The following is a 144179-nucleotide window of genomic DNA, read 5'->3' as shown; positions in this document are numbered from 1 at the left end:
ATAGGTCTTCCTTTGTAGGCTATTTGAGAAATTAAATGGACAGTTTTATCTTTGGATATTTTCCTTAGCCTTGTACTTTGATGATGTGAGGGATGTTCTCAGATACTAACAAAGACTTTTTTCTTGATATATCTTGAACAACTTTTCAGCACTTAACAAGTCCTCTTGCTGCTTTAAAATGTATGTCAATTTTGACATGTCCAGGACTGAACTTACTATCTTCTGGCCTCTGCAGACATGTGCCCCTCTAGTGTTCCCCACCTTGAAGGATGGCCCTGTCATGCATATAGTTGTCCAAGCCAGAAAACCATCCATCACTCCTGTTTCCTCCCTCTCTCTTGTCTTATCTGATTAATCAAGTCTTATCAACTTATTTCCTAAAAGATGATCCACTCTTTCTCCAACATACTGCATTCACCCTTCTTGCTTTCTTTCCTTATTTGCTCCTCTCATCTTTTATTCATGTTGTCATGAAAGTGATCTAAAACTTAAATGATTATGTCACATTCTTACTTAGGCACCCTCTGACAGCTTCCCAGTGCTGTTAGCATAAACTTAAATTACAATGCTCCATGACTGGCCCTTACCTACCTCTCCTGTCTGTTTCTGACCACTTATATACTTCTGTCATGATGAATTTGTTTTTGCTTCTTGAAAGGGCTATGTGTTCTCTCTCATCTGGGCCTTTTATAGTGCATCTCTGTCTGAAAACCTCAATTCCTGATTATACTTCTGATATCAGCTTTATTATTCCTTTCTGTAGGAAACTTCTATTCTTTGACATGAAGGAAGGTATGGTTCTTTAAGTGTCTTGATCTTCTCTAACATAACATGTTCATTTCATCATATATTTTTGTTTAATACTCTATCTTGTCTGCTAACCTATGAGCTCAGAGGTGTCAGAGACCATATCCTGTTGTTCGTAAATGTATCACAGGGCTTGGTACATAGTAGGGGCAAATTAATTAATTAACTAATTAATTAACTAAAAGAAAGACTTGAGTAGGGGCAAGTATTGCCCCTTAAGTAGTTAAAGTATCTTGTAGGTATAAGTAAAGTATTTAAGTAGGTACAACTATCTTTTGCCTTCCTAAGTTATTAAAAACATGTGTGCAGCATTTTCATCTTTACTAGCTTTTGCTTTTCTTATTGGCTTTAAAAACAAAAATTAAAAATTCCTGAACTATTTGGGAGGTGTCTGCAGCCTTGGTTTATCTCTAGGTAAAACTGTGAAATGGAGAAAAGATTAATTCAGTGGTCCTAATTGTCAGGTGGCTGAGATTAAGATTTCTCTCCCTTCTGCCCAATGCTCTCAACTGGAAATCTTGGTAACCTTAGTTACCCCTAGATTCTGAAATTTTTCCTATTGATCTTTTAAAAAAATTCTCGTTGAAAAATCACCTCAGCTTATCCTTTCCTTTTCTCCTCCTCCAGAACACACCCTGTGTATGCTTTATCATGGAGCCACTGGACCACAGACATACAAGAGACCTCAGACAATTTCTGGTCTAGCTTACCATTCTGTACTTTACCTGTTCTTTTTCATTTTCGTGTCAAGGGTTATCCAACACCAGTGGCGTGGAACTCCCTACCTCCAGAGACAGCCCATACAGATGATGCTAATTGGTCAGAAGACTCTGTTGAAAGGGCATCCATCCCTGAAAGGAAGGAGACGTTTGGCCTAATTGCTGTTGTAAACTTTGAGGGAATTTACCCATCTTTCTCTGAGACCAGGTTCGCTAGGAGATAAGGAAAAATAACATTTAAGGCATTGGGTTCCCTGGGAAAAGGAGGCTAAAAGAAGAAATATATATTATTTAATTTAATATATTATTTACTTTAATGTAATATGTATTATATGTATATAAGAATATAATATATATATACACATATACTTCCCATATTCTATTGCCTATAGAAATAGGAAAAAAGGTATAGAAATGGAGATCTGGTACTTTCAGGAAAGTGGAGTTACTCCTAAGTTTACCAAGTTCATGTCTTAGACTTGGGAATGTTTGAAAAGAGAGAGAGAATGCTTGAAAGACAGAGCACCCAGAGGGACAAACAATGATAGATTGTGGTGGCGGTGTATTTAGAAGTGTGGGGGAGCAGGAGGGAATGAAGGTTGCAAAGTTGTATTATTATTATTTGCACATACTTTATCATATGTGACAATTAGTTTCTAAGACGAACAAAAAGATTTGTGCAACTAATACTTCAACATGTGTATTCATAAGTAGAATAAAATACTTCATGTCAACACTGTTGCCAGATGTATTCAGCAAAAGTTCATGTTGTTTTTCCTAAGCAATTCTTAAGAATTTGTCTTTTTTTGGATAATAAACTAAGCATTGTGAATGATGAAGAAACCAAGGGAACTCAGAATATCTCCAAAAGCAGACTGTCCCTATGAGAAATGAAAATTATTAAAAATAATAAATAGTAAACATTGTCATCAACAAACATTATATCCATAATGCCATGAATTTACTTTCCTGATCACCTAAGTCCGGTGACTTAAAATTTTTTTAAATAAAGCTGACCTTTGTTTTTATTTTTGCTTTTTAAATGAAATAGCATGCCAAAACTAAATAGAAAACAGTTGAAAGCAGAACGTTTTGATTGAATTTGGGGTGGGACACTCAAAGTTCTGTCTCCTTGTTTCCTCCTCCCTTCCTCTATAGGAACTGAGGGCTCTCTCTTTGGAATTTAGTTTGAAAACTACTCATCTAGTATAGCCCTTCACCATACAGATACAGTTAATGTAATGCCAGGCTTATCTTACTGTGTCAGATGCCCTTTTAAAATAGCACAGGCAAGAAAAGATCCAATTTCACAGGAACAGAACTAAGAAGTAGCACATTCTGTAAGCATGTATTTAATTATAGACACGGTGATATAGACACCTATAAGAAAAGATACTCAGAGTAGGCTGTTATGTGCTACAGAGTAATGGACATACTGTGTGCACATATCCACAAATGTCACCTAGGCACCTGGGGTCACCTTTACCGTTACGGAAAGTTCCTAGTGCCCCTAAAGATTTTTACTAATTCCAGGGCTTTTGTTTTCACGGTCATCTCTGACTCCAAGCTTCTGCTGCAGTGGGATTAGTTGGGTTTATGAACTGTTGCACTTGCACCCGATACTTTCCCTCCTTCCTACCATGTCACATCAGATATGGGACTCAATCCTCAGGCACATAATCCACTTCATTTGAAATGTCTTTATTGATTCTACTATTACAACTCCTGAAATAATAGACAATTTTATTCTGCTACATGCATCATTTTTATAGTTTGAGCTTTATGATTTGAATGTTTAATATTTATTCTTTACTATGTAAGCATTTACAAGATTAGGGGAAGAAGGAGCATCTTTGACAGGGCTGATAAAAAGACGAGTGTACTGATGTCATTTTGAAATTGCAAGTGGCTACTCCCAGTTCTGCAAAACTCCCAGTGACTTAGCAAGACAAGCTTTGCACAGCCTTCTCTAAGGAGAAAGCGATGATTGAAACTGTTGTGGAGTAGAAGGGGGCATACCTAAAAGTAGAGACATAAAAGGGGGGACTGTGAAGGATGGAGGCACCAGCACTGCAAGTTGCTGCGTGAAGTGTGAGAATGTAGTGGGAGAGGGCAGACAATGGGAGGGTGGTGAGAGAAAAGGGGAAGTCATAAGGAAATGGAAAGATTTTTATCTTTGACTTCTTGGGTTCTGTTTTCGGGATGGCTAGATGCCTTTTATTTTTAGACTTGCCAAAATTAGAGATGTGTATTAGTTATTTTGCTGCTGTAACAAATCATCACAAGTGTGGTTGACAACATAGATTTATTATTTTACAGTTCTGTAGGTTGTAGTTCTGTCTGACTAGCTATAATCAAAGTGTCAGCAGAACTGTTTTCCTTCTGGAGACTCTAGGAGAGAATCCATTTCCTTGTCTTTTCCAGCTTCTAGAGGCACCCACATTCAGTGGCTCGTGGACCGTGAGTCACCCTCCATCTTCAAAGCCAGCAGCACTACCTCTCTCTCTGACCATTCTTCCACAGTCACATCTCCCTCTGGCAAGGTCTTCTTCTTTAAGAACTCTTGTGATTAAAGTGGGCCCACCCAAATAAGCCACTGTCACCTTTCGAGGGCCCTAACTTAATCACACCTGCAAAATCCCCTTTGCTATATAAAATAACATTCTCACAGGTTATTTTGCCTATTACAGGGTAATCCCTTCTTGGGCCTACTCTAGTTCTTTTAATCAAAATGAAATGAGGACACATACTAGCCAAAAGAATCCTATTCTTTCTCTGTTTCCTATAAAATTCATTGTTAAGCAATATCTATGTTTCTTCTGTGTTGTCTAAAGATGGGAGTCTCTAAATATCTGAGTGATCCAGGGACCCAGACTGCCTGAATTTCTTGATGTTTAGAGAGTAGATTACAAAGCAGGAGTAGTTATGCTTGGTAAGCAGCCTTCTGTCAGCATAACCAGGTTATTCCAATAGGAGAATGAATATTTTGATCACTCTTATTTTTCCCTCAGGGAAGACGTAGTGGCCTGCAGTCTATCCGATTCTAACACTCGTCTCATTTTAGACTGTTTTTTCTTTTCTTAAATTTAAAATAAAGCAGGCATGATTAGTAAAGAAATGGGACTTCTCATTGTGAAAGTGCAAAAACTGCAAATTGTAAGACCTAAAACTTAAGTGCTGCTTTGATATCTTTGAGCTTCACAGGACCCTAAAGGCCCAGGCATGTGTCCCCCTGCTCTTGCCAGATATACCCCCAACCTAGCAAGAAAGGGTCTCCACCTGGCTAGTTCTGGTAACAACCAGACCTGCTGTGCTGTACCTTGCCTCATCTTCAACCTAATGGGATTCACATTCCTGACAGCCCATAAAATTACTCAAACAAGTGAATCACAACTGCCCCCAGGAACCAAAGTTTATTCATCCTCTTGTCACTACAAAGCCTGCTTCCTGCAGCCCCTGCTGGTTCACTCTGCTCTCAGGATGCATCCTGGTGTGGCCCTGTATGGCTTGCAGTCTACTCGCTCCCCTGGGCTGTGAGGACATGTCACTAATCAGCTGCTGCTGCCAGCCTCATCTGTCCACTGTCGGGTGTCATGTGCTCGACCACTTTGTACAGTTTGGGGTGGTGAATTCGTCCTTCACCAACTGGATGACTGGGGAGTGATCAGAACATGTTTGCTTTCCTTGTAAAGCATTCAATCCATGCTCTGGAAAGAGACACATGAATGTTCCTGGTCTCTAACTAAGAACCGCAGGTCCAGTCTCCCTGGTGGGAAAGAGAAAGAAGTCAGTATGGGTAATGAGATTGGAGTCTCTCAGGATTTTTCTAGGGGGTTTCAGTAACACTGTTGAAATGCGACTGAGGACAGAACATAAGGAAATTGGTTTCACATTCAGCTCACTAGCTTCTTTGAGTGTACCATGACCACCATTCAGACACTAATAGACACTGGAATGTGTTGGGGAGGCATTAATTCTCGACAAAACAAAGCTCCATTCTATCTCACTTTCCCAGCAGAGATTTTTGTCTTGAGTTTTGTAGAAAGTGTGTGTGTGTAATAGCAAGATCTGAACTAAGAAGAGATCAATGTCTAGAACATAGAAGAAACTCCTACAAATCAATAAGAAAGAGACAAGTACTCGCTTTGGCAGCACGTATACTGAAATTGGAATGATAGAAGATTAGCATGGCCCTTGTGCAAGGATGACATGCAAATTTGTGCAGCATTCCATATTTTGGGGGGGATTAGCAGATACAAACTACTATATATAAAATATATAAACAACAAGGTCCTACTGTATAGCACAGGGAACTATATTCAATATCTTGTAATAACCTATAATGAAAAAGAACGTGAAAAAATACATGTATGTACAACTGAATCACTATGGTGTACACCATAAACTTAACAAAACATTGTAAATCAAATATTCTTCAATACAAAAATAAGAAAAAGACAAGAAATTCAATAGAAAAAATAGGCAAATATATATCTGGGCAATTGGAAAATCCTGATGGCTAATAAAGATTTGAAGAGATGCTAAGTTTCACCAATGATCAAGGAAATGCAAATTAAAATAACAGTGCTACTTTACACTCATCTTTTGGCAAAATTAGAAAGTCAAATATCAAGTGCTGGTGGGGACGGTAGGAAACTGAGTTTCTCATGCACTCCTGGGGACAGTGTAAACTTGCGTAGCTGTTCCAGAGCACAAACATAATTAGTAGAGAAACTAAGCATGTCTGTACTCTGTGATTAGCACTTCTGCTTGTAGGAATATGTCTCAGAGAAGTCCTCAAGGAGGTGTTTATGAGGGTGTTCAGCCAAGTGGTATTTGTGGCAGCAAAGAACTGGAAGCAAACTAAATGACCATTGACTTCCAAGACAACAGATAAATAAAATTTGATGAGAAGATCAGATTCTCCCCATCAGTCAAAAATAATAATTTACATTTCCGTTTAGCAACATTAATAGATCTCAAACACATAATATTGAATAAAATTAATTCAAAAACGGGATGACACTTTTAGATAGTCCCTTTTATGTCAATTAAAGCCCAAAGACAAAACATGCTATATATTTAAAAAACACACATATCTCTAAGTAAATGTATGAAAAGTGGATTGGAATGAGTGTTTGTTATTGGAGCAGGAGAGGGAATTGGGATTGTGGATACGGCATGAAGATGAAAAAACAGTGAAGAAAGATACAGCAAGTGAGGGGCCGTCTCCTAACTGAAATGATAGTGCATCACAAAATGGGGGTTGTGATTAACTCAAGTCTGTGCACTTGACTCCAGAGAAATAAGGAAGAGGCAGAATGTGGGGCCAGGTTATAGATATCTGACTTTTGGGGAGGGGGTTTTCAACCACTCAGCCGATTCTCTTGTAGCCACTTTGGACTCCTCCTAATGAGGACAAATAGACATGAAGACACCCTAGTTTAGCAGAAGGGACCTTGGAGTGGAGGACAAGAGACATACCTTTCTTCCAGTTCAGTCACAAGCTGGTTAAATGATCTTTGGCAGGCCACAGAGGTTTCCTTTAGATGAGGAATAATAGGAACTGCTCTGCATACCCTGCAGGGTCCTTGTGAGGGTGAAATTAGGAGAAAATGTGACAGAAGACGTTGTAGCTTTTGATAAATAGCAGATGATGTGTCTGTTGCAGTACTGGGAGTAGACAGATGATTCTAGTTGAGAGAAGGAGAGTAGAACTAAGTTTCTCGTGCCCTGGGTCTTGCCTGGGTCTTTGTCACCCTGAAAGAGTGAGAGGACAAAAACCAGATCTAAGGGAGTTTGTCTTAACCTCCCTTCCACCTGGCCCTCTCCCCCTCCCTCCCTTCTCTCCTTTCCCTCCTTTCCCTTCCTTCCTTCTGGAAAAGATGGATTTTGCCACTAAATTATGAGTCTCAAAGCCACAAGGGCTGGGGCACATTCTCACACACACACACGCCTTATATGAATTATACTTCGAAATTCCTTTCAACAGAAGGTGCTTCTATAGGTTTTCTCTAAAGCCCATTCTGGAAAAGTTTTCTTCAGTTCTAACTAGAAGCCCCTGAAGGCTTTTTCTAAATTGCTGGTTTCATTAAAGATGGAGTACAGATATTTTTTCTTAAGATATTTTGAGATTTTATCGTCACAGCCCATTCCACAGAAATCAATTAAATGCACCTTTGTTTTTTTGATGAGGTAGAAGGACATGGACTTTGCATGATTTTAAATCCTAGCTCTACTGCTTAGTGTCCGTGTTTCTGTCTCAGGATTGTTATACTTGCTGTTTCTTCTCTCTGAGTCTCTGCCTGGATCTCTCCTTCATATCATGCGTGTCTCTGTTCACTCCTTAGCTTTTTACCCTGTTTAGGTTTCTTCCTAGTTCTTCTAATACTTGATACATTATTTGTTTTGTTGGTTTTTTATTTGAGTGCTCGTTTATTGTCTCTTCCTCCACTCGATAAAGCTGCCATGGAGCACACACTCACTGAATCTTTATTAAGTGGATGAATAGGTGAGAGAATTAGTGACTTTGAGCAACTTAGCAACTTTCTATGAGCCTCATTTTGTTTTTTATGTTAATCAAGGGTAATTAAATCTTCCTCAAAGGATTGCTGTAAAGATTAAATGACATACCAGAAGACATCTAGCAGTCACATCAAATGCATTCAGGACTATTTTTTTCCCCTAGTGATGGATGATTCCTTTATAATGTTTATCTAATGAATACTTGAGGATCTGTATCATTGAGAGATTATTAAGTTAGTACCTGATGATAACAATGGCTCAAAACCCCAAAATATTTGTGCTTTCAATGGGTTATCCGGCAACATGGAGAAAAAAACCCTCAAAATTAACAAGAATATTTTGTAAGACATGGGAGAAAACTTCATGGTCTTTGATTTTCGGATTTCCTCCTGTTATGATTAAGACGAGATTGGTACAGTGAGGTTAGGTCACTTGCCAGGTAATTAGTAGCAGAGTTGGGGCTGGAACATACATGCTTGAGACTTGGTTTGTGCTCTTGCCTCCTACACGTCAGTTGCCTCCAAACACGAATTCGTTCAAACTAGTTTCACAATTTAGAGTCTCTACAGATGGAAAATGTTAATCATTATGGTTTCAGGTTCTTGGCTGATTCCAGATTTCTAACTTTTAGTTATAAACATGTCTTAATCTTTGTCATAATAATAGCACCTTAATAAAAATAAAGATTTGGAAACATTTTTTTCTCTTACTAAATTAGGTGACCTCTTTAAAATGTTCTTTATAGGCCTAAAATTGTATTGTGGAAAACAGTTAATGAAGAAGACATATAAAAATGAGGAAGACACATGCAAGATAAAAATGACAGAACATAATGCTGGAAACACTTTAAAATCAAACTTAGTATCCAGTCAGAGACTTATAGTCTGAAAGTGCCAACACCAGTCAGTAAATGTTGTGAAAAAATGAGATAAAGCTATGAATAGGATCTGAAACTGTGGTAGAAAATAAATGCAATAATTTAAAAAAAGTATGACTTAAAATCTCATTTTCAAGTTTCTTAGACGTGGATAATTTTCTGTGAAATTTGATTTGTTCTATAATAGAAGTTTTACAAGTTTAAAATAATTAGACATGCTTTATGCTAAATCAATTTTATAGAAAGATTAAAAATAAAATGTGTATTAGACAATCACATTTTCCATGCAGCTTATTCTGGGTGGAATCATAATAGATAACTTTTTTAAACCGAGTTCATAAGAATGAGCTACATTTTTTTCCTACTGGACTTCTAATGACTTTGCTGGTGCAGGTTACGTTTTGATGTTCCTTAAGAACAAATTTAGTCATTAATTTCCCTCTCACAACCCTTTAGCTTTTCCCTTCTCTCTCATACCTGTCTCCTCTCTCCTTTCTTCTCTTCCCCCTTCTTCTTCCTCTTTCTTCACGTCTCCTTCTTCCCCCATGCTACTTTTCTTTCCCATTTCCATAATTATCTCATTGCCTTTGCCTGTCCCACTTTCTTTTCTTTTATTGGCCCAAGTGAACTTGAAGAAATTATAAGTAAGCAAGGGTCTCAGTCTCTTGAAAAACTACATAGGTAAGCCTTTTAACTTAAAATATTCTATAATTTTTATTAGATATCGAAGTGATCTTAGATACAAATTGTAATATATTGCATTAATGGCCCTAATTCTTCCCTGTAACTACCCTCTTTGCCATATGACTGTGAAGCTCTACTTCCTGAAAAGGTGGAGATACATTTCCTCTCCCTTTGATTTTGTTTTGGCCATGTGACTTGCTTTGGCCAATAGAATGAGGCTGAGGTGATGACGGTAGGCCACTTCCAAGCTTGCAACCTAAGAGGCCTTATGTGTTTCTGTTTTGCCTCCTTGCATCTCAGTTATTGCCAGGAGAAGATAATGCCCAGATTCTTCTTTTGGTCTCAGAAAGAGTATAAAAATAGAACCACCCAACCAAGTCAAGCCTCAGTCAGCTGGCCTGCAGCTGACACACAAAGGCCTGAGCCAAATATGTGCTTATTGTTATGGGCCTACTGATATTTGGTGATTGTTTGTTACACAGCATTATTGTAGCAGTAGGAAGTTGATATGCTGCCCAACTTAATGTCTTCCATTTTGAACATACAGAGACTGAAGCCTGGAGAAGTCTAGGGTGACAAATTAGTTAATGACAGATCTGGAACAAGGACTCAGAACTCCAGGTATCTTGTCCAATGAATTGTGACTTGCTTTGAAGTGAATTTGCAAGCTCCCAAAGTTCTTAATGTACTACCTTTTAACTTAACTTGTATTAGCACCTCCTTATTATTTCTTTCTTTAACTAATTTGAATCTATCATTTCAGCAGTCTGTTGGGTTAACTAGATTTACTCAATTTATGATGAAAGGCAGGAAACAGCGATATCATATTGTTAAGGCTTGTCAATCTTGCTGTGGGGTGTGTGTGTGTGTGTGTGTGTGTGTGTGTGTGGTGGATAGCCAAGAAAACTTGTCATCATAGCTATTATTTGTTGAGTAATTACTATAATTAAATTATACTCCAGGTATTATGGAAAGTACTTTTTATGAGTTATCTTATTTGGCCTGTACCATGCATTAACATACTATGGCCTACAGCAGGAGCCAATGCCTGTCTGCTGCCTGTTTTTATAAATAAAGTTTTATGGGAACACAGTCATGTTCATTTATTTATGTATTGCCTATGGCTACTTTTGCACTACAGTGGCAGAGTTGTGTAGTTGTGGCAGAGACCGTGTGGCTTGCAAAGCTGAAAATACTTACTTTCTGCCCTTTACAGAAAAAGTTTGCTGATACCTGGTCTTACAACAGTGCTTTTCAAGTGTGATCTGTGGTCCCTGAGGTTCCTTTAAGTCATCTGAGAAGTTAAAACTATTTTCACAACAATACTAAGACATTTTTGTCTTTGTCATTGTGTTGACATTTACACTGATGATGGATAAAATTACTGTCACTTTAGCATAAATTAAGGTATTGATGTCACACTGTAATAGTCACCATATTCTTCAACTACCCACAGTAAACAAAAAAGCCAACTTTACTTCAGATGTCCTGATGAAGCAGTAAAAATTAATTTTTTATTAAATTTTGACTCTGGGTGTAGGTCTTTTTAATATCCTAGGGGATGGAATGAGACGTGTGCATTAAGTTTTGCTGCACACTGAAACATATTTGTCTCAATGGAATGAATACCCTTATGTGACTAAGTTGGGAGCTAAACCCACTTTTTTTTTTTCACAGAACAGTTTTTAGTTGAAAAGAAGAACACTGACAAGGAGTTAGTCTTTTGGATTTTTCAGGCTTGAATATTTGGCAGATATTTCTAAAAAATGGAAGAAGTTTCAAGAAAAACAACTGACAGTATTTTTTGCCAATGATAAAATTGAGCTTTCAAGTGAAAGTTAACTTTGGAAAACTGCATCCACCACCTTGAAACTGGCAGCTTTTTAAAATTTAAAACACTTTTCTAGCGACCTCAGTGGGATATTAATGAATATGATTTATTTATTTAGCCATTGTATAAGGCAGTGGGTCATTGTTTAGAAGGTTTCTATAACTCTGTGAGCTAATATTTTAAAATGAACCATGAATAATGTTACAAATTCATGGGTGGGTAAAAGATCTTTTCAAAATGCAACATATTCCAGTCAGTCTTCAAGTAATAGTGTAATAGTTCATTAATATGATTTTTGATTCTACCTGGCAGCTAACCTTTAAGAAATTATGACTTTTTGAGTTTTGGTGTGTAATCAAATGATAATACCCACAATTATCTGAAAAGAATATTAAAACAGTCCTCTCTTTTCTAACTATACATTTGTAATTATGCAGTTGGTTAGATTTTCCTCATATACATCAGCCAAAGCAGCATATCACAGCAGACTGAATGCAGCAGGTATGTGAACCCAGTTGCCTTTCATTAAGCCAGACATTTAAAAAATCATAAAAATGTAAAGCTCTCCTCACTAATTTTTTGAAAATAGTTTTTTCATAAAAATTTCTTATTTATGTTAACATGTAATAGAGTTAATTTTAAAATGAATAAATAAATATTTTTAAAATTCTCAGTTTAAATTTTTTCAGTGGTAAACATCAATAGGTAACACAATAAATAAAAGCTCTTAAGAATTCTCAGTAATTTTTAAGACTATAAAGAGGTCCTGAGATTTTAAAAGTTTGGAAATTGCTGTGATATATGTATAGTTGATTATCTTCATTTTATAGATGACTAAACTGAGGCTTAGAGATACTAAGTAACTTGCTCAAAGTCGGATAGCTTTTTGTAGAGCTAAGATTCAAACTCCAGCAGACTAACTCCAGAACTTAAATGTATCACCACTGAAAATGCTTTCTGATATTTCTGGATTTAGAAAGCTCAGAGAACTCAGGACAGTTGTCCACTCCCATTCCCCCTTCCATCTCAACCACACATACTTAGAACATAATTTTCTATGCTCACTTTAAATTCTGTTCATCCTAGTTTTTTCTCAGTTCTCAAGACATGGGTTAGTTTATCTGCAAAGTTGCATGTAATGCAATTAGATAAAACGCACCCAGAGAAAGGAACTGTGGAGAGAGAATGACTTTAGACCTGTTTGGGTAAGATTTTTCACTTGTAACTAAGGAGGAAATGGAGAGAAGGCATAACTTGGGAGTGTGGGGAAGGTTGGCTCAGTAAGCCAGGGTAGGTGGCAGGAAGATCCAAGGACTGGATTATGTCCTGGTCCCCATCTTAAGTCAAGAATAGGCCAGAGATGGCACTTCTGCATCCTAGTGCATGAGAGACATTGATAATTGGTCAAAACTCTCTTATTGAGCTTAGAGACAGCTTCAGTCTTGTCTTAAGGCCACATCCCACACAGTCATTCCACATAGAGGATGTGGCATATATAAAGAAACCTTATCACCATCCTAGCTTTATGTTGTACCTGTAACCCCACATCAAACACAGAGCCTATCAAGAGGTTTTGTATGACTTATTCTAAGCCCTGGAAAAACAACTCTTGTTATATCTGTGGAGTTTTCACTGGCTGTGTTAATTAGGAAAGATCTGTATGTTTTCCTCTTATGCATGTGAAATTGAACTGTCTTTTGTCATCTATGCCTTGTAGACACAGAATGTGTAGTGGTTAGTAACATGGGCTCTGGAGGCAGATTATCTGGATTTGATCTTCTAGTGGTATCGTAAAGGTTAGGTGACTTAGTATAAATAAAACATATTTAACAGCACCCAGCTTATAGTAATGCTCAGTAAATATTAGCCATTATTATTATTACTATTACACTGTGGCAGAGACCTTATTTAGGAAAGTGTTAATTGTTTAAAATGAGGAATTGCAGACTACCAGCTTCAGCAGCAAGCGGGTTAGGTAGCCTGAATTATCCTCTGGTTGAAAACAACCAAAATAAATGGATAGAATGTAAAGAATATTTAAAAAATACATCTCTGATCAAGAAAGGAAGCTATTCACAGAGGTTAAAAACTACGTGAAAATGGGAAACTTGAGGGCAAATGAACATCAGAGCAGATTTCATTTGAGGTTATATAACAAACCTTGGTGACCTTTTTTGATGGATGCAGAGGACTTAGAATTCTGACAAGAGATAAAGCCTGAGGTTGGCCAAAGGTGGGGGATCTCATAAGAGACCCACACATAAAGAGCTATGGCCTCCATTTAAGGTTAAGCTCAAAATGAATCTGCCATGTTGAGTGGGACAACAAGGAAACTTGTCTGCTTTGACCATGGTTTGAGTAGAGGGGAAAAAAATCTCCCCTAAGAATTTATAGCCACAAGCCAGTCCTCTCTTGGGTTTGAGAATGAAGGGAAATTCTGAGTTGCAAAAAGAAATGGTGAGCAAATAAGTGATTAAATAAAAACAAACATTGTATAAAACAAAAACAGTAATAATAATGTCTAATTGATTGGACAAATCAAAAACAAAACAGAGCCAAAATACTAGACAGCCATAGAATTTAAATCCAGGAAGTGATGCCAGTCAGGGTTGAAACATTGTTAAGATACATGTAGTGTTTGAGAGGAGGGTAAAACTATTTATGAAATTTAAAGTTTGTTAAGCTTGCATGTTAAAAAAAAAATCTAGATTAACCACTAAAATAGACACAGCAAGCTCTCCCTTGTTAAATACTGTTTGAAATTCTTCTCAGGTATGATGATTTGGCACTTAAGTGGCATTATCCAAGTCCCTGCAGTTAGGTAATAAGGAGAAGCAAAAGTTTTTACAACATGAAATATTCACTAATGAATTGGCTAATAGTGAAATTAGTCCACACATAAATATCCTTACCCATCTTTTCTAAGTACATGGTTGTGAACATTTGAATGCAAAGTAAATTGATGTTGAGTAAAACTGTATATCTTGCAAGAGTGTCAGTATATTAAGAAGTCAGTGAAAGTGCATTGGAGAATCACAAAGCTTTTGAAAAAGGAACCTCTGGCAGATTCAGACTAGTTAACTGCTGAAGAAGAGAGAATCAACAAAGATGATAACATGATTAAATGATTCAAAGGAGAATGATTTTGATACACAAGGATTAAGAGAATCCTTGAGAAAAATGGGTAAGTCTCTCTTGAATTGTATTAATTATGGAAAAATCTAAGCTTCTAGAAAAGAGACCCCAAAATACAGTGACTTAAAGAAGATAGAAGTCATGTCTCTTCTATATAACAGTTTAGCTCTCTGAAGTCAATCAGGGATCCAGGCTCCTTTTGTCTTGTTGCTCTGCCTTCTAAGGAGTGATGCTCATTTGCATAGATGAAGCTAAATCATGTAGTATATCTGTATTCAGTTCAAAGGGGAACAGAGAGGAAGCCTAAGACAGGCAGTTTCCTTTTAAGCAAGTGATAGGATATATTTATCACTTCCTGTCACATTCCATTGGAGAGAACCAAATCACATGATCACAAATGCTAGTGAAGCTGGGAAATGTAGTCTCCATTGGATGACAAAGAGTCTACAAACAAGAGGAGAACAGATCTGGGGAACAACTAGCAATCTGCCCTACGAATATTTATGCAAAATTATTCTGTGATCATACTCTGAAAAAAACATAATGTAAAGGGTGATGAACCTCTAATTAGGTATGATGGTTTATGCTCACCCAAGTCAGTTATCTGATTCATTCTTTAACTTAGAAAGATCACAAATATCATTATTAGTCACATTTTGTAAGTCAGGTGAAGTAAACTTACTTTGAGGGTTTACTAGATTACCAGGTGCTTAATAGTCTGTTTTGTTCTTTTATTTTCTAGTAAAATGACTAGAAAGTTCTTATTTCTCATTCACATCTGTAGTTGGTATGATTTTCTGTGCACAATCTCTGTGTTCAAGAATTGTAACCAACCTAATTTCTATTTTTCTATTTTTAACCTCCATTTATTTTAGCCCAGTCGTGGCAACTTAATTTCAATTCATGGTTCCTCTTTTTACTCAGATTTGAATCTAAATTCTAGGGGCTTAGAAAGCACACAGAGATTGTTGGGGGTCTGTCTAACCTGGCATTTGATGAAACAGCCATCATCCATCTGGGCCTCATTCATTCAAAAAATATGTAAAACACCTACATGTGCCACTGAGAAATACTTTAGCCCCTCCCCTTATGGGACATATCATCTAGTGAATTTTGGTGAAAAAACTCCAGCCCAAAAGCAATGTGAAGGCCAAGCATGCACATGTATTAGAGAGAGAAATCAATTTAAAAGATTGATTCAAAGTGAGGAGGAAGAAAGTTAAGGACCAAATGAAATTCTGGGCATTATTTATGATTTTCCATTTTCAATGAATTTTTCATTCCACTGTTGTCTATAAAAACTGGGAGTTGGTGATACTTAGAAGTCGAAAAGACTTAGAAGAAGATGTCTATGTGTGAGAAAGAGTGACCTCTGTTCCTCCAAGAGATTCCTCTTTTGAGGAGAGGGGAGGGGTCTGGAGAGGAAGATCTCTATAAACACTCAACCTAGTGCAGTAGGTTTAACCCACCTCTTAACACATAACTGCAACTTTCTACTCACCGTGAGATGACAGAGGGACTAAGAGCCACAGCTCTGAAAGTTACATAGAGTTTTTAGGCAAAGAAAAATGATATCCAGGACAGGCAGGAAACAGAACTGTACTAATAAAACACTGTGGCACAAATAAAGTGTAACCATGAAGAAGGGTAGTTTATGGATTGGCAGGGAGGCAGGGGAGATGATTATAGGATGGGAGAACAATGTGATCAGTTAACTGCAAAGGGGTGGCAAGGACCCTGTCAGTAGAGGGTCTGGGTGGTGGGGGGACAGGCCTAGCTGAAAATAAGGTTTAGGTGGGAAAGTTTGCTTCTGCGGCCATGTTCTCTCCCCAACTGCTTGTGCTGCACAGCTCTGCAAGCACAGCTCTGCAAGCCCACCCCTGCAGACTCGGTTTAATCCTGCTACTCTTCTCTTAAGCCTAGTAAGTGAGTGTACTGGCTTTGCAGCCAGGCAGACTCAGTTTGAGTTTTGGCTCCACTACTTACCCGTATGTGATCCTTAAACTCCCTGAACCTGTTTCCTTATTGCCTTGTAATAACTACCATGTGCGAAGTATCCAACAGAGTTTTCAAAGGGCTCAGTAAGAGTAGCTCTCTTCATTGCGGCCTGCCAGTGAGGAGATGAATGCTGGGACCAGGGAGGCAGGACGGGGGCAGGAAGGAATGAGGTGTTTTAACTTCAGGCAGTCCTGAGTTCACATCCCAGTAACATCACTTTCCCTGTAATTCCCACTCTGCAGGGATTACATGAGGTCATGAATATAAAGTACTCCACAAGGGCCTGGTGCCCCAGCAGTGCTTTTTAAAAATGTTTATTTCCTTCCCCATCACTTACCCACTCTTTATTTCTTTGCTCCCCAGCATTCAGCTTCTAGTCTTATAGTTATGTGTTTGTGCAGAGTAGGACAGTAGACACTGGCTAGGGTGGTCATGTCTTGGCTTGCCCCAGCAGTCCTGGGCAAGCTGTTGACCTTGCATTATATTGAATAGTCTTCCCTTTTACTCATGTAGAGTCCTGGTTTAGCAATAAATTGCCCTAGTACGACCTTCAGCTTTCTGCCCTCCAGTCTAGCATTCTAGCCATGATCTGATCCCAGGCTGCCTTTTCTGAGGAGGAAATCACCTGGGGGCTTTGGGCTGGGGCATATCCCTCCAGAGTTACTGCGGAGTTGACAGGCATCCCCCGAGGCAACCCCCTCATTTGTATCTTGTTTGTTGCCTGGGGGTCCCCAGGATTAACTGGCTGGCTCTCTGCTTTCAGCTACCGCATAGTCTTTCCCCTGGGGTTTCTCTCCTTCTGGAGCTCTTATTGAAACAAGATACAGACACACAATTGTGTTGCTTCCCTCCCCTTTCACATTTGCCTCCAGCCAATGCAGCTTTTCTAGTTGTCTGGGTTTCTGTCATTTGTTTGGGAAAAGAAAGAAGAAGGATAAAAATAACGCACAAGAGGAAATGACCCTAACCTTCGTCGGCATCTGAAAGTTGGTCTTTCTTGGTCCTCCTCTTTCAGAGTACTTCTGAGTCCACCTTTGTCTAGTCTTCCTGTCTTTTTTTTTTTTCCCCCGCTTGGGACTCTAAGCAATGGTTTCCTGCAATTTTTTTTTTCACTTAGCAATTTTTTGGGGCACCTGGTGAGTGCTCAGGCAATATTCCTTTGAGAGTGGGGGCAAGCCACAGAAGTGGACTGAAAAGCAACAAATTCCTGACTTTTTGTTTTTAAAGCTCATTGCCACCGAGAAACCTTGTTCTTACCAGAATGAAACTACAAATAATGATATAATAATGTGAATGCTTATTAAAAGCTATGTGCCAGGTACTTTATGTGCATTATCTCACTGACATCTCACAGCAACCTGCAGAGTTAGGTACTAAATACATTCACTGTACTCTTTCCCACATTTATTAATGAGAAAAACAAAGGCTTGAAGAAGTTAAGTAATTTGCCCGGTTTCCTCAATTATTCTTCCATTATGACTTGAAAAGCTTGAGGCAAGCTGGGATTCAGACTCAGGCAGCCTGTTTCCAGAGCTCTTGCTCTTAACCATTACACTAGACTGTCTCCTCAGACTTCTGGAAAAAGAGACCCCACCCAGAGGTGTAGCTAGGATCCAACCTGGAGGTGGCCTGCCTGGGGTGAGGTGGCCCCTACACTTCTGAAAAAAGGCATGTCAGCCATTTCCGCTTGTCTCTCTGCTGTGTCTTGCCTTTGCCCTGCTTCCTCTGATAGTTTTTCATTGCAGTCTTAATGATCACATCTTCATTTTACTTTTCAAACTTAGGCTCCATTTTGGTGACTGTTCAGAAGGGTCATTCCCCTCCCCCCACCCCTACTGTCAGTTGTCACTGATATTTCACTGCTGTTTATTTTGGCCAAAGGGCATACCATGTTGGAGAAGGGATACTGTCACTGAAGGTGTTCTGCTGTTAGGCTGTCCATTGGGATGGTGGAGGAGGCTGCTGCTCAGGGAAGGAATTTTTCAGGCATTTAAGCTAAAATCTTTCAGTCTTGCTAATTTGGACCAGTCCTTCCGGTGAGGTCAGCATGGGGGAAATGCTCTTGAATACGCCTCACCTTTGGTTTTCCAGTATCAAGATCTCTACTGCCTGATTGTATCATGTGTGGTTACTTTTTTTTCACTGATGCAACTAACTTTCCCTGATTAAGGTTGGGACTTTTTCTCTTTGGTCATTTCAGACCCTTTCAGTGGAGTTTTTGTATCTTGTCTTTTGTTTCTGATGTTTCCTTTACTTAGTCAGGCTTTATTTCAGGTTTGACTTAGTACATCTCCCCTGCCCCCTGCCCACCCCCCCCTAATTTTTAGATGTCAGAGTATGTCCATCATAGGTGATCAAGTTGTCATGCTGGTACACAGTCTTCATAATGAGAAATAAAACTAGTACCAAAGCTGAAGGACAATTGGGTAGAGAAAATACACCTCCTGAATGGGTGGGTTCTTTTAGTTGGAAGAAATCTAAGGTCATAATGCTGCAATATTCCTAGCTTTGGAGGTGACCAACTATAATATTAGCTAACATGTACCCAACATTTATTTTATGCTATTCAATCAGACTGCCTATCTTGTATCACTTAACCCTCACACAGATCCCAAGCGGGGAACATTCCATTTTCAAAAGGACAATATCAAGGCTTAGAAAAATTAAAGGCCTTGCCAAAAGGTCACACAACTAGTAGGTGATGGTTTTGGGATTAGAGTTCAGCAATATCTACCTCTCCGCTGCTGTGTAAAGGAAAATATCATGTAGAGTGACTTAGCCAGACAGCCTTGGCCAAGTTACATAACCTCTCTGTGCTTAGTTTCCTTATCTGTAAAATGGGGAAAATTAAATGACCTTGGAGTCATTTTCAGCCCCTCTGTGGTGCTTAAATGAGGAGCTGTCCAAAACAGAGCTCTTGATTTGCAGACTGCCTCCCCCATCTGCTCCTCCTTAGTCCTCCTCTGAGACTCAGGTCATGGCGCCTCTGCACAGCTACTCAGCCAGATCAACCAAAAGTGGCCTTTGATTCCTTGATTTCCTTCACTTACCCCATCTAATCCAGTTAAGTCTTACTGCTCTTTTTCCAAAGTATATCCTACATCTGGTCATTTGTCACTGTTTCTATTACCATGACCCTAGTAGTCAAACTACTTCACTTCTTACCTCGGCTACTGGGTCTTACTGCTTACATCAGTGTCAGTAATAATCAACTCCTATACAAGTGAAGAAAGAAAAGAAACAAATGAACCTTTCTCCCTTTTATTTATTAGCTAAATGACCCATGAAAAACATTTTTTATTAACCCTGCATAACAGATCTCACATTTTACACATTATGAAGGAGCTTTAGGAAACGTCAAAGGCAGCTTTTTGTATGTTAGGGGAATTTTGTCCCTCACAGAATTTACTCCTCTCCCTGGGCCAGGAATAGAAGATGAGGTCTTAGTAACTGGAAAGAGTGAGTGCAGAAGAGAGGGGACTTCTGTGTGTAAGGAGACTTAGGATTTTTTTTTTCATTGGTGGACACAGAGTTGGCTCTTCACTTGCCACCTGCAAGCTGTGATGAAATGGGTAGAAACTGTTGAAACAGAGTTACTGAGATGCTGTGAGTAGACATTTCTGCTAGCTGTGAGGGGACCTAACCCACAGCAAATAAGATTAAGGATGTGGAGAGATCAGTCTGGAATGTCAAGTTGATGGGACTGTGCAAAGGGCCTGAAGACTCAGGAAGAACAGTGGTTCAAAGAGAGAAATGCTGGTAAAGGTGACAGGCATTACCCTGAGCTCTCCCTGGGATGCTCAGAAATGCCTGGGGACCACACTGTGGAGTGTGATGGGGTCATGCTGCCATGTGAGTTAGGGTGTGTGTACCCAGCACTGTCCAGTACGAATATCACAATGTAATCTAAAATTCGTTAATAGCCATATAAAACTTTTTTAAAAGGTGAAATTAATTTAATAATATTTTATTTAACCTCAAAGATATCATTTCAATAGGTGGCACTAGCCTTGTGGTGTACTGGGAAAGTAACTCTGAAAAAAGTCCCGGTTTGTAGTGTTTACCGATTTCCATGGTGCAAATACTCTCACCGTGGCCGTTTTCAAGCTACAATAATGATACTGATAATGACAGCTAACAATTACTGAGTGCTACTGTATGTCAGACACGTTCTTTCTCTCTCCCTCTACATAATTTATTTATGTAAATTTTATCTAGTATCTGTTATCTATAGTAGAGGACTGATTGAAGGCTGGAGGGTTAAATAACTTGACCAATGGAAAATAGTAAAAAACTTTGATTTGCACACGAATCTTCTGACTTTTGCCCAAAGTGTCAAGAATAAAAGCAAAGTGAGATCAAAAAGGGCAGGGAATCATGGAGCTAGGAAGTTAGAAGAAAACAAGGAAAAAGCTTTGAGGAATTAGAATACAACCGTAGCCTCCATCCAGTCTAATTCCATTCTTGAACTGAACACGGTCGCGGACTGGTGCTAGGGGAGCTCTCATTCTCATTCACGTGGGAATGAAAGGGTGTGGACTCTGTTCCTCGTGGGGAGACAGGCACCTGCCTGCAGAGCTCTGACACAGGGCCGACTGTGATCTGTGCTAAAAGAAGAGCCTAATCCACCTTCCCCAGACTAAGCCTAGGGCAGAAGGAAGGCAGTGTGGTGCAGAACCCCACATTGGGGCAGAGGGACTTGGGGGACCTGGAGCCTGAGCAGTTCCTACCTAGCAGGGCATCCTTTGAGACTTCAGGGTCAGTGATGAGACAGGAAGTTGAGATCTAGGTTTCAAGTTTAACCAAGGTAAGTTGAAAAGTTTGAGCTGATATAGGAAGGAAAATGGTAGGAACTGCAGAAAGCACCAAGGATCACAGCAGAAAGTAGGAAGCAGGGGCCTGGAGGAATTCCCTAAGCCAATTTACATAAAGCTGTAGGGGTTTTTCTGGTGTGTGATTTTTGCAGAAAGGATATACCCCAAGGGCTTATCAGTACAGCTTGGGAGGCAGAAATGAGTAAACAAACCATATACAGTGGTATTGGGGGTGGGGACATAAGGAATACTACCTTCAAAAAAAGTAATCCTGCCAAAAGCTTTAAGAGGTGGTTAATGTAACATATGTCAGTGAAAGAATAAACACTGAAAAGTGCTTACAGGTTTTAAAAAACAACACAATAATGTCTGTTGAGGACATAGTTTGTCTAGACAAATTGCTTGGTATATTGCATAGATTATTTCACTCTAGCTACAATATAGGAAGGGCATTCAGAAAAAAGTTCCTTAGAGAGACACTGAGGATAACAGGATAAAACTTTTGTTGTCTCAGAGTGGATATATCTGAGGGTATAAACAAGAGAGTTTAAGAAACAATGCTCTTTTGGTACAATTTTTATAATTTCTAGCTGTCTTGGTCTGCTCAGGCTGCCATAGCAAAATACCGTAGACTGGTTGCTTAAACAGCAGAAGTTTATGTTTTCACAGTTTGGAGCGTGGAAGGCCATGAGCAAGGAGCTGGTGCGGTCAGGTTCTGGTGATAATTCTCTTCTTGGCTTGCAGATGGCTGCATTCCCACTGTATCTTCACTTGGCAAGTAGAGAGAAAGAGCAAACTCTCTGATGCCTCTTCTTATGAGAGCACTTATCCCATCTGAGCAGGGTCCTCCCCTCATGACCTAATTACCTCCCAGAGATTTCATCTCAAAATACCATCATATCGGGCGTTAGTGCTTCAGCATATGAATTTGGAATAGACACAAACATTCGGTTTGCATCAGCTACTGAGGGTTTGGCACAGTTAAAAGAACAGATAAACCCAGATGATCTTGGTTTAAATCCCAGTACTGTTGTGGTTACTCTGCTCTGAGATTCTGGTTCCTCATATTAAAGATGTGGTTAGTAATAACCATGCACAGTGTTCCCAGGAAGACAATTTCATCCCTGGTATAAAGAAGGCACCTGAGAACAAAAGATATACTCCCATTCACCAATAATTTGGAAAAAATAAAATACCTAATTGATAGGAAGAAATTTTCTCTTATTGAATTAGTGGCTGTGTGCATTTGGCATGTTAGTATCTGCTTAGATGTGTTGATTGTTTACTAAGTGTCCAGGCCAGACATAGAGCTTATATTTTTATTAAATATAATACTATTAAAAATCAATATTATCACACAGAAGTTGAGAACAGTCTCCAGAGTTAAATGACCTGGATTCAGATCCCAGCTTTGCCATGTACTAATTGTGTGATCTTGACCAAGTCATCTCGCTAAGCCTCAGTTTCTTTTAATTATGAAATAGGGAGGAAAATAGTACCTTCCTCATAGATTTATTGTTGGGCAGTGGAGAGGCACGTTGGGCCGGACAGTAAGCAAATGTGACAACTCAGAGAGTGAATATTGCATTGCCTCATTCGAGGTCAGTTATAGACATGGACATCTACACCAGGATTTCTCGACTTCAGCATTATTGACGTTTTAGGCCCATTATCCTTTGTTGTAGTGGGAGACTGTCCTGTGCCTTGTAGGATGTTTAGCAGCATCCCTGGCCTCTACCCATTAGATAGCAGTACCACCCACCCCACATCCAGACAGCCAGCACTATCCCCAGATATTGCCAGATGACTCCTTGGGGGCAGAACCACCCCCAGTTGAGAATCACTGGAATTATAAATAATTCCAGTTTATACCCAATTAAATGTATTTTGGAAGGAGGAGAGAATCTCTTATGTACTTAGTTTAGATTTGCTTTTGGAGTGATTATGATTTAAGAAAAAATCTTTTGGGAATGAATAAATGTTTTGCATGTGATGGTGGGTTCTTGAGTGTGTATATACTGTCATTAATTGTTCACTTTAAATAGATAGTTTATCATTTATCATTATATTCCAAAAAAGTTGATTTTTAAAAAAAAAGCCTATATTCTATTATTAATTGGAAGATCTACTTACAAATTTTTGTATATCTTTGGCATTGTAAATATTTTAAATACAGAATTTAAAATGTAATTTTATAAGTGCCAAAAATCTGTTTATATATTTGCTTTCCATAATGGTGTAGTACTTCACAGGCTTATTTCCATAGAGAGAAAAAATTCTGTAGCTGTTTTTTGCAACCAAGTTTTAGAATCTATCATCGTGCCCTAAAATAACTTCCAGTGATCAATTCAAGATAAAGAAAAGTAGCAAACATGAAGAATGAAAGGGAAAATCAGCACCAGAAGAAAGGGAGTTGACAAGTGAGGGGCTAATGAGTCTGAAACCCAAAAGGAATGTCATTATATGAGTTCACATTTGCATTTGTACTAATGGTGTGCATCCGGTTTCAATGAAAAGTAGACATTTCAGGTTTGCTAATCTTTCACATCTAAAATCAAAATCCAGCTATCGGGAGACTTCTGTATTTAATAGTGCCATTTTCAGTTTTGTTTAGACTCTCGTTCTTTTTTGGTCCTGAAAATAGCATACCTCAGATCTACTGCAAGCAAATTCAATTCAATTTGACGGGTTTTTATAGAAAGACAGTTCTGGCACTGTAAGTGAGTCCAATACAGGACTCTTGACCTCAGGATCATGCAACATCTGGGGGAGACTGAAACAGATTTAAATAGTTGTTAAGACAAGACAGAGCATGAGAAACGCTGTCAACACAGGGACATAAACAACCACATCCTTCTGGGAGGCCCAGGTGAGGCTCTGTATTGTAGAAATGTAACAGTGAAACAGACTTCAAGTGGTCATTTGGGAAGAGACAATTCTGGTTCTTATGGAAGCTTTTAGAAGTATAGGTTCACAAGGCACTATTCCAAACCTACCAAATCAGTTCTAGAGTAAAGAGATTAAGTATCTGAATCTTTGAAAAGCTCTCCTGGTGATTCTGATGATCAACTAGGCTTTCTGAACTACTGATCCAGCAAATCCCCTGCTCAATGCTAGCACTCCCGAGAACAGTATTCCTTCAGGTTTTGTTTAGCCTCTTCTGGAACACTGAAAGCTCAGTACTTTACAAGGCAGCTAGCCCTTCATGGAAAGTGTGTAGGGTATAGGATTTTGATCATCAGAGATGGATGGTAAGGATATTTGAGGCAAAGTGATTATCAGAAATAATCAGGAAATGGAGAAATTTGAAGAGGAAACTTGGGGTTCCATTACAGAGTGACTTGGAGGTCATGCTAAAGAATTTCAGCTTGATCCTCTGTAAGGTGGATACTCCTTGATAAGAACTTGGTCATCGTTGGGTTTAAAGATCCTGCCAGAACAGAATGGATTGAGGATCAAAGAGAATGGAAGTAGGGAGAACAGCTGATTGAGTTTAATTCCGGGGATCAAGTGAGGAGTAATAAGGACATGGGTCAGAAGCAGCTGAAATGGCAAAGCGGAGGAGAGAATGAGCTGTATAGCAGGGATGGCCCTACAAGCCTGATTGACTGGTGCAAGGAAGAGTCAAAGCTGATGCTGGGGTTTGGAGATTCTGGGGTGCTGAAAACGTTACCTGGGATGGGAACAGCAGAGTCATGAGCAAGCTGAGAAGGCAAATGGCAAATCAGGTGTCTGATATTTGAAATTCGTTTGTTTTTATCACCTCCCATCTTACCAGGGCAGAGCTTAGTTATGATTTATCACCTCTCACCTGTACCAGGGCAGAGCTTAGTTATGATTCCCTTTGTGTGCTCGGAGATTGGCACAGAGTTGGCCCTCAAAATGTTTGGTGAGTGAACAGCCACTGTGAGTATCTTCTCCTCTCTTTATCCTCTGCCTTAGATTGGGACCTTACAGTTTCTCTCTTAAATGATAAGCAAGCTTGAACATCGCCCCAGCTCATACTTCGTGTGAATTAGAACAAGGTACTCTCTCTGAGTTTATGAATTAGAAAAAGTTACCTTTATCTGGGTGGATGCAGCCCTTTGTTCAGGACTTGGGAAGCAGCGGACAGCTTTATGGGAAGATAAAGGCTCCCCTTCCAATAGGATGGACGCTCCCACTCTGGGATGAGGGCCTTGGAGAGCTGAGTGCAGAGGTAGAGTTTTAGACTCAGCTCAGCTGGCACAGAGCGCCTTGAAAGATTCTGCATTCTACTTACAACCATTCCATGTTTCCGCAGTGCCTTCAGGATAGAGTTCAAAGTTCCTAACTTGTAACCAAATTCTATTCACGACACGTCTCAGCCTCTTCTCCAGGCCACTCTCCTTCACCATCATCCTCTCCATTCACAGTTCTCTGAGTGACCTGTGCACAAGTGGGCTTGCACTTCCCTTACTCCCTGCCCAGCAATCGCTGCCCCTCTGCATTCTTCCGGATGAGCAGACTGCTTCTGGTTTCTCTAAGACTTACTTGGCTTGTCTCAAGGAAGCTGTCCCCATCCTAGAACCTGCCCCTGTGCACCCTTCCCTCCTGCACAGCCACCTTGGACCCAGACCCAGCACCTTCCTAGCTGGGATTGTCCTTCCTTCCTGTCTGTGACCTCCTTTTTGTTCCTTTTTCCCCAACATCAGCGTGTAGACACCTGTCTCATGTTTGTTGAATGGACTAGTGACTTAGGAACAAAAGAAAAGTACGGATGTTACCAAACACCTCAAAACCAAAACAAACAACCCCCCTAAAACAAAACAACAAAAACCAAATACCACCCCCTACCAAAAAAAAGTTTTACTGCTTCATAAACATGTCAAAGCCTTCTCCCTCCTCCCTTACTTTCCTATAGTCTTAAAGTGGCTGTTCACTTGGAGATTAACCATCTATGGGGAAGCTAATTGCTTGGAATGAAGTCTGAGGCTTCCATTCCAAGGTTGATTTGCTCTGATGTGTCTATGCATATGATCTTTGTGAGATGCTGAAAAAAACTGTCTATGGATTCAGGTACGTACTTGACTTCTTTAAAAACATGTCAGCTTTGAAGATGGAGGATTCACCCATCTGCCCAAGATTGAAATGCCAACAGTGATATCTCTGATGATGGTTTCATTTGTTCCAAATGCTAGACCAGTTCACTGATGAACTTTGAAATTCTTTCATGGTCTTATCAAACGTCCAGCCCAGTTGATATTAATTTTTTCATGTATATTCCCAGAAAGAATGTGAAGAAGCTATGGGAATGTATTCAATAAAAAAAAGAAAAAAATTAAATGTAAAACACCATTTAAACCTCAATAAAAAGCACAATGTGGCAGTAGGAGACAGAGGCAGGGGAGATGAGAGGTGTGCCTCCAATGTGCAGGCCCGCGTGTTGGTACAGCTGACCCCGTGCTTTCCCCAGACATCACCAACGTGGCCATTCGTTCTTTTGCAGAGTCCTCATCGTCTATAGAGAAAATCAGTAATTGTCAATTTTTCGTCATAGAAGCCTTGCTGTTAGCAGAGAAAAGATGTTGCTCGGGCCACAGATATGCAATGTTTATTTTTTTATTTAAAAATATTTTCTATGATTTTCAGCATTAGTAGTTTTACTGTTTCTTTTCCAGCTGGTCTCTGCAGTTTCCAATAGTATTTTAGGTTTTTTTTTTTTTTTTTTTTTTTTTTTGGCTGTGACTCTCTTTTAGTCAGGTTTTGAAAGTAGATGAGTAGTTACCCATTTTAATGTTTACTTGTGACTATTAACTTTAACTCAAGAATTACGCTCCACAGACTGATTTTTCTTTCAATTTTTTTTTCTTCATACCTTGGATGTTACACATACTTTTCTCATAGGAATAACTATTAATAATCATTTAGAATAGTTTTAAACTAAACTTGATTTCTAGTTTTGGCTTGGAGTGTATGATGTAGTATCTCAGTCACCCTATCTTTCAGACAAAAACTTGAACTTCTGAAGACCTATATGTTCTGCAAATGCAAGGTGTAATGATTATAATGAGGGTTTCAATTCATATGTTAACTGATTAACACTGTAATAATAAATGTACTTTCCATTTTCCACAAACTGTTTCTCTCTCGAATATCAATTTTCTGTAAAATTAAGTTGCATATAACGTCTTGTATTGTTGATGTCAAAATGTTCCTTCCTCCTTTCTTTCTGTAACTATCTGTTGAGTGGCTGCTGGGGAGCTCAGAGAGACATACTTGCCCACAGAAGCATTTTTCTGTCGTAAACAGCCCCTCCCCAGCATGCCTGTGGTGTCCAGTACAGCACTGGGCTTACTGTGTACTCGGTAAATATTTGTTCATTTGAACCTGACGTTATCCATTACTTTATCACTTACTTCAGTTAATCATTAATTTCAGTGGTAAAGGGTAAGTAGTGTCTGTTGGTAGAATACCCTTACTTTCCAAGTTCTGAGCCTACCCTGATCTTAAAGAAAGGAACAACCTTCAAAGCTTATTTGAAGCTATTCATTTGTTCATGCAGCCAAAAATTAGGTATGGAGAAAATGTAAAGCAGAGACACAGGGGAGAAGTCAGGATGCTCTTCTGCTTCTTTCCTGCTATCTTAAGGTTAATAATGTATGTGTTTCCTAAATTTACCTGAAAGGATTAAATGAGAAAATGATTGAAAGGCTGTCTAGCACAGTGCCTAACACATAGTAGACACTCAGTGTATACTAGTTTGTTCATTATAATGTAATGGACTAAAACTAGAGGATCTCACTCCTGTAATTCTACATGATCTACCGTCACATTTTCTTTAGTTTTCCACTTCAAGAATGGTATGTGTGTGCTTTTATTTCTGAATCTGTAAAATGGGTTCAGTGCTTAGTTACCTAAGAAAGTGCAGACAAGAACTTAAGGCTAGCATTTTCCATAAATCTCTTCTATGACTTAAGACACCTCGGGGAAGGGAGAAATGAGTTCCGACATCAACGGATGATGATTTTTATCTTCATCAAGTGACCCACAATTTGGTTACTGGTGCAATGAGAAATTAAGAAAATAGCACACTTTTATGACTATCATTTCACAGTCACTCAAATCAGAACTGGAATGCCACAAAAACAACTCCCTGTTAGCCCAGAGAGAAAAAAAAGAAAGAAAGTAAAGGGGAAATTCAGATTAGTCACAAAGAAGTTCCCCCGCCTGCCTGCAAAAACTGCAGCATTAAAACTGAGAGAGTCCGCTCTGCTCTTTCAATCGCCTTTTATCTTTGGTCCTGGGACCTCCCTCTGTGTGTTTTCTGATTGATACGCCTTGTTTTGGCTTCATCTCTTTCTTCGTGGGGAAGAAGTCAGTCCTACTTCAGGTTCCCCTTTGTCACAGCTTTCATCTTCCCTGCATCCAGATTGTGAAGATGGAAGGGGTCCAACCCCTGGACGGGAATGTGGGAAACACGCCAGGGCGGAGATTCTTGAGGAACAAGCTATTACTGGTGGCCTCCGTAATTCAGGGGCTGGGGCTGCTCCTGTGTCTCACTTACATCTGTCTGCACTTCTATGCTCAGGTAAGATGCGCCACTGGCACGTCCTCTCCTCCAGCTCATGCTAATAGCAGCCCCAACCGCTGCAGATAGTCACTTGGAAATAATCTGACGCCAAAACTGGTGATCTTTTTCCTTTTCCTCTCAGCGATCATAAAGTGTGGTCAAACACCCTCCTGTCTCTCTTTTCCTTCCTTTTTTTCAGTATGGCAGTGGTAGGGCACAGTGAGGGTAGGGCAGGGGCACTGCTTCTGGACTGTTCTTTCTCTTTGCAATACAAGAATCCTGGTATTCCTTTATGAGCTGTCACGTTGAAGCTTTGAGTCACTGGTATACCTGCTTGGTTCACCTGTGCTGCTGGAAAGCATCTGATCAGGGAACTAATACAAAAAGGAGATAAGAAAGAGAGGTTCCACTTTCCTATCATATTCATAAACCCCATAGACACTCAAGGAGATTTGCTTTTTGAAGAATGCTGACAGTATCAATATTAAGTTCTGTCTGTTTTCAGGGCAGAAATTTATGTGTTCACGTCTGAATGTGCACATGGCCAAACATCTGCCCCAACAACTTAGTCAGAAACTGTCTCTCACAGTCTTTCTCTACCAATCACAACTTAACAGACATCACTTTGCCCAGTACATTATGAAGTGGGTGGTCATCTTTTTAGTATTCCCCCTCTTAATGAGGGTGTTCTTTCCATTTTTCCTTCTCTTTATTCTGGTCCCTTTTACATTATTTTTTCTTAGTTACTTGTTCATATCTACAAACATCTTTAAGGATGTTCTTGACTGCAGGAAATTCTACCAAAAAGAAAATAAGTATTATTTCCCTGAGTTCCCTTGTTGGGGCTAATCTGATAATTCTTGTTTCCCTCGGAGTTGCTCTGGATTAAAAAAGTCTCCTTGGTGAAGGTCTGACAATAGAAACTTCCGTTTCTGATGGCCAGGTCCAAGACTGAGTACCTCAGATGAGATCAGGATGAGATGAGCCGGTTCCTTAGTCTTTGCCTACAGGAAATAGAGGGTTTTGGTGCTCAGAGGCTAGTGGGAGTGCGGTTGTGATCACTGTACTGTAGAGAGATCTCGTGTCCCCAGATTCCAGAAGTGTAGCTGCTGTCATGCTCAAGTCTGTAGACCAGTGAGTACAACAACACACCTGTCCTCATGCCACATGTTTCCTTCTCTGTGCAGAACCCTTTGGGTGAAATTAGAGTAGGTGATCTGGGGAGAAGGTGTCGGGGAGGAGCGAAGTGTCCATGGCAGGATGCCCAAGACATAGACCGGAATTAGGCTCTTCCGAGAAGAAAAGAGAGTAACCCAAAATAGAACAGCTGAGTTTATTCACCGGGTCTGGGAGCCCTGAGAGTGCTTTTTCAAACAACCACAGTGTTGCATATTTCCTTACACTGTGGGATGATAAAAAGACAGAATAGATGTCCCCAGTCTAGGCTTAACAATGAATTGCACTAGGGCTCTGAGCAGGAGAGAACAAATGCTGAAACAGATACAGAAGTGTAGCCAGCTTCAGCTGGTGCCTGGGCTGCTCCGGAATATGAGTACCTAGGAGACGCAGAGGAGAGGGGTCCTTTCTGACACGTCACCCAGCAGTTCTGTGCCAGAGCCTGGAAGGGAAGCTGAGTGCTGCTTTCCAGGACACTAGGATTCACGGTGAGCTGATCTTGGGGAGAGAATTAGCTTTCTCTGGTCCTGGCGCAGAAATGGAAGCAAATATAGAGAAGGTACGTTAGAACTGTTTGCTCAGTAAATGTGCTCTCATATACGCTGGATACAGATTTGGTGAGGGGAACAGATACTTGAAATTCTTCACTTGATATTAACTTTAATTTTTTCTTATTTCTAGCTAGACTGTTTCAGCTAACATAATTTCTTATGCTGCTAATAGGACCCAAGGCAGCACAATGTATCCTTACATTTAATCTCATACACTTTGTGAAGGGGAACGGTAGCAAAGATTAGGTCGTGTGTGTTCTCCCCGGAACTTGATCAATGGTGGTGTGTGTGTATGTATGTGAATGTGAGAGAGAGAGAGAGAATGAGAGAGAGAGAGATTGAGAGAGAAGGTGTAGAGTAACTCTTGAAGAAGGGACATAGACTGGTAGCCTTCCTAAATTGATAGGTGAGACTTTGGAATTTTGGTTGAAGGATAGGGTAGGTAGCGATGCCAGTCAAACCCCTACTTCTGTAAGGTGTAATATTACAGTGATCTGAATAGGGGATGAAATAGAGCTGCAATGCTCATCATTTAGCCAGTTAAATAGATCTCTTATTATATGAGAAAGATATTTGGAGAATGATCATGATTTTTCCTTATTTCTTAGATTTAATTTTTAACTTCATAAAATAATTGTCTACATAGATGACTCTAAAAAAATACAGATATAACTATTAAACTCCATTTGGCAGTCAAACTTCCCTTTGATCAAGTTTATTTAGTAACCTTTGTTTTCTCACCACTTGCTTAAATTTTGTTTAATTGTGTGAAAAGCAGAAGTTTTTGCTTTTGAGATGTCAGAAAAAAAGATGGACCTTCCCACTCCTTGTATAACTTACTTCCCTTTTTGGGTCTTGATTTTTTTTCATCTGAAATGTGAGGCAGTTGGATGAAATGATCAGAAAGATCTCTTCCAGCTTAATCTCCTGTGAGTATGTAGTTTATATATATTCATAAAATGGGTACAAGGATCTGAGAAACAGAATAGTAAGTCACTGGATTTTTGTGAACATCCTGGTTCTTAGGAAGGGACTAGGGGAGATCAGATTTGCACATATATTTGTGATCTGTATTTATTAATATACTATGTACATATCTAAACAACTTATTCTGGGTTAGAAAGGGGAAAGAAGTGGCTGCTATAGAAGGCTATCCATGCTGCAAGTTATAAAATTGAGTGCTTCTGTCGCAAAAAAAGATACACGCTATTTGGCTGTTTACTGGGGCTGCCGTTTAAAGTATCAGGCTTCCAGTCTTACCTGTACCTCCGCCTGGGAACAATGGCAGAAAGAAGCTGACCTATAAGATAAGAAGCTTTGGTAAATTATGTCCCCGAGCTGTTGAAGCCGGGCTCTTCCAAGATTTTTATCACCTTTGCCAGCACACCTCATAGATATGCTTTTAGTGATAATTCTTCAGCAAATCCCACTTGAAGTTAAAGGTTTGCATTCTTACCACCTTTACTCTTGGGAAAGACAGGAGTGGAGGTGTTTGGAAAATGAACTGTTTTGTGTCAGTGAGGGCTAGAATTAGAATTCAGTTTCTTGAGGAAATTTCAGGCTACAACTTGGACTTTTGTTTGTATCCTTCAGGAATAAGAAAGACTTTTTTGCCTAGAAAAATCTTGTCTCAGATTAGGTCAACTTAAATGTGTCCCCATGTAATTTAACAAGTTAAAGAAAATTTTAAATGACAGATACTCAAATAAATTATTTTCAGTGCAATTGAATTTGTATTTTATAAGCAAATCTGTAAGAATTTAAAAAAAACATCTGAAATATCGAACTGACTTGTCATTAAGTATTTTGAGGCTCTTAAAGGAGGTACTAATTAAAACTTACAGAATCGTTGGATTTTTGAGCAGACATTAGACATAGTCCATTTACAGATAAGAAAACAGAAACTCAGGGAAGATAAAAGCTGGAGGAGGAGGTAATGCTTCAGCTAATATTAGAAGAAGGGGTAGAAATTCTTTGAATAGGCAAGAGGGATGGTGGTGGTTGGATACGGGTAGAAGGCTTTCTAGGTAGAAAAAGCAGATTGTTCAAAATGGTTGAAGTTGAGGGTTCACTGGGGAAAGTGGCAGAAAATGTAGTTGAAAATCTAGGTGTCTTGGGAGCACACTTCATTCCATTCTATGCAAAATAAAGTAAAGGAAAAATGACCCAAATTGTCATTTCACCAACTTTAACTTCTCTTGCATGGTCTACATATTGACAAATACAGATAGTGAATCTAATCTCGCATAGCACTAGGGGGCACCATAGTAAAACTAACATTTCTCAGATACCTTTTAAAGAGAATCCACTCCTTTTTTTTTTTTTTTCCTGAGGAGTTAAAGATGAGAAAACTTTTCTCAGGAAGCCAAGTGCTCATCTGTGGATGAACAGTATCAGGAGGGCCTAATATTGTTCACTGTTTACCTAGTGATGATATTCTCTAAATGTAAAATTTAAATACAGGTTCTGACCCAAGTACTCAAAATAGGACAGAATAACTCGGACAGGGATCCTGCTGGAAAATGCCACATATGTACACATGTGTAGAAACAAATATACACACTCAGAGGAGAGATGGAAGGAGCAGAAAGGCTCTTGGTGTAGACCTAGGAATAGAACGTCCCTGTTCCTTTCTCTGACCTCAACCCTTAGCTGCAAGCCCTGAGTAGGCAGACCCAGCCTGGCCTAGGTGCTGACTGCCCTGCCCTTCCAGCTCTGTTTCTTTTAATAGCAATTACTTTTGTGCCCATCGCTCTGAGAGAACCTGTGACTTCCCACCCACTTCAGGGATTCTCCATCCATGAATCCGATTAGGGACGTTAACTCTTCTGGAGTCATTCAGGTTGGAGGAGCCATGTATAACGTTATTATTACATTTAGGAAGTGAAAAGATACAACTGAGTAACAGAGTAGAAAGGCTATTTCTCATAGTCACAGATGAAATACACGGTAGTGTTAGGATGACGTTGTGTTCCCCACTGTGCTCGTGCATTTTGTTTGCACCCACCCATACTTTTGACATCCGTATCTTTTCAAATGAAGGAATTAAAACACGTCTTCATACAAAAATACAACACATCTCAAACTTTTGGGGGAGGCATTGAGGTGTTAGAAGAGAGTACGTTGGACCAGGAACTAGAAGACTCTGGTTCCGTCCAGTCTTTTAGCTTCAGGGCTCTGGGTAAATTCCCTGAAATTCTCTGAGTGTCAGTTTAATCATTTCTAAAACTGGAATTTGGTTGTTACGAGGAGCAAATGTGTTATAGAGCTTTGTTAAGTGTTGAGATTATCACTGTTTATGAACATGCTTCCACAAGCACACCACCATTAAAATGTTTACCTTGTAGCACACATACACCGTAACTTCAGTCTCAGAAAGCATATCACAGTTAAGATTAACTTAACTTCATGGATTTTGATATCCCTGCTATAACTTTAAGGTTAAAAAAAGACCTTGAAATAATTCTAGCATGTGTGAATATAGGTTTCTAATTAAGAGCTTATTAATTGTATTAGCTTATTAAATGTATTAGCGAACAAAGGAAGAATGAAGGGGAGAATTTATGAGGGTATAAAGTGTTCTTAGGTTAGTATATGAAAGTGGTTCAGAGGCCTAAAATGACACCCTTACAACACATGGCCCAGGCTGGTTCCATCTCCCCTACTTTGATACAGTTCATCCAATTCTCCAATAACTTGGTTGCAGAAAATTATATTTAGAATAGAGGTCTGCTTCACAGTAGTAGAAACATTGGGGATGTGACTGACATAATTAAAAATTTTTTTCTTTTCAGTAGACATTTCATTCTGAGACGCAATTTGGATGGATTATCAGTCTGTGTAAATGTGTCTAGCTTTGATAACATGAAAATGCTGTTAAAGAACACACTCTGACAGGAAGATGGACAAACAGACCCAAACTTTAGTTCTTCCAATACTAATTAAAGAAGAGCTTATGGATAGAAGCCTTCACTCCCAAGGTGTTGTCTAGGTGGGGAGCCGGAGGGCCCAGTGAGTGTAAATGGACTCTCAGGTTGGGCTTCCCCGTAGGCATCAGCCTAGAGAACCAGTGAAACTGACAAAGATCAGGATGAAAATGACAATCAGTATTACAAGAGTTATAAACAAGCACCAAAATAGTCAAGGGACAATATAAAAACCTTGCTGGGTTATAAAATAAGTTGTAAAACATGTGTTTTACTGCTCAGTAATGTAAAATATATTTTGAATTACCTATGTGTTGGGTGCTTAATGTTTTTAACTTCCAAGGTCCCTCAAGATCTTAATCTGGCCCTGTATTTTGTGGTACAATGAAGATGGAGAACTCAAAGCTCTTTTTGGGGGCAGTTTGAGGGGCATCACTCCTGGTGCTACTTGCAATAACCATCTGTGTTTTTACAGTCTTTTCCCTACTTTCATCCTCACTTCACTGTGATCTTGGAGGAAGATAGATATTTGTGTGCAGTTCCACAATGAGGAAATTTGAGGCATGGAGACTTGTCTAGGTTAATACAGAAATATCAGGCTTAGAAACTGAGGCTAGGTTTAAATTCTAGTCCTGTCTCTTTCCATCACACTTGGCCAAGACTCCATGACGCTAAGCCTTAAGAACTTTGGCCAGCTGTTTTAAAATTTGTTCTTTCTAACATTAATTGCTTTTGAGGAAAAGTTGGGGGAAAGGTTTATAACTTGGCATAAAGGTTTGAAAGATTCCTTTTTTAAAGGGATCTAAATATACTTAACAAATATAGATAATGTAGTGAAGCTTTAACAATAGCATAATACCTCATATGTTATTTTGATAGAACAGACTGTTGCCATGTGTAATATATTCATAGAAGAGAACGGGGACCTGAATTTGGGCACTAGCTCAGTCATTAGACTATGTAATCTCCCTGGGTCTGTCTAGTTCTATCAGACTCTGATTCAGATAATTATTTGACTGTCATAAGTGGGATTTCACACTAGATACAAATACTTTTGCAACCACGCATTAGTTTCCTGGGGATGCCCTAACAAATTACCACTAATTGGATACCTCAAAACAAAAGAAATTTAATCTCTCATAGTTCTGGAGGATAGACATTTAAAATCTAAGTGTCAGCAGGGCCATGCTCTCTCTGAAGGCACTACAGAAGTGTCCTTCCTGTCTAGCTTCTGGTGGCTCCCAGCAATCCTTAGTGTTTCTTGGCTTGTAGTTCCATCACCCGAGGCTCTGCCTGCATCTTCACATGACCATCTTCCCTGTGCGTATCTCTGTATCCCCTCGTCTTCCATTAAGGACACCAGTCGCACTGGACTTAGGACCCACCCTAATCTAGTTACCTTATGTTAATTAAACCTGCAAAGACCCTACTTCCGAATCAAGTCACATGCCAAGTTTCCAGGTGGACATGAATTTTGTATAAACCATTTGTTAATTTACTTATTCAACAAGAATCAGTTACCTGTCAGACATTGAGGAAACAACAGTGAGCAAGACCTGGTCTTCCTTGCCCTCTCTGAGTCTGCAATCTAGTGGGGAAAGAAGACAGTTAAAGAAGCAATAGTGTAGTATATGCCAAGTACTGGAAAACCAAGTAGAGTGCAGCTTTTCGGTAAGAAGTTTCACCAAAAGCTATCTCCCTAGCTTCAGCATCTAGTTTCTCAATTGGGATTATAAAGTGAGCATACTTTTCTTTTGCATTAGGTGCTTTATTTCTCTTCCATTAATTAACAGGAAGACCTTAGTTTAAAATGTCACTGTCATTATTGCTACCACCACCACCATCATCCTATTTGGTGATGATTTTTACCAGTTAACAAACTTAGTTCGTAGCAGAATACAGGTTGAGTATTATTTAGCCTTATGCAAATGAGGCTAAGAGCTTCATTGCATAAACAACACAAAAGATACTCTTGATTGTTCATTAACCATCAGAGGGAGACACTTGTGGAGAAAACCTGCTACTTTTGTTACAGCTGAGGGGTTTATTGTGTTGAAAAGATCTGTTCAAAATGTCTTCTTATCCCCCAGTAATTTGGGATTCTTTTGAATGTTGCGATTTGCCTAATCTCTGATACGAAATAAAGAGTCCTTAGATGCTACTTATTCCACATTGCTTATACTACTGTCTTAATTGAGGTTGGACATAAAAATGAGGAAATTAGAAATGGAGGAAGGGAAAAGACTTGTTCTAAGACCAGACCTAGGCATTCCTATTCTCAGTTTATTTTTTGTTATACTCACTAGTTTGTTTTATTTTTTAGATTCCATGTGTAAGTGATACCACTTTCTCTGTCTGACAGGAGGGGAGTTCTTAGAACCATGTTTGGACAGACCCTTCTGTCAGTGTGCTTTAAGGATTTCCCCAGTTAATGTGTAAAGGGAAACCCAGGTATAAGAGTATCTTCCTCTTGAGGCTGTAAAGAATTGGTTGCATTAGGTCAATCACAAAAATTTGAAGGTGTGTTCTTGTCACATGGATGCTTTTGGTTGTTTACCTGAATACTTGATATTCTTGTTAGAAATCTGTTCATTGCTAAGGATTTGGAACAGTGAAACCACAGTAGAGGAGAGGGGCAGTAAACAGAGGCTAGCCGTTGCTATGTAAATTTGATGCAAAGAGTGGAAGTGACCAGAGAGGGGAAACAGTATTAGAATATCACATGGGCTGTGTAGACAGAAGAGGGTAAACGTTAGGAGACAGATTATAGAAAAAGGTACTGGCTGCCATGGTGAAAGGTAGGGATGGAGAAAGAGAAGCTATTAGATGACAGTTAAAATGGCTTCTCTTTGTGTTCATTGAATCTCAATATTCTTTAGTCAGCAAGATTTTCAAAGCTGTGCATCTTTATCTCTAAGAAATATAACTTGTGGGATAGTGTTTTCTGAACATGGAAGACTCTTTGGCCAAGAATCAGTTTTTGCTTGTTCCTCCTATTCCTTTCTCTGAGTGGCGTTCTGAACTTCCCTGATCAGAAGTGGGAGTCCTTCCCTTCATAAGGGAGTTTCCGCTATGTACGCATTAAATCCACCAGGAAGAGAGTCTACCTTTCCAGCCCCCTGTAGTGGGTAAGTATGGAAAATTCCATCTTCTTCTTCAGAGGCTCTTGAAACCTGAGAGTTTGTGAGGCTGTGCTTTCATGATCTCTCAGGTCTCCTCCGATTGATATGAAGTCTAAGGTTGAGGGAGCAGAGGTCCATGTTCCAGTGGGGGTGGCATGGTGAACCAGGGAGTGTCCATCACAGATCCGTTTCCCCACCATCTTCCACTGACTCAAATTCCATCCCACTCCTACCTAAGATCTTGACTGATGCCAAGTGAGGAAGGGCAAGGCCCACATAGTGAATGCAGAGCCCGCTCCTATTATCATATTTGATGAGTCATTCCCTCCTGCCACAGATGCCTCCCTTCCAGGGCAAATGCCACATGAGAATAAGTTTGGCAGCTTCACGCCACATCCCAGTGAGTCAGAATTAGAAACTCACACACTCCAAGGATGAGCTTTTGAAGCAAACATCACTTTTTTGGGCCCGTGGTACAGGCTGCTGGATAAATGCTAGGTACCAGACATTTCCATCTATCTTCTAGACAGTTCAGTGCTCAGGGTGCTGAGAGAGGCCGGGAGAGGACATAATTCTGACTGTTTTTTGCATCACCTCCTTGCTGTTTACTTTGTTCTTGTCCTGCTGCCCCTTGTCAGGACAGTTGCATTTAATCAGAGCCCAGCTAGAGGCTTTGCCACCCTGTACTACACAGACAGCCTTGTAGGGTTGGCTGAGGAGCTCTGTCCTGGGGAACATCTAGATATTTTGAGACATATCTGAATATTTTGACAGCTATCTAAAACCTATTATTTTAATCTTGCTCAGTATTGATGATGAAAACAATTCAAATTAATCTTGGGCTCTCAGACAAGTGGTTTCATAGTGGTTTTTTTTTCACTCCTAGGATAGTGTGGGGTAAATAGAAAGGATATTATCATGAACTTGGGGTTCAGTTAGACTCAAGTTAATACCTATTTATTCCTGAGCAAGTTCTTAACAGCACTGACTCTCATTTTCCTATCTGTAAAACATGGCTAATTATTATTCCTACTGAATAGTATTATTTTGAATAGCAAACATGGTAATGAATTTGAGAAAGGATAATGCAGTGCACGGCACATTGTAAGTTCTCAGTAAGTTTTTATTGTTTTTCTTGGCTACACCAAGAATGATCTCATTTTTAGACCTTTCTTCCTTTTGATTACCTATGTCCTCTTTCTCTTTCAAGGCTTAAGCCCAAGTCTTTCCTCCTTGAGTTGCCAAATCCTGCAATGATTTTTCTGTTCTCCGGAACCTTACGGTATATACATTGCCTATTGATGTTTACCAGAGGTTTTATGTAGAGGAACTATTTCCCCAGTTGGCATACAAGTTTGTAAAAAATAATTATGTGTTCTATTCCTTCATGTTCTTAGAGTTAAAGGTAATGCCTGCCACATAGCAAGTACTCAGTAATTGTTGATGCTGTTTCAAATCACTAAATAATACGACAATCATATAACTATTCTGTCAACTACTGAGTAAGACTTACAGTAGAGCAAACGTTCCTTGAGCACCAGCTTTGGGATAGGGATGCTTTTTGCCAGTGGCATGGCTGAGAATACATTTCCCAGATTTAGGCCTTCAGGAGTTGACCGTTTAAAGTAGTAATTCTCAAATCCTGAGCCTTGGATGCTTGGAAAATGCAGATTACTGAGTCCACCCAGACCTTTTGAATCAGAATCTTTATGACTAAGTTGGCTGTCTGCACATTTTTACCAATTTCCCAGCTGATTCTAATGCACGGTAGAGTTTGAGAACACTGGGCCAGTGGACCTTCTATTGCATCATCAGCTGTGCCTAGATGGGACACATGATTATTCAGTCAGTTGGTCAGATAGCCTATATGTCAGCTGTCTGCTGAGGACTCTGTTTTTCCTGTTTTCTTGGTTCCACTTATCACAGCCCTCAGACCCAGGAGGGAAGCCTGAGCTCTGGGCTCTCTCTGTGCACTCTTAGGATGAGACCACCACCCTTGCCAGTCTGCTGTGTGCAGCAACTTCTTCTTTCCTCCAACTTGCACCAAAGTGAACACAAGGAATGGAGAATGAATACAATCTTCATGGAATTTTTCCTCATTTCAAATTTGCATGGGGAGAAAAAAACCCTTTTTTATATATAATGAAAATTGTACTGGATTCGAGGGTAGGAGTTGAATTCCTTTACTTCTGCAGGCTTCAAATTCTTCGTCTGTAAAATACCATGTTCACTTAGAAGAGGACTTCTTTTATACTCAAATGCTTCTGAGACCACCTCATTCAAACTTCAGTGCTGTACTTTGCTTCTGGTGTGTAGACTTATAGGAGTTTCTATTCCCTTTTGAGGATGGTATGGGCTCCTCTGACTTTCTGGTTTGAAGAAGCTTTATTCTATAGCTTTTCCTCACATGAAGACCCTTTGGGACTTTTTATATATCCTATTTTCTTTCAGTATCTGGAGAAGACCTGAGGATTTTGATTTTCTTGATATAAAAAAGGTCATGTTTGTGCATGTGGGTAAAATAAATATTTTCTGATTGTTTCCTGGTGACCTTTCTCATAAAGCCGGGATCATTTTGTATTGTTTCTCTGGGCTACAGAGATTCAGAGAGCTGATATTTTGGGGATTTTGATGGTTTTCATTTTTTATTTTAGTAATACCTTTATTCTCTAATCATATATAAAGCTTAAATAGTGTTATACAGAATAAATTGAGAACATGACATGAATCTTGTCTCCCATGGGCATCTAAGAATAATAGCTGACATTTATCAACCCCTTACAATGTTCCAGGACAGGTGCTGAAAATTTACAGACGTTTTCTTATTAAATCTTCACAACTCTCTGAGATAACAGATTTTACTGTTTCCATTTTACAGATGAATCAGCAAGGTAATACCATTTTCCTAACATCACACAGCTGAGTGGCCTTGTAGAGGGGAGGAGACATGTATCCAATAGTGGTAGATTAAAAAATTTTTTTTACATTACAGTTCATTCTTGGTATTGTACATTTTATGGATTTTAACAAATGAACGATGACATGTACCCACCATTAGAATATCATAGAGAATAGTTTCACGACTCTAAAAATCTTGTGTTCATCTCTCCCACCTCCTTCACCCCTGGCAACCACTGATCTTTAACTATCTCTCTAGTTTTGCCTTTTTCTGTAGTTTGCTTACATAGTGGAATCATCCAGTATGTAGCCTTTTCAGATTGGTTTCTTTCACTTAGTAATATGCAATTAAGGTGCCTCCATGTCTTTTCATGGTTTGAGAGCTCATTTCTTTTTAGCACTGTATGATACTCCATCGTCTGTCTATAACAGTTTATATAGCCATTTAAACTACTGAAGGACATTGTGGCTGCTTTTGCTTGGCAGGTTTTGGCAATAATAAACAAAGCTACTATAAACATCCATGTAAATAGAGCAATTTTTAAGTACTTGCTATGGGAAACCCAAAATCAGGAATTTGATTTAGGCCTTGAAGGTGATGATATTTTAATGGGTAGACATAGGTGGAGGGACAATTTTTTTTGGTGGAGAGAACAAAGAAAGCAGGTAATTTTTGGATGCTCACCATGTGCCAGGCACAGTGTTGAGTTCCTTCACATGTGTTCACTTATTTAAGCTTTAGAGTCATCTCCTGGAACATTGCAATAACAATATTATGGCTTCCTTTCACAGACATGAAAGCTAAAGCTTAGAAGTGGTATATAATGTTTCCAAATTCACAAAACTAGAGAGGTCACAGTTTGAACTGAATCTGACTCCCAAGCCTATACCCTCTGTCTTGTCCTACCAGGCTCTATTCAAGGTCAAGGAGATTAGAGGAAATGGTTGGTTTGGGCATAGGACATAGAAAGGTTATGTGTAGTAGTAAGGCTTGACAAGGAGGTTGATGGAAAGCCTTGGGTTGGGCACTGTGGGCGTGTTTCTGGGCAGCTGGGTTGTCAGCATGAGGTAACCAGGCTTAGGAGATGAAGGGAAACATTGTGGAAGGACGTGGAGCAAGAGGAAGAGCCATCTCATTTTATTTCACAGCGTTGTCTAGTCTTGGTGACGTTGATGCTAGTGAGAAACTTCTGAGACTAAGCAAATTTCTAATAATTTCTCCTGGGTAGCCTTCAGGAGAAGGAAAGAAGCTTGAGTCTGGAGTTGCAGTGGATTTCCCTAAGAGAGAAGTCAAGCGTGCTTTCCTTGCTGCCTCTCGGCATCTTGGTCTCAGAATATCCTGTTGGTCACTACCACCCCTACTTCGTCAGAGTACTTCAGAACTTTGGGGGATTTCTTTGGTTTGCAGGAACCTTTTGAAGATTTTACAAAATCCATCAAATATTCAAATTATGAGGGCTTTTAGGTCAGAGAGCTTGATGTAAATTTGGGATGAGGAGGCTTCCTGTTTTCCTCTTTTATTAAAACTGACTTGCAACTTTTAAAATTTGAATCATGGACAGTGCTGAAAGGGATGCCTGTGATCTTTGAGTAATTTTTAAAGATGAGACTCTGATGCCTAGGGAAGTTTTGAAGCTGGCCTAAAATGACACCATCCTTGCCTGGCTGGCATTAGAACCAGGTTGCTGCATGCTGAGACCCATGCTCTTGGTGTGATAGCACAGGCTACTTCTGACTTTTCCAAGGAACCAACCGGCTGGGATGGCAGTGGGGGCATTCATTCACGCAGCAGATTGCGGTGCTGGGGTAATATGCCTTTTGAGAAGCCTTCCCCCAGAACATTGCCTTAAAGCACTAAGGACATGAGTTCAGCCTCACACACAGTCCACAGAGGGGAGAGCGCCAAAGACTTTCAAGTTCGTGTGCTCACCACTGAATGATAGTGCTCCTGGAGCCCAGCCACTGGCAGAGCTCAGAAAGGCTCTCCCTTCTTCCTACACTGCCTGTTGGTTTCAGCTTGGTAAGGCTTATAATTTTGTGTACAAGGGGCGTAGGGGATTCTCTGTCTGTGTGGGCAGTCCTCAGCGGAATCCATTTGACTGCGGCTACGAGTGTGCCAGGAGAGTGGGAAGCAGTGATTCCCACCTCAGAGCATGAAAACAGATTCCTCCCCACACCTTTCATCAGGACATCTTGGCAAAAATAACCTGGTGGGTGGAGTAGTTCTTGGCAGGTGCAATAGGTGGTTTTTTTTTTTTTTTTGTAGTTGTTGTTGTTTTGTTTTTCTATTTCCTTTTTTAGTAGGTAATACAAAATTTGGAAAATATAAAAAAGTAGACGATGGAAAGTGACAGAACCTCCCCCTCCTGACCTCAGGCTTCCAATTTCTTTCTCCAGCAGCAACATTATTTTCTTTCAGATAAATTCAGTGCCCACACAAACATTATTTTTTAACACAAATGGTAGTGTACTTTATACATGCGTCCACTTTTTGCCTTTGCTTTTTTCACTTTATGTATTTTGGAGTTTGCTCCATATTGGATTTTGTTCTTTTATCCACCAAACTTCTACAGGCATTGTATCTATCAGCTTTCCTTTCTTCATTGTTTTACTTCTTTCTTGCTGTTGAGTAGTCACTTGGTTCTAGTTAGGTTTTTCATGTGGTTAAAGAGTAGGTGAAGATCCAGCATTAAAAAAAGTACACTCAGATCTACTCATGTCTGAGGATTATGACAGTATTTGCTGCGTGTATGCCCTGAAAACAAGACACCCTTACCCCTGTTGTACAGTGACAGAGCAAGCAGCCAGGAGGTTTCCAGAATTCACGCCCAGTGCTTCTGGGAGTCTGCTGCCATGCTGGGTTGGTTGGTCACAGCCTTCTCCATGAGGGGTCTCTGTGACTGAATGGGTTTCTTAACAGGATGACTATCAAGTGCTCTGTTATCCAAAATGGGAAATTGGGGCTCGGTGAGCCAAAACAGTATGCCAAGGAAGGGTTTGGCAAGTGAGGACAGATCTTAGATGCATGAAAGAACAGAATACTCCTAACTTATCTTCAGAGATGTTGTGGAACAGGAAGTGGGGCAGGTAGGAAGTCTGGGTCCAACCCACAGAGAGAAAAACCAAATCTCTCGTCTAGCCGTTCCCTTTGCAGGCTACTGCAGTTCTGCTTCATAGGCTGTGACTTGTTAAGTCCATTTGTTTTTTTTCTTTTCCCTAAAAATATATCCTTTTTCCTCCTTTAGGTGCCAGCTGAGTACCCTCCAATTCAAAGTATCAGAGTACAGTTTACCAGTAAGTATTGTCAGAAATTTAACTGATTCATAATTTTTAAAAAATCTTCTCTCCAGCCTCTTAATTTCCTCCATAACACAAGATCTCTCCTTATCCTTAGGGAAGCATTTTAAATCCTGGAGTTGTTAGAGCCTGCATATTGTTTTCATTAGGGACAAAGAAGCTGTATAAAGAAGAAAAGGGGAGTAGTTAATTACCAAATACTTGCTTGTCAATGTGTTAATTACTTTATAATCCTCACTTAATCCTCCCAGGAATCCTTTGAGTAGGAATTATTCTCATTTTTTAGGTAAGTAAACCAAGACTTTACTTCTTACAAGTCTGACTGTAAGACACATTATTTCCCAGAATTCTATTATAGGACAAGATTTTTACCTTAATGAGAGTTTGGGGATGCCAACCCTTGTCTTAAAGGAAAGGTGGTATTTTAATTACCAGGAGAGCATTATTTGGATCCATGATTAATACTAGGACAACCACCAGTAGTTTCTGTGTAAATATTCACTTATTTATTCAGTTCTGCTGAGCTGAAGGGAAGTATGTCTTGCCTTCTATACATGGTCCACATTTTCAATTCAAAGTATGCCCCCTGGACTTGGTACATAGCAAGAATTACTGAATTGTGCCCAGCAGTGGGAACCTGTTCTTTCCTATCACCAAGGGACATGGGCCAGAGTGGGGACTTTGAGATATGGTTGCATGACCACTCAGAATGATACTGAGGCTGCTGTGGAAATAAAAGAAATTTAGGTGTTTCTGACTTATGCTTGAAATGGCCTCACACAAAGCTACCCAAGCCATCACTCCGCATTCTCCTACTCTTCCCTTTCTTTCTTGAGTGGCAGCAGCTCTTCTCAAGGCAATAAAATGGTAGAAGGGAGAAGCAGATCTGTGTCCTTAAGCCCTTCCACCCGCATCTCACTTAGCAGAACCTGAGCCCATGGACATTCTGTGCATAGCCGCATTGCTAAGCTTAACTGACCGTTGGCAAAGGCCAGGGGTACCTGCTATTGGTAAGTTCAATGCCCAAGACATGTGAAAAATTTGCATTTCATGGTCAGATGGAGAGAGGATAGGGAAGAGTTAAAAGCAGTTGCTTTGCGTGGAGTGGGTGTGCAGGACACAGGAAAAGGGCACTTCTGCCACCCTTTGCCCTGGTCTACCCATTGAGTAAGAAAAGAAGCACTGAAGTTGGCCAACCCCTCATGATTTAAAAAAAAAATCAGGGAAACCTTGAAGCTCCATTTCCTGCCACAAGTCTGTTGTGACACCTGCCAATTGTTGTCATCGTTCAGCTCGTAAACAGCCCCACCTGAAACGCTCTTGGCTGCTAGTATTGGCTTTTCCTCATCTTCCATTCCACAGGTAAAGCAGATTCCAGCTCAGTACTTCCTTCCTTTCATTCTTCTCAGAATCTCTCCCTATCACTTTCTCTTCGCATGTTTCTAGACATACTGGGAAGTTGTTACCCAACAACCTTCTAAGAAATCATTCTTTTCCCTTTTTTTTTTTCTTTTTGCCCTACCCTCCTTAGAGTGTGAAAATGAGAATGGTTTCACCATTGCATCCTCAAACAAGGATGGGACCATGAAGGTGCAAAACAACTCAATCATCATCAGCTGTGACGGCTTCTATCTCATCTCCCTGAAGGGCTACTTCTCTCAGGAGCTCAGCCTCAGCCTTCAGTACCGGAAGGGTCGGGAACCCCTCTTCTCCCTAAGCAAGGTCAGAACTGTCGACTTCGTCACAGTGGCCCATCTGGCTTTCAAGGACATAGTCTACTTGAATGTGAGCACTCACAGTACCACCTGTGAAGACATCCAGGTGAATGGTGGGGAACTGACTCTCATTCATCAAAATCCCGGTGGATTCTGTGCTTAATAGGACCTGATGGCTGCATCTGAGCCAGACACCAGCATGAATGCTGAACTGGGCATGGAGAGGACACTGAGTCTTCCTTGGGAGTGGGAGTCATCCCAGCTCAGCCCTCATACATGGCCACATGGGATGTGACCAGAGCAGATCACCCCTTCCCCACTCAGGGATATTTAAAACATTTTACATAGCAGTTAACTTTACGTATTTATCCTCATAGCTCCTAAATCACCTAGCCCTCATCCCTCATGATTGCCTCAAGCCTAATAGGCATCTCTGAGAGAATGAGAAAAATAGGTACCTCTTCCTCAAGACGCATTGTTTCTGTTGGTTAGGAAATTATCATAGTAAACTTTCTTTATCAGAAAAGACACTTGACTACCATTTGCTGGATATGTGACATATGGCATTGTCAAAATGAAGAGGACCAAAGAGGCGGGTTATGAATCTGCCAGAAGTGGTGTGGACAGACTCCTGGCAGCCAGAGGTGCCTCTCCAAGATGAACTTGGTTGCAGTTTGCATATTGCCTAAATACCTCTCTCATGTGGCGGAGTTCAGAAGGAAGATCAGCTTGCGAACAGCTGTCAGGACTCGATGAAGATAGCCGGCTAAGGAGTACTCCGTGCTCTGGGCTTCTTCCTTCTCGCTCACACTTTTTTTTTTTTGCTTTCCCAGCCACCAAAATGTTTTTAATAGAAATTTTCCTTCAAAGAGCCATCTTGGGGATGTGATGCTGTGAAAAATCTAATCAGTGATTTAAGGAAAACTGAGAGAGATTTTTTCTAAACTGGGAGAGGGAGATAATTTATTGTGAAGGTTGTCTTTATCACACTGGAGAGCAGTGAAGCTGGATCTCTCAGAGCAACAGTCAGTGGGAATTCAGTCTGGGGAGGAAATCACGTTCTTGGTCACCGATAGGCAAAGTGACACATGTCCATCCTCCTGCTTGTGCTGAGATGATACTCAGCCCCATGCCTTATACACATGTGCCATCTTGCCAGTTTCAAAAAATGAAGCGATTCTGTTATCAACTGCAACTTTACGTCAAGAGACATTGAGAAGTTATAACGTCTTATAAAAAATAATGATCTCTGTCTAGAAACACCGTAACATTACATATGATCTCACATTGATAATTGAGACTAGGACCAATAATCAGCCAGTACCAAGGTTTGCAACGAAATAAGATCACCTTGTGTTTGGTTTAAATATCCCTCTTTAATATATCAAGCTTTTGGCATTGTGGACAGATGTACTTTTCCTTAAGTCAGTTTCCAGATGATTTGCAAGTTTTCTGACAAAACTTTTATAAATTTAAATTTTTGATAAAAACTCTTTTGAATGGTAGCAATGTTTCCTTGCAATTTTGGAGTGCATGATGGACCACAGAATCTTTCTGGATGATTCTGTGTCATCATAGTAATTATACTGTGCTACAATATGGTATCTTCAGGATCTCCAGAAAGGTGGAAGGCAGTTTGCCCCTACACTATATGGGTCGTAATTACATTTGGAGGTTTTTTTTAATCTGTTTGACACAATTTGCCATCTCCTCTTGTCTATTTCCAACTATATTCCCATCCTTTTTTAAATATTACACAGAGGCTAAGTAAAAATGCTAAATAAAAAGAAGCTAAGTAAAAGAAACTGTGCATGAGGTAAGAGTAACCAAGCTCTGAGTGGCTTCCCAGGCACTCATGTAATTGTAGTCATAATCATAGGTAAACATCTATGGAGGGCCTACTGTAGACCAAGCAATGGACTAGATGCTTTACATGGATTGCTCTGAGCAAGATATTCTGTGCCATCCGTCTTGACTACTCAGGATTTAAATGTGTGTGTGTATGTGTATACTTCGTTGTTATGGACCGTGTTCTGCAAAGTCAAAGTTATTTAGTGAGTAATATCTAATAAGTAAGTGTTGATGACTATAGATAATATTTAAGAAAATCTTATGTTTACTTTATGTAAGTTTGGAATTTCTGACTATATTTCTCCTGGATGTACACCTTTTAGGCCTAAGCTTAATTGTTCTGTGAGTTGGTTGTCTTTGGTGTCATGGCCCCTGCGCACAGGTGCCCACTCCCTTTGGGTACACATGGTCTGCTCTTCCCACGCTGGCCTCCTTCATCCACAGAGGGGCATTAGTGACACCCACCAGGCCCACTCCCTGACCTTCTACCATCAAAATATGTGTGTTCCCTTAAAGTCATTCCTTCAAAGGCATAATTGACCTTTCTCTGGACACAGCAGAGTTTTGTGGAAATGAGAAGTCAGGAGATCAGAATTCAGATTTTGATTCAGTCACTAACTAGCCAAGGGACCTTAGCTAGTAATTTCCCATTTTTCCACCTTGTTTTTTTTCCCTCTCTTGTTTTAGAATCTTATGCTCATAGTTGTAACTGTGAATGTACATACTGAATATCTATGTACTGGTTGCTATGAGTCAAATATATCAACTTCTCTTTTACTGTATGGATTTTTTTTTTTTCTTGGACAAGGTAACTACAACCCTCAGCCTTTTTGGTGATTCCTTTGAGAGCAGTTACCAATTGTTACTTAGTAACTTTCTGTTTAGGAAATGGCTTAGGGGATTCCAGTCTTGATCCAAATTATAATTTGTTTTTTGGGGTTTTGTTTTTTTTTTTTGCAATTTTCTAATGATTTATTTAAGTAATTTTTAAATTTCTCAAGTGTCCATTCAGTTTAGCAACTCTTTTTCTAAATGGGATTGTACAAATGCACCGAAGCTAAAACAATTAATATTCCTGAGACTTTAACTGATAGTTTGTTTTTAAGCATACTGGGCAGGTCCCCTATTTTAAACCAGAGTTTTGTATTTAGTGCTCTCCTGGCTCTCAGAGAGTAAAAATATTAATATTAATAATATAGCTAATAATAATATTGATATTTACATGGAAACAAATAAAAGATTTAAGAATTTACTGCTGGTTAGAGTGTTGGAGTTTTTATTTATCCTTCTCTTATCCTTCTATGTTCTGATCAGCTAATTCCCTGATGAGGGGAGGACAACGGTGCAAGCTTTCTGGTTTCCTATCTGCCTCTGATTTCAGCCATCAGAATCGTGTCTAGGGGGTGGTTGAGCTGTCAAAAGCCACCTTTGCTTTTGAAAAGGCATTCAGTGGAAGTCCTCAGGGCTTCCCTTCATGGTTCAAGAGACCAATTCAAAGAGAACTATTCTATACACTTCTGTTCTTTCCCTCAGGACTTCTTGGCTTGTTTCTAACCCTCAGATGGTTTTTAAAATGTTAAATATTTTTTAAAGTAGTATTTCAAAATATCAACCTGAGATGTTAATGAGCAGTAAGAAATAATCTGTGCAGTTTGTAGTCTCTGTGCACATTTATTTATTTGTTTGTGACTTAAATATACCCTGTTTCTAAAATTAAGTTTTTGGCAGTGCTTTGGAATTGCGTATCTCTGTATCTGTGTATAATTTTCTCTCCCCTGCAACATCCTCCCTCACAGAATATGTAGGTAGCCTGCAATCTTCCCTAGTAGCATCTCTGATAGCTAGTCATGGTGGCTGTTGTAGCCACTCATTCATTCCATAATCCATGGTATCAATACATGGAAGAATATTGTTAAAATTTAAATGTAGCTATGACTTAGGAGAGCTGACACGTACAGCCCATTAATGCTTTACCATCACCACTTCCCCTCAACAAAAAGCTGGTCATTCGAAAAAGGTGGTTTATTCCAATCTCGAGGGCATGGGATGTAAGGCTCTTTAGTTCTGACTGAGGCCTGGGGGAACCACTAGGGTAGCATTCAGTCAGAAGCAGGCAGGGAGTTGCCTTAGGAAGAGAATGTTGAACGTCCAGGGCACTCTACTAGTCTGCCACAGCCCTTGAGAAGTCTGGAGCCACTGCGCATGCATGGGCCGTGGTTAAACGTGGGCCTTGACCAGCATTTTGGTTAATGAAACTGGTTGACTTTGTTCATCTTCTTATGCCTGTCTGTGAGAGGGAACAGAGGACTTCTAGGAGCTGAAACACAGACTTTTAGCATTTGGGTTTCATTGGAGTCCTGCCAAGGCTGAGAAAATACTTTTACTTTCATATACATTCTCTTTATTGCTGATGGGTAAACGAGACCTTTCATTTTCCTCCTGTTTATGCAGTCTTGACCTTCTTTGGTTTTTGAGGTTTGAGGTTAAAAGAAGAACAGTAACAAAATAAAAAAGTAAACAACAGATATTGTGATATTGTGTAGAAATACAAGGAGGAAGTAATTTCTAAGGGTCATTTCAGTCCAGTCCTTTACTTTTATTTAGGATGTACTATTTATTAATAAGGACATTACATCATTTTAGTGATTTTTTTTTTTTAAGATATGACAACCTGTGTCCTCCCCTTTTAATCAGTTTGAAGAAGTAACATTCTGTAGTCCTAAGGCCATCCCTTCAGGCAGCTCGAATCTTTCAATTGATAAAAATCTTGTTCACTGTTAGAAATCAAGCAATAGTCAGGCAGTCAACATAAATGTGTTCTCCTCTTAATACATGCCAGGCATTGTGCTTGGCACGTAGTGATACTTTTTTCCTCATGCAAAATGAAAATGAGCTATTTACTCTTGACCTTTTTTACGCTCAAACCTCAGATACTCATTGCTTTTGTGTCTATTGTCCATCCCTTCCTGACACACGCGCATTACCCAGATGCACTATGGAATTTTATTCAGTCAATAAAAACATTGATAAAATGTACCACCTTATTTGTAATTTATTTTCATTAATACTATTCTTATCCCCTTAACCACGTTCGTACTATTTTAAACTCTTGAAAACTGATACAAAAATGCTTCTTTTAGGTGAGCACTAAACAGTTCTCATTCCATTTACAGTTAAAATTCATCTTACTAGAGATCAAATACACAGCATTTTTGAAAGAACATTTGAAAGCCTGAAGTAATTTTGCCAATGAATATTCATTTTTCAAGTACTGAATTCATAAGATAAGGAGACCAGAGACAAAATGAATAGATTTCTTGTGTAACATTCCTTATATAATTGATGACAATTTATCTATTCATCCACAGATAATTATTGAATTCCTACTGCCTGCTACTGTGTGCTTACCATTCTAGGTACTTGAAGTATAAAGACAAATAGGAAATAGTTTCTTTCCGCTATGTATTGCATGTAGTGTGTAGTGTGAACTGGAGTGGGGAGAAGCTGGAAGCCATGACCTCAGATAAGATACTGAGTGTTGATAACTGTAAGGGAAGACATGGGTCTGAAACTATCAAGAGCAAAAAATGAATAGGACCTGTTGATTGGGAGGATGTGAGTATAGATAAAGGGAGGGATTCATTTGTTCATTCATTAAAAATACTGTTCAGAGTCATGAAGAAATAAACAACGACAAGCAAAAAAGAAAAAATGAGAGTGCTATGAGAAAAAAATAATGGGGTTATTTAAACTTGGAAGAAACCTCACTGAGGAGACATTTAACTGAAGATATGAAAATTTGAAGGAACTAGCTGTTTGAAACCAGAGGTGTTGGCAAGGGTCAGCGAGTTGGGGGTGGATAGTGGGGAAAGGAAGCTAAAAATATCGTCTATGACCGTGTGACCTGTTTCGGAAATGACTGTAATAGTTATATTTCTACTTTTTTTGATATGACCATATTTAGGCATATATTAACCAATGCTTTCCTTCCACTTTGCTATTCCTCTGCCACCTGCTATAATGTGTATTCATGGTAGTTAACTTTACATTTTGCAGTTTAAGTTACAGATATCAAAGGGGAAGTGTGACTCAGCTGGAAGAGGAATGAACATTATCCGAAGATGGAGACATAAACTTGGCATCTTATTTGTGGGAGATGGCCCGCATGTTTTTGGTTGTACAAGGGACAGCTGCATCATTGGGTAGAAAGCATCATTTCGCCACCGTCTTTATTTGCAAGTGAAGGATGATTAACAGGTGCCATGTGACAAGGGGTGAAATGTGGCGGGTTTGTACCAGTACAAGTTAGCTACAATAGAAGTATAATTCCTCGCATTCTTTTCCCTGTACAGGTGCAGGGAAAAGTTTGCATGAGATTTAGAAGGTAGAAATGAAGGAACAGCCCTTTTACACTTGAAAGTTTGGACTACAGTGCCAGGCACTGTGGCAACTCACAGTCATAGTTCCTGATCTGCTAGCTCACCGTGTCGCCGTGGGGCAACACCTGAACTCACAGCGCATCTAGCCTCTCCCACATCTCCTTCTGCATCTTCTGTAGGTCCTGGCCACACACTTGTGCAGCTTTGTGGTCCAGGGATCTAACTTGTCCTCAAAGTTGGTGGCATCCGGAGACAGACGTGGGTTCCAGCTTGTCTTCACGCGTCCCGTGTTCAAGAGGAAGTGACAGCAGTGCGAAGAGGCAGACAGGAGAATAGGAGTCCTTGAAGGACAAGATCAATACAAAAGAGAGAAACCCCCAAAAAGGTAAAAACTATAGTTTAGAAAACTCTTTTAAAAGAAAAAAAGTTTTGAAACCACATATTGAAAAACATAGTGCATGCTTGAGCATACTGACCCTGAAGGACCAATACCAAGACATATTACAGTAAAACTACTGAACTTAAAAAAGGGGGGAAATTACTTAATAGGCATCTTGGCAAAAATAGTATCACCAGACTCTTTGAGACCAAAACTCTCTTAGTTTCCTATTTCTGCTGTAAAGGATTACCACAAACTAATGGGCTGACAGCAACACAAACTTACCCTCTTACAGTTCTGGAGGCCAGAAGTCTGCAATGACTCTCACAGGGCTGATAACAAGGTGTCAGCAAGGCTAGCTCCTTCTGGAGGCTCTTGGGAAGAATCCATTTCTTTGCCTTTTCCAGCTCCTAGAGGCTGTTCTCGTCCCTTGGTTAATGGCCCTGCATCCCGTCACACTTTCTCCCCTTGCTTCAGTCATCACATTGCCCTCTTTCTTTCCTGTAGTCAAATCTGCCTCTGCCTCCCTCTCGTAAGGATACTTGTGATTACATTTAGGGTCCATTTGGATAATCTAGGGTAACCTCCCGATCTCAAGACCCTTAATCACTTTGGCAAAGTCCCTTTTGCCATAGAAGGTAATATACACAGGTATGAGGACATGGCTATCTTTGAGGAGGAGGAGGCATTATTGCAGCCTAGCACAAACACTTTAAGTCAGAAGAAAATGGAAAACATTTAAAATACTCAGGGACAGAAAAATACAAGCCCAAAATTTTATTTCCAGCAAAAATAACATTCAAGTATAATGGGCAGAAAAAATTGTTTCCAACTTTTAAGAACTGAGGAAATACTCTTCCCATGAACTCTTCCTGAAGAATCCATTAGAAAATGAGTTATAATAACTAGATAGACATTGACCTAAGGACTTGTGATAATGAAACACCTAGTTTTTATAAAAAGATTGAAAGGAAGATACTAGAGTGTATAATGACTGTGTCCTCTTATAAAACTTTAAAATGGGTAAGGGAGAGTGGGGAGGTTATAATAAAAATATGTTTTAAACTGTTTTTACTATTAATGGTAGTTACATTAGTATTGCTATTCCAAAACTGTTTTGTATAATGTGGAATAAAATAAATGTGTAATTATCATTGAAGGCTCAGCTCAAAGGAAACTCCTCTGTAAGGCCTTCTTTAAGTCCACAAGGGAGAAGAAATCTTTTCCTTTCTTTAAATTCCCATTATATGTTATATGATTCTTTTATGACACATTGAAAATTTTACTATAATGATTTGAAGCAAGTTTTTTTCTCAGGCATTGTGATGATGAGTTTCTATAGTTGACATAGTGCTAAGCATATAACACTGGCCAGTGAATAATTTTTTCATGAATGAATAAATGATTTCTCTCAAAGAAACTTGGTGGGTACAGAGAAAAAACATTGATATTGCTAATAAAATTCTCACACTGGATCCACATTTCTTTTTTCCCAAAGGATGCAATATCTGAAAGACAGAGTATCTTTGTTAATATTGTCTGCTTATTAAGTAGCAAAATGTTCCTTCTATAAGTCCACGTCCGGCCCCTTGGTGATTTTTTGTTGTCGTTCAGATTGGTAGTATGGAAATAGCTCCCCAAGGACCCAACATTTTACTGTTTTCTGAAGGTAGTTAGTTCCTATGGATATAATTTGTTAGCTAAGCCTCATAAACCATAATTAGCTACCCACAAAAACCCAAGTACACCATTACTAAATACCTGCCCACAACTTCTTTGTACACAGAACAAGTTACCTTGTACAGGATATAAGGTAGCTGTAATATTTGTTCAGAGTCTAGCCTAGCCATGTGCTTACAAGTAGAAGACATTTGTAAGAGGAGGCTTCAGCCAGCTGCTCTCAGATCAGAGAAAAGGCATGACTCGTTTGGCTTGGCTGACTTCCCTGTTAACTTAGTGTCACTTAAAAGCTTAACTCATTTACCATGGAATAGGAGACTTGCTGGAAGAGGAATAAATGTCTAACTAAGGAAACTAGGAAAAAAAAAAACAGTGCCCCAAGCTGTCTAGACGAGCAGACATTTGGGTGTAAGTCCACATTCCATTGTAATGTTTTTCCCATAAAGTTAAATAAGACAGGAACCTCCCAAATTACAATAAGTCAAGCTCTTTATGAGACATTTAGGTTGCTTCCGTGTCCTGGCTATTATAAATAGTGCTGCTATGAACATTAGGGTATGTATCTTTTCAAATTAAGAGTTTTTTCCTGATATATGCCCAGGAGTGGGATTGCTGGATCATATGGTAACTATATTTTTAGTTTTTTAAAGAACCTTCAAACTGTTTCCATAGTGGCTGCACCAATTTATATGCCCACCAACAGTGCAGGACGGTTACCTTTTCTCCACATCCTCTCTAGCATTTATTATTTGTAGATTTTTTTTGATGATGGCCATTCCGATGGGTGTGAGGTGGTACCTCATTATAGTTTTGATATGATGGCTTTTTAACATGAGGAAGTATTGCTAACATTTTGATTCTCAAGTTGGATTGTGAGTAATGAGTGTTTTATTATTATGTTCCATAATGTACATATATATGTGTTATTTTGCATGCATCAAATATTTTGCCAAAAACAACAGGATTTGTGAAGTCCTATTTATGAATTTATAAGAAATTATATAAGTGAATGTGCATATGTAATAATAATAGATTTGCAACATTTAAAAAAAATCACAGGATGAGTACTCTGATGATCTCGGTTCTAGAGTGACATACAAGGAGCTGAATTAAATGCAGTGTTGGCTTGCTTTGTCCAGCAAATAGGGCCAGATGGGGATGAGCCTTATCAGATACAATGGTAAGTAAGCGAAATTTGTCTTCACTCCTTTATGCTCCTGATTTCCTTCTGGTCTCACCTTCTGTCCTTATAAGTCATACTTTTTGGCCACCATCACATCACCTATTGCCACCATCTTGCCATCAATCAAGTCTCCTCCAGTCCTGTCCTGCCCCATATGTAAGAGGTCCTTTTGAAAATACAGATTTGACCATGTCACTTCTTGGCTTGAAACGTTCGGGTGTCTCTCCAGTGCCGCCAGGACAGAATTAACATGGTATCGCATAGCAAAGACTACTTTTCTCCTTCTTCCTTAGTAACAGAGCCCTGGTTTGTTAGGAAGAGCAAATGTGTCCAGCTAACTGTGTCCTGCATTGTCCAGGACTCCTTACAGATAGGAGCAGTTGTATGACTGAATTCTGGCCAGCGAGATATAAGCCAGAATGTCAGGTGTGTCTTCTAGAAAAGTCCCACCAAAAGGGAACTAACTCAGTGGGATTGTGACCTGTTGCTCTTTTCCCCTCCCTCCATCTCCTTGGCTGAAATGAATAGTGGCTCATGCTGACGTGACCATCATAAGACCTTGAAATGGTCTTGCGGAGAGAACTCCTGTCCCACAGATGACAGAACTGAAAGCAAGAATGAGCTGGAATCTTTGACAGTTCCTGCATCAGGGAGATAGTTTGGACTGCCTACTTCCAGATTTGTTTTACATGAGAGAAGAAGAACCCACTATCTTATCTGAACTTTGTTTCAGTGAGTTCCATTTCTCACACCCAAATACAACTTCTAAATGACATCCATGGCTTATCCCCTGGTGTCTGTCTCTCCCTTCAGCCTCAGCTTCTACACACTTTTGCCCTCAACCCTCAAAGACCTACAGCTCAAGCAGAATAAATTACTTCCAGTTCTCCCAGCTTGTTCTAATCTCTCTACCTGAAGTGCTTACTTCCCTGCTTCTGACTGGTTTAATGTCTACTCTTCGTTCTAGTCACTTATTCCAGGAAGGCATCCTTTTTAGTCTTAGTCTAGACAGTTATCCTTCCTATTTCCATTAAATCCTGTACTTTCTATCTTGTCTGGTATAAATTGTAATTGATAAATCACTTGTCTGCTTCCTTTACTAGGTCTTAGGTTCAGTGAGAGCAAAGAGCTGTGTCATGTATACAGTTTTATCTCAAATAAAATATGCAATCCTGGCACCTCGGAATCATGTCAGGTAACTAGTGAATGAATGAATGAATGAGTGAATTTATGCCAAGTGAAAATTATGGATTTATCTGAATGAACTGCTTCTAGGAGGGCTATTTTGCCTGTAAAAACAAGTCAGAGTGTAGGTCCTCTAAGAGAGATGGGTGGTCCTTTTGGGTCCCCCAATGTTGCCTTGATACGGTCCCCTTGTTCCACAGGAGCAAAAGAAGACGGCAGATTCCCACTTCTGTCTATGATTTGCCTTTATCAGTATGCCCTCCTCCGTCTTCCTCTTCCTCCTCCCTTACCACACAGCATGGCTGAGAGGAGAATGTAATCAAGGGTGAATATTTCTTCAGAGAAAATACCAGCTCTGATTTCAACCAAACAAAACCCAAAGAATCAGTCTGGCTCCTTTGAGGTTGTAACACATCATGTGCCAACTCTTTGCGTAAGTTTGACTTTTTTTCCCCAGCTTTTGTTACTCACACTTTTGTGATCTTTGTTCCCCTTCTGAAGAGACAATTTGCCAAATGTTAGCTTGCCTTGAGGTCTGTGCCTATGGAGAGACTGCAACCTGGCTGGAAATATTTGTTGGCCAGGGATGAATTACACTGCTTATGATTTTCCTGAATGATTCTGCAGCTAACGTAACTAACACAGAATTGTTACTTAAAACAGAGGCCCTCCCTGGGATTTCCAATAATTCTTACGACTTGGCCAAAAATGCAGTGTTCATCCTCAAAGACTGACCAAGTAAAGTAGTTGAGTTTTAAAAGTTTGAAAAATCAGTTATTTCCCTGCCTTTATGTTCTGTCACTGAATAAAGGAGTTCTTTCTAAACTTTTAAAATACTCAGATGGAATTCTGAAATTCTAAAAGGCAGGTTTAAGGCTGAGGACCAGAGAAGCTGCATTTCTGAGACTTTTGTTTGTGTGTGTTTAAAAATTACTTAAGCTATACATACTGGATAATTTTTACCAACAGTGACCTACTCCTGCCTCCCCGGTCAGTGTCAGAGTAGACTGAAATATGAATAAAAATTCTTGATGTATTTGGATTCTTTTTGGAACCAACTATAGCAAATTTGGTCAAAGTCAGTCAAAGCTTTTAAATGTTGCTGTGGAACAAATAAATAGATATTCTTGAAATGCCAAGTTGAAGAGGAGGCTTTACTTTTGTTTTAAAAAAAAAACAGAAATAACTAATACACTTGAGTCCCATGCCCACTAATGGAAACATGGCTAGCAGGAAAGAGAAGCAATGGTGGAGAGAGATGGAGGCAGAGTGACTGAGGAAATTCTAAGTTCAAATGTGTTTGTCATCATTCCCTTTCCTATGTGGCAGACATCACTGATTGATTTAGACATTCTCCTCTGCGGATTTAGGGTCATGATTCTTGTTAACACAGTGTTTCAGGTAGATGATAAAATTGATTGGCATTAGTAAGACAAAGGAAAGCTCTTTGTAACTAAAGTATTAAATATGTAAGTATTGGAAGTACTTAAAACTTAGTGAAAAATCTAACCATAGAGATGGGCTTAAATGAGGAGTTCTAATCAACATAGTTGCTGGATTAATTGAATTGGACTGTGAGTACTGCAGGTAGGAGAGTGGTTCCAATGGGCCTAAGGATGAGGAGGGGGCTTTTGACAGGGAAGCAGGAAAGCTGAGCATCCCGCAACCTACTTGCATGGCTTAAAGTGCGTAAATCCCCTCTCCTTCATCTTCAGCTGTGACTGTGCACAAGTCACTAAACTTCTCCGAAGTGCCCTTCCTTCGTAAATTTCATGACAAAGTGTTGTGAGAGTTAAATGAGATAATCAAAAGAGTTATAAAGACTTAAAAACTGTTATGAAAACCTAGGGTTAAAAGACTACTGATTTGTAATAAACACTAGCCAGGTAGACCTAGATGTTCACTGCATCGATGGATGCAAAATGTTGAGAAAATCATGCTAGAGCCAATCTACAGAGTAATCAATCTTCCAAAATTATAAATCAAATCACAAGCAGGAGAAAATAATAGCAGAGGTGGGAGTGGTTGGGGAGGCCTCCAAGCCTGGAGTCCACAGATATAAGAAGTCAGAGGGGACCCCTGGAGGCGTCATCAGGGTGATGAATGGAGTAGCTCTGTTTGGACTAATTAGGCTGTCCTGCTCAGTGGGCAGCGGTGGCGGTGTGTGTGTGCGAGCTGGAGGCCGAGAGGTCAGGCTAAAGTTTGGCTGCGTGCCCTGCTCCCCTGCCCACCCTGACCAGAGGCAGGTGAGGGTGACCAGAATAGGCAGGCCCCAAATCAAGCTCCCCAATACAAAGGTGAGCAAACTCTTAAGGAAAGCCCATACCAGTGAAAAAGAGGCACCAAACCCAACAAGCTGAACTATATTCTCTTGCTTGAGGGTGAAGGCACGGGTTTTCCGAGGAGGGGACTTTGGGGCTCACCCAGACCCAGCTGTCTGTGGGGGGCTCACCTTGGCCCTGGAGCCTCTTCAGGAGCCACTGACCTACAACCTACACCACAAGTTGCACAGCTTACTTACGGCAGGTCCTCATTACTCACCCTTGGGTACTACAGAAACTTTCCTCAGAGAATCGAGAAAAAGAGCTTAGAAGCCAGCAGTGCTTCTGGGATTGACATCAGAATCGGCAGATACACGGAGATGTGGGGATGGCAGGCAAGAGCTGAGCTGGGTATGTGCTGTGGGCAGGCTCCCGATAAGCCGCTTGGTAGGGGTGGGTCTGCACGGAGAAAGTGGCAAAAGTTTGGTCACATGACTTTGGATTGTTTTCAGAAGCTTCTTACCCAGTGGTGTCCTGACTTCTTAATGTGACAATTATACAAATATTTGCTGAATGTGTATCTTATGTCCAGCATGGGCAGTGTATGTATGAATGTTGGTGACAAATAACCCCTGATGGAGTTCTCTTCATGCCACTCCAGCTGCTTTTACAAACAAGATAATAGTTAAAAAACAGCACAGTGAAAGAGTTTACCAGTGCAGATGGATATGGACTGTTAGTGCATTGGCGAAAGATGTCATGGTAAGTCGGAGTTCCCTGAGAAGTTTTCATGGACGTAGTGAGCCATAGCTGAATGTTAAGATTTCTGATTGAGAAGCAGAAAACATAAAAATGCTGGGCAGCTCGCCCTGCAACTTGCAATCTTTCTGGACGCCAACAGGCACCAAGCTCCTACTGCCAAGAAGAGTTACAAAACCTAGACATTCCAGTCTAGGAAAAAAGGTCAAGAATTTGTTGCACTGTACATTTAATGGCTTACTCCCGGATCAGCCTGTTTCAACCTGGAACTTCCAGTGGGAAAGGGGAACGTGGTTGGCTGCTTCTCCATCTCTCTGTCTTCTCATCTTTCCCCAACTTTCTGGTCTAGGAGTGTAAAAGGAACAGAAAAATATCCATTGAACTGACCAACAGGATGACAACCAGAATAAATCAGAATAAGGACATCTGTCATTTGTGGCTGTCCAAAATCTATTTAGAAGACCCTATAATTTGATTGCTCTCCTGTTATGTTCCCACCTTTGTTAAGTAGGGTGGTGCTGGCCTGTAATGTAGACTCCACTAATCAGACATGCAATTTTGGAATAAAACCATGTGAGGAAAAAGGCTGGGTGCAGCTGGCAGTGGCTAGGTTCTGGGACCAGTGGTGGAAGAGCTGTTCTGTGGCAAAGTTCCAGGAGGGGTTTTTGGAAGGTCAACCGTAAGTTTATTTCTCCATTTGGGCTACCTAATATCCCATAATAAATTCCTTTTCTGCTTCAACTAGCCACAGGAGGTTGTCTTTTGCAACTAAGAGACTTAGATGACATTCTTCTGTGTCTATATAACCCTCGTAGGTCTTGGTGTCAGACCTACCCTTCATTCCTCACTGTTACTGAGTGGATCACATGACGTCTAAGCAGTAGAGTGACCATGTGTAACTCACGATACAAGCAGAGTACAAAGTTCATTGTCTCCCTCCATCCCTTTTTTTTTAAACATTTTTTATTGAGTTATAGTGATTTTACAATGTTGTGTCAAATTCCAGTGTAGAGCACAATTTTTCAGTTATACATGAACATACATGTATTCATTGTCACATTTTTTTTGCTGTGAGCTACCACAAGATCTTGTATATATTTCCCTGTGCTATACAGTATAATCTTGTTTATCTATTCTACATATGCCTGTCAGTATCTACAAATTTTGAACTCCCAGTCTGTCCCTTCCAAACCCCCTCCCCCTTGGCAACCACAAGTTTGTATGCTATGTCTGTGAGTCTGTCTGTTTCTGTTTTGTATTTGTGTTCTTTTTTTTTTTTTTTTTTTTAGATTCCACATATGAGCAATCTCATATGGTATTTTTCTTTCTTTTTCTGGCTTACTTCACTTAGAATGATATTCTCCAGGGACATCCATGTTCCTGCAAATGGCGTTATGTTGTCGTTTTTTATGGCTGATTAGTATCCCATTGTATAAATATACCACCTCTTCTTTATCCAGTCATCTGTTGATGGACATTTAGGCTGCTTCCATGTCTTGGCTATTGTAAATAGTGCTGCTATGAACATTGGGGTGCAGGTGTCTTTTTGAAGTAGAGTTCCTTCTGGGTATATGCCCAGGAGCAGGATTCCTGGGTCACATGGTAAGTCTATTCCTAGTCTTTTGAGGAATCTCCATACTGTTTTCCACAGTGGCTGCACCAAACTGCATTCCCACCAGCAGTGTAGGAGGGTTTCCTTTTCTCCACAGCCTCCCCAGCATTTGTCATTTGTGGATTTTTGAATGATGGCCATTATGACGTGTGAGGTGATACCTCCTTGTAGTTTTGATTTGCAGTTCTCTGATAATTGGTGATATTGAGCATTTTTTCATGTGCCTATTGATAATTTGTATGTCTTCCTTGGAGAATTGCTTGTTTAGGTCTTTTGCCCATTTTTGGATTGGGCTGTTTGTTTTTCCCTCCATCTCTTTAATATTTATTTAGTAGAGGAAATCTTTCCCTATCCGCTGATGGAAACTCTGGTGGATCCCAAGGCTTTTATGTTCAGGGGGTATGGTCACTTTAAGAAACCAACACAGTCTGAAGTCAGTAATCAGAATATCCAGTGGAAGACATTAAACAGATATCAAAATGTGATTTAATGGCTTCCTCCTCTTACTCCTGGATCAGCCTGTTTCAGCCTGGAACTTCCAGTGGGAAAGGGGAATGTGGTTGGCTGCTTCGCCATCTCTCTGTCTTCTCATCTTTCCCCAACTTTCTGGTCTAGAAGTGTAAAAGGGACAGAAAAATATCCATTGAACTGACCAAATAGAGTCAGTTTAAATATGGCAGACATTTGCAGCAGAGTCTTTCATGGAGTGCTTCGCGGTTCTTTGGAAGCTAAGATCAAGTCTCTCAGACATCAGTCCCCTTGTCCTGAACAGGGATTTTCCTCCTGTAGTTTCTGGTAATCCGGCTTTCATTCCCAGTGTTCTGCTGCTGGAGTTCTGCTGCCTCTCTGGGAGGCTGTATGTAAAGGACAAGCCCCCAGGATGAGCTCTTACACCTGGTTCCCATCAACATCCCTTGTCCTGACAAACTCGAGTCGTGTTGGCTAGTATCAGTGTAACAGTACTTTCCCTGCGCCTGCCATCAGGGCAGTCAGCTCCTTTTCTGAGTTGAGATTCTCTGTATATATTAGACCTCAAACCCTTATGACCCATAGTGGTCACATGTTAAGTGCTTTCAGTAGCCCCTGGAAAGTCCACGTCCCTCCTATGAGTGAGATGAAGGGGCAGGCATCTCTTTCTAACATGCTGTGATAGCAATAAAGGACAGGTGTGTGTTTTGTTAAAGATAAAATTCTTTCAAAATCAAATAAACTGAATTCGGCAAACGTGTGCAGTGGATAGTGAGTGAGGCCCTGGGGATGCAGAAATAAATAAAACATGCCACTTCCTCCCCACGTAGCAGATTTATAATTGCAAGCCAGAAACTGCAAAATGGTGTGTACCAGGGAGAAATGGGGGTGTCAATCACTCTGCTGGAATGATTTATTGATGGTCTGGATCTTGGGCCACCCAAAGTGTCCTCCTCAGAGTTAGGCGTGAGGAGAGTGAGAGAGAACAGAGGAACAGCTGAACACCGTTTACCACGGTGGGTGGCAGGGGCTGTGTTCACTCCTGGGACCAGGACTCACAACTGTAGCTGCAGCTGGAAGTCAGGAAGCTCCACGATGTGGGTGATCAAAGGGAAGAATGCTGTGTCCATCAGGCCAAATGCCTCAGATGCTTATGGACCCACCCTCTCTCCCAGTCTTGATGAATTGAAGGTTCAGCCAAACTTTCTCTCGTTTGACACAAAAAAAGGCCTTCTTGGGGGGGGGGGGGGTAATTTACATAAGTAGGTTGTTTTCAACCTTTTGATTGGGCTCTACTGAGCAATATGTCATTAAAATGGTCCTGAGGTAAAATCCAAAGTACGTTTTATCACATGCTTAGTTTCCCACCCCCCTCATCAATGAGAGCTGATTAAAGAAAAGCCAGGAGCTAAGGGACCATGGGGTTTATGTGGCTGTCTTTATGGCTTCTGAGGAGGCCCAAGTCTGATCCACACTTGCTGGCTGTGGTTACCAGGTCCAGCAAGGATGCCTTTGGACAGTCTTCTATTAAAGCCGAATTTCTTAGACAGATCGATCTATTGCATATGTCGAAGCTTATTTCTCATTAAGGAGGAAAGTAGCAAGCAGATAATGGAATGGCCCAATGGCAGGACAGAGAGGGTTTATGTTCAGCAGCTTTTAACCCCATCTGTGGCGTGGTTCAGCAGCCACGTGGACGAGCCACGGCCCCCTCCCTAGAGCTGCTGGGCATAGACCATTCATGAGAAATAACCAGTCATATTTCTGAGAAGGAAGCAAGGGGCAAACGGACCTACAGCAATTAGACAATATAAACAACAAGATTTTCCTCCTCAAAAGGCAAGTTAGGGAAGAGGTGAAAACAGCTTCCAAAAGAGGTCACTTGATGGGATTCAGAACACGTTACTCCAAAATGTGGTGCCTTGGCATTTTGAATACTTTAAACTGGAGGCATTTGAGAACCGGTGCAGAGAAGATTCTGAACTCCTCCTTCCCTCTTGAAGCAGCCCTCCCTATACGTGGGGGAAGAAAGCATTGTTATTTCTGCAGATGGAGGGACCCTGAGAGGAATCTGAAGGGATAGGCCTTGCTAAGTCTTCCCCAGTTTACCACCCTTAGCTCACATCCCTTTGTCCCATCATGTTTTTCCATGACTCTCCACTTTTCATTGAACTTAGTATGGAAACACTCAGGCTTAACTCTCTCTTCAGGTTTTCATTTCCCTATAGAGACTCCAGTGTCATGTAAAGCTTACATAAGTTGTATGCTTTTCTCCTGTAAATCTGTCTTTGTTAGTTTAATTTTCAGGCCCAGCCAGAGAGCCTAAGAGGGTTGAGGAAAACATTTTCCTCCCCTACACTTGAGAAGAGATACTTCTGCAGCTGTTTCTATGTTACGGAAATGACAGGCCAGCCAAGAAACAAGCACCACTTGGAGGGTTGGAGTACTCAGATTTATTACGCCGGCGGGCTCAGAGGGGTTTCTGCTCCAAAGCTCTGAGCACCTCCAAGACGTGCGCATGAGGTGTTATAGGGCTAATTACAAGCTTGGGGTATTCGGCCAGTAGGCATGGAACAGCTTTAGCAGCATCATTATCACAAAAGCAGAGGCAGGGAGGCAGCTAACCGACACTCCAAGCCAGATATGTCTCTCTGAATATCCAGCTGGCTAGCAAAAAAAAAAACAAACCAAAAAACAAACATGAGCAGGGAATCAGCAAACTGACACTTATTAATTTAGATTTACGAGTTAGCCCAGCCCGGCTTTTCCTTCACACCTAAACATGAAATTAAATATATTTTTTTCCCCTTACTTGAGGGTGAGTCATAACTCCAGGGAAAGAAATGAAGGCTGCTCCCTAGTACCACTGTTGTGCATTCTCTCACAGCTAGCATGGGGCAGAGAGGGCGTGGGGACAAGGCCTCCTCGAGAGCAGAAACCACAAATGTTCCCTCCCTCTCCCCTTGGTCAGGTATCAGGGTGTTCCACTGGGTTCTGCCCATCCAATGCAAGGGGCACAGCATCCTGGCTGTTGATCTGGCCCCCGTTGTGGCTGCTCCGGGTCTGAGTCTTGCCTAAGGCACAGACATGTGGAAGGGAGACACTGTAGCTCACTGATGCCTGGCTGAACTGACTCAACCACTCAAGCCTTCTCTGCCACATTACAGTGCGCTCATTAATATATACTCTCTTCTGCCACTTGCTTAATATCGTTCAATGATTCCTTCATTACCTTTGAAGTAAAACTCAAATCTGTTCTAGGGGGCCAGGCATGATCTTAGCCACTGGTTATTTCCACACTCCAGCCTTTCAAACCATTTTGATTGTCCATGACCGTATTTCATTGTTCCAAGTGTCTGGTCAGAGTAGACCGTGCCCTGGGTCTCCTAAGCTGAATCAATGAATTCTCTGCCCAAGGATCTTTGTGCTTGAGGAGAGAGATTGGGGAGGGGGGAGGTATGGAGAGAGAGATCAGTTAGACTATCTCTGGTGGTAGAGGTTGCAAGAAGTCAAATTCAAGTGTAGTTGGTGACTGTGTTTTACCCAAATATGGAGAAAGCCACTCAGCAGTGAGAGAGGATGAGGTCCATATGTAGAGGGATGCAGAAGAGCCTGAAAGAGAGTCTTGACAACACTGAGTGCCTGGTTCCAGCTGAGTTTTGTTACGTCGTTGACCTAGCTAGCTCCCCCTTAGCCATAAGGGTTGTGTGTGAGCCATTCCACAGCAGTCAGAAAGTGAGTTTTGGATCTCCAGTGAGGCAGCCATAAAGCCTGTGGGGAGCACTCTCTTCAGTTCTGTCTGCTTGGAATAGTATTTGACTGAAAGACTGATGACATCTAGTTGTTTCTAGCTTTGTCCTTGACCCCAAAAATGTGCCCTCAAAAAAGTTAAAATTTTTTTTTATTCTTTGAGACTCTTCTTTACTTAAAAAAAATTTTTTGAGGCTAGTTCTCAGCAATGAAGACAAGATCCTGAACTTTATGAAAATATCTGATAACTTGAATTTAAGAAGGTAATATGTTGGAGTATTCAGTGGAAAAAGTACGTGGTGTTAAATATTTTATTTTTCTTTCTGCAAATCACCCTTTAGGTATGTGTCCCAGCTAACAATGTTTGGAATGCAAGAAAGAATGCAAGGAATTAAGTTAGAACTCATTGATTATGGGCAGAACATTCCTTATAGGCTTCAGGATTGAGCAAGCTTATCCTAAGGTGTGGAAACTTCCACCCAAGAAATTTCCCTTTCTTTGTTAGCACAAGTCAATACCTGGGAAGCCGGCTAAGAAAAGGCGCAGTGAGGTGTGTCCTGTGACGATTCTTTCCTCTTCATTCATAAGAACCTGGCTCCGCTCTCCCTGCCTGAGGGCAAGGCGTGCCTGAGGAGTCTGTGCAAGGCCAGCAAACCCAGGCAGAGAGTCCATGACACAGTTCCGCAGCGTTCAGCTGAGAAGGGTACCACTCTTCAACGTATCCAAACAAGAGGGAGGAGAGGGTTAAGCTGGGATGCTGGCTGTGTAATCGGATGTTCATAGCCAGGTCTGCAAACTGGAGTCTCCTTCAACCTATAGGTGCACCAGAAATTAAAGAGAACCTGCTGGGGTGTCCTTTCCAGGCTTAAAAAAAATCCTTCTCAGGCTTTACATAACAAGGAGTTCAGAAAGGGAAGGGGGTGGACAGTTGGTAGGTGCAAAGCCACCCTTAGGCATGAGTCAGGGTTCCATTTGCATATTTTGCAGATTTCAAGAAGAATCATTATTCCAAGTCCCCGGTGTCAGAATCACCTGGTGTCTACTCCAGGGCCCTCAGTCTCTCCAGGAACAGGAACCAGCCTCCTTATTTGGGTATTAGGGAGGAGGAATCTTAACTGACTACTGAAGAACCTGGCAGTTCAGGTAATAAAGGCAGGTCAACAAAGATTGGAGGGTGGGGCTGGGCTCTGAAGCCTGAAAGCAGGAAGCTGGGCTATGCTTCGGAGCCCTAGGCTCCCGAGAGCGGGGAATCCAGCAGGTAGCTGCCGCTCCCTGGGGAATGTGCTAAGTAAAGGAAGCAGCTGGCTGGTTTCCCTTTTCGAAGTGGTGACAACTGGGAGAAACTGGCAGGGAGGAGCTCCCTCCTGGGCTTCTGCTTCTGTGATGCAACTGGGGCAGGGAGGAAGCAGACGTGACGCACATAGATCGGGCCAGCCCGGGAGGGATCTCTGGTGGGTGGAACAGTTTGTCTTTCGGTTAGGAAAGAGGGAAATCCCTGCCCAGTGGAAGGAGCAAGCAACTCAGACTTTTCTGTCTTGAATCCACCCACTGAATGGAGACACAGCCGCTGGGGATGAAATACGTCTCTGATCACTCTGCTCCTCTGATTTTAAGGAGTCAATTCTTCTTTTTTCCCCCATTTATGGAAGGCTCTTTTGATCACCTTGAGCAAAGGATAAAATGCTTTTATTTTAAAAATAGGAAAGGAAATTGACCCTCCAGATCCTGTGACCCACCTGGAAAATCAGAGACCTGCAGCTCATGAGGCTCGTAGTTTCAGAAAGGAGGAGGCAGCCCAGACTAGATGAACGCCACCCTTAAACCGTATGTGCAGGAACTGAAGCACAGACTTCCTCGGGATTACTCTGTCCTGCGTCAAAGCAGAACTGCTGACTCTGGCGAAAATGACTTGCGCTTGGTAAGAGCATTTCCAAGAGTGATGACAGAGTTACGATGGCCCACGGGGCCTAGTACTTTCATTTACTTAATTCGTAAATGACACCCTGCTTTCTCCTCCCCCTAACAAAAAAAGATTTGTGCTGGCCTAGGACAAAAGCAAACAGAATGAGCCTACATGTGGTCACAGTAGAAACAAGATAGGGCAGGTAGCGGGACGTGTTTGGTTAGTAAATATGCCCAAAGGAAAATCAATATTATTTCTGTGAATTACACATTAAAGTAGCCAAAAGAAAGCAAAGAAAATAGCCAAGTAGCCAGGAAAAGAAGGAAGGAAGGAAAGAGGGAAGGGAGGAACCAACCATTATTGAACACCTAGCATTGTGCTGTCACTGTGCTAGGCACTTTTCATACCTTATTTCCTCCAGTTTTCATAACAGCCCCAGGAGAGAGATGCCATTTCCTCTGTTTTACAGATGAGGACACGAGATCAAATCCATCAGCCCAGGGCTGCAGGACTCGAAGCTGGGACTAGTACATGGCTTTTTCTTTCCATGCTAAGTGAGGATCCAGGAAGACGGTGAGGCCCAGTGCGTAAGAGTGTGTTCTCGAGAACCGGACACCTGGGTTCAAGTCCTAGCTCCATCAAGTACTGTCTGTGTGTGCCTTCTGGCATGTTCTTTAACCTCTTCCTGCCCATCTCTGAAATGGGAATAAAGAGGATTGCATGAGATAATCAACATAAAACAAGCACACTAGTATCTGGAACACAGTGAATGCTCAAAAACTACTAACAATTATTACACAGAAATGGTAGAAAAGGGTAGGGCACTGGGACTATGTGTTGTTTTGTTCATTTGTTTTTCTTCCTGGATTTCTATCTTAGTCCTTTTAGGCTCCTGTAACAGAAAATGATAGACTGGGTGATTTACAAACAACAGAAATTTTCACATTTCTAGAGGCTAGGAAGTTTAAGATCGAGGCAGATTTCACATATGGTGGGGACTTTCTGGGTCACAGACAGCCGCCTTCTCACCACGTCCTCACCTGGCAGAAGGGGTGAGGAAGGTCTCCGGGGTCTGTTTTATTAGGGCACTAATCTATTCATGAGAGCTCCACCATCCTAATACCATGACATCAAAGGTTAGGATTTCAACGTACAAATGTTGAGGGGACACAAATTTGTCTATAGCAAAGTATTTTTTAAAAATAAGGTTGAAACAGTGTCTGTCTTATATTCCTCTGCCATAATCATCCCTACATTTATGGCTGATAAGTATTATTGATAATACAGCCCATATAGAGAATAGAAAGATAATTCAATCCTTTATGTAGCATGATTGATCCAAATTTGTGGGTTTTTTGGTTTCTGTTTTGTCTAGGTGCTTTTTTTTTTTTTTAAGTAGACTTTACTTTTTAGAGAAGTTTTAAGTTCATAGCAAAATTAAAAGGAGGGTACAAAGATTTCCTAAATTTCCCCTACCCCTACATATGCATAAACTCCCCCATTATTAATACCCCCCCACCAGAGTGATTCATTTGTTCCAATTGATGAACCTACACTGACACATCATAATCACCCCAAAACCATAGTATCCATTAGTGTTTGCTCTTGGTGTTGTGTATTTTATGGACAAATGTATTACGACACCTGTTCATCCCTCCCTTTCCCCATCCCCTGGCAACTGCTGATCTGTTTACTGTCTATATAGTTTTGACGTTTCCAAAATGTTACATAGTTAGGATCATACAATATGTAACTTTCTCAGGTTGGCTTTTTTCAGTTAGTAATATGGGCTTCTGTTTCCTCCATGTCTTTTCATGGCTTTAATAGTTCATTCATTTCTTTTTAGTGCTGAATAATATTCCACTGTCTGGATAGACTACAGTTGATTTATCTGCTCTCCTCCTAGAGGACATCTTGGTTGCTTCCAGGTTTTGGCAGTCATGAATCAGCTGCTATAAGCATGCACATGTAGGTTTTTCTGTGGCTGTAAGTTTTCAGTTCTGTTAAGTAAATGCCAAGCGGTGCAACTGCCAGATCATATTGCTGGATCATATGGTAAGAGTATGTTCAATTTTATAAGAAACTGCCAAACTGTCTTCCAACGTGGCTGGACCATTTTGCATTTCTGCCAGCAGTGTTTAAGAGTTCCCATTGCCTCACATCCTCACCAGCGTTTGATGTTGCCAGCGTTCTGGATTTTGGCCGTTCTTATAGGTATGTCATACTCATTTTTAAAAAATCCGCATTTCTCGGTTGTAATGTGGAGCATTTTCTTCATATACCTATTGGCCATCTGCGTATCTTGCTTGGTGAGGTGATGATTAAGATCTTTGGCCTATTTTTTTTTAATTGGGTTGTTTGTTTTCTTACTGTTAAGTTTTAAGAGTTCTTCATATATTTTGAATAATAGTCCTTTATCAGACATATCTTTTGCAAATATGTCTTCCCAGTCTGGGACCCGTCTTTTCATTCTCTTGACAGCATCCTGAACAGAGCAGAACATTTTAATTTTAATGAAGTCCAGTTTATCAGCTCCTCCATGGACCATGCCTTTGGTGTGGTATCGAAATGCCGTCACCAAACTTGAGGTCATTTCTCTGATGTTCTCTCTTGTGTTATTTTCTAGGAGTTTTATAGTTTCTCCTTTTACATCTAGGTCTGTGGTCCATTTTGAGTCAATTTTTATGAAGGGTGTAATGTCTGTGTTTAGATTTTTTTTTTTTTTGGCATGTAGATGTCCTGTTGCTCCAGCACCATTTGTTGAAAAGACTATCTTTGCTCCATTGTATTGCCTTTGCCCTTTGTCAAAGATTAGTTGACTATATTTATGTGGGTCTATTTCTGGGTTCTCTATTATATTCCATTGATCTATTTGTCTATTCTTTTACCAGTACAAAATTTATTTTTTATTAATAAAAGTTGATAAAATTTTCTTTCATCTTCCCCACTTGTTATTACATGCCACAGCGGTAACTTCTTGGCCAAGGATAAAGCCTCAGAGACTTCCCAGCCCTGAGATCTAGAAGCACATGTCTTCCCAATAGCTGACGGTTCTCCTCAGCAGGTAGCCTGAATTGGTCAAGCTTTTCAGCTCCCAATTTCCTGTCCCCACTGGACGAGTTTTCAGGGTACAAGAAGGCTGAGAAGCCTGAATCATGGTGGCTCTCAAAGCAACATCTCATTCAGATTCTTCTCCCTGGGGTCAATGATAGAGTTCAAATGCCTGAGGAAGGCCTCCAGGGGCAGGTTGTTCTTGGGGGGCAGGTGCATATGTAGTAGTACTGGCAGCCTGTCCTTGGCTGCACCCTTCCCCGGCGAGGAGTTGGCAGGGCCAAGTAGATATGCCTACCTGGAGCCTGTGGCCTACCATGCTTAGCTGCTTCTAGACTTACCTGCTGGGGCCTTTCCCCTGGGTCAGTCCTCCAGTGAGTGAACCATACTGGTCGTGTGCATATCCTTAGGCCTCTAAGCAGTTTATATCAAGGATAGGAAGTGGGAGGGAGTAGGGTGGGCTGTGGACATACCTTGGATGTTGATACACATGTGTGTGAGATCCCTCAGTGTGCAGGAAGGAGCCAAGGGATGGAAGAGCAAGGGTCAGGGTGTGGGGCAGGGAGGGGCTCTTGGTGCCATGATTTTCCACACCAACTTTGAAGAGGCCAAGAATTCTGAATTTGTACCTGGCCTTCAAGACCATTATGAAGGCGTATTTGTCAAAGTAACAGGATGGGACATATTTTATTTAACAATCTGAAACTTGATTTTACCTTTCACGTAGCTGGATGTGTGGTGTGAGGATCTCCATTCATGCTTTCCCACGGCCCCACAAGTTTGGGGGATGAGTGATAGATATGAGACCACAATTCAGTTTTCTGGTTCCTGAGTTCTTTCAGCTCTTTTAAGGAGCTCGGCTCCCTCTTGATAAAAACAGCTGTTTCTCCTAGACTTCCTCTGGGTTTATCCTACTGTGAAGTCTGTCTGGTGTGAAATCTGAGGCTGAATCAGAGAAAGTACGCTCACCCCAAGCTGAGTTAAGATACAGTTTGCTTTGGGCATTCAGTCTCCCCACTCTTCTCCTCCCAGCCACCAGTTACTTGCGCTGTGACTCATGAGCTCACCCTCTTTCTCCCTCTTTCTCTCTGTAAAATTCATCCAAGGGATGACCCAAGCCTAGACCCAAGAGCAGCCATAGAATTACTCTTTGTGGGTCTATGGACAGGCAGGCTGGGGTACTCGTTATGTGTTCGTGGCTCATCACATTACGGAAATGGGGAGCAGACCGTGGTCTGGGGGGTCCGGGAGCAGCTCTCTCATGCTACCATAGTCAAGAACAGAACTCTGAGCAGAGTCTGAAAATTCTGAATTTGAACTTGGTCTCCCAAACTATTATAATCCAAGTAAGATGATAAAAACATATCTAATTTAACAGCCACTTAGGTTGACTTAGAACTTTCAAATACATAGAAGGTGGTACAGGGGTCTCGATTTATTTTTTCAAACCTGGACTTGAGAAAGTTAGGAGTAGACAGACATACTTAGAAGGGGTTTTTTCCCCCCATAGGATATGCTTCTCTTTCTGGCTAAAGGCCTGGTGAAGTTTCCATCATGAACTTCACTCTCAGAGGTGGGTAGAGACTTTCCAACCTGACCACTGGATGACCTCTGCTGGTTTAAGGCGAGGGGGTCTTAAATAGCTTTTCAAACTGGGCCTCAGCTTGTATCTGACCTTCCATGCTTTCTCAGGCCCTTCCCAAAATTTCCCCTTATCCTGGGTGTGTTGAGAATTAGCAGAGAAGAATAAAATTCTCTGAACTCCACCCTCTCTTTCTTCCACTCCAACTTCAAAAACACATGCACACACATGCACAGAACCACACAAGATTCCTGTAAAAACTGGAACTCCTGTTCTCATCAGTGAGGATATCTGGAGCTTCTTTCCTCCTCTTACTGCTCTAGGGCATTTTCCACTCAAAACCATTCACTTAAAAAAACCCTTGATATAAAAAGAAAAGGGAAGGGTTCTTGTCAGAACATAGGAAACAAAATTCTAAAAATAGCTCATATTCCCTTGTAGATGTGATGCAAGTTTTACTGAGTTGAGGAACTGCTGACATCAATGGCATGATTGCTGGTCCTTTGCCCTTCCTCTCATTCTTTCCCATCAGAATTTCTAAAATCTGGGTTCTGGGCAGTGACCCTTGAATGTAACCTTGCAAACAAGCACCCACAAATGCCTATAAGAAAATCTGAGAGCTATGGCCCCCTTTAAACTTATATTTAAATATATATGTAAATATAAGTATATTTACATATAAATATAAATGTATATTTAAATATATGTATGAAATACATTAATAGATATATTTAAAATTATATTTTCATAGAGATATACATCAGTTGGGGGCTTATTTGCTGTAAATAACTCTCTAAATTTTCCTAGAATGGTGAAGGGGAGTTAAGGAGCTGGAGATGGGATAAATGCAATCAGGAGAAAATTAAAAATTTAGGAGCTGACTAGATGATGTTGATAAAATTGGACACAACTCAGTAGGCCTTAGAAGATTTAAGACCTCCTAAATAGTCAACTAATATTTCTACTTTTTTCTTTCTACTCTAACAACAAAAAGGATTAAAGCAACTAAACTGTATTTATTATGTTTACTCACAAGGATTGTGTGCGCTGTTCTGGAAAATCCAAGATTGTGACCCAACTGTTCAGAGGTTCAAAATGGTTAGGGAAGGAAAACATGTGTCTGAGAAAGTTAAAACAATATAAGGCTTTGTCAGAGATACTGGCCCTGAGTTCTGTCTCATTTCTCCAATCCATACTTTAGGTTATGACCAGAGTTAGTTTTCTAAAACGAAAATCTCATTTCATAAATCTGCTTAAGACCATCCAGTGGTTCTCTGCTACTTACTGGAGAAGGTTGAAGTGCCTTGGCTTTGTGTACAGAGTGTTCATGGTCTTGTTCCAATCCAGTGAAACCTTTCTGGATTCACCTCCAGTCACCACTGGTCCTCCCTGTGTACAGGATGGGAGCTTCCTGAGAGCCATGACTGCCTTACGCATCTTTGACTTCTCAGTGTCAGTGGAGGCTTCAAGAGCACTTTGTTTTTAATTAATAGAACCTCCTCCATCCATTGATCTTTCTCTATTTTATATGGAATTTAACACATACAGAAAAAATTTCATAAAATGAATGAACTCTCATTCAGTCACCACCTAATTAAAAAAAACTAGAACACTGCTGGCTCTCCAGAAGCCCTCTGCATGCCCTTCCCTAATCACATCCCCTTCTCTCTCCCCAAGGGTAACCACTCACCCCACCCATTCACCTGTTCTCAGCTCACGCCGCAATCCCCACACCCCACCTCACCTCTGATATTTCCCTGATGCATACTGACCTCTGAAAGCTTTCTTTGTCTCTAATCTTTAAATCACCTATTTTCTTCAGCATTCACTTGGCACTAGTCTCAAAGTATTACATGTTTTATGAAGTTACAGTTATGATATTCTTCTTGTATTGTTTATATTATTTTGCCTTCACTGTAGGTATCTTTATCTGTTCAAATAGACTTTTTGATGTCTATCTTGCTATTGTCTATGTTTTACATTTATAATTAAGATCTCATTATAGATGCTCAATGAAAATGTATTGTATGGATAATTAGTGATTGAGTGAATGACAGACATATCAAAACATGTAAGAGACAGAGACTTACTCATCCAGAGGAGGAAACAGCCAAGTATAGTCTACACAAATGAGAGAGCGAAGCAAGATATTGTTCTGTTACAGCGCACAAAAGTAGTCAAGAGTTTCCTCCAGCTGGAGCAAGTGTTAGGAAATCTAGCTATGTTCTGATACCACCTTCACACAGATTAAAGTTTTGAGTAAAGAAGACATCTAGGATCAAGCAGTGTATCCTCATTAGCATCTTATTTGAGAGGAAACGTGGCCAAAAAATGAGCCAGACTGTGGCGTGAACTTCTGATGTGGATGCTCCAGGAAGGACTCCATATTGTCAGGGAAACTGGAAGAGATGACACTGAAAATCCTTTTGTACTTCCTTTTATGATGGCATGGGTAAATGAAAGTCATTGTCAATCTAAATATAATGACTAAGTCTGTACTTTCACTTAGAAGTTAAGTTGGTGCTGAAAGCTCAGGTCTAGGACGTGGGGTTGTAACTCAAATGCCTCCCAGATTCAACCCAGTAAATACAGTGAATGCTTTTAGTCAACCTGTACCCATCCTTTCAACTCTTGGATGGAATAATAAATGTTCAGCATGTAAACTTGAATTATCTTTCCTTGCTTTTCACATACTGTTCAATGACCATCCCCTCTCCCAATATCACCTATGCTTTACTTGCAGAATTTGACTCATTTTTTGAGATTCATATAAAATATATCCTTCCATATGAAATCTAACTTGATCTCTTATGAAAGTTAGGGCTTTGTCTATTCTGCTCCCACAATGCTTTTTTTTTTTCCCCTTAAATACTCAACGCATTGTATTTTAGTGTATTTATCTGCCCCACAGAATTATAAGCTCATCAGCTTTTGGGGTTGGTTTTATTTAGTACTAGACCTACAGTACTTGCTCCATTATTTGAGTGAATAAAAAGTACAAAGTAAAATTTGAAACACAGAATCAAAAATAATAGACAATCAGTACCAGAATTAATACCTTCTGTTTTCCACCGACTGGATTAGGTACTGAGAAAAGGCAAATACAACATGGAACAGGCAGGCATCCAGGAGCTCGTGTTCCAGTGGGGAAAAGAGAGAAGTAAGTGAAGACATGCAATATTGTTGGAGGGAGGAAGATGGAGATGGGTGGGGTGCTGTGGGAGCCCAGAGGACTGGTGCTTTGAGTCGGAATGGGGAATAGGAGACAGATGTTTATGTGGATTTATTAAGGTCAGCTAATCAGTCACGTGGTGAAGGGGAAGAGGTGGACGGCATTCAAGACAGAGGAAACAGAGGCCCTGGAGTCCTCTGTCTTAATAAAAACATGGCCATATGATCTGACGTGGAGGTTCCTAGTAGTGAGAGCAAGCACAGAAATTTGCTTCCGCCAGGTTGACCGTAGCCCTGGCACTTCTGCGGGGTGCACCACCGAGGGAGAAAGAAGGGAGATGAGAGTGTGAGAGAACAGCTGGAGGGAGTAAGCCCAAGTTCAGCTATAAGGGGGAACCCTATATTTCTGTCTGACTGGGAGGAAGTAAGAAGATACAATCGGATCGCAAGTGAACTCACACTCTACCTGGATGTACAAAGAAAACTAGCTTCTTCATTGTCTGTTACATGTGTGATCTTTATGATCTCCTCACATTCCCTCTGGAGGGGAAGGCAGAGACTTCCAGCTTCCTCTTTCTTGCATCACAGGCTCTTCTAGTTTGAACAGTGTATTTTCAATGGCTCAGTTTTTTTGGACAAATGCTTTTCAAATTTCCCCTCCCCATCTCTCCTCCTGCCTCCCCTACCACCTTGCTTTTTTCCCAAGGGTAACCTCATGGCAACAGGGGAGACAAACGATTGGAACTCATGTTACATTCTCTAGAACCTCTGAGCGCTTCCGGGCACTGTCCAGGGGCAGCCACTCAGATATGCTCCCTGGACTGGCGATCTTACAGGTGCAGCTGGTTTCATTTGACCTTTTGGAGGACATGCAAATACCTGTGACTAGAATCTACAGTCTAGGGAAATCATATGATATTTTAAATGTAGTAACCACCTCCTTCAGATCCTGGGTCTTAGTTAGTATGCTGCTCCTATCAACACCTCAGCTTCTGGTCATATGCTGAGTACCATGCACAGGCCTTGGGGAAAAAGGAAAGATACTTTAGAACAATCTTTCTGGACACTCTCCCCCAGGATCTTCACCAATATGCATTTGGATCTTCCCACTGGGTCCCTTTCCTTGGGGTTCATCCTGAGTGGGGGAAATGAAATGAAAGATCTATCCATAGTACTTAGTCAACTCTCTTCTCTTTCCCATAATCCATCAGGGCAGAAGGGGCTACTGATCAACTTCTCTTTCCTGGCATAGACTTCCCTTATCTAATACCCTCCATCTTCCTTCTCAATGGAAGGTGTATTTCTATATTGTGGGTGAAACTATAATTTGAAAAGAAATTCTAAACTCTGAATTGGCCAGGTCTGGCTCTTGATAAAGGGACAAGGGAACACTGGTTTAACATCCCCACATGTTATTCTAATTATAAGGGCACAGCCATGATTTTTTTAAAAAAAGTAACACTTAAAGTAGAGAAGTGTTCAGGAACGGCGGAGCAAGAAGTCAGTGAAAAACCTTTTCTCACAAAGACAGAAAATGCTGCCAAAACAACTAAAACAAATCATTTGAGAACTTTAGAAATGAACCAAAAACCACAGAATAAACTGAAAATTGTTCACACAAGAGAAACTAAATCTCTGTAAGACAGAGGTATCTATGTCACTTTTAACAGGGGCTATTTGCATTCCCCTTTCCTCTCCAGCCCAGCAGTGTAGTCATGAAAAGCCAGCAGTCGTGCAGCCAGTGGAGAGGACTGATCACTTATGCAACTTGATTAAAAGCCCCATCTATATAGTACAGCTGACATTTTGTCTGTATTTGCAGCTACCTGGAAAGCTTTCATTCCCAGGGTGTTGGGGCTGTTTGTTTCGACTCAGAGCTAGCTCAACAACAACAAGAAGGTCCTATCCCCAGGATGTTCCCTAAAATAATAGTTACCTGCTGGTAGCATCGTAGCTGTTGGTCCAAGGTTGTGATTTCAGTTGAGGCAAAAAAGAGCATGACCAAAAGTTTAAAGGAAGTCCTGGAGCTACGCAACTAGAACTAAAGAACTTCAGAAGGTTCTGACATATTTTGGGGGGATCTCAAAGGCAGTGTGTATGTGCAGGACTCGACCTGGGGAAGGAGAAGGCTCCTGTCACTCCAGCCCACACTGGGCTGATGCTGAAGTTCTGCAGAAGCAAGAAGTGAAAGCTGACTGCTTCATAAATTGCCTGAAGTTTGAAGGTATGCCTTCACACACAGATCCTTTTGGCAAGGGGCGAAAGGCACACAGACAAAGCATGTAAGGAAAGCTTCTGATAGATCACTAGCTGGCCACTAAATAACAGTGACTCAAGGATGACTCATAGGAACCCAGATTAAAAAGAAAAGCAAGAACTTTAAAAAAAATTGTAGGAGAGAACTCAGTGGCCATATGTAGCAGAATATCAGCAACAAGACACAACTTTGGAGGAGAGGGTGATCTGATACCATAGTATAATATACTATGATAGTATACATAATATAGTATGATAATATACATAGATAGTATACTATCTGAAGCATTCAGTTTCCAAAAATTATGAGACATGCAAAGAAAAAGAAAAATATGACACATACCCAGAAAAAAAAAAGGGAGGGGGGAGCCAAGGAAAATATCCCTGAGGAGGAACTGATGGTGATCTTAGTAACCAGACTTTAAACTATTATAAATATGTTAAAACAACAAATGAACGAAAGGAAAGCATTACAATGACATCTTACAAATTAGACAATATCAATAAAGAGAAAGAAATACTTTTTAAAAAACTCAGCAGACATTCTGGCTTTGAGAAGTATAATCACTAAAATAAGGAAAGTTTACTAGAGGTGTTCAAAACAAATTTGAACTCACAGAAGACACAGCTAACTGGAAGATAGGCAAATTGAAATTATCCCGTCCTAGAAACAGGAAAAGAAAAGAATGAAGGAAAAGAAACAGAACCTCAGAGACCTGTGGATACTATCAAGCATAGGAACATATGCAAAACGATTATTTCAGAAGGAAAGAAGAGATAAAGGGGCAGAAAGAATATGTGAAGAAATAATGGCCCCAAACTTCCCAACTTGATGAAAGGCATTAATCTACACAACCTAGAAGCTCAGTGAACTGTAAGATAAACTCAAAACAATCTGCACAAAGACACATCATAATGAAACTTCAGAAAGCCAAAGCCAAAGAATCCTGAAAGCAGCCAGAGAGGTGACATCATATACAAAAGATCCTCACTAGAAACCATGGAGGCCAGAAGATAGATGACACAAAGTACTGAAGAAGGAGACTGACAACCAAGAATTCTATGTCCAGCAAAACTATCCTTCAAAAATGAAAAAAAAAACAAAAAATGAAGATAGTCCCATATAAACAAACTCTGAGACAATTTATCACTAGCAGAGTTACTTAATAAGAAACACCAAAGGAAGCTTTTCAGGCTGAAATAAAAGAATACTAGATGGTAACTCAAACCACACAAAGAATAGCACTGGAAAAGGGAAGTACATGGCTAAAGATAAGACAGTATAAGCGTATTTTTGTTTCTAACTCTTTTCCTCTTTTATATGATTTAAAAGACAACTACATAAAGCAAGTAAGTATAAAATGGTTGTACTTGGAATGAATAAATATATAATTTGTATGAAAATGACAACACAAAGAAAGGGGGAAAGAACAGAGGCATACTGGAGCAAAGGTTTTTATATACAATTGAAATAAAGTTAGTATTAACTTGAACTAAGGCACCCACTACTAAAATAACTTAAAAATATAATTACAGAAATGATGAGAGAATCAAATTAGTATAGTAGAATACGTATTATATTCTTTTGTGTTACAGGAGAGGGGCTCAGGGTTTTTGTGGGAAAAAGAGAGGAAGATGAGTTAAGTTGTTTTTAAAAAGAGTTAAGCAGTGTAAGATGAGGTAATTGATCAGGTGAAATCTTCATTGGTTAAAGATGAGGTAAAGCTAGCTTTGTACCTCAGTGATTGGTCAGATGGAGCAGTCACTACTTAAAAAAAGTTCATTTTTATCAGTCCTTTCTTGTTCTTGCTGACTCCTTGTAGCATTGGTGGTTTGGCTTTGTTCAGAGTTTCAGAAAACAGGCTGTGCATAGAGCTCCAGCTCTGTTTTTAATGGCTCCACTCATGTTCTCTCTCACAATGAAATGTCCAGAGTAGGCAAATCCACAGTGGCGGAAAGTAGATGTGTGGTTGTTGTGGGCTGAGGAAAGGGGGAGGGATTGCCAGTGGGCATGGAGCTTTTGTTGGGTGATATGAAAATGTTGTAAAATGAGCTTTTGGTGATGCTTGCCCAATTCTGTGAGCATACTAAAAACCACAGAGCTACATAATTTAATGAGTGAATTTTATGGTATGTGAATTATATATTAATAAAGCTATTAAAGAGAAAAGAGGGGGGTGCCACAAAAAATGTGACAGGTTGTGTGGGAGGAGGCATGAAATCTCAGGCTCACCATCTCAGAGAGCATGGCTCTGGTAACCAGGTGTTTCTCGAAAGTCATTAATACATAGGCGAGTTCCCTTGCTAATATCTACTTATCTATTTAGAAGCTCAGATCTATTGAGATATTTGTTTCTAAGTACTAATTTTAAGCTATTAAATGGAATAAGTTGACTTACAGATGGTATTTCACACATCAAAGTACTTTTATGTTTGTCATTTTACTTGTCCAGAAAGACAAATATTATTAATGGTTCAAGAAAATTTTAATTTCTTCTCCATCAAAATATGTTATGATAATTACAACAAAAAGGCAAAAAATACTGATTTAGAAGGTCTTTCAGTAGTATTTTCCTCAGTGTGTGCCAAGGAATGTCACCTTTGCTAAGTGTTTGGGGGGAAAAAAAGAATTTGACAGCCAAAAATGTTCAGGCGGCTATTTATAGCATTTTTTTTTCTTAGAAATTGAATGTGCCTGAGGCTATTAAAGGCTCTGAAACGTTATTCACTCACTCAACGAATATTCATTCAATGTCTCCTAAGTGTCAGGCATTATTCTAGTCACTGGGGACACAACAGAGAACAAAGGAAAAATTCTTCATCTGATGAGGTTTCCATTCTAATATTGCCCAAAAAAGTCTACTTTAATTAAGTATCTTAATTATTTCTCAACTCATTGGATTACGGAATAATTTTTTTCCAGGAAATATCTGTTAACATTCTGCAGAATACATTTTGTTAAATAGGGGTTTACACTTCTATATACCAACCTTTTAATTGAAATGCTCTAAGACAGTTGAGGGGGAAAGTAGCATATGCAAACATCCTGAATTGTATGCAAACTGATTTTAGTCCTTGGTGTTATCAAAAGGCAATGGGAACTGAACCTTTATCTTTAAGGAGTACGATGGGATGGCCTGATCAAATGTGAGGATGGGAAAGACAACAAAAGAGATGAGCAGTTAATATACCTGTAAACATGTTTTAGGCGACTCCATTTCCAGATCTTTTCAATTACGAAAAAGTTGAGAAAACCAAATGCAATTAATTAGGGTACTGTAGAGGAGCAGAGACATGTGTATGAGATTTAAGATATTATCTGAGAATTCTGAGTGTAAGGAATTATAAGTTCCCTCTTTTAACTGCTGGGAAACTATAAAGGAATTATAAATCCCCTCTTAAAAAATGTATCCAATGACAGCAAAGTACTAGAAATTCAAGCACAACAGTAGGTTTGACTGGATACAATTAAGGCTGGAAAGAAGATAAAAAATTATCCTCAAAGGCAATGTTAAAAGTCATAACTTTCCTATTAATTCCTATTAAGAATCCTCTTTACACTTACTCTTTTCCCTAATAAAGTTATTTTGTATAAATATGGAAACATACAGTATGTAGCATTTTGTGTCTTTCACTTAGCATAATATTTTAAAGGTTTATCCATATTTTAGCATATGTTGGAATTGCATTCCTTTTTAAGGCTGAGTAATATTCTATTGTGTGTATGTACCATATTTTGTTCATCCATGCTTCTGTTGATAGACATTTGAGTTGTTTCCAATTTTTGGCCATTGTGTATAATGCTGCCATGAAAATTGGTTTACGAAGATCTGTTTGAATACCTGCTTTCAGTTCTTTTGGGTATATATCTGGAAGTAGAATTGTTGGATAGTATGGTAGTTCTATGGTTAACTTTTTGAGGAACTGACAATCTGTTTTCTGCAGCAGCTGTACCATTTTACATTCTCACCAGTGAGGCGCAAAAGTTCCAATCCCTCCGCATCTTTGCTGTATGGTCAGGCCACCCAAGATGGCTGTTCCCTTGCTCTCTGTACGTCCCCCTGCTTGACCAGGGTCTGCTTCACCTACCCTCTACTCACCTGACTCACCTCCTTACTTACTTGCCCCAGGCCCCAGCTAATAATTGACCTAACTTTAGCCACCTTTAGCTTATCAAAGGGCCCGTGAGGGGCGTGACCCTCTGCTAGTTTCCCTGGTGACTGATTAGCAAACGTGTCGTCAATGCCCTCTATAAATGGCAACGCCCGGAGCCCGGGGAGGTGAAGTCAGCGGGCAGCCATGTCGTGCCCTCCGCTGCCGCGCACGGCCGGATGCTGCTCCAGGACCTTGCCTCGGACGGGTAAGTTCTTTTATCCTTTAGACCAGTGGTGTCTGTGTCGCAGCCTGCGGCCTCTTTTTGTTGTTGTTGTTGTTTTGAGGATGGGCAAGTACAAGGCTTGTAGGTCTGCACGGGAGCAGCCACGAGACCAAGGAAACTCCCCTGAGCTCTGAGATACTGGGAAATAAGGACAGGCGGGGAATGGAAAGTTGCGGGCGCTGTTTACTAACACGTGGGGCCTGAAAGTTACAGGTGTATTCCCGGGGTGGCCGCTCGCTAGCAAGTGGGGCTCTGTGGCGGCTGTCCTTGATAAACGGGGGCCACCAAGGGAGTACGGAGGACTCACAGACACCCCGAAAGGCCGTTGCAGAGATACCGGCCACCATTACAGTGGGGAGAAACAAGTTAAGACAGTAATAAGGCAGTGGCTGCAGCTGTGGGCTGGCCTTGCTATTTACACTAAGAAAGGCTGCGGTGGCTGAGCTAACAGCAGAAGGAAAGGTTCACTTAAATGCCGGTTCATGTTCCTCTGAAACAAGCATGTGAATGTGAGTGAATAATGTATATTATTGTCTATTACTGTTATTTGCTTAAATTGGATCGACTATTTAGAAACTGAAAAAAAAAAAAAATCCCTGAAAAATGTCCAAGATGGGACTCTTCTGACATTCTAAAACTGGTTTTTGCTTGTGCCGAGGAAATTAGCTCTCTGGAAGGAATTGATATTTCTCTTTTTGTGCCTTTGAGATGTAGATAATCTACGTGGACTTTCAGGAAATTTAATCCCTAGGAGTTAAGGGGGAAAAAAAAAGAATCCTTTTAAAATTCTATAGGAATAATTAGGTTTGGGGAATGTCTATCTAAAACAGTCTCTCCAGATTTTGGTAATTTGCTAAGCTAAGTTAAATGAAGAGAATTCACTGACTATCTGGGTTATTTCAAATAGGTTCAAACATTGGAACATTAATTGTGATGTGAGTCTGTTTACCTATCTTTGCCTTTTTAGGAGAGGCAGACAAAAGTGTGAGTTTAAATGCTGGTATGACAAACAGTTCACAATTCTTGATTTTTGTCAGAGATGATTTTTAAGGGTTAAGATTATAATCGGTCATAACTCTAGTTGTTGTAACCCAGATCTTTGTTGATTGTGTTGTAATCAGGTGTTGCCTGTTTTTAAGTTTTGTCATACGTAGACAGTTACTGTTGTGCCCTGATCCTGTTGGAAAGGTGCTTCATCTTTAAAAAGATTCATAGGAAGTAAAGGTCTCTGATAAATTACAGATGGTGCGGAACGTAAATTATAGATCATGCTGAACTAAGTAAGAAATTAAAGAATCCTAAGGGGAAACCTCACGGCTTAGTCACAGGAGAGGGATAAGTAATGTCCTGGGACCTTAGGACATTCTTAGGACGGAATCCTAAGGCAGAAGTCCTTAGGACAGACCACCCGGTGAGCAAGTCCTTGACTTCACACGGGGGAAGAATTCAGGTGCGAGCCAGAGAAAAGCAAAGGCAAATTTAGAGAGAGTCGCACTTCATAGGCAGAGTGCGTACCATCTTGGAAAGTGAGAGTGGCCCCAGCCGCGGGGTCCTAGGTTTTTATGGGCTAAGTGATTTCATAGGCTAATGAGTGGGAGGAATAGTTGTGCCATTTCAGGGAAAGGTGGGGATTTCCCAGGAATTGGGGCCACTGCCCACTTTTTGGCCTTTTGTGGTCCACCTGGGAACTGTCATGGCGGAAGGGGGTGATTTTTAGTATTACAGTGAAGGTATAATGAGCTAAAAGTCAATGACTAGACTGTTCTCAAAGCCACCTTGGTTCCAGCTGGTTGTTATTACATCCCAACAGCTGTGTCTTCTCTTCATTTATCTAGCGTTTGCGTTCTGCCCCTTTCCCTCCTGTCTCAGTCCCTCCTCAGCAGAAGGGCGATGGTCCTTCTTCTGTAGGTGCTTCAGGGCTGGACAGGGGCATTGACCCTGCCTGTCAGGGAGTAAACTTCTCTGGTTGCCTGATCTGGGGGCCCCAGAGGCAGGACAGCTTCTTGCTTTAAATCAGAGGGCAGTTTGAGCTGGAATTCTTGAATAGCCATCGTTTTTTAAAAAACACCTTTATTGTGGTATGGTTCCTGTACAGTAAACTACACATATTTCAGATGTACAAATGAATCTTGATAGATGTACACAACCATGAAACCACCACCACAATCAAGATAGCTAACATTTCCATAACTCCCCAAGAGGTGCAATTTTCGAATTCCCAATTTATCCCTTCCTACCTCCTTTACCTCCTGGTAACCATAAGTTTCTCTGAGTTTTTTTGTTTTGTAGATAAGTTCATGTCCTTCTTTTTTTTTTTTTAAGGAGTCCAAATATAAGCAGTATCATATGGCATTTTTCTTTCTGGCTTACTTCACTTAGAATGACGATCTCCAGGTCCATCCATGTTGCTGCAAATGGCATTATTTTATTCTTTTTTATGGCTGAGTAGTATTCCATTCTGTGTGTGTGTGTGTGTGTGTGTGTGTGTGTATACATATATATACACCACATCTTTATCCAGTCATCAGTTGATAGACATTTAGGTTGTTTCCATGTCTTAGCTGTTGTTAATAGTGCTGCTGTGAACATTGGGGTGAATGTATCTTTTTGAATTGAGGTTCCTTCTAGATATATGCTCAGGAGTGGGATTGCTGGATCATATGGTAAGTCTATTTTAATTTTTTTAAGGAACTTCCATACTGTCCTCCATAGTGGCTGCACCAATTTACATTCCCACCAACAGTGTAGGAGGGTTCCTTTTTCTCCACACTCTCTCCGGCATTTATTGTTCATGGTCTTTTGAATGACGGCCATTCTGACTGGTGTGAGGTGATACTTCACTGTAGTTTTGATTTGCATTTCTCTAACAATTAGTGATGTTGAGCACCCCTTCATGTGCTTGTTGCCATTTGTATGTCTTCTTTGGAGAGATGTCCGTTTAGATCTTCTGCCCATTTTTTGATTGGCTTGCTTTTTTTTTTTTATATTTAAGGTGTATTGTATATTTTGGAAATAAGTCCCTTGTCAGTTACTCCCTTGTTGGTCGCATCATTTGCAAATATTTTCTACCATGGGTAGTATGGCCATTTTAACAATATTGATTCTTCCAATCCAAGAACACAGTATATATTTCCATTTGTTTATGTCGTCTTCAGTTTCTTTCATCAGTGTCATAAAGTTTTTGGAGTACAGGCCTTTTGCCTCCTTGAGTAGGTTTATTCCTAGGTATTTTATTTTTGGTGCGATGGTAAATGGTATTGTTTCCTTAATTTCTCTCTCTGATATTTTGTCGTTACTGTGTAGAAATGCAACTGATGCTGTCTGTTAATTTTGTATCCTGCAGCTTTACCAAATTCATTGAGTTCTAGTAGTTTTCTGGTCACTTCTTAGGGTTTTCTATGTATGGTATCATGTCAACTGCAAACAGTAGTTTTACTTGTCCAGTTTGGATTCCTTTTATTTCTTCTCTGATTTCTATGGCTAGGACTTCCAAAACTATGTTGAATAAAAGTGGCGAGAGTGGGCATCTCTGTCTTGTTCCTGATCTTAAAGGAATACTTTCAGATTTTCCCCATTAAGTATGATGTTAGCTGTGGGTTTGTCATATATGACTTTTATTAAGTTGAGGTATGTTCTGTCTCTGTCCACTTTCTGGAGAGTTTTCATCATAAATGGATGTTGAATTTTATCAAAAGCTTTTTCTGCATCTTTTGAGATGATCGTATCGTTTTTATTCAGTTTGTTGCTGTGGTGTATCATGTTGATTCATTTGTGGGTCTTGAAAAATCCTTGCATCCCTGGGATAAATCCCACTTGATCATGGTGTATGTTCCTTCTAATGCATTGTTGGTGTTGATTTGCTGGTATCTTATTGAGGATTTTTGCATCTATATTTAAAAGTGATATTGGTCTGTAATTTTCCTTTTTGTGATGTCTTTTGTCTGGTTTTGGTATCGGGGGATGGTAGCCTCATAGAATGAGTTGGAAAGTGTTCCTTCCTCTGCGATTTCTTGGAGTAGTTTCAGAAGGGTAAGTGTTTAACCCTTCTCTAAATGTTTGGTAGAATTCACCCGTGAAGCCGTCTGGCCCTGGACTTTTGGGAGTTTTTAAATTACTGATTCATTTGCAGTACTGGTAATTGGTCTGTTTATATTTTCTATTTCTTCCTGGTTCAGTCTTGGCAAGTTGTACCTTTCTAGGAGATTGTCCATTTCTTCTAGGTTGTCCTTTTTGTTCCCATGTAGTTGCTCATAGTAGCCTCTTATGATCCCTATATTTCTGTGGTGTCAGTTGTAATTTCTTTTTCATTTCTGATTTTATTAATTTGGGCCCTCTCCCTTTTTTTGTTTGAGTCTGGCTAAAGGTTTATCAATTTTGTTTATCTTTTCAAAGAACCAGCTTTTAGTTTCATCTTTTCTATTGTTTTTAAGTCTCTATTTCATTTATTTCTGCTCTAATCTTTATGATTTCTTTTCTTCTAACTTTGGGTTTTGTTTTTTCCTTCTAGCTCCTTTAGGTGTAAGGTTAGGTTGTTTACTTGAGATTTTTCTTGTTTCCTGAGGTAGGCTTGTATCATTATAAACTTCCCTCTTAGAACTGCTTTCGCTGCATCCCAGAGGTTTTGGATTGCTGTATTTTCATTTTCATTTGTCTCAAAGTATTTCTTTAGTGATCCATTGGTTGTTTAGTGGCATATTTAGCCTCCATGTGTTTTCAGTTTTTGCAGTTTTTTTTTTCCTTGTATTTGATTTCTGACTTCATAGCATTGTGGTTGGAAAAGATGCTTGGTATGATTTCAATTTTCTTAAATTTACTGAGGCTTTACCACTTAGTTTGTGGGCCAGCATGTGGTCAGTTCTGGAGATCTGGGAATAGAAGAATTTAAGAAGGAGGCAGCCATCTGGATCCATGGAAGGGACAAGCTATGAATGCGATGTGGGAACCAGGGCCCATTAGTATATTAAAAATGATTCAGTCCAGGAGTATTCCATGCCCTCGGCTTAGATGAGATGGTGTAGTAAGAAGGTTTTACCCACTGCCTCTAGAGAGCCTGAAAATTACTAGCCCATCTTTTAGTCCAGTCCACCCCTACCCCGTAGGCACTTTGGGTCTGGGCTTCATTACAAGCAGGCAGAGTGGAGGCTTTGGTGGGAATGCAGTTTGGGTCTGGGTTCCAAAACCCTGTGCTGATCTTACCATCCAGTGGCCAGGGATTGTTCCAAAGAGGCTCACCTTACCCAGGAGGTGTAGTCGCATTGGACGAATGACTGGCTTTCTGGATAACAAAAGTAGCCATGATTAATGGAAAAGTTAATGTCACCTTTCTAAAGAGTCAAGCATAGGCAAGCTTTTGGACCTGACGGGGTTATTGCCTGTGGCACTCCTAGCTGTGCGTGTGAGTGTGAACTTTGCCATGTGCTTGAATTGGTAAAGCTCTTCTTGTATGTACCTGCTTGTACCTGTAACGGTTGTAAGCCTGGGCAGACCCCAGCGATTATATACTGTTCTTCCTGGGCGACTGTTTTGGACGTGTTTACTATGGCATTATTTTCACATTCCCCCTGAGCCGTGGCCGTCATCAGAAACCCTACTAGGAATACCAGGGCTTTTGACATTACATTACTATATATTTTTTCAGACCCATCAGGGGCAAAAACAATGTTTACCGGGGGAGGGGGTTCTGAAAAGTGGCAGAATAAGAGCATGATAGTCAGAAACACAGGATTACTGGCCCTACCAGGGCCACATGAAGTCACTTATCTGTTTTCTTGAAGACCTTATCTAAGGTCTTCCACTGGCTCGCAGGAGTAGAGGTCCCTCTAGTTCCTGTTGGGACTTATATGATAGAGGTTCTATTCTAGACAGATGTACCCAACTAGTTAACTCCCTGTAGCTTGACAGCAGTTGGGGAATTTAGTAACACTTGATATGGTCCCATTTTGGTTGTAGCTGGTCCTCAGGGAACCGTTCCTTTTAAGTGTTTAGTAGGACAAAGTCTCTGACTGGACAGAGACCTCAGCCTTTTGTGAGGGTGGGCAGCACTTCGTTTCTGTATTCTGGGAGCGCCCATTGCACTTGGCTCAAGCTAACGATATGGGAGACCAGCTTGTGGGTTTCCTCATCAAACACGAGATCTGTAGTCACAAGGGGCCTCCCATGGGTCATTTCAAATGCGTTAAGCTTTAAAATTCCTTTTGGAGCCATCCTGGTCTGTAAAAGGGCTACAGGGAGGAGGGAGGCCCAGGTTTCTGAAGTCTCTTGGCACAGCTTAGCAAGCGTTCTTTTTAGAACATGATTTGCTTTCTCTACTTAAGGATCGGGGCCTCCAGGAAGAGCAGGGGCAGTAGTTAATACCTAGAGCTGAGAAAAGCTGTTGGGTTGCCTTGGCGGTGAAGGAAGGTCTGCTTTCACTCTGTAAGCTTTTGGGGAACCCGAATCTCGGGATTATCTCTAAGCAGAAATTCGGATACTCCTATTGCCTTTTCAGTTCTAGTAGGGAAAGCTCCCCCATAGAAAGGTGTCTATGAATACCGATAGATATTTCTGTCCCTACATTGGGGTATTTGGGTCAAATCCGTTTGACAGTCTTCCCCTGGATATGTTCTTTGATGCTGTGTGGGCCGGTTAGGGGTGAAGGTATGGGGTGGCTTCTTGGGTCGTTGCGGACACAAAGCTCATAAGCCCTGGCGATACCTCTCTATCAGTTCAGGACAGTCCCTTACTCAGGAACACCTGTACAACCAGTTTGAACAGGGAGTCCAGCCCTAAGTGGGAGGGTTTGTGGAAGTGCTTAATTATTTTCCATTGCTTGGTCCCAGGAGTGAGAAGTTTGTTATCTTTTGTCAGCCGCCCTGAACAGTCTTTTCCAGCCCCCTGTGTTGAGCCCACGAGTTCTCCAGGTGTACGGGATGGCGGTTTTGGGGAGGGGACTGTCAGGTGAGAGAGCTGAGCTGGTAGGAGTGGCTGTTCTTTGGCTGCAGTTTCAGCCGCCTTGCCAGCCAGGGCGTGTCCCCTTACGAGGGAGGCATTGCCGCGCCAGTGACCTCTGCATTGAATGACTGCAGCCTCCTTTGGAAGCTGGATCACTGTTAGGAGTTCTAGAATTTCTGCCTGGTGCTTTACGGGGGACTCTGGCTGTTAGTAGTCTGCTTTCTTTCTGTGTGGCAGCGTGGGCATGCAGCACTAGGAACCCCCACTTGGAATCAGTGTTTGTCTTGATTCCTAATCCCTTTCCTAGCTGGAGGGCTCTGGTCAAGGCAGTCAACTCGGCCTTTTGGGCGGAAGTGTGAGAGGGCGGAGCAACTGTCTGCAGGCAGATAGCGGCGGAGCTGGCCTTTCTCACCCCTTCACTATGACGCTGCTACTGTTGGTAAACCTTCTGCATCGGGACTGGGTCAGGGGCTCGTCCTTGGTTGGGCCGACTGGAGTAAACGTGTTGAATAGTCTCCACACAGGAGTGAGCAAGGAACCCTTGGGGTGGGGGCTCCAGCATTAGAGCAGCTGGGTCCAGGACTTGGCAGACCTTCAGAGTTGTGTCTGGGGTATCTAGAAGGAGGGTTTGGACTTTAAGCAATCGTCCACTCATCAGCCGTTGGTGTCCTTTTGCTTCTAGGACTCCTTGTGTCTGGTGGAGTGAGGACTTCCAATGATTGTCCCAGGGTGGACTGATTGGCCTCATCTACTAACAGAGCAGTGGCAGCCACTGCCCTGAGACATCCTGGCCATCCAGTGGCCACCTCACCAAGTTATTCTAAGAAATAAACTATTGCTCTAGGGAGGTCCCTGAGGTTTTGGCTGAGGACACCCAGAGCTACCCCTTGTCTCTCAGCTATGTAGAGGGTAAAGGGTTCTTCTAAGTTCCCGAGATCCAATTCAGGCATGGTTCCTGATTTTTGTTTTGGAGCTAGAAATGCCTGTTGGCAATTTTCATCCCAGTTGAGGGGTTTGTGGTCACCTCCTTTTAGGTTCTCACAGAGAGGCTTTACTACGAGCTGATTCCAGTTATCCAGATCCTTCACAATCCTGCCAGCCCCAGAAAGGTGCCCCTTAGTCTGGGAGTTGAAGGGTTATAGCCTCCTTTTGGCCCTGGGTTAGAGTCCTTGTCCTGGGGTGAACACATATCCTGGGTGATTAACCTGTTGGGTAGAAATCTGGGCCTTTGAGGAGAAACTCAATATCCTTGTTCCCCTAGGAAGTTGAGGACCTTAATTGTGTTTTTTTATCTGTGTTCTCCCTAATGGGACTGGAAATTAGGAGGTTGTCCAGATACAATAGGAGAGACCAAGTAACCAACTCTAATTCTTTGTCCCTTTGCTAATGCTTTCCCAAACAGGCGGGGGCTGTCCCTGAAGCCTCGGGGCAGCACAGTCCGGGTTAGCTGGGAACTGTAATGAGTGTCTGGATCTGTCCACTCAAAGGCAAAGAGATACTGAGTCTTGTTGCAGGGGAATGCAGAAGATGGCGATCTTAGGTCTAACCCTGTGAACTATTTTTGCATTTTCCAGAACTTGTGTCCGTATGGTGCATGGATTAGGGACTGTCAGGTGAACTGGAATCACTACCTCATTGGGTCCTTGAACAAATGGGTATTGCCCTTGGGTCTTGAACAAACTGGTATTCTCCTTTGTTTTTTTATGGGCAGAATTGGGGTATTACATGGAGATAGGCAGGGTCCTAACAGCCCATGTTTCAAGAACTTGGTTATTAAAGGCTGGATAACTCGTTGGGCCTCAAGGGATACTGTTTTTTTGTTTTTTCTTTTTTCCCGTGGGTAATCAGCTTTGGGTTTCAGTGAAATCTGTACTGGGGACATGTCAGTAGCTCTGCCAGGAACCTCAGTGTCCCAGACAGAGGGGTTTACTTGAGAAACAGCATGAGCTGGAAGGGAGCCATCCTCTGAGTGTGACTTAGGCACACAATTGTTTCTTCTGGTGGGTGCCTTCTGTGAGGGGGTTTCTAAATTGAACCATTGTCTGGAATTTAGTGAGCAAATCCCTTCCCAACAAGGGGCTGGAGCTTGGGCAGGAACTGGTGTGCAAAGATAAAACTTCCTAGTAAGCAGCCGGGAGTGGGTGTGGGGTGTGGGGAGCGGGGTGAATCACTTGGCTTTGGGCTGTCTACTGATGCTTGTTCCTACTGTACAGGACTGGGAGGACAAGGGTCTAGGAAAATCAGTTAGCACAGTGTAGACAGCCCCCATATTTAATAAAATAAAATTTCCTATCTGCCATGTCAAGGCTCCTCTGGAGAAATGATCAGGGATCCTTTGGGAGCCAGGGAGGGTCCCGGGCCCCGTCAGTCCTCAGTCCTCTCTGCCATCATTGGTTTGGGAGCCCCAAACCCCTTTCAGGACTGGGGGCAGTCCTGCTTCCAGTGGCCCTCTCGTTAGCATCTTGGCCAGGGGCTCGGTGGACTTTTTCCATACAGGGGGCATTTGTCCTTCCAGTGGCTCTCCTGGCTCCATTTAAAACCAATCCCTTCTTGGCAGGACAGTGGCTCTGATCCACATTTTCTAGATCCTGCCCCTACCATGGACTTTCACAAGGGGGACAACCCTGAGGTGGTGCAGGGGCTAGGGTGCCACCAGTAATGGTGCCTTTCATTGTTGTCCCTGAATCCTTTTTGCTCCCTAACTCTATCTCTATTGTTAAATACTCCAAAAGCCAAGTCCATGAGCTGATTCATGGGGTCTTGGGGGCCCATAGCTACCTTGTGTATTTTTCCCCTAATGCCTGGAGCAGATTGAGCAATAAAATGGGTGTTTGCTAGGACTTGCCCTTCAGGGGTGTTGGGATTAATATTGGTAATTTCTAAAGGCTTCCACCAGGCAGCCCTGAAAGAGGGCCGGATTCTCATCTTTTCCCTGTCTTACTTCTGACTTTGTCATAATTAAGGGGCTAACAACATATCTTTTCATTCCTTCTATGAGGCAAGCTATGAAGTGGTTCTTTGCCCTCCACCTCCCTGTTGGTAGTCCCAGTGTGGACTTGGCTGGGGATTGTATCCCCTTTAGTAAGGTAGATTATACGTCCTTGATTTTGGGCTTCCAGTTCATCGTCATATGCCTGGGCTGCACCAAGGATCGGGCTTTTTTCTTCAAAGGTGCAGCAGGTAGAAAGAAAGCAGGTAGGTTCTTCCCCCCGCCCACACGTAAGTTCATAGGACATTGTCAGCTTGGTGAATTCCTCTACGAACCAACTGGGGTCCTTGGAAAAATGTCCAAATTTCTCTTTGCAAGTAGCAAGGTCAGCCATAGGAAAAGGCATGAGGACTGTGTTCTCCATCACCAGCTGGCACTTCCCTTAAGGGACAGAGTTTGGAACTAGGAGGCTGGTAGGTAGCCCTGCTTCGTGGTGTACGGGCAGGACTCACCTCCGGTAATGGAGGATACAGGACAGGGCTAGAGGGATAAAATGGTGGAATTTCCAGCAGCTAAGATGGTACACCAGGGGTCAATGGCCCAGAAAACCATCCCTCTAGAATTGGGGGAGGGTAGGAGTTCTCAGTGGAATTCAGAGATCGTGAAGGGATCGTGTAAACATCAGGCTCCTATGGGGAAGAAGGCAGTGTGGAGGGGTGTGAGCCAGGCATGCCCAGCAGGGCTTCTTAGATCTGGATGTTGGAACAGTGTCCTGAACACTTGGAGGTATGGGACTTCCTCTCATTTACCTTCCCTTTTACAAAATAGATCCAGCTGCATTATGGTATTGTAATTCAGTGACACACTTTCTGGCCAGATTTCTTGGTCCCTTAGGGACCATGCGGTATTGGAAAAGAAAATTAATTTCTTTATTCTTAAGCCATCTTGTCTAAATTTACCCCAGTTAACTAATATGCCTCCTAACGGAGAATTCTTTGGGGTGCTTGAAGTCTCCCCCAGTTTTGGTTAGAGTGTCGTGATGAGACAGGGGTCTGACAGTTCCTGGCCAGATGGTAGTAATCTGTCCTGGTGCTCTCCCAGTGTCCCTGATAGCCCAACGTCCTCAGAAGGGAGTGCGCTGGGGACTTCAGTGGATGGACCCCTTCCAGGGGATGTTGCAGAATCAAATTCTGATGGCAGTTAAAGAGACAGTATAAATGGCCCAATCTGTGATAGCCCCTGACTCCAGCGTAGGGAATTCAACAGAAGAGGTGTTTAAGCAGGGAAAACTGGGCTTGTGGCTGCCTGGCCTTAAAGGGTTTGTTTGGCAAAGTGCAACAGTGAGATCCCTGTGGGCACCTGAGGCCTGCCTGTTCTGCAAGCCTGAGGAGGCCCCCGGGTTAACTAACGAGAGGAACAAGAGCCAGCGGGAGAAACAGTGACCAGAGTGAACCCTTCAGAGAGGGAGGGAGGACACCTAGGCTGTGAATTGGCTAAGGGAATAATCTTTTGTCACCCTGCAAAAGAAGAGAAGTAGATAGAGTCGAAGGGTCAGGCTGGGGCACCAGGCCATGTGATGACAGTAATACAGGAGAAAGCTCCCTCCAGGATGTGACCCTTACTTACAGTGTCAGATCAGAAAACCAAAGGGGTGAAAATGAGCTGAGGGGAGGCTAAAGAGGGATACCTCCCCACAGTATGAGACAGAGGCAATATCCACCCTGTTGGGCGAGGGGGCTCAGGGACCTGAGACAGTCTAAGAAGTTAGGAGGGGTTGAGAGGAGGAGGAGAAGGGGAAAACCCAGGGTGATGGATCATGTGAATCTGAGCTAGATTAGGAAATGAAAGTCCATAACACCTGAGAGAGGGAAGTGCCCGTGACTTCTGCTCAGGGGAGCAATGAGGCCGTGAGCCCTGAGAACAGCACTGGACGGGGGCCGAACTACAGATCTAGCAGAGGGCTCCCATTTGTGCCCCCTGATGGGGTCCTGGAATTGGACTGAGACTGGGAATGAGTAGGAAGGGGGAATCGGGCTCAAGGAGCCACAGAGGGGAAACTCACCGGACCAAGTTGCAGGTTACCTGCTGTCGCCTTAATTTGGAAGTCTGGGTGGTTGTCTCATGGACCTTCGCGGGTCCAAAGAGAGTGATGTAACCAGAAGGTGAGAGAGAGCCAGCAGAGAAAAGCCAGCCTCAGGCTTGTCAGGCTCCTTCGTGGCTGGAGAGCTGGTCTCTGCCAGATCCTGTGGACAGCATCACCTGTCACCTAAGGGGCTGCTTGGTCTTTATGGCTCAGGACCCTCCATCCCAGCCACCCTCCATGGAGGAGGGGAGCCACAGCCTGACAGGTGGATTAAGATTATGCCCTTTGATGTCGCTGCTCCTCGTCGCCACAAAAGATGTTGCAGGAGATGGAAATGTCAAGTCCTGGGACCTGCAAGAATGTGTAGGATGAACTGCCAGGTGAGGGTTCCTGACTTCTCACAGGAAAGGATTCAGGTGCGAGCCAGAGAAAAGCAAAGGCAAGTTTGGAGAGAGACACACTCCATAGTCAGAATGCGTACCATCTTGGAAAGTGAGAGTGGCCCCAGGCGCGGGGTCCTAGGTTTTTATGGGCTAAGTGATTTCATAGGCTAATGAGTGGGAGGAATAGTTGTGCCATTTCAGGGAAGGGTGGGGATTTCCCAGGAATTGGGGCCACTGCCCACTTTTTGGCCTTTTGTGGTCCACCTGGGAACTGTCATGGCGGAAGGGGGTGATTTTTAGTATTACAGTGAAGGTATAATGAGCTAAAGGTCAGTGACTGGACTATTCTCAAAGCCACCTTGATTTCAGCTGGTTCCAGCTGGTCATTATCACATCCCAACAGCCATGCCCCCTCTTCATTTATCTAGCGTTTGCGTCCTGCGCATTTCCCTCCTAAGCTTCATACAAAATTAGCAAAAGAACTGGTTACTGACTGAACTGGTGAACATGGTGATAATTTTCATGGTGTTTTTTTTTTTTTTTTCTGGAATATTCCTCGTTTTTATCTGTGTTTTCCAGATTATGGGGAAGCCCTTCCCCCTCACGTTAGTGATGACTTATAGCAATTTTGTAAATTACACCTGTGGGTAGAATTGAACTATTTCTTTTCTCTCTGCCTGGTCCCTCCAGAAACTGGAGGCTCTTGGGTTCCAAGCAGCCTTATCAGGTGAATGGGAAAGACGGGTCTCCTGGCAAATGCAGGAATCACGTTACTTTTGGGGAACCTCTAGAAGAGAGAAATCCAGTGAGGTGGAGCCTTCTGATGGCCTTTGGCATGGCTTTCCTGGCCTTGAGAAGCCTTCTGAGAATTCAGTCAGACTCCTTCTGAGGAGTTCCTCCACAGCTGTGGTCAACTGACCAGACTTATTCTGCAAACAAATTAGTCCTGATTTGGCTGTGTTTGGTGGAGAAGAGGATAATTTTAGAGAGAAAAATATTACGTTCCAGTGGATATTAAATTGTAGTTCTGCTGAGGGGTCAGTATTTATGAAAGTTACTGTTAGCTGTACTTTTGCCCTAATGCTCAGGACGGAAAGAGTGAAGTCGTCAGAGTGTAACTGCTTATGACATGTGTCACTGTTTAAGCCTGCCCCTGAAAGCACATGTACAATGTTTGTATAACAATTTGGTATAATTGATGAAACATACAGCTTCTAAAATGTTTCCCCATCACCACACCTCTGAGCTTGTTCACAATATCTGATCCCAACGTGGATAACTAGGCAAATACAAAGGAGGTCTAGCACTGAGGGATGTGACCTGGACCCAGGGCAGGCAGCATTCACCCTGGCTTCAAGGGACATATACTTTGGTCTGTCAAAATATTTGCAACCAAAAGGGGAAATTATGAAAAAATGTGCATATACTGAGGGTACAGGGAAGTGATTCTGGCTTATACATGGTTTAACTTAAACTTGGCTGACCACAGTGACCTGTATTCTGGCCCATCGAACATGCACTGTCCATCTGCTTTGGCCATTGAGGAGGGGAATTGCATTTGAAAGTCAGAATGGTTAGCTGTGACTCAGACATCCAAGGTAAAATGAGGTGGCCACTGTAGATGTGGTCCTGTATTGCTGAAAACTTGAGTTTTCTGAACTGTATTGCAGACGAGGACAAAAACCACGGGCAGGTGTGGTATTACCTCTCCGTTCAGTTAGTGCTCGTGTTTTGCTTAGCTGTTACGCGCTCCCTGTGTTGCGCCTGTTAGATGTTTTATTACATTTCATTCCTAACCTGACTGGAGGGAATCTGAGGATGAGCAGCCACAGTGGTCTCACTGTGAAATGAGTCTAACTGCTGGGTCTACAGCAAGGTGCTATTTTTGGCTTCCTTTGGGCTTCCATGGAAAATTAACCCAGTTAATGCAACCATGTGGGGACAACTGACAATGGAAGGGGGGTGTCTCTTGCCATCTCTGTCCTGCATACCAGTATGTCAGAAAGCACCCTGTTGGTAAATGTCACTTTACAATATGTCACTTTGCCGGGGTGACTGACCAGGAGACCCCAGGGCTATGCTGTGTGGAGTGGAATAGTCTGACTTCCAGACACACAAGTGTCATGCCAACTGGTGCCTGCTGAGGCCCTGGGCTTTCTGATGTCTGCCTGCAGTCCCTCAAAAAAAAAAAAAAAAAAAAAAAAAAAAGCCAAAACAAAAAGGACACCCTTTTCTGACGTGTTTGCCCTAGCAGAATTAACAGCCCTGGAAAATGGCTAGCCTCACGACAGCTCACATGTTGACTTGTCTCAGACCATATGGTCCTCCTGATTGGAGTCATAAATCCCATTGCTCTGAATAGCCCTTGACAAGTCTTAGCTCACTTGTAACCGATCAAGAACGTTTACATGAACTGATCATGCAGCCCCCTCTGTTCACCAGCCCCTCCCCAGGAAAGGCCTCAGCAGCCTCTCTGTGTGGCCCACTGTTGCCTGCAGCAGCATGCCTATTAAGCTTTCTCCTTCTCTCCTAAACTCTTCTTTGTCTCTGGTAAATTCTTTTACTACCCACAACACCGTCCTGCTGTGTCCAACAACAGTAAGCCCTTAGTGCGATTTTGTTTGCAAAGACCTAATGCGTCTGCCCCTGATGGCACCCAACATAACAGGAGGAGGCAGAACTGCACCGTGACTGCTGGCTCCTTCCCCATGGGGGAGGGTGGCTCTGGGTTTGTGAAGACCAGGAGTGGCCCTACCTTCCTTATAACTGGACAGGGCACTGCTGCGTTGACTCCCTCTCCATTGACCTGGTAAGTGCTTGGCTCCAAGATTTTCCCACATCCTGATGAATGACTTTTTTTTTTAAAGCATACTAGGTACCTTACTCTTGATACTCTTTGGCTTCTGCTGTCTGTATCGTGTGTTTGGTATCTGGTTGCAGTGCCCTCTACCTACCTGACCCCAGGGATCTGGTGGAAGAGGGATGGACCACGATTGTAAGGGTCCTGCAGAGTGTGTAGGGGTGGAGTGTATGGTCAGGCCACCAAGATGGTTGTTCTCTTGCTCTCTGTACGTCCCCTGCTTGACCAGGGCCTGCTTCACCTACACTCTACTCAGCTGGCTGACCTCCCTGCATACTTGCCCCAGGCCCAAGCTAATGATGGTTCTAACTTCAGCCACTATGATAGCTTACCAAAGGGGTGTTGAGTGGTGTGCCCCTCTACTAGTTTCCCTGGTAACTGGTGAGACAACCTGATGTGAACTCCCCCTCCCTCTGGGAGTGAAGCCTGCCACCACATCCTGCCCTCTGTCTGCTGCACACAGTGGGGTGTTGCTCTAGGACCTTGCTTCAGACATGTAAGCTCCCCCATCCATGAACCATTGGTGGCTCTGTCACTGACTCCAAGCTCATTCTTTGGTCTCCCGATGGGTAAGTACAGGGTTTGTAGGTCTGTGGGGTTCAGGCCAACACCTGCCAGTACTTTTTATTCCCTTCCCCCCTTTTTGGAGGGGGAGGAGGTAATTAAGTTTTATTTTCTGAACCTTTTTTTAATTGAAGCATAGTTTACGATGTGTCAATGTCTAGTGTACAGATAATGTTTCAGCCATACATATACATACATATATTTGTTTTCATGTTTGTTTACTTTTAATGGCAGTACTGGGGATTGAACCCAGGACCTCATGCATGCTAGGCACACACTCTACCAATGACCTATACCCTCTTTCCCTCCCCCATTTTTGGATAATAGGTATCCTAATGGATGTGTGGTGGTACCTCATTTGTTCTGATTTGTTCTGATTTGCATTTCCCTAATGGCTAGTGATGCTGAACGTCTTCTCGTGTGCTTCTTGGCCATTTGTGTTATCTTACTTGGAGAAATGTCCATTTAAGCCCTTTGTCCATTTTTTGGATTGGGGTTTTTGTTTTTTGCTGTTAGATTACAGAAATTCTTTATATACTCTGGATATTGATCCTTTATCAGACATGCTTTGTGAATGTTTTATCCTGTGGTCATGGGTTACATCTGCACTCCATTGACAAACTCCTTTGATACAGAACAGTTTACAATTTTGATGAAGGCCAATTTATCTTTTTTTTTTTTTTCTTATCTGGGCTTTTGGTGTCATGTCCAAGAAAGCATTGCTGAATTCAGTGTCGGGTAATTTTCCTTCTGTTTTCTTCTAAGCTTTCTTTCTTATGTTTAGGTGTTTGATCCATCTGAGTTAATCTGAGTTAACTGTGTGTATAGTGTGAGGTAAGCACCCAACTTCCTTGTTTAGCATGAGATGTCGAACTTTCCTGGCACCACCCTCCACTGAAAAGACTGTCCCTTCCCCACTGAATGGTCTTGGCATTTTTGTTAAAAAATCAAGACTCTCTGTGCAAAAGTTTATTTTTGGACTATTCTGTTCTATTTATGTTTCTGTTCTTATGCCAATTTTGTACAATTTTAACTTCTTTTTGCAGTAAGTTTTGAAATCAGGAAGTGTGAGTTATTCAACTTTGCTCTTCATTTTCAATATGGTTTTGGCTATTCTGAGTTCCTTGTGATTGCACATTAATTTTAAGATGGGTTTTTCTAATTCTGCAAAAACACCATCGGGATTTTGTGAGGGATTGCATTGAATCTGAAGGTCATTTTGGGCGGTACTGTCATCTAAACAAAATTAAATCTTCCAACTTATAAACATGGGATGTCTTTCCATTTATTTGTGTATTTAACCTCTTTTAGTAATGTTTTATAGTTTTTAATGTACAAATCTTTTGCCCCCTTAGTTAAATTCATTTGCAGATTAAAATTTTTTTGATGCTGTTGTAAGTGGAACTGTTTCCTTAATTTCCTTTTTGGATTATTCATTGTTAGTGTATACAATTATAACTGACTTCTGTGTGTTGATTTTTGTCTCCTGGAGTTTTCCTGAAATCATGTATTAGCTCTAACACATATGTGTGTGTGTGTCTTCAGAGTTCTCTCTCTATAAAATCATGTCATCTTTGAACAGAGATAATTTAACTTCTTCCTTTCCAATGTGGATGTCCTTTATTTCTTTTTCCTTGGCCGATTGTCTCATTGCCTTTAATCAATACCAAATACCTGCCTCATCCAGAGCCTTCTAAGGGCCTTCTGGATTATATTTCTCTTTCCATGTCCTTTTTCTCCTTCACAGGTCTTCCCTTTGTTGCCTCAGCTATATCTGCTCAAAAATCTTTAACTTCAAAACTCTTAAATGCTTTGGCGAAACTAGAAGGAGCTGCCTTATCTTCCTGGCAAGTATTAAAACCACCTTTTGTGGCTCCAGACTGAAATCAGTCCTTTCTATTCTGAAGTGAGTCTCAAGTAACGTTCCTGTCTTCAAAGATTCCCTCTTGTCTCACAGAGTGCCAAGTGTGATGGTATGAGTCCTGTATTTGAAATCAGAATATCTGGGTTTATGTCCCCATTCCTTCTCTTCCTAGTTGAGGGTGAAGTGGAGCAGTCTCCTTCCCTTACTCTAAATGTTGTTCTCTGTAGAAATGGGGCGCTAATATCTGCCTACCTTATGACATTTTGAGAACCAAACAGAATAATGTAGCTAAGTACACTCTGTAAGTTCTTAAAATACCATCCAAATGTATATTATTGTTGTAAGTAAAGTTGTACATTCCTGTTTCTAAGTAAAACATTATTCATTCATTTGTTCTGCAAAATGAACCAAACTTCTGTTATGTTCTGAGATGGTGAAGAAGGAAATTTCTCAAAAGGAAATAAGACAAGTCTCTCTGGAGGTGCTCACACTTGAAGTGGAGAGATATATGCAGGAACAATTCCGGTTCAGTGTGACAAATGGTTTAGCAATGGTGTGGACAACTGGTACATTAATGTAGCACGGTGTAGACAACTGGTTCCTTCAGGAGGTGTTTGGGAAAGCTTCACAGGTTGTGCATTTGGGCTGAGTCTGGGAAAACATTTATGGGCTCACCACAGACAAAGGAGGAGACCCCTAGAAGGCTACAGAGAACACAGCAATCTTAAAAATTAAGTATTGGTTGCCCCTTTGCCTAAATTTGGAGCTCCCGACACTCCCAGGAAGCATCAGGGAAAGCAAACTTTCAACCTTAGATGCCTCTTTGGTGGTAATCTCTCAAATTCCTTTTTTAGCCTCTGTGTGAGTTTAAATTTCTCTCAGTTTGCCACTTGATAAGATAAAGCTACACACGTAGAGTGAGGCAACTCATTTCCAGTCATGAGAAAAATAACTAATAACTAAGCAATTAGAAGGTCACACGGTGGAGGAAAAAAATATTTTCACAAGTTCAGGTCATAACCCCATTTGAGTTGGTTTTGAACTTGCTCCTGGACCCCAGGTCTTGAAATGAATCAGCTAACAGCACTGCGCTCACCTGTAGCACTGCCCCTCAAGAGGAAAATATCTGACAAACAGTAGTTAAACTTATTCCACTAGGGTTGGAATGCAGTGACCCCAGCAGCTAGATCAGGCTTTCTTTGAAAAACAAAACAAGATTTCCAAGAACCTGTTGCATTGTGAAGCACTCCAAGAAAGACAAAACCAAGAAATTTTACTCACCGACTTTCTGCAAGCAGAGTCTCTGATAAACCATAGACTTCAAACAGATGGGGCTTCTGATACTCTGTATCTCCAGCACCTAGCACATAAAAGGGGGACCATAAATGTGTGTTGTGGTTAACTGAATGGTCCAGTGGATGCTCTTTTACCAAAAAAGCATCAAACTGGAAGTGAAATTCTGGGTCTGAATTGCTAGAAAAATTTCAGCTCTTGCCTCTTTCTCACGCCCTTCAGAGAAAAATGTATGCCTTGGAAAGGAAGGGAGGGGAGCAGGCAGGGGTGCCCTGCCTTGTCCCACATCATCTTTGTTCCGTGTCTCGCACTGAGGTACACCAGGACCTCTTCCCACACACTTGCTTCTAGAGTGACTAAAACTTTCCGATGGCCGCCTTTCTAGTCTCAGCTTTTGGTCACCGTTCCACAGGACCACCTGAAGATTGGATAAAAAGGGGTGGGTTTCTTTTTAAGTCATGACCGTTCTTCGTTCTTTTTCTCCAATAGCTCTTTCCCTCATTGTATTCCAAGAAACACAGTCTCTGCGAAATTTTTCACAGAAGATCCACGGTCAAAGTATACTCAAACATGCTAGGTCACAAACATGTCACATGACACAGCTGGCTGGGCCCTGTTGCCAGGAATCTTGTTTCTTCCCTTTCCTGACTCTCCTGCTGGGTCCACTAGCAGCCTCTCCCTGCAGCCCCTCCACTCTCAAATAACACATTCCTCTTCCTGTGCTTCCCCTCAGTGCAGGAAACTCAGTTCTAAAATATCCTCTCCTTTAGGCACAGCACTTGCCTGGTCCATCTGGTAGTCACATTTCTTGTCAGGGATTCTCAGTTGTATTAGCATATTGGAAATATTTAAGACCCTACATTTCCATTTTGGTGCACAAACTTCTGTCCATTTTCTGGGATTTCCCTCTATACATTTCTTAGGAAGGAGCCCCCCCCCCCCCCCCCCGCCCCAAGGCCAGAGCCTGGTGGTAACATCATTAATTGATTTGTATCTGCAAATTCCGAGTAGTGAATCTGAAAGAAATACTTTATGAACCTCAAGTTCATGGCTGGAAATTTTCTTAGGCTGTATTATCCTCCTAATTTGGAGGTGATGATAATCCAGCCTTGGACAATGGGGCTTCTAGATTGGTCTCGAAGGCTCAGGGTCTGCCAATATTTGTTTGGGTAAAAGCTACCCCATTGGCTTGCAACTTCAAAATTGATTTTGGATGGAAAGCTTTGGCAGAAAGCTTGGTGTTCTTGTAGGAAAGGAAGGTAGGAATTAGGTAGGGCAGTGTTCCACACTTGTCTGTATTTGTGATCCAGCTTGTGGGCTACAAATGAACATGAGCCCATGAAAGAACACCCACAGCAGCACCTTCAGGAGCTGATGGGAACATTCCAAAGAGGTAGGCGTGGTTGGCAAAGCTCTACTTGAAGCACAAATGGCCCTTCAGCTACGCAAAGCTCTTCCTGAGAAACAGAAATGGGAAGTAGCAGAGCCAGGCCTCCAAGTCTTCTTTCCAAAGGAAGACCAAGAAGCAATTTGTCTGGTCTGGCTTTACTCCGGGTAGATTATGTGCTACTGAAGTAATTTTGGATTCCGAGCCCACAAGACCATAAGCAGTAATAAGGAAAGTGCTGCTCATGGTAGGTCTGGGCAGGCTGCTGGGCCTCAGTGCAGGACCTCGAGGCATGGCATCTGCCTTCTCAGCAACTCTTGCCCTTTGTATTATTTGATTCCTCTTTGCAAGCATTGAATATCAGAACTTGAGAGCAGTGTTTAGTACCGCCAGTAGAACATTTTATGTCTAAGCACATATCCACGTAATTTTTTTTTTTTTGAGTTTTATACCGCTTGATGTTAGCTGTCCCTCCATGTCTGCTTTCTCTCTAGCCTCCATTTCTCTCCATGTCCTTTGAACACCTTTGCAGAAAACCTCTTCCTGCTTTCCAATTGGGAGTTTGACATTCTACCACAGTCTTAAAATTTGTCCATCTTGGGAGGTATCTTGTGTGCTTCCCCTGAGTGTAGAAAAGAGAGAAAATCACATGCAGGTTTATGTAAGTAATTTTAAAACACATACATACCCAAACGACACACTGTAGTTTTTCAAATATATATTTATATAAATATATTTATTAAATTTATCATGTATATATAATGTAACTATTAAGTGGATTTATATAAACACCTTTGAAAGATACACACATGGACATATATTGAACACATTACACTGCTTCCTTGTGGGGACAAAGGAAGTGAGAATGGGGGTTGGAGATGAAAAAAGAGTAAGATGGCTTTTCACGAACAAGTGATGACATTCCTGAGTCCCAAAACAACAAAACGAGATGGAGAAGGATTTTCTCATGTGGAAAGAAGTGGGGGAATATATCAGGCAGAGGGAACAACATGCAATTTATTCTACACATTAATGAACTCAACCCATATTTACAGAGCATCTGTTATGTGCCCAGCACTGCGTAAGACATTCAGGGAAGATGTTGACCCTGAATTTGCCAGGCACTGTTCAAAGCATATGACGTAAAATATAGTCCTGAAATAACCCTATGAGAGAGTTAGGGGCTATTAATATCACCCACCTAAATAACAATAAAGTTAAGGTACATAGAGGTTAAATAACTTGCCCAGGACCACACAACCAGTAAGTGGTGGAGCCAAGGTTCAAATAGCACCCGTGTGACTCTGGAGCTCACATGACGACAAAACCACTCCCTGATTTTTGTGGTCCACAGAGCGGTTTCCACTTGGACCCAGTAGCACTGTGAATTAGCTGACTTTAACAAGTCTTGTCCCAGTTCTGGAAATTGGGTATCCCATCAACCACTCAGAAAGGAAAAATACTTATTACAATTAAAAACAGGAATAAAAAAAGCTTTCACTTCCTTTAATAAGTGTGAAATGTATTTGCTCAGGCTTTTGAGTGCTTGGAAATTGTCTACTACTTTTGTTTTCCATTTAAGCTAGTTTTGATTCAGAAAAACACTTAAAAGCCAACTAGAAAGTCTGTGGCTTTGGCAGCCATACTTAAGCTTCCCCACAAGAGGAAATAGATCCCAGCTGGTTGCGTTCTCTAGAGGGTGTTAGCTGTAATACAATTCGAAATTAGCTCAAGGTCTAGCTTCAAAAAGATAGTCTATTGCTTTCAAGATGTTCTGAGAAATCCAATCTTGGATAAAAGTTAGAAATGATCACTGACTACATTACAATATGTTTGCTTACCTCATTGTTCTTCAAATGCAAGAAGATGAACAAAATAGATCTCTCCCCTTTCTGTACTTTTCACTCACCACTGAGTAATATCTATATACAAAATAACTTCATACAATTTTCCAGCACAGGGGAGGCCTTCTAACTTTCTGGCTTGTATCAGAGTGTAGGTTCTTTCAGCTTGTCTTGAGAACTAATTCGTCTGGCTCCCACTATTAGCTTCAACTAGAATGGGTTTCATCTGACATCTGATACATTATCCTTCTGCCTTTATAAAGAGTCATTTTGTACATTTGGACAGCATTTTAAAGTCTAGTGTAAAACCACAGTAGAAGATAGCATCAGATATATAGTGTCACTCAGAGATACATAGTTCTAGGAAATATTTTTCTTTTTTTTTTTTAACAAATGATTTGGTGCCTTAAATACCAGAAGATGAAAACTTCATCACTTAACACATATACTTCCCTTTTTCCAATAGCTTTCAGAGAATTCAGACCCACATACATTGCTCAAATGCCATAAGCTAGTTGGTCCTCTATCTTATAATAACCCACCCTTTCTGATTGGTGTCCTAATGTCTCCTGTATTGGAAACAGGATGGCCTTTGTCCACAGTCACACCAGGGTTCATGTTTCAGCTCTGCTCTTGCTACTTGCATGAAGCCACTTACCCTCTTGGCAATCCATTTGACTTCTATGTGCCTCAGATTCCTTATGTGCAAAATGGATAAGCATATCCTTCTTTCATCAGGTTATCTGTGAGAATTAAATGAAAAATCTGGGTTGTAGCCTTCAAGAAGATTAGTTTATTTCCTTAAGATGGACCATCTTGAGTTTTTATTCTTAAATACTTTGCTGAGTTTAAATGTGTTCATGGTGTGGTGATGACTGGAAAGACCAAGTTCATCTTTGCAGCTCGAGCTTAAAGGCGCTTCATACAGAGGAGGAAGAAAGCTTGTGGGAAGCCAGAAAGTTGTTCAGTTTTCTGAATAATTTGAAAATTAAACTTTACACTTATTTGTAGGAGAACATGGTTTTGGAAACTGTTCAACATGCAGCTCCATGAAGCCACTACCAATTGACTGGAGTTAAAATGAGAGAATGAAATTCATCTGGCATCCCTGTGTGGTCACTTAGAAACCTCAGCATGTCTTCATGAACTTCTCTTCTAGAGCAAGACAGCAATTCATGTGGCTTCTTCCACACTTTCTCATTTGATTTACACTGTAATCATAGAAATAATTTTCAAAATGGCTATTGGGAAAAATCATAACTGTCTCTGATTATGGAACAAATTCTTAGAAGAAGATGTAAGAGACACAAGGCAAGTAGGACAATAACCTTAAATTATAATCTTTGGTATTATCAATCTCTTGACCAGCAAGTAGCAAGTATAATTTAGTTCACCAGTGGTTTATTTTTTAAAAACAAAAAATAGAGGTAGTTCAGTGTAGAGGCTCAAAGCACAGACTGAGTCCAGACTATTGGCATTTAGACCCCGCTTTGCCACTGACAGTCTGACTTTGGGAAAACTAATGTCTTTGTTTCAGTTTTCTCACCTGTAAAATGAGAGTTTACATTCGCTATGCTTCAGTTTCTTCATCTGCAAGATATGAACAGTAATGGTACCTAATAATCATGATTGGTGTGAGGATTCAATGATTTAATACTTGCGGATCACTTAGAAAAGTGCCTAGCATGCAGTATGTTCCTTTTAAGCATTTGTTAACTAAAAAAATATAAGCCAGCCAGCAGTGAAGGAGGCAGAGGTAGGTATGGAGGCAGGTTGTGATGAAAGAGGAGCAGTCTTCGGAGACAAGCGGGTTGAATTTTGACTCTACTACTTTCTGACTGCAGAGGCTTGGACCAGTCAGTTTTCCCCATTTGAAGAGTAAACTTAAGTCACTTTGCAGAATTATCGTGAGGGTTTGAGCTCACCTGTGTGAATGATGTAGCTCAGCTCAGTGCCTAGAATATAGGAGGAGAGCATTTAGAAACAGTAACTATCTAACATTTACCTTGAAAGAATGAAAAGGTAGAATAGAGGTGACATGCATAGCAGGAAGGATGTGGGTTAGTCAACAGGAAGATTTTCCTGGCAATAAATTTTATAAAAGGCTGGAGCAGTCCACAAGGAGAATGTGGACTCTCCCTTTAAGGCAAACATTCATTTCATGATAATGAATCATCTGGATCAGTCTGGTTTAGTTGGGTGTAGATTTTAGAGACATTCCACAAATTTTTCTTCCTCTTCCTCCTTGCTTTCCTTCCTCTCTGCCCCCTTCCCTTCTCTTTCCTTTCTTCCACACTGATTGAGTGCCTGTCATGTTCCAAACATTATCCCAGGTAATGGTGGCACATATATGACTAGAATCCAGTTCCTGTCCTTTAGTGGGTCACTATTTACTACCTGTGTTTTATAAATGGAGAAACTTTTACCGGTGCTGAACATGAACTGCAGACATTAAGAAAGTTAACCTGGCTGCTATCTTGACACAGTTCTTTATCTCTACAAATCACTTTTCTTCTCCCAGGTTCTTCCAATCAATTAAGGTCCTCTGAGCACCTATTTATTGTGTGTTATAATGAGCTCTCGGAATATATATTTCCTTAACACAGAGTCCTGCTCTCCAGACGCTCAGTGTCATGGGAGAGATGGACATGCATACAGAGAATTGCCAGGCATCATGGGTGTGTTGGAATAGACAAGAGCAGAGAGTTGTAGGAGTTCAGAATCGAAAGTATCAGTATATTCCTAGGAGCATCAAGGAAGGCTCCAAGGGTGAGAACATCTTAAAAAAAAACAATCTGGGCTTAAAGGAGGAACTGGTGTTTCCTAGAGGAAGAAGGGAGGAGGTTTCCAGTAAAGAAAGCATGAAGGCCTGAGTGTGCCTAACCTTTGAGGGAAACATAAACTCAATGACCAGTAGGCCTGAAGAGACTTGTAGACCAGAAGTATATGGTGTAGGGTAAGGATCCAACTTCCTTCTTCTGAATGTGGATATCCAGTTTTCCCAGCATCGTTCGTTAAAGAGACTATAATTTTCCAGTTGTGCAGCCTTAGCACCCTTATTAAAAATCACTTGACTGCATATGTTAAGATTTATTTCTGGGCTCACTAGTCTATTCCATTGGTCCAAGTGTCTTTTTATCCATCTGTCTGTGTCTTTTTATACCCCTGCCACACTGTTTTGACTACCATAGCTGTGTAATAAATTTTGAAATAGGAAGTGTCTGATCTACAGCTTTGTTCTTTTGCAAGATTGTTTTGGCTATCCTGGGTCCCTTGAGGTTTCAAATGAATGTAGGACAACCTTTTATGTTTCTGCCAAAAAAAAAAAAAGGTCATTTTGGATTTTGATAGAAATTGTTTTGAATCTGTAGATATCATCCAGTAGTATTCACATCTTAACAATATTAAGTCTTCTAATTCATGAATTTTGGATGTCTTTCCATTTATTTGTGTCTTCTTTAATTCCTCTAAGTGACATTTTATACTTTTCAGTGTACATGCCTTTGGTCTCCTTGGTTAAGTTTATTCCAGGTATTTTATTCTTTTAGATGCTACTGTAATGGAATTGTTTCTCTAATTTTCTTTGTTCATTGTTAATGTATGGAAATGCAAATGATTTTTATATATTGATTTTTTTGTCCTGAAACTTTATTAGTTCTTTTTCAGAACTATTTATTAACATTTGTTTATTCTACAGGTGTGTGTGTGTGTGTATGTATATAATCTTAATAGTTTTCTGTAAGATCATGTTGTCTGAGAATAAAGATAATTTTACTACTTTCTATTCAGTTTGAATGCCTTTCATTATTTTTTCTTCCCTAATTGGTCTGGCTAGGACTTTGAATACTGCATTGAATGGAAGTGGTAAAAGTGAGCATCCTTGTCCTGTTTCTGATCTTAGAGAAAAAGCTTTTATTCTTTCACCATTGAATAGGATGTCAGGTATGAGGTTTTCATACATGGCTTTTATTATGTTGAGGTAGTTTCCTTCTGGTGCTAGTTTGTTGAGTTTTTTTTTCATGAAAGGGTGTTGAATTTTGTCAGATAGTTTTTTTCTGTATCAACTGAGATGATCATGTGGTTTTCCCATTCATTCTGTCAATGTATTACATTGATTTCTTTTCATAGTTGAACCATCCTTGCGTTCCAGGAAGAAATCCCACTAGATCATGGTGTATAACCCTTTTAACATACTGTTGAATTCTGTTTGCTAGTGTTTTGTTGAGGACTTCTGCACTGGTACTCCATCAGGAATATTGGTGGGTAGTTTTCTCATAGTGACTTTGCTTAGCTTTGATAGCAAGGCAATGTTTCCCTCTTTACATGAGTTAGGAAATGTTTCGTCTTCAGGTTTTTGGAAGAGTTTGAGGAGGATAGTGTTCATTATATAAATATTTGATAGAATTCCCCAGGGAAGTCATTTGGTCCTTAGCTTTTCCTTTCGAGATGTTTTTGATCATTGATTCCACCTCCTTACTAGTTATGTCAGTTTATATTTTCTATTTCTTGATAATTTAATTTTAGTAGGCTGTGTGTTTCTAGATTTTTGTCCATTTCACCTAGTTTATTCAACTTACTTGTGTACAATTGTTCATGAAGCTCATTATTTTTATCATTGTACAGAAATAAAAAATTATCTTTCGTTTCTAACATTAGTTATTTGAGTCTTCTCTTTTTTTCATAGTCAATTGAGATTAACTTTTTAAAAAAGAACCAACTCTTGGTTTTATTTTTTTTTTCTCTATGGCTTTTTAATTTATTTTGTTTATTTCTGCTCTAATCTTTATTTTTTCCTACCTTCTACTAACGTTGGGTTCTCATTTTTTTGTAGCTTCTTAAGGTATAAATTTACATGGTTGATTTGGATATTTTTCTTTTAGGACTGCTTCTCGATTGCATACGTTTTAGCATGTTGTGTTTTCATTTCATGTTTTTTCAAGATTTTTTTCTAATTTCCCTTGTGATTTCTTCTTTAGCTCATTATTGTTTGAGTGTGTTTAATTTCCATAGGTTTGTGATTTAAAAAAAATTTTCTTTTATCAATTGCTAGTTTCATTCCATTGTGATTGGAAAAGATATATTGCATGATTTTAATCTTATAAAGTTTATAAAGACTTGTTTTGTGGTATGGTATGTGATCTGTCTTATGTGTATTTGAGAGAAATATGTATTTTGCTTTTAATGTGTAGACTTCTGTTTATGTTCTATATATGTCTGTTAGGTTTTATTGGTTGATTCGTATTTTCAAATTCTTTGTTTCCTTATTGTTTGGTTTTTTTCTATCCATTATTCAAAGTGTGGTATTAAAGTTCTGTACTCTTACTGCTGAGATGTCTATTTCTTCCCTTAATTCTGTCAATATTTGCTTGATATATTTAGAAGCTCTGATTTTGGTGCATAAGTTTATAGTTGTTATATCTTCTTGAAGAATTGATCCTTATATCACTATATAATACCCTCCTTTGCCTCTTGTAACAGTTTTTACCTTAAGGTCTATTTTGTCTGATATTCGTATGGTCACATCTACTATTTGCATGAAATATGTTTCCATTCTTTCATTTAGACTTCAGTTGAGTCTCTTGTATACAGTATGCAGTTGGATCTTATTTCTGTATACATTCTGCCAGTCTGTATTTTTTAATTTGGGATTTTAAGCCATTAAAGTAAATAATTACTGATAGGGAAGAACTTACTATTGACATTTTGTTACTGTTTTCTGTATGTCACACAGCTTTTTTGTTGCTCATGTCCTGCCTTACTGCCTTCCTTTGTGTTTGCTTGATTTTTTTGTAGTGACATGTTTTGGTTTCCTTCTCATTTCCTTTTGTACATCTTATAGATGTTTTCTTTGTGGTTATCATAGAGATTGTTATAACTTTAGGATGTTTTATGTAATCTATTATAAACTGAGAACCACTTAATTTCAATCACATTAAAAAAAAAAACTCTTCTTTACAGCTCCATTCCTCTCCACTTTGTTAATGTCACAAATTACATTTATGTATTTTTACTCATTAACATAGATATATGCTTTTTAATGCTTTACATTTTAAAATCTATAAAGAAATTAAGAGAGTTAAGCAAAATTACAACAGTACAGTTTTTTATATTTCTCCATGTATTTATCTTTATGGGAATACTTTATTTTTTTATATGGCTTTAAGTTATTGTCTAGTATACTTTTGTTTCAACTTGAAGAAAGGACTCTTAGCATTTCATGCAGGGAAGGTGTAGTGGTAATAAACTCTAAGTTTTCACTTATCTAGGAATGACTTTACTTCTTATTTGAAAGGAGAGTTGGGCTGGATGTAAAATTCTGAGTTTGTTTCATTACTTTAAATATATCATCCCGCTCTCCTGTCATACAAGGTTTCTGGTGACAAACCCACTGATAATCTTATTAAAGATTCATTGTAAATGAGTCATTTTTCTTTTGCAGTTTCTAATATTCTCTTTTGTCTTTTACTTTTGATGGTTTGATTATAATATGTCTTTGTCTCTGAGTTTATCCTACTGGGAGTTTCTTGAGATCCTTTATTTCTGTATCAATGTCTTCCTTGAATTTGGAAAGTTATGAACCATTATTTCTTCAAAGCGCTCTGCCCCTTTCTTTCACTTCTTCTGGGACTTCCATAATGCATATATTCATCTACTTAGTGATGTCATAGGTACCTTAGGCTGTTTTCTTTCTTCTCTTCTTTTTTCCTCCACAGAATAAATACTTTTAAATGACCTGTCTTTAAGTTTATTGATTATTTCTTCTGCCTGTTTGAGTTTGTTGATCCTCTCTATAAAAGATTCAGTGATGGTATTCTTCAGCTTCAGAAATTGTTTGGTTCTTATTTATTTTTTACAATTTGTCTTTTTAGTGATATTCTAAGTTTGTTCACTTAACATTTTCTGATTTCTTTTAGTTCTGTGTTTTCCTTTAGCTCTCTGAGAATATTTAAACAGTCATTGAAAAGTCTTTGTCAAGTAATTCTGAAGCCTGTGTTCTTTAGGATTGTGTTTTGGAGACTTATCTTATTCCTTTGAGTATGTTTCCCTCTTTCTTTGTATGCTTTGGTCTTTTGAGAATTAAGCATTTGAAGAAATAGTCACCTCTCTACATCTTTGGGGACTAACTCCATGCAGTGGAAGGCCTTCATTAATCGGCCTGGCATGAAAGCTTAAGGTGTTCTCAGATTGTGCATTCATCTTTCCTGAGTCTGTACATGGGATTTTTCCCTGTATAAATGGGTGTGTGTGTGTGTGTGTGTGTGTGTTTTAAAGACTTGTTTTAGTGGTTTTAGGTTTACAACAAAATTGAAAGGGTGGTACAGAGATTTCCTGTATGTGCATAGCCTGTCCCTACATGTGCCCCTGCCCACACACATGGATAACTTTCCCCATTATCAACATCACTCACCAGAATGACACATTTTTAAATGAAGGATGAATCTACATTGACACAATGTAATCACTTGAAGTCCATAGTTTCTTAGGGTTCACTCTTGGTGTTATATATTCTATGGATTTGAACAAATGTATAATATATATCCATGACTATAATATATGGTACTTTCACTGCCCTAGAAATCCTCTGTGCTCTGCTTATTTATCTTTCCCTTCCACAGCATCCCTGGCAACCACTGATGTTTTTATTGTCTCTATAGTTTTGCCTTTTCCACAATGTCATTTACTTGAAATCATATAGTATATAGCTTTTTCAGATTGGCTCCTTTCACTTAGTAATAATGCATTTATAGTTTCTCCGTTTTTTTATGGTTTGATGGTTTATTTTTAGTGCTGAATAAAATTTCATTTCTGAATGTACAACAGTTCATTTATCCTTTCTCCTCCTGAAGGACATCTTGTTTGCTTCCAAGTATGGGCAATTACAAATAAAGATACTATAAATATTGGTGTGAAGGTTTTTGGGTGGATATAAGTTTAACTCCTTTGGGCAAATATCAAGGAGTGCAATTGCTGGATAATAGGGGAAAAGTATGTTTAGTTTTGTAAGAAATTGTCAAAATGTCTTTGCATGACTGCTTTAAATGTCTTAATTTCCTTAGGAGTCTCACTCTTACTTCTTGGAGCCATAGACATTGTGTTCCCCTGCTCATCGTCTCTTGCCCACAGCCAGCTGTGGGTTTGCGGTCACTTTACACCCCCTCATGCACTGAGGTGCCTGTTACTGCTTTCAGTAATCTCCAGCCTGCTTTCCAAACTGCTTCTGTTTCTGTCTGAGATCCATGGTAGGTGAGATAGAAACCAGCCCCTCAGGAATGTACAGAACATTAAAAACAAGTTCCACTTTTAAAATTCTGCACCAGGGGAGGAACCAGGAATTTGGTGACTTCCTTCTGATGCATTGCCTCGTGATGGGGAGAGGACGGGACAAGGGAGTTAGTAAAATACCACAAAATTGTCTACTATTTTGAGTGTGGATTTTTAAAAATTTGATCGTTTTCTTGGTAGCTGCAGATTCTTGACTAGTTTCTGGAGATCCAGCAAAACTTTTTTTTTTTTTTTTTTAAATCAGTCTATAGTTGTTGGTGTTTCTGCAGAGAAACAAGGGCCTGGAGCTTTCTACTCTGCCATCTTGCTGACATCACCTTCTTCAGAGTCATTCTGTAATCTGAAAAGAGAACTAAGTACTGAATCCCAGTGGACCCTAGCTTTAAAGAAAAATCAAAGAATCCATAAAGATGCACAAAGAGAGACAAAGACAGTGAGGGGACCAAAAGAGAATGGTAGCCTAGAAACCAAGATGAGAAAGGGGTTTAAAGAGATGTTTGGTTAATAATGTTAAAGCCTACAAAGATATCAAATGAGATAATGACTGAGACACGATAGTTGGATTTGGAACTGTAGAACGATGGGGGTGGAAGCAATATTGTATGTGGCAGTGGAGAGAGGTCACCCGAACAGAGAAGCTGTATAGAACAATCAACCTGGGCTTCAAAAAAGTGAAAATTGAGTGATATGTCACCAAAGACTGTCTAGCAAAGGGCTGAAACATTAAGGCTTTATGACATCATATTTTCAGAGATGAACTACTCCCAAAACAATTCCAGCAAAATGTTATCTTCTATTTGATTTTTCTCATTTCTTAAAATATATGTCTTCTGACCACGTGTCACCTCTTGTTTACTGCTGCTGTTTCAAATGATGCTTTTATGGCTAAGAAATTGAAGCCAGAGTTTCCCCTTTTTTCACTAGATGAATTCCATTTAACTCCCTTTATTTTTTGAACTTCCCTTTGTATCCCATCCTGTATCATAGTAAGAGCATTAGAGATTTTTGCCTTGAAAGCATCATTTTCATGTTTCTCATCTAAACCCAAATGTGTAAACTTATCTTTACATACTTTATCAGTCAGAATTAAAAATAACAAAGAAATGGTCCTATGGAGATCAAGATGTAGGGTCTGACTATTGTAGGAGCCAGTTACTTTTGTTCTGATCCAACTCCTGAGAATGCACTTACCTTATAACCTTAACTTACAGCCCCCTCAAAGTATGTTTTTGGCCATTCAGGAATAAAGGACAAAATGTGTGAAAGCTCATGGGCATGCCCATTCCTACTTGGAAAAATAATTCAAATTACATGTAATATTGGACTCAGAGAGGATCAGTATGTCTTTTCACATACTCATTCACTCACTCTTCCGATGCATATTTATTGAAGACCCACACTATGCCAGACACAATGGATACAGAGATGAACACAGTCCAGATCCCTCAGAGGCTTGTGGTTTAAAACACAGACATAAGTACTACTATGGAGACAGCTATCAAATACCAAGATAAGTGAAAGGAAGGGGTGAGCAATACTACAACTACAGGCTGACAACCAACTCAAGAGATTCTTGGGAGGCGTGCCAGCTGCTCAGTCCATTTTAGAAGAGTTGATCAGTGTCATCCCTCTTGGTAAGAACTTAACTCTGTATTTACTTCTTTAAGGATGTGGTTTTGTGGCAGGGTTTACATTACAACATCATTTGATATAAATCAGGAAACAGACATACAGAGTAATCACTCAGTGCCTACAGGGTGTCTAGTAGGATCTTGGTAATAAATCACAGGCAGGGTGTACAGTGTGGATAAGACCAGAATGAGTCATGCTGTTTATGTAACAGGCTTTAGGCAACATGATGAACACAAACACTGCTCTGCTTCCTTTCCTAGGCAAGCAGAATGTCACAGGACCATAAGACCATCAGATACTAGCTGTCTAGTAAAAAATGTTATTGGTGTTAAGATGCTGAGGGGAAAAACAACAATGAAGTAAAATGTGAAGCAAAAAATTCAACATAGATTTAGCCCTGGTGATAATTGGTTCTGATTAGTGGAGGTAGAATGGGATGAACATAGTACTTATAAATTCAAGCCTTAGGAGCTGAATCTGGTCTGGGTGCTACTCTGTGATGGTGTAATGTTAGTAAAGCCATCCATTTATCTATCCAATATCCAGTGAGTGTTATCTACGAACCAGAACTTAGGCAGGCTTGGGGTGTAAAAAGATTAAAAATGTATCACCTCTAGAGTCCTACACTCCAATGGAGAAAATGTATAATTAAGCAGATAATTAAACTGTGGGATGGTAAGTGCTAAATTATAGATAAATATGGCGAAGTTTAGGAACAAATGCAAGACGCACTTAACTAAAGCGAAAAAGTCAAGGGATGGTTTCTGTACGAAGCAGTTCCTGCTTGAGTTTTAGAGGATGCTAAGAGTTGGTTACATAAGATTAAGAAGGGGAAAAACTTAAGGGTGACTTTTGTCTGATACTGGCCTCTCTGCTATTAAAACCTCCAGAAAGCAGACTCCTGCCAAAAACTAGGACATTTGTTAGCCTATTTTGGGGTAAGAGCATCCCCTGAGCAGGAAACCAGGAGAAGATACTGAGAACCCTTCTCACATACAAAGAAAAAGAACTTCAACTTAGAACGGCTAGACCCTTTCAGTAGCAGAACAGCACTGAGCCTCCTCAAAGAAGTCTCAGACAGTTTGTCTCTTAGCGAAAGTGACTTGCAGTGTATCAAAAGGAACATTAATTAGAGCCTAGACATCTGTTCTAAACAAACCCTCATCTTACACTTGAATAACCATTATGCCCAGTTTGAGGCTCAGGTAACAATATTGAGGATACAGACTACAATTCCTAATCACCCTTCTAGTGGTGAGGGCCTACCTGGACACTTGCTGTTGGTGGTTTTTTTTTTTTTTTTTTTTTTTTTTAAACACTGTTCAGCACCAAAGAGAGGAAGAGACATCTACGCGAAAACATTTGATTATATGCTACTCTTTATATTCCTCAATATTAAAAAAAATTACTTAAAAATAATTTCCAATGATAAGCTACATCCATTCAGTAATGGATGCAATACATTCATTAAGAATCATGTGGATTACTTAACAACAGTGCCGCTTATACTAAGTGTAAAAAGCAAGTTGTATAACTGTATGAAAAGTAGGATTCTAAATTTGTATATATATAAAGTGTATCCACTTTCTTCCCCTTCAATACCTTATCCCTTGATGACTGGGGCAGGGATTATTACAGAGACAGCTCATAGCCAAGAATACACAGATGGATGTTATGTTCCAGGGTTGAACTTAGAAGTTCAAAAGCTGCTTGTTGCAGATTTCACAAAGAGGTGTTTACAAATGTTCCATCCAATGTTACAGTAACCTCCCTTTTCCTTTATACATAAAATGGCTAGAGTTGGGCGGAGGGGTCATTTGCAGCAAGGACATATATTAGAAGAGCATCTGTGTGGACAAGCCTTCTCAAGGAGTTACTTAGTTACTTAGTGTGTCAGAGGTGATGGCTTCTCGTCATGTTCCACACCTGCCTCTCATCTCCACAGAGTGAGGCACATATGACATTGATTTAACATGAGCTGAAGCCATGCCATGGAGGGAGTAACAGGCAGGGAGTGGCTGTCTGTCCAAAAGACTGCTGGGGAGAAAGATGAACCTGTCCCTGGAAATAAGCTATTGGGAGTGGAGGGAGGATGCATCCGTGCCGTCCAAAGGGCTCCCTGATGTCAGAAGGCAACAAAGGGCCAGCTAATCCTGTGGGAGGTTGAAGGACCACCCATAGAGGGCCACATACTCATCTCTAGACCCTATAACTACGTTACCTTATATGGCCAAAGGGGCTTTACAGATGTAATGTAGGTTATATACCTTAAAACAGGGAGAGTATCTTGGATTATCCAGGTGGCCCCAGTGTAATCATAAAGGTCCCCCAAAGCACAGAACTTCTGATGTTTGCTGTTAGAGAGATGCCACAGGGGCAGAGATTTGAAATACGAGAAAGATATGGAGGGGAACTGAATTCTGCCGACTACCTGAATAAGCCTAGAAGCAGATCCACCCCTCACACCCTGAGCCTTCAGACAAGAAGGCAGACTGGCATGCTGATTTCAGCCTTGTGAGATGCTAAGCAGAGTACCCAGTTGAGTCCCCCAGACTTCTGACCTACAGAACTATGAGGTAATAAATGGGTGCTGTTTGGAGTCAATTTGTGGTAATTTATAATGGCAGTGATAGGAAACTAATACATGTCCCAACCACTAATGAGTCACCCAAAGGGATGAAAGTTATACCAAAGTAGTAAGAAATTTCCACTAACGGCTTCCGCTGGCCTGAGCCATCTCCAGTCCTCACCGCCAGCTCCACATGTGTGCTCCCTGCCTTCATGCTGAACTGGTGGGCCAAGGCTCAGGGAATGTGAGATGGAGAGATCAAGTAACATCCATACCACCGCTTCTCCAACTGCCACGCCTTCCACGTACGGGCTGTGTGGGGTAGTGGGTGGTGGGTAAGTGGGGTGAGGTGGCCAGTTTTGGCAATAGTTATTGGAAAAACAAACCTTTCCTTGTGTGTAAACTGATAAATTTGGACTCTCCATCTGATTTGTTTATAGATCTAGAAGAAAGATAGGAGATTATTAAAATCTACATGTTAACAGTGGTTATATCTAGGTTATGTGTGATTTTAATTGTACTTTTCTGGATTTTCCAAGATTTCTACTGTTATTTTGAAGAAAGTGTATTTATTGAAGTAATTCAGTTGTTTAAGGGTTTGCATATTTTTGTAAAGTCTTTATCTTATGCCATTTAGAAAATCTGTCACACTTTTTTTTTTGAGAATTTGAAGAAAATTAGCATCAAAATTTTTAATACAGGAAACCTTGTATATCTTCATACTGATCAGTTACTTGGGTGATGTTATTGCAAAACTTACTTCTTTCCCCCTTATCTTTATTGAGATATACTTGACATATAGCATTGTGGAAGTTTAAGGTATACAACATGCTGATTTGACACACATACACTGCAAAATGATTATCTCTAAGCATTAACACCTGCATCACATCACCGAATTACTATTGTGGGTGTGTGCATGTGTGGTGAGAACACTTAAGATCTCCTCTCTTAGCAACTTTCATTAATACAATATAGAATTATTAACTGTATTTGGTATGCTGTACATCAGATCTCCAGAACTTACACATCTTAAAACTGGAAGTTTATACTTTTTGGCCAACATCTCCCCTTTTCCTGGTAAACCACCCTGCCCCTGGAAACCACCATTTTAGTCTCTATTTCCATGAGTTTAGTTTTTTTGGATTCCACATAAAAGTAATATCTTGTGGTAGTTGTCTTTCTCTGACTTAATTCACCTACAATAATGCCCTCAAGTCCATCCATGTCACAAAAGGCGGGATAGCCCTTCTTACGGCTGAGTTTTTATATATATATATATATACTGTTTCTTTACTCATTCATCTCGATGAATATTTAACTTATTTACTTATTTTGGCTATTGTGAATAATGCTGCAAGACACATGGGATTGTAGACATCTCTTTGAGATTCTGTTTTCATTTCTTTGGATATGTACTCAAAAGTGGGAATGCTGGATCATGTGATAGTTCTATTTAAAAATTTTTCAGGAACCCCCATATTGTTTTCCATAGAGGCTGCACCAGTTTATATTCGGACCAACAGTACAAAAAGATTCCCTTTTCTCCACAGCCTTCTCAATATTTGTTACCTCTGGTCTTTTTGATGGTAGCCATTCTAACAGGTGTGAGGTGATGTCTCATTGTGGTTTTGCTTTGCATCTTCTTAATGATTAGTGATGTTGAGAACCTTTCTGTGTACCTCTTGGCCATTTGTTATGTCTTCTTTGAAAAAATGTCTATTCAGTTCATCGTAAAATCAGATTGATTTTGCTATTGAGTTGTGTGAGTTCTTTATATATTTTAGATACTAATTGCTTAACAGATACATGATTTAAATATTTTCTCCCATTCTGTAGGTTTTATTTTCATTTTGTTGATTTCCTTTGCTGTGCAAAAACTTTAAAATTTGATGTAATCTCACTTGTTTATTTTTGCTTTTGTTGTAGGCGCTATTGGTGTCAAATCCAAAAAAATCAGGAGACTGATGTCATGCAGGTTACCCTCTATGTTCTCTTCTAGGAGTTCTATGGTTTCAGGTCTTACATTCAAGTCTTTAATCCATTTTGGGTTGATTTTTGTGTATGGTGTAAGATAAGGGTCCAGTTTCATTCTTTTGCACGTGGCTGTCCGGTTTTCCCAACACCATTTATTGAAGAGGCTATCCTTTTCCTGCTGTATATTCTTGCTCCTTAGTTACAAATTGACAGTATATGCATGAGTTACAAATTGACAATAAATGCATGAGTTTATTTCTGGGCTTTATTCTGTTCCACTGATCTGTGTGTCTGTTTTTATGCCAATATCATACTGCTTTGATTACTATAGCTTTATAATATAATTCAAAGTCAGGGAGTGTAGTACTTCCAGCTTTGTTCTTCTTTCTCAAGATTGGTTTGGCTGTTTGGGGTCTTTTTGGTTCTATACAAATTAAGGATTTAAAAAAATTCTGCAAAAAATGCCATTTGAATTTTGATAGAGATAATTGAATCTGTAAATTGCTTTGGATAGTATGGACATTTTAACAATATTAATACTTCTAATTCATAAGAATGTAATTTTTTTCATTTATTTGTGTTTTCCTCTATTTTTTTAGTCTTACAGTTTTCAGTATACAGAAGTTTCATCATTGTGGTTAAATTTATTCCTAAGTATTTTATTCTTTTTGATACAGTTGTAAATGGCACTGTTTTCTTAATTTGTCTTTCTGATGGTTAGTGTACAGAAATGTAACTGATCTTGCATATTAATTTTCCATCCTGCACGTTTACTGAATTCGTATGTTCTAACAGGTTTTTTGATGATGTCTTTAGGGTTTTTTATATATATCATGTCATCTGCAAATGGAGACAATTCTACTTCTTCAATTTGGGTGCTTTTTACTTTTACTTGTCTAATTGCTCTGGCTAGGACTTCCAGAACTATGTTAATAACAGTGGTGAGAGTGGACATCCTTTTCTTATTTATAATCTTAGAGGAAAAAATTTTAGTTTTTCACTACTGCGTATAACATTAAAATTGTGGACTTCTCATATATAGCCTTTATTATGTTGAGTCACATTTGCTCTATACTCAGTTTGTTGAGAGTTTTTTTTTCTTTAAATAGTGAAGGAATGTTGATTTTTTTTTTCAAATGATTTTACTTCATCTATTGATGGTTATTGATTTTTACCATTTATTTTGTTAATGTGGTGTATGTATCACATTGATTTGTAGATGTTGAACTTTCCTTGCGTCCCTGGAATAAATCTCACTTGATCATAGTGTATGATCCTTTTAATGTACTGTTGAATTTAGTTTGCTAATATTTTTTGATTTTTGCATCTATGTTCATCAGGGATATTGGCCCCAAGAAATACTCTTTCTCTGTAGTGTTATTGTCTGGTTTTGGTATCAGGGTAATGCTGGCTTTGTAAAATGAGACAAGAAGTGTTTTCTTCTCTCTTTTTTTGAAGGAATTTGAGAATGATTTTTTTTTTTTTTTTTTTTTTTTTAATGTTTAGTAGGATGCCAGTGAAGCCACTGGTCCTGAACTTTCTTTTGGGAGGTTTTTGATTACTGATTCAATCTCTTTACTAGTAATTGGGCTGTTTAGAGATTCTGTTTCTTCTTGATTCAGTCTTAGTAGGTTGTATGATTCTAGAAATTTATTCATTTCTTCTAAGTTGTCCAATTCGTTGGCATACAGTTCCTCATAGTTGTTGCTTATGATTCTTTGTATTTGTGTAATATCAGTTCTAATGTCTTCTCATTTATAATTTTGAGTTCTTTCTCTTTTTTACCTGGTTAGCTAAGTTTTCTACTTTGTTTATCTTTTCTGTTGTTGTCTTTTTAGTTTCTGCTTCATTGATTTTCACTGATCTTTGTTTCTTCCTCCTGTCTAAATTTGGGCTTAAATTTTCTCTTTCTAGTTCCTTGAAGTATAAAATTAGGTTGTTTATTGAGATATTTGTTTTTTCTTGATGTATGTGTTTATCACTATAAACTTCCTTTTTAGAACTGCTTTTGCAGCATCCCATAATTTTGGTATGTATTTTCATTTTCATTTGTCTCAAGATATTTATTTCTTTGGCCCATTGATTTTTCAGGAGCATATTTAATCTTCATGTATTTGTGAATTTCCATTTTTATTCTTGTAATTGATTTCTAGTTTCTTAACACTGCTATCGGAAAAGATGCTGGCTATGATTTCAGTTTTTTTTAATTTATTAAGATGTTTTTGTGGCCTACCATATGATATATCCTTGACAATGTCTCATGTGTGCTTGAGAAGAATGTATATTCTGCTGCAGCTGGATGGAGTGCTCTGTAAATGTCAGTAAAATCCATCTGGTCTAATGTGTAGTTAAAGTCCAATTTTTTAAAACTGATTTTCTGTCTGCATTATCTATCCATTGCTGAAAGTGGGCTATTATTTTGTCACTGTCTATTTCTTCCTTCAGGTCTAAGATTTGCTTTATATATTTAGGTGTTCCTATGTTGAGTACGTATCTCCTTTTGATTAATTGACCTCTTTTTCTCATAATAACCATTTTTGTCTCTTATTACAGTCTTTGGTTTAAAGTTTATTTTGTCTGATATAAGTATAGCTACCCCTACTTTCTTTTGGCTTCCGTTTGCATGAAATATCTTTACCATCCCTTTATTTTCAGTCTGTATGTGTCCTTAAAGCTGAAATGAGTCTCTTGTAGGGAGCATGTAGATTGGTCATGTCTTTTAATCTGTTCAGTTAGTTTATGTGTTTTGATGGGAGAATTTAGTCCATTTGCATTTAAAGTAATTACTTTTAGGTATGGATTTACTATTACTACTTTGTTGGCTTTTTCTTCTGGTTGTCCTGCAATTCCTTTATTCTTTTCTTTCTCTTTTGCTTTCTTCCTTTGTGATTTGATGACTTTTTTTTAGTAACATACCTAGATTTCTTTCCCTTTCTCTTTTCTACTATAGGTTTTTACTTATGGTAACAATGGGGTTTATATAAAACAGCTAATCTTATAACAGTCTTTTTAAAATATAATAACTTCAAACATATACAAAAGCTCTACATTTATACATTGCCTCCCAATATTTTATGTTTTTGATGTCACAGTTTGCATCTTTTAACACTGTGTGTCTATTAACAAATTATTATAGTTGATGATTTTTACTTTTGTCTGTTAACTTTCATACTAGAGTTGTAAGTGATTTATGCACCATTAAAACATTAGAGTATTCTGAATTTAAATGTATGTTTATCTTTACCAGTCAGTTTTATACTTCAATATGTTTTCCTGTTATGAGTTTGTGCATTTTTATTTCAGGCTGAATAAGTCTAACATTTCATGTAAGATGATGATGAACTCTCTCAGCTTTACTTATCTAGAATACTCTTTGTCTCTCCTTCAATTCTGAAGACTTTGCTGGGTATAGTATTTTTGGTTGGCTTTTTTTTTTCTTTCAGTACATTGAATGTATCATGCTCCTTCATTCTGGCCTGCAGAGTTTCTGCTGAAAAATACTTCAATAGTCTTTTAGGGGTTCCCTTGTATGTAACAAGTTGCTTTTCTCTTGAGCTTCATCTTTATTTTTCTCTTCTTGTCTTTAACTTTTGATGGTTTAATTATAATGTCTTCAGAGTGGGTCTCTTTGAATTGGTCTTATTTGGAAGTCTCTGGGCTTTCTGCATCTGTGTATTTGTTTCTTCCCCAAGGTTAGGGAAGTTTTCAGCCATTATTCTTTTGAATAAGCTTTCTGTCCTTCTTTCCCCCATCTTCTTCTGAGGCCCTTATAATGTGTATATTGGTCTGTTTTTTGTTGTCACATTAGTCTGCTAAGCTACCTTAATTCTTTCTCATTTTGCTTCCCTGATTGGATAAATTCCACTGTCTCATCTTCATTTCACTAATCCTTTCTTCTACTTTATCTAGTCCAGTCCTCTGTTGAAATTTTCAGTTCAGTTACTGCATTCTTCATTTGTGTAATTTCTCTTTGGTACTTGTTTATATTTTCTTCATTGAAATTCTCACTTTGTTCAAGGATTATTCTCCTGGCGTTGGTACTTCTTTATGACCACTATTTTTGAATGCTCTATCATGTAAATCATGTAGCTCTTTTTCACTAAGATCTATTTGTGGAGTTTTATCTTATTTTGTTTGGAACACATACCTCTGTAACTTAATTTTCCTTGATTCTCTGCATTGATTTCTGCATATTAGATAAAACAGCCACCTTTCCCAGTCTTGACAGAATGGTCTCCTGTAGGGGATGAACCTTATCAATGAGCCCAGCGTGAGCTCTTTGTTGTCTCTTAAATCTTTCTAATTGTCTAAGCCACATTCTTTGTTCTTGGTGCCTCCCTGTAGTTCAAGACCCTTCAGTGTCCCAAAAGGAGGATTGCGGTCAGCACCTAGATTCAGGCTGATTGGAAGCTGGACCCCCATGCTGTGTTAGAGCAGGTAAAATAGCAAGATATGAGCAGAGAAAGGAGGCCACGGGCCAAGTGGCAGGACAAAGGAAAAACAAGAATCTCCGGACTGACAGGAAGCCATATATCTTGAGGTGACAAGGGCCCTAGAGGCAGACAAAGATGGGAAAAGGTGGGAATCTGGCATCTGAATATAACCTTTTGCTCATTATGCCTTCATTACAATAAAATTGCCCTTGCAGATAAGAAGTACCACTGATGCCATGATATGTTTGATCAAGGCCAGATAAGGACAAAAAAATCCCTCCTCCCCTCAGGAAAGTGGAGCTGGGATGAAAATCAGGAAATATGACCCCAAACCCCTCCCTCCCCAATGAATATTCCACCCATTTATTTTTACACTCCATATAACCAGCTTGCCAAAGAAACTCATGGCAGCTACTCACCTAAGTCTGCCTGCTCTCCCCTTGAGAGCGTATTGTCACTTACTACACCCTTGCTTTGCTTTTCTTGACCTCTGCATCTCGCCTCTGAATTCTTTCTGTAACAAGACAAGAACCTACTCTCTGGTAACAGCGGCAACTAAGAAAGCGTGTAGTTAGGCCCTTTTCAGGGATAAACGGGGAGATGGGAATTTTTGCCTGTTCCTTCTGCATTTGGCCCAGATGTACAGAATTAGGAGTGCTCCTGTACCCATTAAGAACTGCTTGTTTGATACAGTCCTGTGGGACTTGTGAATGCAAAACCAGTTGGCTTTGAGTCAGTAACTCAGAGGCCCTTCCCTTGGGTGACAGCTGTTAAAGCTAGGGCACCAGACACGTGTACAGGCTTCTTGCAGGGAGATACTGGTGCCTTAGTGTGAACAAGAGAGAGTGGGAAGGGGATGTGTCCAGAGGTTTCCTTGGTCTCAGGAGAAATCTCAGCAGTCCTTAGATGTGTGTTAAATTAGAAGATTGGCCCTTGGGCAGCAGCTCTTAAAGTATTCAAACAGAACCTTTTCAGGGGAAGTCTGGGAGGTGGGCATTTTTTGCCTGCTCACTAAGTGCTGAGCCCTGCGGGGAGAACTGTTTCTTTGTTTGCTATAGTCCAGTGGGAATTTGGCACGCAAGCCCCATTGGGTGTCAGAGCCAGATGATCCGGGGGCTTGTGTCGGGTGGCAGCTGCTAAAATTAGGGTGAAGGTGCACAAGCTCCTTCCTAGGGGATGTTAACAAGTTGGAGGAGGCTGGAGGGCTAAGGTGGGGAAAGCTTCTGATAGCTTCTCTGTTCTCTGGGGAGAATGGTATTTAGCCCCTCGGTGAGAAGCCTGACCCCTGGGGCAGTAGCTTTCAATGTATGTAAAGTAGATCTTTTTTAAGGGAAGACTGGAAGTTGGATACTCCTTTGTCTGCTCCTGATAAGCCTTGTGGGCACAGCCACCCGAGTCTTCCAGAGCCTGTTAACAACTACTTCTTGATTTGCTTCAGCCTTGCGGGTCCTGTGGCTGCAAGCCTCACTGGCTTTCAGGGCTTAGTGTTTTGGAGACCCAGTCGTCAGGTGGGAGTGTTAAAAGCTGGGGTGCAAGATGTGGAGTCCAAATCTTTTGCTCCTCATGGTGACGCTGGACATTGGAGATTTGCCCCCAGTGGCCTGGTGCAATGCCAGGGATGGGGTTTATGGTGCGAGTGTCTCAGTCTTGCCTACCAGTTGTAATGCGGGTTTTTTTTTTTTTTTCATTCGCCCAACGTATAGACATTGCTTGGCTAGTTTTTGGATTTCTGTCAGAGGGAACGGTTTCATGCGTGGCCATATGTTTGGTGTGTCTATGGGAAGAGGTGAGTTCAGGAGCCTCCTATGTCACCATCTTGGACCAGAACCAGCACGGCAGTGCTTTCTAACGAAGTAGTTAATTATTTAGAGAAATAATAGTAGTTCATCAAGACTCTTAACGTAGTTTCTGTGTCCACTGTCTCCTCGTTGTAAAATTGAGGTAGGTGAAGCCATCCTTTCCAGCTTTTACATTCTAAGATCACAAGATGATAAAAGAACACCCCAAAGATCCCATCCGTACACTCGCATTTTAGACTCAAAAGCGTCCAAATTGTCTGCCATTTTCTTTAAATGTGTGACACAGCAACTAAACAAAGACTTTAAATTTGGCTACTTCAGTGCCAGCTGGTGCCTGCCGAGGCCCTGCGACCCCCATTCCTGGGCTCTCGAATGTCCACCTGCAATTTCTCAAAAAAAAACCAAAGTGCACCCTTTTCTACCATGTTGGCCTTGGCAGAGTTGACAGCCCTGGGAAGTGACCGGCCTCACGTAGCTCAGGCTGGCTTGTCTCAGCCCCTGTCCCCTCCTCATCGGAATCATGAACTCCACCACCTTGCCCGTGTCAGCCCCTGTCTCCATCTTACTGGAGTCATAAATCCACAGTCCTCCCCTGTACCTCACTTAGAGCCAGTCAGAAATCTGCTCCCCTGTTCTTTTGTGTTCACAGCCCCTTCCTCAATAAAAGACCCCGCACGTTCACGCTCAGTGGACACGCAGGCCCTTTTGTCTGTGTGGCCCCGCTGTTGCCTGTAGCGGCGACCCTATTAAACTTTCCCTTGCCTTTGGTAAATTCTCACCAACCTGCGTCACCAGGCTCACCAGGTGTCCCCCAACAGCTGTTACATAGTTCTGTTCATTTCCTATCACATAATAGCGTGTGTGTGTGTAGCAGGGGGAATCTGTAGGGAAGCACACATCAAAATCTGTAACGGGAAAAATCAGCGGTAAAGTGTGGAAGGGCCTGGTGAGTTCCAATGCAAAGGCAGGAAAGCACACCAAATACGCCACATTTGTGTAAGGCTCTAGAATCTGAAATGCAGTTTACATTTTTTTAAACAGAAAAAGAAACTAGTGTCCAAAGAGATTTTGTTTTTCCTTCACATGCTCAGGGTCATGTAGCTAAGTGGAAAAAAATCAGATCCTGAATCTGGAACCACTGACCCCTTCTCTGGGCTCTGTCTGCCTCATCCAGTTACCTTCCTGAGGCTCTTTGTCCCACTTCAGAACACTGCAGAGCAGAGCAGACCGGGAAGGTCTGGCCTCCCCGTGTCCGCAAGCTCGGAGCCACTGTGCAAGACAGAGGCTCACAAAGGCAGGCTGGGCTTGGAGAAGCCAGACACCATTTCTCCTTTGCTTAGTTCATTCATTTCAGAAGTCCATGCCATTTAGTTTTCTTGTCCCTCCATTCACTGGCAGACACATGCTTTATATGTCCATATAAACTTAATTCATGTGAATTTACATATTTTCTGCTCTGAACCTAAAAAGCTCTTACACATTGGCTGGCTTCAAATCAGGATGGTCAAGTCCTTATTATGAGCCGATCAACTCCTACTTAAAATTGACAGTAGGTGCTCAGTCAAATACACAAAGTTGTTGCTGCTATGATCACTGTCAACATTGTTAGGACCAGAAGAATCTCTACCCAGTCTTTATATTTCAAGCATATTCATGAACGACTCTAGTGATTGTTGAAATCATCTGTCATCTTTACCACACGGATTGTTCCATGTTTTCCCTTTGAAACTTCTGGGATTTCTATTTTCTTCTACATTGAAATGACCACAGCTAACCCGGCCCTTGGGTTTCCACAACTCTACTTGGCTCTAAATTTCTCTTTTAATCAATATTCCTTCTGACTGTCTTTGCCCCCAAATGTTACTATGATTACTCTCATCCTTTAATTAACATGAAGAATAAAATTTACAATAAATCCAAGCTGTACATATAGTTTTGGAATACGAAGGGTTTCTTTTCCTCTTTTCTGCTAGGAAAAAGTGAACATCTTGGGGAAATTTTTTGGCTGGAAATAGTTTTGGCACTGGAAATTGCAAGTAATTTGTTTATCCTAACTTAAAATTTGACTTCAATCCTGGCTCCATCTGGAAACCTGAGTCATTTTAAGATTAAGAAGGAATAAAAGGAAGAATTTAACACTGAAGACAGATCAAGAAATTATCCCTGTTTAAAAAATATTACTATTTAGTTATGAGTTTTTCCTTCTAAAGATGTTTCAGTAGGTATCATATTCAGAAGTGGGGCACATAAGGGTCCTTAATGTTGCGAATTGTCATTTTAAAATCCTTCCCTCACCAAAGCCAAGTTCAGGTACTTATTAATGCATCAAGACAGAATGGAAATGAAAAGGATAGGTTTTAGTGCTGAACAGAACTGAATTTGAATTTTAGTAGTTTTGTCACTTCAGTTCAGTTGCTAAACATCTCTAAACCCAATTTTCTCCTCTGTAAACTGGGATTAACAAGGGCTACCTTCTAACCTTGTTGTGAGGATTAGATAAACCAAATAATGCATGTGAAACTTTAAACTTTAAACACAATGCCTGGAGGAGAGCAGGCTTTTAGTAGACACTTGTTTCCCTGTTTTTACTCTTAATAATTTTTTATCTCTCTCTTGTGTGTGTGGCTTACATTTGAAATCAGCACTCAGTGGTGTTGCCATCAGAGAGGCTGGTGCCTGAATGATCTAGGAATTAATGAGACAAGGGACCAGGAGAGGATGTAAGCTGTGTACGTGTAGGGTGGAGAATATCCTTACCTCCAGCCAAAGAGATTTCCTTTGGGGCTTGTTGGTTGATGAAAGACTTGAAATAACTTAGGTCTTATCTTTACGTAATAGTCATAGCTAATTCCCCAGGGTTGCTTGTTCTTTATTTAGCAAATAGAAACTGCCTGCTACCTTCAGCTGGCACCGTTTCATCAAGCAGCATTCCAGTGTTGTCTGTGACTCAGCATTTTTCCCGTGGGCATACCAGCCTGAGGTTTCCTCTTTACAAGTGGAACATGCCACTGGATTCACGGCTAGAGTCATCACACCAGACAGACGAGAACCGTGGCCTGGAGTCTGGATGCTTTGGCAGTTCTCACTTGGGAAATCAGGAAAGTTATACAAAAGCGTAAGTGAAACTTATTTTGAAATTGAAACATGTTTCCAATGCACGTTTGAAAGGCTCAAGGTAAGTGAAGCAGCAGTTACGACAATGGATTTCTTAAGATCCAAGGCCCTGTCATATGCCTTCTGATTTCTTCACTGCCAAGTAAAGAGCCTGAAGCACTAAGACCACACACACACACGTGTGTGCACATACATTAAATATGTGTATACATTATACTGTATATAACATATATAATATATATTATGCTATCAGCAAATTATCAATATTTAACATTCTATATTAGTAAATGTACTTAATAGTAATGGATTAGCTTAGGGGAATGGGATATTATGAGGTTGTTTCAATCTGGTTAACATCTGTTCAGATGTATATATCAGCCTAGACATTGCCTCCTTTATAAAACTTTCTCTTAACCCGAGTGAGGTCAGTTATTTGGTTCTCAAGCTGGTACCTCACTTCTCCCTGTATTGCCTTGTATATTTGTCTCTCTCCCTGGCTACCTGTAAAAACCAAACAAAAAAGCAGTAAGAAATTTGAAGATAAGGAGTGGCTGTTGTCTGTCAGTACTTAAGTTCCTGACATTGTACTTGGTACGTAGAAGGCATTCAGTAACGGTTTCCAAATGAGCCAGGGGAATAACATCCTTTTGTTGTATTTTGGAGTCATTTCATACAGAAAAAGCCAAAACCTTTCTTTCCTCATAGGTTCCCAGTGCCAAAACCAACCAATCTAGCTGTGAGCCAGGGTCTCTAAATTGAACGTGGAAGGCCAGTGCTGAAGTGGAAAAACAGAGGAGAAAGTGTCTCCTGAATTCCTCTACGAACACACGTCACAGTTGGGTGTTGAATGCAGTGATTGTGCCACCTGCTCTCCACTGGCGGAGCTTGTGTGTGGTAGCTGGTCAGGGAGGAAGACAAGCTGCAGAGTAAAGGGAAGATGCCGCCCCATCGCTCCTCTGCCCGGGCTTCCCACGGAGATCCAGGAGATGTGGGCGATGCTCAGTCTTGGGAGTAGCAAGACCGTCTTACTTCAGCTAGGTTGGTAGGTGAAATACATAGTTCTCTGGCGATCCTTTTGATACTGGGCAAGATCCGGTTTAACAGCAAATCTCTTTCATTGTGGTTTCTAGGGTCATGTTTAATGGTTTTAAATAGGAAGTGTGCTATGTTTGCACAATGGAAAGTCTATTTTCAATCCATATTCCAAGCAGGAAGTAATACTTCCCATCAAAAAGGTGCTTAAGATGTTCCTCCCACGGCCAGGATACTGACACAGTACTAGTGAGGCTAGAGAGGACACCTCACCCCCCACCCCCGCCCCGGGAAACAACAAGCCACTCGCACAGAGGACTGAGGCTAGACAGGGACCTACAACCCCACACAGCCTTTCTCAACGATTAGTGGTAAGGCAGGTATCTAGCACAGGAAATTGGTCAACAGACTGGTTACTTAAAGGTTTGAGTCAGTAAAACGTAGACAAACAATGAAGAATTTGGTAAGGGCTCCAAAAAAGTGGACATGCAAAACCAGCACAGAACAAGGCAATGGTGGGGTACAGAAGGGTCTCAGGTCATGGAAGAAAAACAGTTTGAATTCAAACTATCTCCTTGACCACCCTGTTTAGAGTGTTTATTAGTTCCTTAGTATGATCTGGAGATTGATATGTCTCTATACATCTTTTAGAATTTATCGAATGTATAATATGTAAATACGTATATGTATATTTACACATGTACGTACAGATCTATGTATAATGAGATGTACACAGTTCTCTTCACGGAGTAGGCATTTATTCACCTTAATACTGTTGTCACCTTCATAAAATCCTGAGTTTAAAACCCTAGTTATGTATCGTGTCTGTCTCTGATTATTTTCCATCATCTATCCATCAGCTGTGTGTGTGTGTGCCTCCAAGCCACTTGGGCCTTATTTGTCACAACAGTGAGTCCTGATACCCAGCGGAGGCAAGTCGGCTGTAGTGCTCCTCGCTGAGTTCTGACACAGTGAGTGTGTCTCTGACTGAGTGTGCTACACCATACCCGCCCTGTCACAAGGACAAAGGCATGGTAAATAGCACAAATGGGACGGGGAGGGGGTGCAGACCAGAATAATACAGGATTTTGGAGGAATCGGTTGTCTATCTAACTCTCTCTCATAGATTTTAATATTCATCCCACTCTGTTTACACAGCAGCTACTCGACATGCGTCAGCATCCAGAGGGGAGGAAGTACGAGTTTGAGTCCAGCGGGTGGGGACTCCATCCCTGTTCCACTGGGATGGGCAAGTGATTCATCCTCCCTGTGACTTTCATCATTTTGCGTGTGGAGGTGTCCACACAGGGCTGCTTCATGTTCAAGTGGAACTGTGCACAGCGAAGGGGACCGTAAGTGCTGACCAGTTCATTTCAGTGTGATGTGGTCAGTACCTGAACGAGAACCAAGCTTCTGTACATCTAATTCGTTCTGAATTCAAAACAACCAGGAATACGGTTAAAGTTGCTTAATTGAGCCTACCTTCCATGCCTTCTTAATCTGAAAAATACAGAAAGAAAATTTCCTTTTACTCGTTTTTCTGAAATTCCTCATTTTTCTGTTCTTGATTGAGAACTAGCAGATTCCTCAAAGTTTGGTGTTTTGTCATTGTTCATACTGAGTTCTTTTAAAAATTTCTAACATTTAGGGATGTTTTATACCTCAAGTTTTATTCATCAATTTGTACTATTCTCTCAAGGAAGAGTTCCCTCTTTTCTCAGACAATTCATTTCCATGCAACCTGTCTTCTCAACTATTTTAGCTCTTTTAGGTCTTTCTCTTCTGAGGCTCTGACTTTTAGTGTTTGTTTGGGCTTCTGCCTCCCTGTGTGTAAGAGTTTAATCTAGTAGGGTGGCAAATTCCTTGACAGCCGTGTCTCCTTTTTATAGCCGTGAAAGCTGTTAGCAGAGTAGTGGGCTGCTAGTCAATGTTTGGCATGAATTTGCTAATTGGACTTAATTGAAAAAAAATTCTCATTCCAAAGATCTGAGCCAATGACAGGCCGTAAATACAAACACTTGGGTTTCGTGTTCATTAACTTCTTGTTAACTTCTGAGATGTCACATCTGAGATACCAAAAAGGTACCAGCGATGACGCATCACTCCAGAATTTCAGAAGTCTTCCCTACTGCCGCTGGTCCTGACTTGTAGTCTCTTCATTTCAGAACATGTTTGATGGAAAGAAGCCCTGGAATGTATCCTTCTTGAGATAAGCATGGCATCTTTTCAGAGATACTTTCATAAGATTGAAATAATTAATCAGGATATCCCAGAGCCTAATGTTGGTTAAGGGCAGAAGGAGGAACTGGATCTTATTTGGAATAGTTCCTCATTTAAGTACTTACTGAAGTGAGTAAGCAGAGGCAATTCCATTTAAAAGTTGGAGAAAAATCAGGAGAAAGAACAAGTCAGAGAAGCAGGAAGGAGATAGTGTGCCTTTTCAGTGGTCAGTTTTAAATTCTGTGCTGGTGCACATGCATTTCAGACACGATACAAGGGAAAGCTGCAGGGCCAGAGCATCGCTCTTCTGGAGTCAGTTTATTACTCACTCCTGCATCATAGCATCTAGGACAGAGCCCCAGAAACACTGTTGTGTTGAAAAATTATTCCTATGTGACTCGGTGACTCTTTTCTTCAGGGATACTTTATTGATCAAGGTAAATAAAATAGGGCCAAGTTAAAATTCAAAGACTCATTGAGAAATATTGCTGCAGATAGTGTGGTTCTAAGAAATGATGATTGGGTTACAAAGGGCATCCCTGGGCTCAGGCTCCCACCCCACCGTCACCCAGCTATTGGCGTGAAACACTTCTCAACCTCTGTTATCCTTAGCATCCTCTTTCATAAATGAGAATGTTAAGCCTCTAGGCTTTTTTCCTAATTAAAAAAAAAAGTTGATTCTCTTAGAGTAAAAATTTTTTTCTTCAAAATACTTTCATTTTATCCCCTTTTATTTAAATGAACTTCAGCTGAATTATACCTCATGGTAAATATTTTTAAATAATTATTCTTTTCTAGGATTTCATAATTCAGTCTTCACAACATCTCTAAGGAGGGTAGAGAAGAGAGAAACGCTTACGGAACACTTCTTATGAGCCAAGTCTTTCACATTTATTTCATTCTCAAAAAAACCTTAAGAAGTGGACATTTCCTCCATTTTACAACTAAGGAAACAGAGAAGTCAAGTAACATGCCGAAGACCGCGGAGCAGATGAGGGCTGTGCAGCACGAGGCCTCCCTCTCAGTTCTGTCTGATTTAAAAGTCCATGTTCCTTCTAACACATGATCAAAAAAAAAAGAGTAGGCATTCCATTTAACAGATGGAAAGACTGAGGTACAGAGAACCGGAGATTTCCTTAGTTTTGTAGGAAATCAGCATTTTTGGTGCCAGGAAGAAAACTCATGTTTTTTGGAATAGAGTGTGAGCTCAGACCAGAGGACAGGGTGCAAGAAAATATCCTTTTGTCTGTTAACTTTATTTCTACTTGACGCCCAGCACTGAGTTTTCAGAATTTAAAAATGGTGAGATAAGAGAGAATTGAGCTTCTTGTATTGACATATTTTTTAAAATTAAATTTTGGTAGTACACTTGGTGTTTTCTAGAGACTATCTCAGAATGAACCCATCTTACATCTTAGACATTGATGAAACTGTTATTTCTAAACCATGCATCCCAGCCTCCGTAGCTCCCCAAATTCCTGTCTCACACATACATGATACTTGAAGTATGACAGTCCATCTTGAAATTCATTTCTCCCTACAAAAATAATTTTCATTGTACCTGATGGTACTTCAATTTAAAAAAAAAAGTAATTTTCTAATCTGGAAATAGTTTGTAATGCTGCATGCTTCCATACTTCCTCCTGCTTCAGGAAATAACTTTCTTCCCTCTCAACTTCCCTTGTGATGTCGTTTTGTTTCTCTTGGCTTTTAGCCATCTGTTCCTTTTGGTGCTCTCGGCCTGGTGCCAAATGAAAGTCAGCACTTGGCCTAGTAGTATCGTTTCCAACACACGAGAATCAGAAGGAAAACCCCGCCTCTTACACCCACTGCTAATTATCATACTACCACAAAACTGGCTAGTTGCATCATGTGCTCATCACTTGTGAATTTCTGCTTTCCACAGCTCCCATTCCTGCAGAGAATGAGTTTGAGCCACATGGAGAATATGCCTCTAAGCCATTCAGGTCCTCAAGGAGCACAGAGACCATCCTGGAAGCAATGGCTACTCTACTCAACAACAATCATTTTGCTACTACTTTGTTCCTTCAGTACACTCATTTACACTTTGCTCCCACTCAAGGTAAGGAGACAACAGTACCTATTCCTATTTATTCTACTCCTTTTTTTCTTTTATAAGTCTAATTATTATCAGTATTGCCAGAGCTCACTGGAAAAGAGAGACATGTGGGTACAGATAACGTAAATGTAATTCCAGTTTTGTCATGGCATGTGGTTTTTGAGGCTTATTTGAGTGTGGTGAAATGAAAGGTAGTAGAAAATGCTGTTACCTGCAGAACTGAGTTGGGTGGAATCCCTTGATTAAATCAGGCAATTGGCAGATGCCTGTGGAGTATTTTCTCCCTTTCTGGAGCTCTGCTAAACCCTCTTGATGGAATAAAAAGGCATAAAACAGGATGCTTGCCCTCAAGGAATGGGATGCAAGCTATAGTCTTACTGAGGAAAAGACATAATAAGGTAATGGAAAACCAGAATAAGGTAAGTGGCAGATGGTTAGTGTATCTTTGAAAAGGGAAATGACATTGATGTAGTAGGAAGATCAGGATTCTGGTTCTAGGTCTCCCAAGAACTAGCTGTATGAATTTGAAAGACATCTAATCTTTTTGGTTCTCAGTTTTGTCATCTGCATAATGGTGGCAGGAAGATGGATTTGTTCATTACAGTGTTCCTTCTAGCTATAAAATACAGTGATTGATAATTTATGTAAGGGTAGTAGAGAACATAAATGCTTTAGGGGGCAATGACTCTGGGTTAGGTTGATCAGGGAAGGCTTCATGGAGGAAGGAGGAAGCACTTTCCTAGTTGGGCAGCCCCTGATCCTTATCAGGAATTTCCCACTGAGCTCCAGTCCAAGTTGTGGGTCTAGTGAAGGGGATGGAGATACATTAGGTTCTCAGTAGAAGTCTTTTTCTGATTGTTGATTACACAGCACTGACCATAAAGAAAATAAATGCTTCATTTAGGATTTAATTTAATTCAGGATTTAGCCCATTCCTGGGTGCATCTAAAGATTCTGAGCATTGCAGAGAATAAGGTAGTAAGTTCCTAAGAAAGGGCTGTTGTATGAAATCCATGACTATAGAAACATTTTTCTAAGAGAATTGGCCATTTCAAAGATATGGTTCTACCACATAAGATATTTGAAAGCAATTGGGAAAAGATGCAGAAGGAAGCAGTCAAGACACTGTAGTTGTTGGTTTTTAGTTGGGAAAAGTATAGCTTTGGCCAACTTTTTACACAGTAGCCCATTTGTATTTTATAGCTGTACACAAGGGTGTGCAACAGAGGAACTTCTAATCATAGCCTCATTGTCTCAAGCAGAACTCTGAACTTTCTGAAGCAGTGAAGCTTTGAGAAAGGAAAAAAAAAAACAAAACTCAGGAATTCTTAGGGTTTAGATTTCTGAAGAAGGGGAATGGTGAGAACAGCAACAGCTTCCATTTGGAAGTGCCTTTCCTTCTAAAAACTACCTTTTAGTTCTAGAGCCAGATGGCCTTGAAGAACACTGGGTATGTTTTATGTGTCATCCATTCCTGCATGTGATTGGGGAGCCAGTGCAGAGGAGAGGAAGGAAATGCCTTTCTCCAGGGCACACAGCTGCTCTTACAAAGGGAAAGAGGAGGGTTCATTCTGCCAGAGGCATCGGGGACACATCTTGCCGGAACTGAACTTGATTAGTGCCCTGTGTTAGAGCTCTGATTCCAGATTCTTCTAGACGGCATGCAGCTTCTCAGTGAAAGGTTCTGCAGAGTTTGTTCCAAATTTGGGAAAGTTGGAAAGGTTTTCAGGATATTGTCTGGACAGGATGCCATGGAGACTTATTTCCTACGGGAAGAGCCAATGGCCTTGGCCGACAGCGCAGTGATAGTAGCTCATGTATTCCATGCTCCACTCGCCTGTTCCTCCCGTTCCCTATTGGCCACACATTAGTATTTTTGGCAAAGAGGACTGAGTGGCTGGTGGATGGTGAGTCATTTGTCCACTCTAGTTCTTACATACAAAATTCCACTTTCTAGCCTATCTGGGCACTAATTCAAAAACTGGCATGAAGATTGACTTCTTCAAAACCAACAAATTTCTTTGGGAGAATTTTTTTTCTTTTTCCTCTCTCTTCCTTCCAAAGACATTTCACTGAAAGAATGTGCTAGGAGCCCAAGGGGTTGGACTACTCCGAGGTGCACAGAAATTGTCTCTAAGAAATCAAATGTTCAGGAGAGTCCTCTGTTTCAGTGGAATGAAGGATACTTTCAAAAGGGAAAGTTGTATTTAAAAGGAGAGTAGGTTCTATTTCCAAATGTTGATCTGATTGGAATTGGTTTGGAGAAATAATTATGAATTATTAACCCAACTATATAAATCCGGGCTTCAATCAAAGTAGGGTTAGAAGAGCAGCTGATCTTTCTAAGCAAAAAGGAACTAAAGTCAACTTAGAGTCCCCTGTTTCTTTATAAGTGGATATTTGCACCTTCCAAACATTACCAGGATTAGAAATACAGACTGCTCCACAGAGGGGTAGGGGTGGGACTTGAGTCAGACCGGCTCTGTTTGGATCTTAGCCTGGCCTTGCAGCAGCTGCACGGCCTTGGGCTGGTGACGTAATCCTTCTCATGCTTATTTCCTCGTGTGTAAGTGAGTGTGCCGCTTATCTCGCGGAGTTGTGGTAAGGGCTGATGAGATAGTACAGTGCCTGACCCGTAACAGACTCTCAGTAGATAGTAGTGATGAGTATTTACACCAGTACTATGAATGACATTACAATGAGAATAAATTTGAAAAAGACGTTTAACAAAATGGGTACTCCTTGCTTATCTGTTTCACTTTCTCAACCAAAGACTATGCCTCACTGCCAAACAGATGATTTTTGTGATTAAACAGATTTTCATTTGTGGCAGTAATTACAGAATATTAGAAGGGTGGTTTCTGGGTTTCTGTAAGCTCTGAGTAGACATTAAAGCAGCCCCTAGCACAGGATCCAGGATTTCTGTCTCTGGCAATTAGTCTGTCTGTGGCCTCAGGTTTCTGCACACACTTCATATATGAGAATAGATAGCATAAATATTACCTATGGCACCTGTTTTGGCATTCACTTGTATTTAGATTGTTACCCAGTTGCTTCAGGTGTGTAGTCATGTCTTTCTAGAAAGTTTATGAACTTCTTAAGAGGCAAGGACCATAATAAATATATTTGTTTCTCTTGCTTACGATGCTAGCATAATGTTGGCAATGTAGGTGCTTAAAGTTTAATTCTTCTTTATAATGAGCATTATCAAAACCGTTAACACGTAATAAGCAGGACCAGACAGAATATCTGGGCAAAGTCCTTCATAAGACTTACCTCATTTAAACCATCCCTTACTTCACTGGGCTAAGGTGCTGTTATTTCCTCCATTTTATAAATTAGGAAATTGAAGTTAAGGGAGTCCCTATCACATGCCTGTCATTGGTTAAACTAAATTGAATTTCAACAATTCTTCTAAGATACCCCAAAATGAGGATGAAATAATTGCAGGAGTAAAAGCAATTGTAGGAATCCAGTCATTTATCTCCTAGCATAGTGACTTCCAAACTTTCTGATTGCACCTCTCTACCAACAAAATGTTTTTGAGGTCAATCCCACTATGTATGCTAATTTATTACAAGTTATATACAAGCTAATTGTATATATTAAAAAGATTACAAAAAATAGAAATTTATAAGGATGAATCAAGTAATACTTAGTTTATTCACAGTGCAAAGCCATTTTGCTTTTACCGAAATACTGTATTTTACATAGCATGTTAATATGTAAGCATTCTGAAAATAACTGAAATATTTTAGTAATTTGATAAATGTATTTTTATTTTCTTAATCGTAGTTTAACACTTGGTAATACAATAATTTGAGAGCTATATATTCTAGGTTAATTTTCCTTGATTCATGGTTTTGACTGTCATAACTGAAAAGTTACCTCACAAAAAAAATAGATCAAAATGGAAGAGCGCATCTTTGAGTGTGCTTACCACGTTAAGACAGTAAATTGTCAGTCTGTCATCCAATAGTGCAAAGGTCTTTTTAAAAATTAATATTGTCTGAAATACTTCCTTCTCCAGGTTTCCTTACTGAAAAGTGGATGGAATGAGATCTTAACTTTTTCCTAGAAGACTGAGAAGAGGAGCTTTCCTAAGTCTCCTTTGCAGGCTCTTTCTTATTCCCTGTCCTCTGAACATTGCAGTGTCCCACTACTCCTTTCTGTCTATACCCACTGACCTATGATCTTACACAGTCTCAAATCTTAAAGCACACATAGAATTTAACATAAATTTATATTATCAGAACCCCTTAAATTCCATCCTTACAGGTCCCGCGGTCTACTTGACACACCTACCTGGCTGTCTAATGAGCATCACAAACTTGACATGTCCAAGAATGAACTCATGATTCATTTCCCCCAGTTTACTCCTCTTAAATCTCATTCATTTCAGTGATGAACAGTTCATCCTTCTCTTTAGATCATGCCCCAAACCTTGGTGTCATTTTTGTCTCTTCTCATTTTCTCATCTCAGATCCTTGTCAGGAACTCCTGTTGGCTCACTTTCCAATCACTTATCTCTATTGCTAGCACCTTGGTCAGAGGCCATGCTTTCTTGCCTAGGGGATTATACCCATCTCTTAGCTGGCCTCACTGCTTTTGCTCTTGTCAGCCTTTAATTTATTCCTAACATAGCAGCCAGAGAAATCCTATAAACGAAAAAGTTGCATCATGGTTAAGTGCAAAGTCTCATAAGCACTTTGCCACAAGGAAACAAATGAACTTTACAGGGTACAAAACTTATTTATGGCTATACCTTATACTACTACTAAGTATTTTAAAGCCTTTAGTATTTAAATATCTATATTTATAAAATTAACCACACTGAAGGCTTCTTGTAGCATGTAAACTGTTACATTGCAACAGTTTGAAACAGAGGTCTCCTCAAAGCATGTTACTATATCTATGATGCATAATTATCTGAACATAAAATAATGGTGGTTTTATCAATCTGAGATGTAAATATTTCTGTAGATTAATTTCTTATTTAAAATAAAGATAAACATAAGTTTTACTATTTACTTTCACATGCCAGTGGATTCCTTGTGCAGTCACCGGGGTGCAGAGATGACTGTATAGAGAATTTCTATAGCCCAAGAGGAGGAGAGTCCAAGAACAAATAATTATCCTGTGGTCAGAGGTTAAGTGGATGGAATGAGATCTTAACTTTTTCCTAGAAGACTGAGAAGAGGAGCTGTGTAATGAGAGGCAAAGGAAGGAGCCAGCCATCTATGAAGGAAAGCTGAGAAACCCAAACCAAGGTGGAGGGAGGTTTTTTATGTGGCTAGGCAAGAGAAGTTTGCTTCAGGAATCAGAGGCTCTAAATTAGTATCAGTTAATCAGTTAAAGTTGTGACACTATCATCCTGACCAGTTCTTGTTTTTCTTCCCTCTACAGACTGCCAACGAGCCCTGTGTAGCGAAGTTTGGTGAGTAACCTGTCTCACATGTCTCCTTTTTACTTAGTATTTGATGCAAAATGCAAGCTTCAGTGTTGTCCAGAAAGCACTGCATTCTATTTTGTCCCTTCGCCCACGCCCTGGTAAGACCGCACCCAGTTACACCTCTGGGCAGAATGCACAGCACTCTTACAGGCCTGGGAATCTGAAATCCGGGAATCTACTTTTAATTGTTTTAATAAGCACAAGCCTCAGATTTCTACCACCTTTCCCTCTGAGAGACTCAAAGTCCTTCTCATGTTCCACATATCGCTCACGTCCAGTAGAGTGAGTGTGAGGTGCCGTTTTTTGTTTCCAAATGTATATAGAAGAGGAGGGAGAGTTAGGGGAATAGCCCCTCCCTCTGCTCCTTTCTCCTCCCCTCTTAGCTCCTGAGCCACTTTCCCTTATAGTGACCTGGTATTGGCTTAGAAAACACACTATAGAGTTCACAGTTGCACTGAGCTTTTAGGGTATTTCTTAGCATATATACATTTTGGATTGTTCATTGGTTTGAGGTCAAACACCCATTTCCATCTGAGAGCAGACTGCTTCTAGAGTTAATTGCCACTCTTGTTTTCCTATGCAACTCAAACAGCCAGGCTTCCTTGGCTTGTGGGAGGTAGGGCATCTCTTTTTACTTGTGATTTGCTTTTGTTTTTCTAGTGAATGGAGTGAAACTCATGATATGCTTGAAATTCTCTCGTGCTGTGTTAAAAGTTGAGAATCTCAAGTGATGCCAAGATGGTCTTTAAGTGGCCTCCATTACTGAATTAAATATGAGGACCAGTGACACTTCTTCCTTGTAACTTGCCTAGTGTCTAGTACAGGTCAAGCAGGAAAAAAGTTACTGGGCTCTGGACTCACTGGAAATAAAGGGAGACTTCGCTTCTTGCTGTAATGACTTCTCCTGTTTTCTCCTTCAGAGCCCCGTATCAGTCATGATATAAGGTTTCTTTCTAATTATGTGATTGATAAAGGCTTTTGCTCCTATAACAAAAATGGAGAACTAGAGAATAGGCCGAACAAGTATTTTGGGTGGTAAAAGTACTTCCTGGAACTCTGAAATCACACTTCTGTGTAAAAAGTATTAACGTTAGGAAAATGTAAATTCCATATATACCCATAAAAATAAACAAGTCTTGACCCTTTCCCTATCCCGTGACTGCAGTAAATTGGGATACTTACATCTAAACAAATAATTTCCATTTATAAACCCAATAATTTACCAAACCCTCCAGACTTTTTGGAGAGTTTGTATACTCACCCCAAGTGGATCTTGACTGATACATACCCATAAGTTGATGACAATCACCATAATTTGGACACAATGCACCTAATTCAGGGACAGGAATGTATCATTCAATCAAGAAGTGTTAATTGAGCACTCACAAGGTACCAGGAATTCTTTTTGGTGCCGATGATATGGCAGTGGATAAAACAGAGAAGTACTTGTCCTCAAGGATGTTATGTTCAAGTGGGAATAAGGTAGACAATAAACAAATGCACAACTTAATTTATAACATGCTAGACGGTAACACCGTCTATGAACAAAACTAGAACAGGATATAAAGGTAAAAGAGTAGCAAGAGAGCGCTACTCTATACCGACGGATGAGGAAGGTCTCATTGATAGTGATAACATAGTAGGTAGTATTTACAAGGAGAAATATGAGTGTGCATCCTGGACTGCCAGCGTTGGCCATCACCATCCTGTTGTGAGTCCTCTCTTCCTCCCGCCTTTCTTTCCTTTCACTGATGGTGACTGACAAGAGATGCAGTGTCACCTGAAACTTAACCATTTTTCTATTCCAAATTTACTTCCTTAGAGCTTCCCAAGCAAGAGAGACACTTAGGATTTGCGATTTCTCAAAAACAAGGAGTAGATAGATTACTTAAAATATTAAAATTGTGATTGGAGAAAACTAGTATATACCAGGTAAAGAAACAGCTTGTAATTGGGAAAGAACTATAATCAGGAAGAGGATGAAACAAATAACTGTTTTCCTTTTTCTCTGTCTCTCTTGTAAATGTCTTACAGGACCGTTACCTTCAAAATGGCAAATGGCCTCTCCTGAGCCTTCTTGCGTGAATAAGACAGCTGACTGGAGGCTGAAGATACTTCAGAATGGCTTGTATTTAATTTATGGCCAAGTGGCTCCCAATACGGCCTACAAGGGGCGCGCTCCTTTTGAGGTGCTGCTACGGAGGAATGGAGACACCATACAAGCTCTCACGAACAGCACCACAGTCCAGAACATAGGAGGGGCTTATGAATTCCATGCTGGAGATGCAATAGACTTGATATTCAACGAAGAGCATCAGGTTCTAAAAAATAATACATACCTGGGGATCTTCTTGCTAGCAAATCCCCAATTCATCTCCTAGAGACTCGACTTGGCCTCCTCCTCCTCTTCAGCACAAGCAGGGATGCCAGTGGGTAGGATGGAGGAGGCAGATTTTCAATGCCTGCAGTTCATCTGGGTATATAAATCAACACAAACACCAACTCCACAGCATGAGAATTTTCAGTTCTCATACTTATCTGAATGAGAGTCAGAGGAAGGCCAAAGACATCTGGTTACCCCTGACATTGGGTCAGCCAAGACACTCGTGGCTAGAGGACAGAATCTTAAAGTGTCTTTATCTAATCCTTGAATCCCTGGGTGGAAAAATGAAGTCTTATTCCCATGGGAGCCTTACCTGGTATGCAAAAAAGATCCAGGGCAGTGGCCTGGCCTTGTTCTCATATTCTTGGGCTGTGGACTGCTTCACTTCCTTCCTCCCGTATTCCCATCTTTTGAGACTCTCCTCCTAAAAAGAAGTCAGACTGGAGGAGTGGCCACAGATATGCCAACAATGCCCTATTTGAGATCCGATGGCATTCGAGGAATAGAGAACACTTTTGAGAACCACTGGGACAGAGGGACAGGTGGCACTGGAATGGAACGCACTTTATTTGGGAACTTCCCTTGAGTTCATCATACTCAGGATGCAGGGCGCTGTGTCAAACCAGCCAGTCAAAGGGGTCCTCCTGCACCTTCACCTAGGGCTTCAAGAGAACTTGTTTGTGTACGTGTCTAAACATTGTCAGTGGCAGAGAAAGGGTAATCATAAGATTTAACCCCAGAAGTTGGTGTTACCAGTACTGTAGTGTATGTCATATTAATGATTTCATACTTTTAGCTGGCTTTGCAGTTTGCAAAGTGCTTTCATGTATCTAGCACGTGGGAACTCTATGAAGGTACGGCAATGCTATGAAGTTAATGGGGTAGGTATCTTTGGCACAATTTTAACGATGAGAATACAGAGACAGATGGAGCATAGGTAACCTGCTTCAGCCCACAGAACTAGTGATTAACAGGGTCAGTCGGCTTCCCACTGTATCTCACCGTCTTAGCTTTAGGGTTAGTATTTCTGCTAACATAAGTCTATGAGGTTTAGTAAATTCAGTTTTCCAGGAGGTGTACTCTCTTTCAGCCCAAGGAAGGTAGAAGGAAGCTATACCAAATCTTTCATTTCTCAGCAAACTTTGCTGCCTTTGCCTGGAGCAGGGAGCACAGGATGTTCAGGACTTGCTTTAACCCAATCCCCTTCCTCACTTGGAAGAGCCTGTCTTGGTCAAATGTGTTAACTTCTAAAAATAGCAAATGGCACTCAATTCAATGACAGTCTGCTAAAGTTTTGGACTCTGCTAAATTAATTAGCTACTTACGGGTTCTTGTTGAAAGGTATATAATTATGTGATAAGCCAATTTAAAATATTTATGGATATTTGTAAAAAGCTACATTGTTAATTCAGTATCACTATGTAAAGGTAATTTAAAAATATCTATCTTGTGTGCAGCAAAAACTGCTTGGAAGCAGATTAAGCCTGAGCCCAAGATGTTTCTTAGGAAGTCTTTTTTTTGGACACCTGCTGAGTAGCTGTAGGACCAAAGACTTGGATGCCTTGTTCCTCCTGCATTTATATAGTCTCAGGAAATTAAAGTTATACCACATGCTTTTATAGTAACTTGATGGCATTGCTTGGTGTTGAGTTGAACGCAGCAGTGTGCTGGAGTGGGCTAGCACTAGCTCATGAGCTGACTGTGCAATTTTCAGAAATTGCACAATCTAGTTATTAAATACAGTCATCCTTGAAATTGGCCACAGTGGGACGATTTATACCATGGGAATCGGCAAATGCTACAAATCAGGGCTTTTTTTGGAAAGCCATTCACCAGCACACCACTGTTTGTAAAACTCTCCTTAACGACTCCCCTCTGCTGCCTCGTTCCTAAGATTGAGGCAGTCAAGGGAAAAAGTGAAGAAAAGTGAAGCTATCATACTCCCAGCAAAAGTCTCGCATATTAATGATTTCTCAGGGCAAGTGGAAGTTCCTACAGCTGCAACCAGGGAGAAAGGTATAAACAAAGGACCTTTGAATCTCCCTAGTGTTGTAATTTCAGGCTTTGTTTTCAAAGTATACTGTTCCTTGTTTCTTCAAATAGTTGTTTAAACCTATAATAAAATATATGATGGTAAATGGACTGTAGCTGACTTGACTGTAGGTTATCAGACTAGAGTTAATGATCTAGAGAACATGAGAGTGCATCGGAGTAATCCTAGCCTTTGATTACGGCTGTTCCAGTTTCTGAGGGGTTAGTCAGTTTCACTGCCTTCCATCTACCTCCTCAACTCCACCCCACCCACTTTCACTATCAAAGCCATCACCAATCCTTTGCATACAAATTGTTTTTTACCTTCCATTTTGCCCCATCAAGCTGACCTAGAATGTGTTAAGCCTCCACTTTTGAAGATAGCAGTTAATTGACACCAGTCTTGTGCATTTGATGGAGCAGATTGACTAACTCCTTAGATGAAGTATGTCTGTGCATCTTGTAGATGAAATGCCTGCCTTTGGGTTCTCTTTCTCAAGGAAGCAATTTCACTGTTGGGGGTGTAAGAACGTTTTTTCACTAGAATGAGAAGCAAAAACCCAGCTGACTTACAGATTAGGGGTCTTACCTTCAAATAGAAGTTGTAAGTAATGCTTTGGCACGCACACTTTCCTTGACCTGGGAGGATGCATCTCTATTTCGGGGTCACCTGTGACCCTGGCAGCATCACTCTACTGCTCATAACTCTCCTGTGAGTGCCACATCTCTCCACAGGAATCTTGTACACATGCCTTGTCCTTAAAGACTCAGAGTATGAGCTCACCTAAATGTAGCAAAATTCCATCTACCGTCAAGGAGTTGGCCTTTCTCTTCCTGACAGATTTCCTGGGTTGGGTCAGACTCTAGTCCACTGTCAGCTTTAGCTTTCTCAGGTGGGAGTCGGGTCCCAGGCTTTGGCTTCTGATCACAAGAAATAAATCTCCAAGCTCTGCAGGGATTCCCTTGAAGTCCTCCTACCAGGCTTGAGGTGAGAAAGTTCCATTTCTCTGCATCCCTCCTGCAAAGGAAGGGGGTGAGTACTCACTGCATGGCCAGTGTGCTCTCTTTAATTTTATTTCATTCTTTATTTTTTTTGAAGATTTTTTTATTGAGGTATAGCTGATTTATAATATTAGTTTCAGGTGTACAACAGTGATTCAAAATTTTTATAAATTATACCCCATTTAAAGTTATTATAAAATGTTGGCTGTATTTCCTGTGCTGTACAATATATTCTTGTAGCTTATTCATTTTATACACAGTAGTTTGTACCTCTTAATCCCCTACCCCTATCTTGCCCCTCTCTTCCCTTCCCTCTTCCAATTGGTAACCAATGGTTTGTTCTCTATCTGAATCTATTTCTGTTTTGTTAGATTTTTTAAGTTCCACATGTAAGTGATAACACACAGTATTTGTCTTTCTCGTTCTGACTTATTTCACTAGGCATAATACCTTCTAGGTCTATGTTGTTGCAAATGACAGAATTCCACTCTTTTTAATGCCTGAGTAATATTCCATTATATATAAAAACCACACTTTCTTTAACCATTCATCTGTCAACGGACACTTGGGTTGCTTCCGTA

The 144179-nt window shown here is 40.5% G+C and overlaps 2 protein-coding genes, 2 long non-coding RNA genes and 1 other non-coding gene across 9 annotated transcripts; 3 read left to right on the top strand and 2 right to left on the bottom strand.

Moving 5' to 3' along the window:
- The first annotated feature begins 5662 nt into the window (after positions 1-5662).
- LOC116148243 (U6 spliceosomal RNA) lies at positions 5663-5765 on the top strand. The gene has a single exon (XR_004131762.1). It is a non-coding gene; the product is annotated as a U6 spliceosomal RNA (small nuclear RNA).
- A 23024-nt stretch (positions 5766-28789) lies between these two features.
- Positions 28790-48390, top strand: TNFSF4 (TNF superfamily member 4). Its single transcript, XM_010984535.3, has 3 exons — positions 28790-28939; positions 43840-43888; positions 45423-48390. The coding sequence occupies exons 1-3, from the start codon at positions 28790-28792 to the stop codon at positions 45767-45769; spliced, it is 546 nt and encodes a 181-aa protein (XP_010982837.1). The 3' UTR covers positions 45770-48390.
- A 17002-nt stretch (positions 48391-65392) lies between these two features.
- Positions 65393-139565, bottom strand: LOC105092772 (uncharacterized). Of its 2 annotated transcripts, XR_010377550.1 has the most exons (8): positions 139044-139565; positions 104250-104334; positions 102200-102369; positions 100349-100427; positions 70784-71012; positions 67424-67711; positions 66850-66983; positions 65393-65926 (listed from the first exon to the last, which is right to left on the bottom strand). It is a non-coding gene; the product is annotated as an uncharacterized LOC105092772 (long non-coding RNA). The 2 variants fall into 2 exon arrangements; XR_010377551.1 differs by lacking the exon at positions 66850-66983.
- Positions 81373-142707, top strand: TNFSF18 (TNF superfamily member 18). 4 transcript variants are annotated; one of them, XM_064477994.1, is made up of 8 exons: positions 81373-81436; positions 127162-127399; positions 128104-128436; positions 129291-129464; positions 129589-129782; positions 132557-132733; positions 138137-138167; positions 140217-142707. In XM_064477994.1, the coding sequence occupies exons 6-8, from the start codon at positions 132575-132577 to the stop codon at positions 140561-140563; spliced, it is 537 nt and encodes a 178-aa protein (XP_064334064.1). In that variant the 5' UTR covers positions 81373-81436; positions 127162-127399; positions 128104-128436; positions 129291-129464; positions 129589-129782; positions 132557-132574; the 3' UTR covers positions 140564-142707. The 4 variants fall into 4 exon arrangements, with proteins under 4 accessions (XP_064334064.1, XP_031291607.2, XP_010982835.2 ...); XM_031435747.2 differs by having other exon boundaries at positions 128104-128440; XM_010984533.3 differs by lacking the exons at positions 129291-129464; positions 129589-129782 and having other exon boundaries at positions 128104-128440.
- LOC135319000 (uncharacterized) lies at positions 83758-93868 on the bottom strand. Its single transcript, XR_010377552.1, has 2 exons — positions 93376-93868; positions 83758-86729 (listed from the first exon to the last, which is right to left on the bottom strand). It is a non-coding gene; the product is annotated as an uncharacterized LOC135319000 (long non-coding RNA).
- Positions 142708-144179: the final 1472 nt, after the last annotated feature.

This window comes from Camelus dromedarius, chromosome 23 (assembly GCF_036321535.1).
Source record: "Camelus dromedarius isolate mCamDro1 chromosome 23, mCamDro1.pat, whole genome shotgun sequence".
Classification (NCBI taxonomy): Eukaryota; Metazoa; Chordata; class Mammalia; order Artiodactyla; family Camelidae; genus Camelus; species Camelus dromedarius.
The sequence above is the reverse complement of the archived record's forward strand: the minus strand, read 5'-3'. Positions and strand labels throughout refer to the sequence as shown.

Coding starts and splice junctions, on each gene's coding strand:
- TNFSF4 (XM_010984535.3), top strand. CDS start 28,790: ATGGAAGGGGTCCAACCCCTGGACGGGAATGTGGGAAACACGCCAGGG. Junction 28,940..43,839: donor GTCTGCACTTCTATGCTCAG/GTAAGATGCGCC, acceptor TTCCTCCTTTAG/GTGCCAGCTGAGTACCCTCC. Junction 43,889..45,422: donor TATCAGAGTACAGTTTACCA/GTAAGTATTGTC, acceptor TACCCTCCTTAG/AGTGTGAAAATGAGAATGGT.
- TNFSF18 (XM_031435746.2), top strand. CDS start 132,575: ATGAGTTTGAGCCACATGGAGAATATGCCTCTAAGCCATTCAGGTCCT. Junction 132,734..138,136: donor ACACTTTGCTCCCACTCAAG/GTAAGGAGACAA, acceptor TTCCCTCTACAG/ACTGCCAACGAGCCCTGTGT. Junction 138,168..140,216: donor GCCCTGTGTAGCGAAGTTTG/GTGAGTAACCTG, acceptor AATGTCTTACAG/GACCGTTACCTTCAAAATGG.